At 45.7% G+C, this 144,179-nt stretch overlaps 2 protein-coding genes across 3 annotated transcripts; both read right to left on the minus strand.

Moving 5' to 3' along the window:
* Window positions 1-1,523: 1,523 nt before the first annotated feature.
* On the minus strand, window positions 1,524-64,463 carry LOC128902607 (neuronal acetylcholine receptor subunit alpha-7-like). Its single transcript, XM_054185895.1, has 10 exons — window positions 64,364-64,463; window positions 47,689-47,828; window positions 30,924-30,968; window positions 29,062-29,171; window positions 26,644-26,723; window positions 23,970-24,137; window positions 21,773-21,967; window positions 20,395-20,481; window positions 7,167-7,276; window positions 1,524-2,045 (listed from the first exon to the last, which is right to left on the minus strand). Exons 1-10 carry the CDS (start codon window positions 64,440-64,442, stop codon window positions 1,524-1,526), a joined length of 1,536 nt encoding a protein of 511 aa, XP_054041870.1. The 5' UTR covers window positions 64,443-64,463.
* Window positions 64,464-82,517: 18,054 nt separating this feature from the next.
* SLC49A3 (solute carrier family 49 member 3) lies at window positions 82,518-112,357 on the minus strand. 2 transcript variants are annotated; one of them, XM_054186521.1, is made up of 10 exons: window positions 112,186-112,357; window positions 103,781-103,939; window positions 102,648-102,867; window positions 96,440-96,516; window positions 96,181-96,318; window positions 95,495-95,611; window positions 93,718-93,870; window positions 91,705-91,862; window positions 90,539-90,651; window positions 82,518-83,983 (listed from the first exon to the last, which is right to left on the minus strand). In XM_054186521.1, the coding sequence occupies exons 1-10, from the start codon at window positions 112,312-112,314 to the stop codon at window positions 83,889-83,891; spliced, it is 1,359 nt and encodes a 452-aa protein (XP_054042496.1). In that variant the 5' UTR covers window positions 112,315-112,357; the 3' UTR covers window positions 82,518-83,888. The 2 variants fall into 2 exon arrangements, with proteins under 2 accessions (XP_054042496.1, XP_054042495.1); XM_054186520.1 differs by lacking the exon at window positions 82,518-83,983 and adding an exon at window positions 83,991-89,111 and having other exon boundaries at window positions 112,186-112,356.
* Window positions 112,358-144,179: the final 31,822 nt, after the last annotated feature.

The raw sequence follows: 144,179 nt of genomic DNA on the forward strand, positions 1-144,179 counted from the left end.
CTGAATAAATCAAGGCAGATAATGATCTTATGCTGAATACCTCCATACCAGAATCTACCATGCCTTCTGGGAAAGAGCACAAAGACCTTTACTGTCACAGTCCCGTGTTATGAGCAGGGGGCGGGAAGATCACTCTTTATGTAACATTTGCTTAAGTGCCTGGATTTTGTAAAGGATATTATGGGCTAGTGTCTTGTCACCGTGTACACTTTGTAATCGATATGGGAATTTTTCCCTCTTTCAGAATTGTATAATACCTTGACAGATAGTTTGTGACACTAACTAGTGACGCCATGAAGAGCTGTGAATCCCTATATACAGATGATGCATCAATCTTTCCAATTTCTGAGGAAAATCTTAAATGCTTTTGCACTCTGTGCTGCAGTGCTCCATATACACAGCTACAATTTTCTGTGCCATTTTACACTAAGTCATTCTAAAAATTTGGTGGTAACAATGTTATTACCTTCCAAAAGGCTAAGCGAGAACCGGATATCAAAAGGATCTGCCTTACTTTTTCATCCAAAAAATTAAGAAGCAAGCAGTTTTGATCCAGAGAAGGGATTTGTAAACTGCATACTACTAACACAATTTGAGTTTTAGGACATTTCTGTAAGAGGCAACCCAGCTCTGGCAATCTAACAGTATAAGGTTATCAATCTATAAATTGATTTTTTTATTCGCATGGGCTTTTTTAAAACAGCAAAGTTACGGAAATTAATTTTAGACTGTTGTTTACTGATAGTTTCCATCCTCCTCCTGATCCTAAGATGTGTGCATCCAGTTAAAAAACTCTTACACAACAACTGTGTTTCATGGGAGGAAACATGCTTTGGGTTCGGATGCTAAGTTGCTGTGACTGTGTGCTCTAACATTAGCTTTTATCTTTTTATCCTGTCACTGGAGATTACATTCAAAAATGGAGATTTTCAAGCAAAAATATTAGTTGTCCTTTACTGAGAAAACATTCCAGCCACTGCACTAGTAAGAGCTAACACGTTGATAGTTTATTTCCTTAAATACAATATACAGTATCATAAAACTGTGGAGATATATATGTCTGTTAACTCTGAGAAGTGAATGTCACAGCCACACCAAACAAAAATGATAAAACACAAGTATACTGAAAACAACAAAGTGTTTTCTTATAGTGTAAAGCTTATAGTGACCAATAATCATTTAAACTATTAATAAGATCTAAAACTTCACAAATTCATAGTAACACATTGACCAGTGTGATAAGTTGTAATAAATATAATGTAGATTTGAATTTCTGTCTATCATTTGTCACACATAATGACATAATTACATGTGGCACTAGTCTATGAAATAAATAATGGATAATATGTTTACTATTCAGTAACTACAATCACTAACATCAGGAATAATTACCTCCTGAAATTATTTTCATCCCCTTCTGTGTGTTTTAGCACGTATAAGTACACTTCTCTATTTGAGTTAATTACCTACCAAAATTACTGGCAATATTCACTTTGAAATTATGTTGCTCATCTTTAAAATCCTTATGCAAAATCCTTTGAAACAGCCTCTATAAAATTTGGAGCAGACATGAGTATTGTAAATGTGCAAATGATTGCAAAAAGGGTAAATGCAACCAGGCATAACCTATCTATGACAGCGGCTGCAAACTTCCACTCGCTGCAGATCTCTTCACCCTCATCTTGTTTCCTGAAGCGCATTGCTATGAACTGAACTTCCTCCAGGATCTTCACAATCACTGGAATGGTATCCGTTAAAGCTTTCTTTTGAACAAGCTCGATATCTTCTGGTAAGGGGCAACTAATCTTTCCGCTCTTGCTACCCAGATCTTTCTTTTGTGGGTAGCATGGATTATCCATTGTGTGGTAGCTACTGATTGTGTTGCCGTTGCTGGACTGGTGCCCAGGTAGGACGTTTATCTCCATGCTGTTTACGCTCACAAGTTTCTTGGGGTAGCTATATTTGCAAGAGAGGGGTTTTATAATTTCTCCCGGTTTCTTCATTCGTAAAAACCAAGCAAACCAATTCAGCAGGATGACACGGACCTGAAAGAGAGTGATGATAAGAATAGAAATAAAGGGAACTTTTCTGCATTCTAAAAGTTTTTTGAAATATTTCATGACTATTATACTTAGTCTGTATGGTGCTTTGGAAAGGCCGACTGCTTTCTGTGTTCTCCAGCTACCTCCTTTCAAATGTTCTCTTTTTGATGTCTGACTTTTTTCCACAAATGACCTTTTTTTTTGGCTGTATCTTGAACATAGCAGTGTTTAATGCCCACTTAGCTTATAAAGGGAAAGAGATGTAAACTCTTACTTTACAAAATGATTCTTGAAGTCCTATCTTTAGCAAACAATCCCAGATCTCTGTAATTGAGCACGGGGCACAAAATTGGCTGCATGGTTTTCATCTATTTATCAGACAGTACGGAAAGAGTTACACTTAATTGTTTGGGGGTGCGTGTGTCAGTGCTCCATTTCTGTTGAAGAAAAACTATATAACAGAGTAACAGCGGTTTTTAGCATGTTGCCCACCCCAGTCTCTATTGTTTACATATAAATAAATGGCTTTGGTTGGTTTGGGTTTTTTTTTGTTTTGTTTTGTTTTTGTCTGTTTGTTTGTGTGTTTATTATTTGAATGACATTCTAATACTCCTTTATGTGTTCAGCCACATAAAAAAGGAGGCCTTTTTTCAAAAGAATAATAGTTAATGAATTAAACTGGGCGGTTCAAAATGTGAATGCTACTATTAACTGCTGTTATTTCCCTCTGCTCTGGTGTACAACTGCTCTGGTGCATCACTAGAGCTCTCTAACCCACACATGGCAGATTGTGCCCCATATGTTTCTTGTCAGGGTCATCAAACGACCTAACTCCAGAGAGCGCATAAAGCACTGTTTCCCAAAGAATTGATCCTCATAGGGTCTGGCTGAAATCTGAGCCTGCTATGATTCCTATTGTTAACACTGTTTGCTGTGAAAGGCAGTAAAAAGGCTGTGAAACCAGTAATATCTTGTGTGAAGGGCAGCAAACTAAATCAGTGAAATCTCAAAATTATAAAGTCCGACAGCTATTATGTATACAAAATGGGCATTTGCAATGTGCTTGTGAGAGTCCCTCCAGCCTCTTTAATGACTTTGTCATTCTGGTTGCAAGTCAAATAATCTGATGTCCTGGACAGAACAGACGTGACCTCTAGTTTCACTTCTGAGCCTTGGCCCAAGACTCCCTGTGTTATCCTACTCCAGTCACTTTGGCCATGTTTGACTCCAGACCACAGTTTGCCCCCAAGGCTGTTTTAGATGCAGGATGAGTTGTCTCCTGTGTTTGCACAGTACAGATGCAGCGATGGGCAAATTACAGCTAGAACTTTAAGCTGCTGCTGTAATGACAAGCATAATTTCAGAAAGGAGATGGCATTAATTACCACACATATGAATAATACTTAAAGCCAAAAACAATAACCAGCAGAAGATGGTTACACAATTTTTAAATTTTGCAGCATGAGGTCTTCTGGAACACAACCTTGTGCCATTTTCTGTGAGTCTTTCTGCCTCTCTCCCACAAATGAATCTTTTATTCTTCATCCTGTAACACTGTTTTCTCGTGATTCATATTATTTGGCTCTCATTGGTATCTTTAAATATTTCATTATTTCCTCCATGGTCACCACAGACAAATAGAAAACTATACAATTACAACTAACACAATTAATTGAATTAATACAATTAATTGAATTTAGTTAATGAAATTGTCCTCTGACTGCTTATGGACACAATATGGTACATCATGGAACAAAATAATGGTCTTAATTGCTAGCAATATTTCAACAGTGTCTGTGGCAAAGGGGAGAGAGAAATTAATTCTCTATTACTGTGAAATTCCCAAATATCAAGTCAGACAAACTTTCCTAATAGAAAATGTTAGTATGTCTGCCTTAGCTCTGGAAGCTCTGTCACTTTCATGACAAAGTGTTTAGTCCTTAAGGAAATTACATTTATAAGTACAGCCAAACCCATTTCCCATGGAAAAAATAAATACGCAGAAAGCAGCAACACAGCTTTTAATTTGCTTGAACTTCCTAATGCCCTGTTTCCTTGAAAACACAGACAGTCAGGCATCAATCTGTTCTTTCATGCCAATTAATTCAGGAGGCAGCTGCAGCACAGGGGTTGCTGAAAAACAGCCCGGGCATGATGGCATGAATATATGTTCTCACTTGTATCATCATATCTGGGTTTCTCTGAAGGAAAGACAGCTGCCCCCAGAAGTCAGCAGCCTAACCCTGCTCTGACTCTCTCCACCAAGGTCCTGCCCTAACCATAATACAGGTGCGCTGCTAGCTCCCGTCACAGCCACCCGCCTGGCCTAGGCCAGAGGGAGCTGTCTCCAATTAAAGCTCTCCAGATAAGAGCAAAACTGCGCATGTCCAGGTTTAATGCATAAGAAAAGCCTGAAACCTAACAAACTTGATTTAGGCACAGCAAAGAGCCGTGCTGCTCTTGCCTTTTCCCACAAAACACTTTCTTCTATGATTCTATGATTCTCTCTGTGATTGCTTGCTCTGCATCTCTTGCCTATGCAACATTCTCAGTTGTCATCAGAAGCAGATTGATAGAGCTGTAATCCATGCCTGTTATCCACCACCAAACTGCTCCTCAGCTGAGTCTTTTTTAGCGCTCTTTTCTACGCCAGCACAGCAGACATTACCAAAAGTCTCAAGTAGCCAGCAGCTCTTCCTACTCAACTGAGTAGCCAACAAATGCCCTGACTAAACATCTCAGATTCAAACGCCTCCCTCGGAAAAAGTTGGCTTTAGTAAGTCGTCAAAGATTAATAGAAAGCAATAGAGTAAGGGAAGAAGTGAGCACGTACAGAGAGGCTAAATATCAGCATGCACATCAACCTCCCTCTTCTTGTTCAAAGGCCAAGCACAGAGGCATTGAGAGACAGGCAGGGAGAAGAAGCTGCTCAACTCTAAATAGTTTATAAAACGGATGTTTAGGCAACGAGGTCAGTTAAATCTCCTAGGTCTGGAGCTGCTCCCACACAAGCCCGATGGCTTCCCCTGCAACTGATTCAAGCAGCTAATCCATCTAAGTGGGAGGTGAGAACACTCCTGTAACAATAGCCAATTAATCCGGGTTAGAGCTTTGCAATAAACTGACACCTGGCTCTGACAGGATGAGGAGGGTGGAGGGAGTAAGTGGATGGTAAGGGCACCTGCTGGGACTGGAACTGCAAAGAACAAATTTTGGGTAAGCAATTTCCTTCTTTCTGCAGATGACTATCTTAGATTCCTGGGTTTAATTGAGCAAAAATCTTTCAGGGTGACTCTGTGAGAAACATCATATGTAGGTGGACAGGGGGAAAAAAAAAGGAGACTTTACCACGAATCCTAATGGTCGAGCCTTGCCCATGCATTGCGGAGGACGAATGCCCACTTTTGTGGGGTCAGCCTCCTCCCTACACACTTGGCATTCACCCTTTTTCCCTTGAGATCTCTCAGTCCCGCCAGCTTGCCTGGTCTACAGCTTTCACAGTGTATCATCTGTGCTTCCCATAATGGTTTCCACAGTCTTTGCTTCCTGATGGCATTTTTTTAATGACTCCCAGTTCAGCTGTCAGGCCAGGGAACAAGGACCCTCAAGAGTGAGAATTTATTGCATGCTGTTTTTCCAGCCCAGACAGCAAGAGCTGACTTGCAGGGCCTGTGAGCCAACTTAACATGAGCAATTGTGTTCAGTCTCCTTGAAAAGCAGATGAAACAATAAAATTGCCCATGGGGGCTGTTATGCTGCTGTGTATACTGTCCGCGGAGACATCTGAAGCATGTTTACCCTGATTTTTGCCCTTAGGTCCTGCTTGCCTGCATGTTCATCGAGAATTTACATGGTCTGCTATCTTGAAAGTTCTATGATTTAAAATGATATATCACTTTCAGAAAGTTAGCGTGATTAATTGCTACTGGACTTTCTTTCTTTCTTTCTTTCTTTCTTTCTTTCTTTCTTTCTTTCTTTCTTTCTTATTTGCCTCAATGCTGCAGTTTATTTTTAGAGAGGCAAAATTAGAAAGCTGTTCTGTAGTTGGGCTGAAATTGGTAACTGTGTGAACATTCAGCATCACGTCAGGGTAATTGTCTACCATGACAAATGTAGTGAATGAGAAAACAAAGGATTCTGCGAAACCAGGATGCATAGATAGCTGACTGTGACTATTTGTATCTGCTTCTGTTTTCATTCCTTTTCTTTTTGTAAATACAAAGCCTACCTTGCTTATTCTAAAATCTATTCTTATGAAATGGAGAGAGAAAAACCCCATCATTTTCTTTTAACTTGAAAGTCTAAAGTGAACACATTGGTCCTTGAAGCCAGCTGACATTACTTCTTAACCTCACCAGGCTAACGCAATATGCTGCTTTACAGAAAAGAAGGTCCACATGCCCTGAGAATTCATCAGATGTCAGCAGACAAAATCTTTTTTTCCACACAGATGAGCGGATGTGGCTTCAGCAGAAGGCAAATTTCGGAGCCATGGAAGTCCAGGGTCTCCTCAATACAGTCAGACTCAACACCTTTGCCTGTTTGTTTCTGCTGGGGGTGCAGTAGCAGTGGTGTGAGAATCATAGCTAGGGGGCTCCTGATCTTCCAGCAGCTCAGGGAGGCAGCTGGTAACTGGAACAGTTACAAGCAAGTTACAAGACAGCAGTAAATTGGCCTCCCCGCTTGTCTTTGTGTTGGGAAGCTGGAGCTATGTCATGAACTGCAGTGAGAACTTCTGTAAGGGAACAAAGCGTAGAAACTGCCCAGCAGCGACCAGTGTGTGTCTGTTTAGTGTTTTGAAGTGTCACATGTTACCAGCACTGGTGTCTGCTGGGTAAGAAATCAAAGTTGTTTCCATAGAATTAGTACTTGCAAAGCAGGTGCTGAGCAAGATCACTCTGCCATGACTCAAGCACTCCATTGTAAGTTCAAATTGAAAACCCAATAACTGACACTGGTTTTAATGGAAAACTAAATTTAGTATGTTTGTTTTCCCTCCAATAGCAATCATAAGTGTCAAACATAATATCTGTATGCTTTTCAGACTTTTCAGCTTCGCTGTAGCTTCTAGATTAATTTTTCCTTTCCGTAAACTGTTGAATATTTACCAGCAAAACTGCTTACCCATTTGGGCATCTTTCCTGCTTGTGGGTCATGATGGTGAAACTGCAGAACCAGCACTGTTACCACCACAGACAGACCAACGATGACCATGATGCTAGCAAAATATTGAGCTGCAGGTAAAAGGAGGACTTGGTTAGGAGGGGGAAAAAAACAAACAAATGCAAATAATATTCCTTGGCCACGCCTCAAGATCTACATTTGAGAAGTGCTGCTTCACACCCAAACATCCTTTTCTCTCTTCTTCCACACCGGAGCATTTCAGGCCTTTGAGATTTTCAATGTGTCTGCTCAGCTGCCTCTCTCCTGTGAAAGGCATAAGCTGCTTGTTTTTTATTTCTAGAGTGGAGTGTAGGGCTCGCTGCTGACAACCTGCTCCCTGCCTGTTGTCAGGACAGCGAGAAGCTGAGCGGACCAGACCCACTGAACACCAGCATCCCCAGTCCTAGGCTGCCCCATGGTACCAGCGGAGGTGCTGGAGGGAAATGCCATCCTCACAGTGTCACTGGACACCCTCCCCTCCCTCCAAAAAAGTGTCACCAGACCCCCTCCCTCGCCCCACCGCTGCTCACAAGGGGTTAGACATACTTTTCAGAACTTTCCTCAGCCCTAAAGACCACTTATTTTGGTAGCTATAAAAGCATGCTACAGCTTTGCTGAGTGCTAATTTTAGGCCTGCCATTCAGGAAAGAAAAAAAGATATTGAAAGTCAGAACTGAGACTTGAAACCGTTATCTCCCAAGTGTCAGTACAGCTTCCTTATGCCAGGAGTGAGTCTGATGCACTGGACTGTAAAGTGGAATTACCCACAGGGCTAATGACATTTGAAGGCTGCTGTGGCAAAATACCAGGAAGAATTACCATTGGCTGATGTGATGGTGTGATGTGGGAGAGCACGTGACACTGCCCCGGACTGCAGCAGCCTCCCATCCCCAGCTCTCCTGCCTGCAGCTTGCTGGAAAAGCCAAAAATTCGATGATACGAGATCCAAGGCAAGTTCTGTTGCAGCTCTGTTTCTTAACACCAATTCCCACTGCCTCAGCAGCAAAAAGCTCGTTCATAATAATGAAGTCCTCAGGCCTTCCTGAAAATAATGCTGCAAGTGCTTCGAGAGCCGGGTGTAACTTCCTGTGTCAAAATGAATTACTCGGCTGTATTGCAAGAACAGTCCCACGGGTGACGTGAATTCATAGGACTCTGTTGCACTTTCTCATGGGAGAACAGAGCCAACAGCCAGGCAGAAGCAGAGCAAACCAGGAACTTGGGTTTCAGGGAAGCTGGATGATCTGGTTCACATACGCCCCATGGAACAGAAACACAGCAGTGTTGATATCGTTGGTTTAAGCACTGCCATAAATCTCTAAATAACCCATAATTTCTATGCATTTTGATGGCACTAGACTTCGAAGGCCTGAAGTCCATTTAAAATGACTTTGGATAGGATTTTCACAGGTCCTTGGAAAGTTAGTCAGGTGGTTGAACTTGGAAACAACTTGGTATTATCTGACTCAACATTCCACCCGATGATTAGCAGAGGAATTCACACTCTCAGTTTTTTGTGCTTTAAACTCAGGAACAGTGCTCAGGAAACTACTATGGTGACCTGCTAGTAAACAGGGAAAACAGTTTTCTCAGGATCAGACTGGGAACTGTAGGGGACCTGTGGATGCATAAAGGAAGATTTTTTATGTTCTAGCCTGGTGATAGGCAAAGAAGGTGGCTGGGTGCACATCACCTGCATTTTGGGGGTGGAGGGGGAGCTTCAAGGTACAGTGTAGTTTTCAGTTGGTAAATAATGACTGAGGAAACGGGGCATGGTACTTCAGCCCTACTATCAGTGTCAGGCAATCAAATGTCACAAGATATCTGTGAAATGAGAACTGGAAGGTAGACTTACGCACCCAAAAAAAAAAAAGAAAAAAAAAGAAAGCCCCAAAGTTCAGGAGCAGCCCAGACCTACTCTAGAGCTGGATTTTTGTCAGCCCTCAAGAAGCAGCAGTGAAAGGGGAGGAAGGAAGTAGCAATGGCTGGCCCACCCATCACTTTAGCCTTTCACAGCTCTATAGTTGGAGATATGATGAAAGCTGTTGCTTCCTTTCTTATGGCAAGTCAAGGTCAACCTAATAGCCATTGTCCACAAAGGAATTGCTAGATCTTCTGCCCGACCATGGATCTCTTTGATTGAAAACTTGAATCTGTGCTTACAAATCAGACCCTTCACTGGGGCAATGTCACAGATAGGGGTAGACAACAGCTGGCTGGGCCTGGGTTCAGTGACAATTCACCTGTCGTCAAGGTCGGCAAGGAAAGGCCCCAGAACTGAATGGGTATGTGCATGGGTCAAAATGGTGCTGACTCAGCGTTTTCTGAGCTTTCCTTCAAGGGTTCAATCCTACGTACTCTTTTTCCAGGCAGCAGACCTCCTGAAGCAGTCAGGAGAATTGGTGCGGAAGACTCCTGTGATGTCTCTCATATACCTCACTAAAAGCATGGCTTAATCTTCGTCCAGTCTGCTGGCTTGGCATCTCTGTTCCTGGCAGTCTTCAGTCCTCACACCAGCCAGATCAAATCCAAAAAGCCAGATTTTTTTGATCTGTATGTTAGGGTCCAGCCTAAAACCTACATCTGATATCACATATATAAAAAGGATAGCAATGACTTGCAATTCATAATTTGAAGGACTTCCAGCACTATTTTTGGACCTTCTGTGCCTTTATCTGTTGTTAGAGAACAACCTTAGGATTATTTTCAGGTTTTGGAATATCTGTGGCTTGAGTGGAACTGGATTAACTTTAAGGACTGACTAGAAGCAGGGTAAATAGAGTAGAACAGTAAAAGAAGCAAAATGGTTCCAGATGGATGCTTTGCACAGTCAGGTTTATCACTGAACACTGACTGAGAAAACAGTATATTATCCAGATTTGTTAACATAGTTAATCATAGATAGAGCAGAGCTTCTCCATTGTAACCGGTTACGGTCTTGCTGTTTCCATGAAATAGTGAGGGAAGGAGGACCGCATTGTACTTAGATATTCACAGCGATCAAGTCGGATATGTCCCACTGGTGCTCCTGTTTGTATGCCTTAATTGCAGGAAACATCAGGTTTTGGATGTGGGATGATGGACTGGTTTAGAGCTGCTCTAAGTCAAGTCATTTCAGTCATTCAGTGCCAAGCGCTTCCTGCTTCTGGTAAACTCTCAGAAAGTGGGAGAAATGTCCTGGAGAATGCACAGAATGAGATACTCACTGCTCCTCCTTCTGGAAATGGTCCAGGTTAATTAACTGAAGCCTGTGGAGGATGCAGAAAATCTCAGACAGCAACAGAGGGGCTTGTAACCACCCTTCTTCTTTTCTCCTGTGGCAGGAGCCAGGGTTGGTGCCGGGCAGATGCTGCTGCAGAGGGCTCTGCTGTTGCAGAGGCTGAGCAGGGTCCTGGCACCATCAAGGGACCAGGCAGGACCATGAGAGGGGTGAAAAGAACTCCACAAAATCAAAATGAGACAAAGTGAAGTGGCAGCAGCTGAGAAAATACAGGTGGACCACAAAAATTTAACAGAAGACTAATCTCATTTTCTCTCGCTAGTCTAAACCACTCATCCTTATAACTTAAAACAATCTGTAACTTCTTGAGGTGGCAAAGCACCGCGTTACTATGACTCGTTGTTGTAATTTACAGCCTCGTTTGCTGTGTGACTAACTGCAAGAAATCACCACAAACATCTGCCGCAAATGTAGTTATCCACAGAATAAAACATTCGCTCTTACTGAAATAACATAGCATGATAAAGAACAGCAAAGAGGGGACACAACAGAAAAGATGTCACAATACTGTAACCTTAAGCAGCAAATAAGTGTAATGGTTTTTAAAGAAGCAAGGACAGGAGCTCAGCAAAAGAAGGGAGAGAGAAATGCACTTTGGTTATATGGAGGTGAAGATAATTTTTATTGTGCACTATTTGATACGTCCAGCCAAGGTGTCAAGCGTCACATGGATGTTAATCTTAGGAAGTGAAAGTTCCTTATATTCATGAGCACTGTGTTCCCCTTTCAAACACTCTCCGCACACACAAGCTTTCCGGTGTTCCCACTTTCTGCTATGAAATGCCTTTTAGAGCAAAAATACAGACTCTTGATCCAAACCCAATGGCATTATTTTGGAGAGAGCTAGAAGGAAATATTGATTTTCAGCACTCTGGAGTTATCTGGACATGGGGAAAAAAAACCAACCAGACCTAAAAAAAACCCACAAAAACCCCCAAAACCAAACAAACCAGAAATAATTAAGTACTTCTCCGTGACAAGGAGATGGCTTGAATTTCCATCTGCAAAAACTGTTTATGGAAGAAACAAATCATCTGGCTGGCTTGAGAGTTCTGAACATTTCATTTCAAGATTTGGCTTCTGGGCAGTAGCATGCCTGTTTGACAAAGTACTTTGAAAGTGCTACTTGTGCTACTTCCTCAGAGCGCTGAGCCAGCTCAGAGCTTATGGCAGCTTTGGTCTTAAGCTGAAGGTGTCCTTCTGCTGGTGCTGCTCGCTCTTTCTCTATGTGATTGTATTTTCTGTGCCACCCGGGGCCTGAACTCAATGACTGCAGAGGTTTGGGGCAAATACAACAGTAAAGAGCTGTGCAGTGTTTTCAAAGTAAGCGTTTTAGGGTCTGTCTCTGCATGCTGTCACCCTGTTCTCACAGTGGTGTGACTGCAGCACAGCAAACCAGAGGTGAATACAAGGTGGGTGGAGGAGGGATCTACCAGCCTGTGTCTCACTGCAGAGTGGAACAAGAGGTGAACCCGCTGATTACTGGGGCTGGAAGATTAATGGTGACTTCTTAAAAACAAAGCATCTGTTGCTGGAAGCAGCAGGGAACGCGGAGGGAGGGGAAAAAGTGGGGACAGCTACAAACATTTTAGTGCCATGGGGCCCCGAATGTTTCCCCCTCTGGAGGTGATACTGCAGGCAGGGAGAAAGAAGAGTCAGGAAGATGTGCTGGTCATGTTCATAACTGTGTTGCTCTCAATTTTCCACAGCAAAGGCTTTTCAACCGTGTCTGACTTTAACATGCGCTGTGGATTGATCTGTCTTTCTGAAAAACTGGCTGGTTTTGATAGTAAATAAACACTACATTTGGAGTTGATTTTTTTTCAGGTCTATGAGTCCAAACTAGCAGCTTATACTGAGACATGGATTTTTGAAGACAGTGCTACAGCAGTGCAAGATGAATGAGACTCTGGTCACTGCTTTATCGGGTACTGCTAGATGTGGGTAAGCGAGACCACCAACTCTGTACTTTTAAGGAGACTCTAGTTAAAGGATAGTCATGAAGAGGAAGAATCACAGTTAGGAATCTCTCTTAGCTTAGGGGAACTTGTTCCATTAGTGACTTCTTAGTGCATGAGTCCCTAACTCTAATTAAAAGTTTAGTTTCAAACAGAAAACACAGTTTAATGAAATAGGTCACGGATACGGGGACTGTAAAAAGGAGGCACAGTGCTCTTTAAAAAAAAAAAAAAAGAATTCAGGTGTACGTCTATTGCCTAAGGAAGAAACTCATCTTTTCTTCAGATATAGTCATAAAACCCATTAAAAAAACCGGATCTGATTATCCATAACTATTTACAAAGATAACATTTTCTTTATAGAAATAATAAAAAATAAAAGTAATCTTCCAATTTAGATTGAAATGTCTCAAATGTAGTTCTCAGACGAATTACCTAAGCCTTTAGTTTTAAAGCGCAGCACCAGAGCTTCTACAAAAGGTCTACTCGAAATAATAGTATTTGTTTAATTTCAATTTGGTCATTGAACTAGGAAATCAACACAGTGGGATATGGTTATCCCTTCTTAAGTAATGCACTACACTAGGTGTAAGGGTGTTACGTAGGAGGGGCAGGACGATGCATGAAATCCCCATGAAATTACTGGCATTTATAGTGCAAGACAAACCTGTGCATAATTGTATAGATTTTTAAAAACAGAAACAACAATTGTTGTCATATACCTGAGCTGTATCACACAGGCTTTATGCTTTTACCCAGTGATTAGTGCACTCAGACCAGTAATTTCAGGTGTGTAACACATCTGGAGTTCTCTCCATTTCTGTAATATCAAGTAATGATCTCCAGCTGTCTGCTTACATAGAACCTTGGTAAAAGTAGTTTTAAAGAAAGCAATTGTAAGTCAAATTATGAGCGCACACTTCCCGTGAGGCATGATTAAGCTATACTAGGAAAGGTAAGTTTAGGACACATCTGCTGCTGTACAGTCATGGTCTGAAAGTCTTTTAGGAGTTATGCTCTAGAGATTTTAATTTCCAGGAGGGAACTTCAGGACCCTGTAGTGAAAACTGTATGTAGTTCGTATGGTTGTCTTGGTTTGGATCCTGGACAGACTGTTGTGTTTGTAGATGTCGTGGGACTTGAATGTTTTTTGACCTAGATGGCTCAGCTAGTTTGTTTTGTTATGGATGGTTAATGTTTTAAACAGAAACAAAAGTATTTTTGCTCTGGTTCCTAGACATCCTTTCCTTCTCCTTTGATGGTAACACACTGACTGGGGAAGTGGACACTTCATGAGGAAGACCCACCCTGTAGGAAGACCTGGAGAGGCTGGAAGAGTGGGCTAACAAGAACCTTGTTAGAATAAACATAAGGTTTTCAGAGCTCAAGATCATGTAAAATCACACAATCCAACTTTGAGCACTGGATGGACACGGGTTGATTGGGTGCAGAAGGCAAATGGATGAGCAGTTTTTCCCTACCTAGTTGGAGTGGAGCAAGGGGTTAAGAGCACAGCTTTAAACTAGCAACACTGTATGAGATTACAACCCAAACTACATGGACAAATGCTGGACAAGGGTGGAAGAAAATGGTGCCGGGTGGACAGAACAAAAAAGAAATCAGGAATGGTGAAACAAGGTGAAGCACAGGAGCAACTGCAACTCTGATTGTGGTCATGAAACAATAACGTTGCTGGGACAACTAAGATGTGGGGGGATATCTCCCACTATTGGAATGCACTGATGTATAGGTACGAGTTCTTCAGGGGGAACAGACAGCTAAGACTACATGGGTTGCCCTCTATGTGAAGGAGCCACTTGGATGTGAGAGGCTCCTCTATGGGATGGATGAGACCTGCTGGAGAGCTTGTGGGTCAGATTCAGTAAAGAGGTCAACAAGAGTGATGCTGTAGTAGGAGTGCATTATAGACCATCCAAAAAAAGTGGATATGGGAATGGGGCCTTAAAGCAACTTGGAAGTCTCTGTATCACATATCCAGGTTGTCACAGGGGAATTGGACCTCCCTGAAATCTGCTGAAAAGGCAACACAGTGTAATTCAAGTAGCCAAGAATCACGGAATCACGGAATCTTCAGAGTTGGAAGGGACCTCTAGAGATCATCTAGTCCAACTCCCCTGCTAGAGCAGGATTGCCTAAACCACATCCCTCAGGGCTGCATCCAGGCGGGTCTTGAAAATCTCCAGAGAAGGGGACTCCACAACCTCCCTGGGCAGCCTGTTCCAGTGCTCTGTCACCCTCACTGTAAAGAAGTTTTTCCGTGTATTTGAACGGAACTTCCTATGTTCTAGCTTGTGCCCATTGCCCCTTGTCCTGTCACTGGGAACCATTGAAAAGAGCCTGGCTCCGTCCTCCTTAAACCCACCCTTTAGATACTTGTAAACATTAATCAGGTCCCCCCTCAACCTTCTCTTCTCCAGGCTAAAGAGTCCCAGCTCTTTCAGCCTTTCCTCATAAGGGAGGTGCTCCAGTCCCATAATCATCTTGGTTGCCCTACGCTGGACTCGCTCCAGTAGTTCCCTGTCCCTCTTGAACTGGGGAGCCCAAAACTGGACACAATACTCCAGTTGTGGCCTCACCAGTGCAGAGTAGAGGGGGAGAATGACCTCCCTTGACCTACTGGCCACAGTCTTCCCTATGCAGCCCAGGATGCCATTGGCCTTCTTGGCAACAAGGGCACACTGCTGGCTCATGGATAATTTGCTGTCTACCAGGACCCCCAGGTCCTTCTCCTCAGAGCTGCTTCCCAGCATGTCCACCCCTAACCTATACTGGTGTTTGGCATTCTTCCTTCCCAGGTGCAGGACCCTACACTTGCTTTTGTTGAACCTCATTAGGTTCTTCTCTGCCCAGCTCTCCAGCCTGTCCAGGTCACGCTGGATGGCAGCACGGCCCTCTGGAGTGTCGGCCACCCCTCCCAGCTTGGTATCATCAGCAAACTTGCTGAGGATACACTCTGTCCCCTCATCTAGGTCATTAATGAATATATTGAACAAAATTGGTCCAAGTATTGACCCCTGAGGGACACCACTGGTTACAGGCCTCCAACTGGACTCTGTGCCGCTGATCACAACCCTCTGTGTTCTGTCACTCAGCCAGCTCTCGATCCACCTCACTGTCACCTCGTCTAGCTCATACTTCCTCAGCTTCCTAATGAGGATGTTATGGGAGACAGTGTCAAAAGCCTTGCTGAGGTCAAGGTAGATGACATCTACGGCTCTCCCCTCATCCAGCCAACCCGTTATAACATCGTAGAAAGCTATCAGATTGGTCAGGCATGATTTGCCCTTGGTAAATCCATGTTGACCGCTTCCAATAACTTCCTGTTCCTCTATGTGTTTGGAGACGACATCCAGAATGAGTCGCTCCATTACCTTCCCAGGGACAGAGGTGAGGCTAACCGGTCTGTAGTTCCCTGGGTCCTCCTTCTTGCCTTTTTTGAAGATTGGAGTGATGTCAGCCTTCCTCCAGTCCTCAGGCACCTCTCCTGTTCCCCATGACCTTGCAAAGACGATGGAGAGTGGTCTAGCGATAACATCTGCCAGCTCTCTCAGCACTCGCGGGTGCATCCTGTCAGGGCCCATGGATTTATGAATGTCCAGCTTGGCCAAGTGGTCTCTGACCCGGTCCTTCTCAACTAAGGGAAAATCTTCCTCTCTCCAGACCTTCCCCCTTGCCTCCAGAGTATGGGATGCATGAGGGACGGCTTTATCAGTGAAGACCAAAGAAAAGAAGGCATTCAGTAACTCTGCCTTCTCTGTGTCTTCCACCACTAGGGCACCCGTCTCTTTCATCAGTGGACCTATATTTTCCCTAGTTTTCCTTTTTCTGTTGATATACTGGAAAAATCTCTTCTTGTTGTCTTTAACTGCAGTGGCCAAGCTGAGTTCTGATTGAGCTTTGGCCCTTCTAATCTTCCCCCTGCATAGCTTTGTTATATCTTGATAATCCTCATAAGTTGCTAAGCCCCTTTTCCAGAGAATGTAAGCCTTCCTTTTTTTCCTGAGGTCCAGCCAAAGCTCTCTATTTAGCCAGGCTGGCCTTCTTCCCCGTCGGCTCGTCTTTTGGGACATGGGGATGGCCTTCTCCTGTGCTTCTAAGAGCACCTGCTTGAAGTATGACCAGCTTTCCTGGGCACCTTTGCTCTTCAAAACTGCCTCCCAAGGGACACTCTCAACCATGCTCCTAAACAGGCTAAAGTCTGCCCTTCGGAAATCCAAGGTGGCAGTTCTGCTGGCTCCCCGCCTCCCTTCACCAAGAATTGAAAACTCTATCATTTCATGGTCACTCTGCCCAAGACGACCTCCAACCTTTACATCCCCCACAAGACCTTCTCTCTTAACAAACAGTAGGTCCAGTAGGGCACTTCCCCTAGTAGGTTCCTTCACCAGCTGTGTTAGGAAGTTGTCTTCCACACACTCCAGGAACCTCCGAGACTGTTCCCTCTCTGCTGTGTAGTATTCCCAGTGGACATCCGGGAAGTTGAAATCCCCCACAAGAACAAGGGCAGATGATCGCGAGACCTCTGCCAGCCGCTTATAGAATACTTCATCGGTTTCTACATCCTGATTAGGGGGTCTATAACAAACTCCCATCACGATATCTGCCTTGTTGGCCTTCCCCTTGATTTTTATCCATAGACACTCAACACTGTCATTCGCACTGTTGAGTTCTAGACATTCAAAACCGCCCCTAACATAGAGAGCCACCCCACCACCTCTCTTCCCTTGCCTATCTCTTCTGAAAAGCTGGTAGCCATCAATTACAGATTTCTGAAGGATGTCAGTGATAACTTCTTGAGATGGCTCAGCTCTTCACCAGCAAGGAAGAACTGGTTGGGAACATGATAATCAATATCAGCCTGGTCTGTTTGTATTATTCCATAATAATTTATGAAATAGTGGAGTTCAAGACTATGAAGGAAGAAAGGAATGAAAACAGCAAAGTATACAACTTGGATTTCAGGGAACTAGTAACTGAGATACCACTGTAGGAAGCTCTGAAAGATAAAGCAACACAAGAAAACTGTGATGGCTTAAAGTACAGCAGCCCCCAAGTACAAGAAAAAGCCCTTCCGTTACTCAGAGAAATAAGTAAACCCATAAGGAGATACGCATTGCTAAGTTGCGAACTTATGCTGGACATCCAGTGCAGAAGTGGGGGTGGGGGGAGTGTGGCAAGCAAGGACAGGCTACAAAAGAAAAGTTCAGAAGAATTACCCGGGCATTAGGATGGGTTTTAGGAATGTTAATGCCCAGGAGCTGAGACTGCCAAGGGAGTCAAGGGGAACAGGAAGAGTTTCTCCCACTACACAAACTAAAAAGCTGAACAAGGAAAACATGGGTTTGCTGCAGAATGGGACGGATGATTTAGTGATAGTGGACAGAGAAAATGCCTAGACAGTGTGCAGTTTGCCTCAGTTTTTGCCATGAAGGTCTCATAGGATTCTTTGCTTAGAGACATAGTTCAAGGACAAGGAAAACAACCATGAGTGCGTGAGAATGGAGTCAGGGACTGATGGTGAGATCTGAACCTGTACATGGGACCAGATATGTGTCACCAGGAGTCCTAAGGGTATTGTTCCAAGGCCACAGGGATGGGATAAGATCCCTGACAACTGGAGAAAGACAGATGTTGCACCTATCATTGGTCCCCTAGTAAATCAAGAAGCAAGTCCTTGAGGAACTTTTCTGTACGCTTGAGGGAGAAGGCGGGGACTGAGAATGGCCAGCTGGCAGTTAACAAGGATAAATCATGTCTGACCAACATGATTGTCTTCTATAATAAAATGACAATATTTGCAGACACAGGGAGCGCAGCAGATGGCATTTACATCATCTTTAGCAAGGCTTTGACATAGTCTTCCACTACCTTGTGATCCTATGAAACAAGAGCTTCCATTGCATGAGGATGGTTGAGTTTCAGAGCACGCATCCTGAGCAGACCCCGCTGTATCAATGTTCATGGTAGTATCAGATACAGTAGCCACAGTTTTGGTTTAGACATCAGTCATGTCGATATCTGAAGTCAGTCTCCAGGGTGTTAAAAACTAACCATGTGCAAGAATTATTCTTTTACAGTGTTTCACAAAATAAAATTTGTCTAATGAACAGATGAAAGAAACAGACTGTGTTTGACCTACATGACCACTTTGAGAGGTGCATTTCTAATACATTTGATATGCCCTAATTATTTGGGCATTAGGAAAAAAATTGGCAACAATACAAGCTCTCAACAAAGCATACTCATGAGAAGAGATTCCCTTATGGTCTCCTTGCCTTTGTGATCCAAAAAGAGTGAAAAGAGGTAGGAGATCCTAATAGTGGAGCCAATATTCACCTAGAGAAGAGGCATTTGATGCAACAGCGTTCCCCAACACCACTGCCCCTCACCCTTCTCTGTTATGTGATGTTCACATAGCTATGCTGTTATTACAGCATCAAAAATTTCTAATAATACATAACCATTCACAGCGTTTCTTTGTACAAAGTCTTACTTTCTATAATAAGGGACCGTACCAGTAGAAAGTGGTCTGTGTAAAGTGGAGTGGGCTCAGGTAAGTGGATCATTTTGCTAATTACAAACACCTTTTTTTACGTATTGCACAAAGAAAAATTATGTCAAGACTGGTCCAAGATGCCTTGTCTCTTAAGATAAACACACAAAGTTTATCTTAAAATTGTAGCTGCCTCTGTAGAGTCCTAGTTATATGTTCAGAGAGAGGTTTTGTTAGTTTTCTGGAAGCTCCTGTGTGACTCAGAGTCAAGAATCCTGATGACTTTCTGTAAGAAGTTCAAGTTATTTGGAAGCTTTCTAAAACTCTTGCCTATGGAAGCTGTTGCCCTTACTGTTTCATAGTCACCCTCCTTCCCCAGAGTTAGATCTGAGGTTTTGATTGCTCAAGTAAGACAATGAGGTTGTCTGAATAAATGTTCTTTTGCCTATTCACAATATAACTTTTGTGAGGCTCTAATTATACAGTGGTGAAGTGCACCTTCTATTGGCAGCTAGATATATTGTTGAATGTTTTGTTTATTTCTACTGTTTGCAATGTGTACTTTAGCCATGAATTGTACGCAAATATAGACCTTAGCTCAGGAGATGAGAATTAAACAGGTTGTGAGTTTTCCTGTGGTTTTCATACTTCTTTATTTTGAAGCCAGAACAGGTTTGTTTTCTCTGCTCTGTTATGAAGTCAGTGAATAATCTTTTCTCCAGTTCATAGTTGGGAAACTGAGGCCCCGTAAGATCAAGGTAAAGGGATGATCCTATGAAAAGAGAGGGTGCAATAATGACTGTTTTGCCCACGTTCCCAAGAGGATAATTTCTCCCATGGCTTTCAGAATATGTTAAAAAAGTTCCAATGATACAATTGAATTTGCCTGTAGTATCTGAAGTTGCTCTTGGGGTAGACAGAATAGAAGAGGAGGAGAAGTGGGCAGGCAGTGAAGCAAGGGAGGACAGGTGATGCAGAAGAATAAAGATGAATTTTCTCCGGCCAGTAGCACTGAGATCTTCAAAAGTTCTCTGTGCAAACACCTTAATCCAATCAATGCTATTGAAAATACTTTATGGACAAATTCAATGAATCCAGAGCCAAGGCTGAGTATCCAGTATCCTACCTGTGCTTGTGCATTGGTGGTGTTGCCTTTGTGCTTTGCTTACCCAAACCTCGACATTTTGGTTTGTTTTTTTTTTTATTTTGTATTCCCTCAATCCTTGCCGTTACCAGGTTATCTGATATTCCAGGGCCTTTTTCTACGCATTATGTAGGCTCTTTTCATACATGCAAACACGTAAAGCACAGAGATTTACTCCTCACATTGCTGAAATGCAAAACTATTGCAACAAAAAGAGTCAGTCCTGAAATAGTCTTTGAACAACTCTTGAAAAGCGTCATGCATTGTGCACAGAGCAGAGAAAATCAACTTACCTATAAGTGGTACAGAGTCGGAAGTTGCAGGCATGATCTCAGCCACAAGCAGCATGAATACAGTCAGAGAAAGCAGGACAGTGATACCTGCAGGGAGTGAATACGGAGGGGAAGGATAGGAACATTAACTCTGCAGCTGCTCCTCTCGTGTCTTTGCTGTTAAATATAACCTTGTCCTGATCTATGGCTAAGCCAAACCCATGACTTCATCTCTGTCAGTGCAGAAGAGAACATCCACAAAGTGAAAGCATTTCTGGATGCACCTTTATCTGATGTCTTTTCACTTATCTCTATTAGACCCAAACCCTTGCTCCTCTTAAAGTAAGGGAGAAACCTTTCCTGCTGGATGCAGTGAAGCCTGAACAACTGGTATATTACATAGCGCAAAAACACAGCACAGATGGTTATTAAGGGCTAGGACATACTTGCATGGACATGACTCTAGTTTTTGGCTATTGCATATTACATAACACCCTCCAAAGAGCTGCAGCCTGTTTTAAAATGAGGTCTTTGTTTTTTGTATCTGGAAAGACTGTTGCTAAACCTAACTGCCTTGGTATTCAGAAATTACAATGTCAATGCATGAGCCTTATCTCCTTTTTTTTTGCTGCAGTATTGTACTTCAGCTCTAATAACTCTAATAACTAATAACTTGTCTCTGGCCTATCTTTCGTTGACAGCAATTGTATCCCCTGTAGCCTGTGTTTTACTTCTCATAAGACAGGCTGCTCAGGTCCCTGATTGTTCTACTAATAGAGAGGGCACTTCATATGATTTAAAGGCCTTTGTCCTGATTGGAATTGTGCACAACTAAACCTTAAGTTCTCGCCTGCGCCAATCTTGTATATTTCCAGCTCTCCCCTGTCTTCTCTTGGAAGCATCCTTCCTGTCTTTATCAACACACAAAATAGTAAATCTCATTTAGCCCTTCGTTGGCTGGCACTGCTTCGCGTTCATGACGTACTCATGGGTTGCTGCTTTGGGAGCTGAACATGGAAGATGAAAATCCAATGCCCGACTGCTGCTGCTCTTAACCCCTCACTTTATTTGCCTTAGTATGTCCTATCCAAAAAATGGAGTTAATCCAGCTGTGAAAAGCATTGGCACATACTAAAGAACAGAAAAACAGGGATGGCAGTGTACTACCACTGCTGCCTGTGCCAGAACAAGTTCTGTCTCATCCCAGGGTAAAATCCAGATGATTTCAAAGTGTTTAGCACATGATGTGTGAATTGCGTACAGAAAGATGTTACCCTGGTTTCTGCAACCAAACAAGTTCGTCTATTACACCTGCAGGGAAACCTTTATTCACCAGGAAGTATTTAATTTCTGTTTTATAGGAAGTGCTTATGAGAGAAATGAATTCTTTAGCACCTACCTAAAGAGATCTTTTCCCCTGAATCAGCTGGCAAAAGGAAAACAAGCAATGCCAAGCCAGATATGAGAACGCAGGGAATGAGTAGGTTCAAGCCATAGTAGAGGGTGCGTCGGCGCATGGTGATGGTGTATGTAACGTCTGGGTATGGTTCTTTACAGCATTCATAGTACCTCTCATTCCTCTTCCCTGGGACACCTGTAGACAGAGAAATTAGAGCAGTGAGGAGAGGTGCAGGACCCCTGGGAATCACCTTGCAATGGGCCAGGACCTGATTGTTTATGAGCCAATGTGTGGCGCCTCTGTCACGCATGGTGTGTTGAAAAGTGCTTCGAAGTCCTGTGGCAATTGGTAAGAGAGAAAAGACACTCCCTAATCAGTTGCCAGGCAAAATTCATTTTTTAACACTTGTGGCCAATGATGTACACACGGATGAAGAGATTAGAGGCGACAAAGGGCAATACGTCTCAGTTCAATGTCCTTTGAAAGCTGAAATACATCACTACAAGCTAAATGATCCAATGTAACTCAGTGTATCAGTGTCTTCAGCAATGTCTAAGGCGACAGTGTAAGATGTCTGCTGTTTCTAGTCCACCTTGTGTGTCTTCTGGTGTTTATTTTCATGCCTTCTTAGTCATTAGAACCCGATTTAGCCAAGAAAGCTCATCTGAGTCAGATCAAAATAGTTTTCAGTGTCCTAACCTTAGCAAGGAAAGATTTGCAAGCAGTGGCCACTAAAACATGTATTCTCCCTTATTGGATCCAGGGAAGGGTGAAAAACAGCTGATTTCATGTTCACTATCCCATGCAGCACATTTTCTCTGTGGCAAGTGCCACTGGTTCTTATTTTTCTGTAATTCTTTTATACGTATTTGCTTTGTTTTGCCAGGATAAGCAAACAGGATGTGGTTTACTTCTCAAAACATGTGTCAAGTTAAGCTTAAAGTCTGTCATTACAGAAGGTTAAGAGACATAGTTTTCCGATGTAGCTGTACTTCAGGGTTGTACTTCAGTGACCCAGCAGCAGTAGCTTGAGATGCTGTGTGCTGGGGTCTGCAGCAGCACAGGAAACGTCAGGTGACATGGAAGAACTCAGTACCTTGTATTTCTTATGACACCATTGCTCACCTCATTTTTTTTCTGTGCACATGACAGAAGACGTGACAATGTGTATGTTTTGCAAGGAGCATGGCAAAGTCTCCATAAAGGATATGGCCATGGCTTGCCTTAGGTGTTAATGATTGTCCTGTGTGAGCTAGATAAGGGCCCGTTTTCTCCACCCTTGCCCAGGGTTTAAGGCAAATAAACCAGGCTGGCCAGTCCCTTAATCAGATATGCAAGCTTTTTAAACAGAAATAACCACTACAAAGGAAGACTGGACAGTCAGGAGTGCTCTGAGATGGACAGACTTCAGAAGGACTTCCCTGGGGTGTCCTTCACCTTCTCATTAAACTGAATACCAATGTTTCTTATTGTATTATTTCTCAGATGCCCTGAATGTAAAAGTGTTGCATGCAGTTTGTCAGTGACGGTTATTTCCTGGTATGTATTTGCAGACTAGAAGATGAAATGTCCCTCTGCAAGCTCTCTTCAGGGTGGTCTAAGCTCTATCAATTTCTATGGCTTGCTTCTGAATGAATGAGTTCAAAATAACTCACTAGGAACTCTTAAAAATACAGGTATCTTCCAAAGCACCAAGGGGAAGAGACATACTGAACTGCAGTTATTTGCAGACGTTATGAACTGGTCAACACTTTGATGGTTTTCTGGGTAAGAGAGCTTCATCTCTTTGAAAGCTCATTCCAGTTTTTCTGAAATAGTGGTTTTTACAGCAATCAGTTTTTGGCTGATGTGTTAGATTATATGTGACAGGAGTCTTCTGTGCACCTACATGAGATGCACCCATGTTTAGTACTGACAAACTGCTCAATAGATTTCATGTATGTACTCAGTTGCAGGCAATTGCTTCAGAACACAGTGCTTTCAGACACAGTTCCACGAATGCAGCTGAACAGTTATCTCTGATCTGTGGGGTTTTTGTTTTGTTTGTTTGGGTTTTGGGGTGGTTTTTTTTACTGCCTCTTACATAAAAACTTTTAATATCTGTATTTCGTGTCGAGGTGGGATTGACTTTTTCTATATATTTTGGGTTTGCCTTTGAAAATCAGACAACTGAAAATTTTTCTGCCAGCCTCTTTACCCACTAAATCCCATTCTCCATTTGAGATGTAGTTGGAAATATCAGCCTCAAGCATCTGCAGGTCAATCAGCCAGCCACTATGAGTCCAGGAGCCGAACTTCAAATCACACTTCTGCACATCAAAGGGGAACCAGCGGACATCAATGTAACATGTGCTCTTCAAAATGCCTGTGGATAGAAATCAGTTACAATCAAGCATTTGCTGGGTGCCATTCATCTCTGTCCTTCTCTGTCTGATTATGAGCAATTTTCTTCTCCAAAAGTCTGTGTGATGTTCTCATGGGTTAACCAAACAACTAGTGCAGGCAGAAGATTCTGCCATGGATGGAATAAGCTCCCTTCCAGGGCACCAGTGAAGATCCCTCGCTCTTTCGCTGCATCCTTGAGGTAGATTGGCCACGCAGCAGCAGCCCAGCCTGTCTCCTGCTGCTGGCTAGCCCCAGCAGATCATAGGCAGTGCTGCAGGGCCTGACAAGAGCATAGATGTCCACACAGTGGCGGAAAGTACTGTGACAAGCTCTTTGAAAGGAGTTCCTTGTCAGGCCCTGCATTAGACTCACGGTCCCTTGAAATTACATTGTTATGCTAAATCTTGCTCTGTGCTGGCTTTTACCTTGTGTGCATTAACCTGGGACTGGAATTTTGCTCTGGGTGTGTCTTGTCTGCTGTCATTATTTCATGTGATATTTTAAGCAGTTTAGGAGAGTATATTGTTGCAAACTAATTATTTCCCTTTTTTTGTTATTCAGCTGAGAGAAGAATTAAAAAGAGTTTGGATGTCCAGACTTTCTTCCTGGGGCCAAAGCTGTGGCTGTGGGACTTCCCCAGCCATCCGACAGCATGGAGGGCCTTCAGAGAGTGGGGAAGATGATGTGTGCACCCTCCATCACTGGCAGCCGGTGGCAAAGCAGAGATCATCCCTCAGAACCCTCACCACTACGGGCCCGCAGCTTTGCAGACTTTGCCTTATCTCACCAGCTCACTGCGTGCTGGCAGTTCAGAGGCACTGTATGAAGGAAAGACAGACAGCTTCAGCTTCATTTGGAAATCATCTCCAATGCTGCACTTACCCTGCCTGTTTGCAGCAGTTGTTTCTGTGTGCTCCCCGAAACACCAGGTAAGGTGAATCCCAGCTCTGAGTCACCTAACTGAGCAGAGTTTTGTATTTTGTGGTAAGTTCTTGACCTATGCCTTTTGAAGATAAAATCCCCAAAACAGAGATCTTTGAATACTGTCTTTGACTGCTGCTGCAAAGGCTGAGGGGACTATGCCATAACTATGTGTGCAAGACGATGTCCTTGCACAAACAGTGCTACTCCGAGATGGCTCAGTTCACTTCGTTCATCCATTTACGTTCTGTGAGGTCTGACTCCCACCATCATGGCCATTTTTGGATGGACTACGTCGAGGATTTTCTCTGAGTTTCTCCTGAATCTTGCCTCAGCTCCTTTCCTTAACAGCAAACAGCCGTCCCCTTTTTGTCCTTTCTGTCTCCTCCTACACCTATCTTTTTTCTCTAATAGAGAGCAGCGGTGAGTACAGCCTGCTCTCAGAGTCATGGGAAATAAAATTTTCATGAAGCTTTGGAAACACCATCTTTTCCACTCTTCCAAGTTTTCCAGTGTCTTAATTAATCTAGCTGCTGCTGTGAGCCCTTGTTGCCAGTCAGTAGGCCAATTATCGACTTCTCCCTCCTAAAATTTTGCAAGGGAGTTTGGCAGCACTTAGATCTCTGTTACAGAGGATTTCCTTTTCTTTACACAACAGATTTACTTTATTACTTTTTCTCTCTTTACTTTTTCCTGGGGTAACTAATTCTTCACCATGGACTTCTTAGCTTACCAGGAGATCTGCTAGATGATGCCAGATTTGCCCATATAGTCACCCTCTGCATCAGCTCCCTGCCTGGAAGGAAGGAGAAGGCTCTTCTCTGGTACATGTCAATTTTATTCCTGTATCTTGCTGCTGCCCACGGGTCTGTCCCCGCGAAACAACAGGGATTCTTTAAGAAGTCTTAGGGGTGGATATCAACAGAGGACACAGACATCAGGGAAGACCCGCTCGTTCCCTGCTGCGCTGTGGTCACGCTCGGTGTCAGTCTGCCAGCAGCTATGACACAAAAAGTTTATCTATTTCTTGTCCACCACAGTGAGCTACTGTGGGGATAGCCTGTGTATTTGCTGGTAGGTCCTGGCTGCTGGGCAGTAACGATGCAAAGCAGGCTGAGACTCGGATCTGGCTGGCTGAGACCAGTCTCAGTTTGCCTTTTCACCCGGAGCTTCACCCTCAGCCTGGCAGGGATGATTTCACTGCAGAGGGAGTGCTGCTCTTGGGGTCTCCTGTGGTCACACGCCTCTCCGCTCTCAAGAAAGAGCTAATTAGATTGGACATGCAATGTGATGTGAGGGTGCACATCACCTTGCTTTAGATGACACCTCATTTGGGCCTCTGAATGCTCTAAGCAAACAGCTCAGGAGAGTGATTTATTGATTTGTAAAGCGGGAATACATCACTAATAATGGAGCTAAATTATTTCAGTAGGTCTGTCCCCTAATTGCACAGCTTACAAAATTTCCACAGACCGCTTCTAAACACCTTTCCTGAAGGAAAACAGCTTGTGCTTATCAAAAGCTACATATTTACTTAAAACAAAGAAATGGTCTCTGTGCCGTACCTGGAGGAATATATTGGCAGGATCCAGAGTAATTCACCAGCACATTTGTGTGAAATGTCGCATCAAATCTTTCATCCGCACTATAACACAGTAGAAAGAAAACAAAGAAAATACAAGCTGATGTTCGAGTTAAGGTGTAGTAACTGTCAACATAAAAATAATATTTTGGCTGAATTTAATGAACAGAATATCTGCATTAAGGTCCTGCCCTTGGGTGAAGGGTCCACCCTTGATCAGAGTCTCAGCTTCTCATAGACGCTGTTGGTCTGCACTCAGGCAATATCCTCAAAGGAGCGAGAGGCAGAGCTGTTCAACGTCTCAGAGCAAAGGCAGGAGTGAAAGGAGCAAAAGTGTCACGCTAGCTGTACCCAAAGACTGGGCAGTAAGGATGGCGAGGTTTTTCGGAGGCTGCTGTCAGAATCAGGCAGCTCACAGTGTAAATCGAGCTACCTGTTACCCAGGTATCTGTTGTAAGAGTGATGGTGGGCTGGGCGACAGTTCTGTAGTCTCTTAGGTTGCAAGGGGCCAAGGATTTGCTTCAAGCAGTGAAGGAAGGCACTGGGGAGTTGTTTTAAGTTTGGGGGTTGTAGGAGGAGATTCATTGACACTCTAAGAGCAGAAAGCAAGAAAACAGTATTTCTTTAGGATTCCAGAAATTCTGAGAAAAATAAGGGAGTAATGACCTGGGCAAGGACAAGAATTGAGCAGGCCTGGGGGCTTGCTCCAGAAGGTCTCTGGGGAACAGATTAACTGTGGAGGGTTGCCCTGCATGTCAGCCTACAGCCTTGCCTGTCATGGCTACATGCAGGACCATGTTGCATGACTACACCATCATAAACACCGTGTCTCCATAACCAGATGTGGGAAATTCAGACCCTCTGTTCCTCCTGTGACCTGCTTTTTATTCATCTCTGATTCCTCAGTCATAATTATTGCCCCCAGCACAAAACAGGGAGGATAAAATTGAAAAGGCTAAGTGCAGAATGAGTGATAACTATTAAGGCAAAAAGGTTTTTATAAATGCAAGGAAACAAAGAAAATACTAAGGACCAGACAGATTCATTACTTCCTGTGGAAGGAAAGGAAAGAACAGGGTGTAGACATCTGCACCCTCTCTGCTTCACTCTTCACAAGCTGTGGCTCACCACAATTAATTCTCACACAGTGACAGGACACCAGGGCAGAATAGGGGAGGAACAGGTTAAAGAAATGTAGATAAGACAGATTCCAGTTGGCAGGGCTGAAGAAATTTACTCCTGAGAACTGAAAGGACTGGCCGAAATACCCTCTGAAGCATTAAGAATTATCTGTGAGAGCTCGTGGATAACAGGGAAGGGCTTGGTGAATTAGACAAGATCAAAGAGAATTCTGATTTATTTTTTTTTAAAGGTGAAATTATAGACACATCAGACTAACTACAAAGAAAATGGACTGAAAACAGATGGCACAGATTTGTCAAGGGCCAACTGCACCAAATCAATCTAATTTTCTCTGACTGAGTAAGAGGAGGCCTATGATACATCTGAACCTCAGAAAGCGTTTGCCACATCATGTTGTTATAAACAAACTACAGTAACATAGACCAGGCCATATGCCTACTTTTTAGAGACTGGAAAGGAATAGACACTTTGAGGAGTAAAAGCTGAAGTAAAGAGCTCTAAAACAATCCAGGTCACTCCAAGCCTTCTTCAGGTATCTCGTAGTGAAGGCATAGAGAGGAAAATGGGTCTTAGTCAACAGGGGAAAGCAACAGAAAGAAATTCAACCTGAATGATGAGAAAGTATCACCGTTAAAACTCCGAGAAAGACAGATCAGTGAAAATCTAGTCAGACAGCAATGCTGAAGTACAACATCTGAGGTTTGTGATATATCAAAAACTAAGATAGTCAGAGAAAAACCAAAATCCCCTCATCCTGGAAAACATCTGTCTAGAGAGACCCACTCCATTTAACAGTTCAGAGGTGCTCGCTAGAGAGCTGGATTCAGCTGTGGAGGAGGAAAAACAGATTAAAGTGTTCAGAGCGGAAGACGAACGATGGAGAGAATTATAAAATATGAGTGATGAGGAAAGTGAGAAGAAAATCTGGGTTTTTACCCCAGGCAGGAACACTATGGCAGAGGCATGATAATAATTTTCCAGGAGAGCCATGGTAATTATAAGGACAATATGGACCGTTTTATCTGCATTCACCAGTAAAACGTAAAGACAACATCTGCAGAACTACAGCAAGGTAGACTTAGATCAGCTATTAGAAACATCTGTTAGCTGGCACTTATTTGCTTTTTTTGACTGTTTCAAAATTAAGACGCAAATCCCCAGATGGCAAAAGCCCCAGAATATCATTGAAGTGTGGCTGATTTCCAGCATTTAATGCCCTAGTTCTAGGCTCCCACTGGCTGACGTGTATCTTGCTTACCTGTTATACAGAAGAATGTCTGGTACCCAAATCTGGTCGGCTGGAAATCGCAAGTTCTGCACCCCTGGGTATTCATACTGATCCCAAGACAAGTAAACGTCAACCCAGGACTGTTGGCAAATACATACATCAGATTATATGAGCTGGTAAATTCTTCTAATTTGTCTGGAATATTATGGGAAGAAAATGGATTTTGCTAGTAGCGATAGCATTAGTATGATAATATTATAATGGTCAGCTTTAATTCTTAAGAAAGGGCGGCATATATACAGAGGAATACACAGTGTGATGACGGAATGCTGTGAGACATATTTTAATTTAATGTCTAAACTCTGCACCTTGTAGCCTGAAGCCAGGCATCCCAAACCTTTTCTGGTGGGCTGGCAGAAACACCGGCAGTAGGCACCTCCATAAGGCACGGTGGTTCTGAGCTGAGGTGGTTTGAATGACTTGAGTATCACCAGTGGTACGTGGATCACGGTCTGAGTCCCTTTTTGGTGAAAACAATTTAATCTGTTACAACTGTTGGGTGGTTATTTTAATATCTACCTTGCTATGAGAGGTAGGCAAATGACCTTTACATCCCAAGGGGTTATTTCTGGTCCCCTTTCCTCCACCCTAACACAAACAGTTAATTCAAGGAAGGTACAGGCACAGATTTTGCGCTGAACCTTGTGACTTACAGCAAAGCTCTGTGGGAGAGCAGCAAGGGAAACAGTTATCGATGCTGTTACTGAAAAACACATCTGTAAGGGATAAGACACCCACCCCAAGCTCTCTCCTAACAGTCCTCTAGTTCTATAGGTTGGTCTGGGTTAGTTTTTGCAATAGTAAACAGCTAATTTCTGCTGCAAATCCCAGCAGATAGCTAAGAAAGGAACAGCCTGTTCACTTGAAACCATTAACATGACACAGGGTTTGGCTGCTAAAGTCAAAGCAGATTTAGTTCAATCATGCAAGTCTCCCAGAGGCTTTTCCCTCCAGAACTGCATCTTGACTGAGCACAAGCCATTAAGGGGCTCAGTTTACCCGTCATAAAGGAAGACCATATCTCTTGCCATACGTGGCCAGCAGCAGACCTGATGGGAAACTCCCTCCGCCAAAGCCCTCAGCGGAGATAAGTTTTACTTATCCTGCATGACTAGCGCAGGTCACTCCTCAGCTGGAGCAGGTTGCAGAAAAGAGAGGATGAATGTTTATGGACGAGGTTTGCAAAGTGAGAGGAAAGGCAATATTCCCACTGACGTGCCTGGGCACCGCAGGTAGCAATGCAGTGTGGGGCTGCTTGTGGTCCCTGGCCAACCCACAACCCAGGCCGAGCAGTCCCCGCGTGGGCTGGTGTGGCTGCATCACTTCTGTGTCCAGGGGCATGTGCTGGGGATCTTAGTGCCCTGCCTGACACAGCGTCACCCCTGGCTCCCCTATTCAGACAGAGGTGGGGATTTTTCCAGAAGCCACAAGTGTAAGGTGCCTGGTCTTACTGGTTGTCTAGTTCCTTCACAACAAGTCCCCATCACTTTCCCTGGGGAGGACTCAGCCCCTTGAAGAATCTCTCCGTCAGCTATGGTGGGACCCTAACTTTGGGCTCTTTGTTTCTAGAGCCCTACATCCACTGGCATAACAATGCAGTAGTTTTCACCCTCCAAATGTCAACAGGTCTGCCAAAGGATTAATGTAGTCTCCTGCATTTTATCTTCAGTGCTAAAAGGAGCAATAGAGAAATTTCAAAGGACTCAAAATGCCTGCTCATTTCACATTATAGACAAGTTAAAAGACAGCGATCATGTTTTTCAGCTAAGAAATCACATTCAGTAACTTGCTATTAGAAAGTTTTTTTTCCTTTATTAACCCAGATTACTCACCATCTGCAGCCAAGCATTTGTGATCAACACTTGATTCTTCTCATCCTTTGAACAAAAGGGGAAAGGAAAAGGAACAGAAGAGAAAAAGGGATGAAACTCATAGTATAGTTTGACGACAGGTGGAAGAGTTTCTGTTTCTTTTAGAATACCCAGACTCAGGAGAAATAAACACATACTTTTTGGAGTACCTTGTGAGCTCAGTACAAAACCACTGACCTGCATTGTACAGCCCAGACAATAATGGATCTTTCCTGTCTTTTAAACCTACGGACCTCCTGTATTTATCATAACTAATCAATGACAGAAGTGAAAATAACAGAAAATTGCTCTTATTTTTCTGGGGACAATCTGACTGCTTACCAAAAGCACAAGTTTTTCCTTCTAGCTAGTTGGCCAAAACAATACAATTTCCAGTACATACTACAGCATTCTGTAGTTGGAGAGAGACTTATGTTGTATTTGCTGCCACTGCAAAACAATGGTGAAACCACGTTGAAATGCTCTTCCTTTGGAGTGCCAGCATTGTGTAGCTCAGCTCAGACTGAAAGGGAAGGAAGGGCTGGCCTTGGACAAAAGCTAGCACATGGCCAAAGGACACAAATGCTACCTGAGAGGAAGCTCACTCTGCACAGAACAGGAGTCTGTAGGTTCAGACACCCGCGTGCAGAAGCCATAGGAAGAGCTCTGACTCACAACTGAAACAAAGAAGCCCTCACTTAGCTGGTCTCCAAGCGCTTTGGGGAGCCAAAGAGTGCCCAGCTCGTTGCAGTTAGCCTGCAGGTGCAGGACCCTGTGGTGCTACTGCCACAGGGGGATGGACAAGCAGGGCTGCAGAGTCATGTAGTGCAGATACCCAGATACCCTGGCCTGGTACAGCTCCAAATACCACCGCAGGGCATGCCCTGCATTTCCCAAGAGCTGAGGCTGGGGTATTCAGTGGGGCTGGGTCACTGGTATGCCTAGCTTCTCTACAGCACAGGGAGGTATTTCTTCTCCCTCAGAGCATAACCTGTGTTCAACCCTTACCTACCTAAAGAGCACTCCAGCTTTGACTGAGGTGCGTCCTGAAGCTTTGTTTTGATGCTGTAGCTGGAGACAGTACTGACCAATGCAGCCACAAACGTGGTGGCAAATATGTGCCTTTCTTTGTACAAAGCACAACTCATCTCCAGAGGGCGTCTCCGAAAGGACAACTCTCTCTACCTGGTTCAACAATAGCTGAAACAACAGCGAGAAAGTCCACAGAAAAATAATAAAAGAAAAATTACACACAGGACTAAGCTTGTTGAGACACCATTTTAGATACTGAAGGATTCAAAGTGATAAACGCCAACACCTAAAGGTATAAAATCCTAAAATGAAAAAAAAAAACCAAAAAACAGAGCTGGTCATTGATAGGGTCATCAGAGCTACCTATGTCAAGTGACCTAGGAAATTAAAGTAAGCCAGCAACACAGAGGCTGTGTCCCAGGAACCCTCAGAGACCAGCCCTTCCCCATCTGCCTGATGCCTTCCTGGCCACCAGTGAGTCCTCAGGTGTCTCTTAGGGATGGTGAGCATGATACTCACCTGAGTTCTCCATTAAATCCTAGTGATACTTTGTGTTGCTAGACAATCAATAATTCTTTTACGCTTGTTAGCTGCACATGTTGTCCTTGCAGAGTCACTCAGTGTAGTGCTAAAGAAGCCTAAGCACCTTGACTGAAACAGCCAGGTTACAGGGCTGCAACACTTAGGCAATTCCTTCTTGTGCAAAATGAAGGACTTTCCCGATCTGCATTGTACCCTATAGGCAGGCAGAGGAGGGGACCTGCCTCTTTTTGTTGGCTACCTGAGAGCCACATGGGGATGCATTAAAGTTCAATGTAGATCTGGGAGGCATGTGGGTTTCCCGCATATGCAGATACGTCCTGTCAGAAGCCTTCGATGTGTGGTTCTGGATTTATAAGGAAACTCTCTTTTACCTGACATAGTAAGCTTACAATTGACAGACTGCAAAGGACAACATTTAGGGCTGATTTCTGTATTTCACAAAACAGCCTGTTGCTCTTACCCGCTCTCCTGTCACACCTCTGTCAGCTCCTTGTTCAAAGCCAGATGCTAATGACCTTTGTAGTTAGCTTTGAATCGTCAGCTTTGAATGGTCAGCTTTGAATCATTAGCTATGTATTTCAGGTAGCATTAAAAGTACTATCTTGGGTACGCTTTGCTGCCTTTTCACAGGGCTATTGTTCTCACTAGGTTTGTCTTGCTTCTAAGATTTGTTTTGCAGTCAAAGGAAAGCTTGTGTATTGGAGTTCTCACAGTTTTATCTATAGCATAACCGTGGTGTGAATGGTCTTCCTTGTCTTGCCTTTTGACAGAAGCAGTCAGCAAAAGTACAAAGTCTAACCAAGCCTTTGGGCTGCTATGTCTCACCTTAGTGTGCAAGGGGTAATGTCATTTCAGGATGCTTTCATGACCATTCAGTCTATTCTCTTCCTTGCCTTCAGGCTGCTGAGCTTTCAAAAGGTGTTTAACGTTATGGACAGCAAAACACAGAAAATGTTATTTTTGTATTCAGCACTGACCAGCAGATGCAGCCTGATGGGTCCTTCTTATCACAGGAAGGAAGAGAAAGTTTTCCTAACATGGAACTGAGTTCACCAGAAGTGCCTGATTTGCAGGAGCAGCAAAGCTCACTTTATACTGGGCAGGCGTCTGTACAGGTGTATCTCTCTTGCTAAGTCCCATCTAAAGAAGGACCTGGAGGACCCTGACGTGGGGAAGAGTGTCTGCTGGGTCTGCCCAGGAGGTGAGGGCTGTGGGAGTCTACAGTCTGAATCCATCGCCTGTTAGAGAAAGAGGCTTTTAAGTGCAGAGGTGTTTATGACGCTTTCCATCCTTGCAGGTGTGGTGATTCACTGAGCCATGTGGCTTTGTATCCTACAAGGAAATAGTTTGCCCTTTGGAGTGGGCTTGTTGCCTTGCCTTTCCAGATCTACAAGGGAATCACAGCTCCTGCTGTCTTCATCATGACTTGTAAACTGTGTGCATGTTTGAGATACCCGGGCACAGGACGGACCGTATTTGTTTGTTACAAAGATACTTACAGACAACGATGAGAGTGTGTGCCTTACTCTGTACCAAGAGGTCACCAGTACTGCTTTGCCCAAGTAGTAGCTAATGAGCTTGGGAAGTGCTGGAGGCAGTTCCCTAACTGTGCATCATTGGTTTGTGCAGAGGGATTTAAGCTTAGTCGTGAGGATGCCTTTCTTCCTGTGAGAAAACTTGAATAATCCGTCACACTGCTTTTCCTGTAAAAGGTTTCTGTCTTACTTGACACTGTTGGTCTTGGGGATGACATCCCCCCTGCGTCTGACGGCCTCTGAGCTCCCGGCTCTCACTGCAGCAGACCAACCCTCCTAAGATCCCAGGTAAGGCTGGAGATGAGTAGCCCTGAGATGCTTTTCCAGCACTCCCCTGGCAATTGCCCCGGACTGCAAACGATCAGCTCAGACACATCAGTTTGCTTCTGGTATTCAAAAATGATGGAAAAGCTAATGCTCTAGCCACTAGCTAGTGTAAGAGTTGTCCTCTAAATCTTTCCTGTCTTTATCTGGGTCACTTTCTCCCCTTTCTATCTCCAGCCTGACCCCAGTTAATCCTCTGCCCTGGATATCTGCTTATTCTTACAGTCACCTTTGACCCCTGGACAGTGACAGCATTAGTTTGGTTTGTTCTAGTGCACATGATGGGATATGTGAATGTTTTAGCTTCATTTTCTTTTCCCTGATCTCAATCCAAAGCTTACAATTTATGTAAGTCTGCCTGCCTTTTGCATCACTGACTGTCAGTAGATTCCCCCTTGCCAGGCCAACATCTAGGTAAAATGTAACTGCCTTCAGCCACATAATTGCCTGGGTCATGGCACATGGGAAAAAAAAAACAAAGCCCTTCAAATGACAATGTCGTCTCTGTAGGAAGGCACTTGCTAACAGATGAGTGACAGTTATCATTAATTCTCTTGTTCTCTCACAGAGCCACAGAACTAGGAGTTGAATAAGCCATTGTTTTATTGCAAGACACTGGTCAGAAAAATCCCAAACTGAACAGGTCTCAGAGGTTATCAAAAGCTGTATGTGGCTACCTTGGTTAATGTCTGTCTTTTTTTTTTTTTTTGTACACCATTTATGTGCCTGAATACAAGGATGAATATGGTCAAGAAACATGGAGACTTTGAAACTTGTGTTAGCAGAGGCATTGGTCACCACAGGGGATTTTGATCAAGAGTTTCAAAAGGAATTGGTAAGACTTCCAAATGCTTCTGCACTCAGTCTACGAGTGCAGCAGGCAGTCCTTTCCATTGCTGAAACACCCATCTGCCCACAAACTTCAGCTGATTAAGTAAAACTCAGCTTAAATGCATTGTATGGCTGAAGTCCCACAAAACCAGACAGCTTGAGGAAAACCCGGGTTGCCTTCACAACGTTCTGTAAGCATCGCTGCACAGTGTTTATATTTCAGTGGTCTCATTAAAATGTTGGAATAAAGATTGCAATGGTAACATTAACTTTGAAGAGATACCTGATGTTTATGTACTTAATGCTTTTAACAAAGCACCCTCAGGACTAAGATAGGAATCAGCAGTGATGGCACAAAGTCAAGGTGAAATGTTGAGGATACAAAAATACACTGGAATAACAGAGAATGAGCAAACATCCATTGACACCTGCTGAGCTTTTCTTTGCCCGCCAGGATGGGGATGCAGTCAGGTTGTCAATCCAAGGAGGATATAGTTAAGCAGTCATAGCTGAACACCCATGCCTTCCTGCTTTTCTTATTTTGTTGCTTGGGCCTTTTCTTCTATGAATGGACAGACTAAATGTCTCATAAATGTTTTTCACCTAAGGTTGAGCCACATTCCCACCTGTTGCCACTGACTTCTCCTTGAGGTCATGCCTTTCCTGGTCCCCCTGCTGTCTTGGAGAGGCACGTGTCCTTTTACTGTGGGCAAGCAACTCAATCTGCACTGGTTAGCAGCATGAGGCTGTCTGGTCGCACTGCCTCTAACCATCTTCACTGTTCTCCTCCCCAGAAGAGTACTCTGGGGGGAGTATCGCTGCACCCCATTCTGCTGCTATGTTTTCAGGCTCAGCCTTCATGGCCAACAAAGTCTGTGAAAGGTGTTCCTTGTGAAGGCCTTGGTGCCCCGTACATCAGGGACCACCCAGTGGCTTTGGGATGGATGTTAAACCAAACACCTGGATGCAAAACCGGCCTCAGGAAGTACTGAACCTGTGCATTCCCCACAGGTGAGAGAAGGAGGAAGGAACAAGGGAAAAAATGCCAGTTTCTGCTGCCAGCCAGAGTGCTAGAGGAATCAACCATCCCAATCATTCACACAACTGGTCACTGAGAGTCTGACAAGCCTACAGAATTGTGCCTTACCTGCCTTTTTGCCCACATTTTCCATTTTGCACTGCCGCTATGGTTAAAAAAGGCAGACTTGTTCTTGACCTGCACATGTGACATGACCTTCAACTAGAGCCTGAGGCTGTGGGTACCTGCTTTAGGAAACTAATTTTATTTTTCTAAGATGCAGCTTCTCAGTAGTGCCTGAAGATTAGGACTGTTGTGAAGTGTGTCACATTTATAGACTTGTTTTGGGATTGTTTAACCTCAAGTCCTTCAACAAAGGTCTGAAAATTCCAGGGACTCCCTGTCCCCACACTGCTATGGGCTTCTCGGGAGAGTGAAGCCACCAGCTTTGTCCTGCTGTTTCACAGATGCTTCTCATGGGAATCCCAGGAGCTGGGTCAGAGGCCTCACATGGCTTTCCAGCACAGCGCTGCTCTCTGACTGCTTGGATGAACTGATGTACATGCTTGGTTCCTGGGGGAAAGGATGTTATGTCACCATCCAAAAGCAGTCAGTCCTCCATTAAAATCCCAAGTCATCCACACATAAGACGTAGGTGGTTTCTATATTCTCCACGGTGGATACCTCATCCTGAAATAGCCCTCGTGTTTTGTGCACAGTCGGCAGGTGTTTCAATAAACAGGACTAGACACAAATTGTTATTCAAAGCTATTTATTATTCATCGCCTTTTTCAGTAGTTGAAATCACAGGGAACGCAGTGGGAGGAGTACTTATCAGACATTCAGATTCAGGCTATCTGCAAGGCTGCCTTTGCTTTTTCTTTTTCTATTTGCATGCTGATGTGACAGCAGAGCAAAGTAAGGGGACACAGGCCTGTTCCAAAACTCAAGTGAGCTCTTAAAGCCTGTAATGGTGGATCAAAAATGGGGGGAACGTATTTTACTGAAGAGATGATGTCACTATCTCTCACCAGTTACACTCACAGAACACTATTAAAACACTAACCTTCCAAACATTCATAAACTAAGAATGATTATGTTCGATGTCAACCTAAAAGCTTTGGTTTAACTACTTAATTGCAACTGGTGGCTTTAGAAACGTGACCACTTACAGTGCGCCTGCCCCATGCTAGCTTACACGGCCCCCTGGCAACAGTAAGGCATGGCCAGGAGAAGCCTCTGATTTCTGGGGACCCTGCTGCTTTTCCTGGAAGGTCATGTGGAATATGTTTTCCATTTCAAGCAGCTGAGTGCTTCTCCAAAGGATGACTTTCCCTGCTACTGGTGCTAGGTTCTTGAGTGATTAACAGGAAAATCCCACTTGTAATAAATTTTGCTCCTGTGCACATAGAGGAGCTGAGGTAAAAGTACTGAAGTCTCTTAAAAATCCTTGATGGTTAAAATTAGTTATCTAAGATTAAGGAGTATCCATGGGATCAAGATCTAAATTTCCACATCTTCAAACAGAATAGTACAGCCTTTTCACCAGGCAGGCAAAAAATGGGTTAGTTATTGTGAAATGCCCAAGCTGGATGACAACCACCCAAAACACCAGAAGGAAATCAGTGCCTAACTTCGTTGTGCTAGGAAACTCACGTGTCATGTGAATAATTGCATTAGTGAGACTGACATTTTTGATAATGTCTGGCATTTAGAAAGCAACTAGAAAAAATTTCATGGCTCATTTAGCCCTGGCTTTCCCACTTTTCAAGCTCCTTCCATATTAATGAAGAGGACAATTCATTAAATTTTTCTTATCAGAGTTCAAAATTGGTCACACTAAGTGAGCTTTATGACCTGAAGAGAGAGTTTGGAATTTGACTTTAATGAATCTATTGGTCTGCCTGGAATTTTAATGGCTACTCTTCATGATCATTAATTACTGATTTTCAGCTTTCATAATGATATCCATTCTTTTTTCCTTCTCAGTTACACCATTTTGCAGGAGTCTCGCTGCTCTGGTTTCACTGAATTTGCTCTTGCAGGATGAGACTGAAATTTCTGGTGGAGAAAAAACTCTGTGGAAAGATACATGCTTTGGTAGACTAGGTCTATACAAGTAGAAACACAGTAAACAGCTTGCAAAGGCTATGCAGGAAGCTCACATCTAACACAAAAGTGTTACTGGGAGAGGAAAGACTTAATCTAGGAGGGTTGAAAGAGTCAGTTTCTCTCTCTAGCACTCATCAGTGCTTTGTAATTTGATAAAATTCAGAATACTTGCTTCATAATCCTTTCGTTATTACTTCTCTCTCTTTCATATACTCTGTGTTTCAGTCTTGAGTGGTCAAGCTTACATTATTAAAGTTATCTATCTGTAAAAGATTTGTACAGGATGTACTATCAGGATTATGGTTTAATCTAGGTAATACTAACACTATATCGGGAATAATATGTGAACAGGTGCTCATGTGTAGTGGCTTATTTATATTTGTTTCCTTGAATCATTTGTCTGTTGATCTGGGTTTGCTACAGAACACCCAGCACAGAGATTTAGACATGTGACGGTGCTGGGATAAAGGGTGGGAGGGGATGACCTAGCTGCTGTAAAATCAGTTTAGGACGGTAGAGTTGAATTAAAGCTAGAAATTTAATCCTTGAACTGTCTGGCCCTTCAATTCACCTGCAGAAGCACCCTTAGAAAGCCTCTGCTCTAGGGGATGGGATGGTTAGGAGGCTGAAGGCCCGGCTTGACCCTGGGGCAGCACCCAGTGCCAGCGTGGCTGGCTGACACCCTCTTCTGCGCCGCTGGCAGGACCACTGCCAGCACTGTCCACCTCGCAGCCCTACGGCATCTCTTGCCTCCAGCCACAGCTCGCAAGCGGGGAAACAGTGCCTGCGCTACGTTAACGCTTGCCAGAGTGAATAAACACTTTCTCATCTCCAGATGAGAAAGCAGAGTTGTTTTCGCAAGTTGGTGGCATTTAACAAGGCCCTTCTCTATCTTACAGCTTATTAAATAAAAGCATTCAAAAGCACGAAAAACAACTGTTAAGGTATGCAGATCTGACAGAGCTTATGTGAAGAACCTGACAATATGAGGGCTGTGTCAGGCCAAAGGTGCCATAGGGCTGGTCATTGCCTTCCTCCTGCCTCCTTATGGCACAGAGTCTACTGACAGGCAGCCTCTAGTTTTGGCAATTCTCACTCAAATTGAGAATTCTCCAGCAAAAATCTCATTGCACACCAGCTCTTAGGTACTGAGTTTGAGCGTCCTGCTAATTGAGGAGCAGATCACCCAGGAACTGAGCAGGCTGATGAGGGCATCTCTGATCTGAAGAGCTGCCTGCATGTAAAAGTTGTTCTCTCACCAACCACTTCCACAAAAATCCCCAAATAAACCCATAATCAAAAAAATTCAACCCCTTCAGGGCCGCAGTCCCTGATTTAGGGAAAAACCAATGCAAGCTAAAGCTTGACCCCAAAAGTTTGATAAACTCCTGCTAGAGAAGATAAAAACTGCTGTGCTGCCAAGCTAGTATTCTGCTTATAGTGGTAATGTCTGCATCTGAGAGCTCTGGGAAAGTACGTGTAGATCTTTTCCCTTGGTTTCCCTGCACAGCAAGGTACAGACCATGCTTACAGGAGAAAACATGAATGTTTGTTATTTGTTGCCCCACTAAACTATTCTGTTACCTTCTCTTGCTGTTTTCCAAACATGTCAAGATCTTTGACACACTGCATCAAAAAAATCTGCAGTTCAAGTGAGATCCTTTGCAAGCATGTGATCAGGTTTGGGATGGTCCTGCTGTCCCTAAGACATACAAACATTTTACACAGAAATCAAAATAATAGATATTAAATTTTCCAGAAATACCATTTTTGGGAGAGTTGCAGACAAAAATACAGTAAATGGTGTAAATTTTGGCTTCTAGAACTGCAAAATGTGTCCGGTTAAGCCAGGTGTCAAGACGAGGGGGCTAGACTCTTTTCAGTGGTGTCCAGCAACAGGACAAAGATCAACAGGCACAAACTTGAACTCCTTCTCAACCTGAGGAAAAACTTCTTTACTTTGAGGGTGACAGCACTGGAACAGGCTGCCCAGAGAGGTGGTGGAGTCTCTTTCTCTGGAGACATTCAAAACCCTCCTGAACGCATTCCAGTGCAACCTGCTCTAGGTGACCCTGCTCTGGCAGGGGGGTTGGATTAGGTGATCTCTACAGATCCCTACCAACACCTACCATTCCGTGATTCTGTGTGATTCTGTGAAAATCACTCACAGGTGGTTGGGGTTTGGGTTTGGGGTTTTTTTGAGGATTTTTGTGTCTTCCCACTGGGCACTTGCAATCCCTTTTTCTAGTTGTTAAACCCTCTGAAAAAGAAGGAATTTTGCACCAGAGCACCTGAACAACCATGTGGTGTTACGTAGTTGAACAATTTGTCAGCTGCTGGGGTGGTTTCTGTGTCAGTGGCAGCTGGCAGGGTGAACATGGAGGAGAAAAGTACTATGGGACTTTGCCATATACAGGGGTGCAAACAGCCAGACCCGTGGGGTGTCTCTGCAGAAGACAACATTGTTGGGGGCAGCGTAGCGGCTGGGCACCCCTTCTTGCAATGAGGATAATCAGTGTGCTTAGCAGTGTACAGCCTCTGAAAGGATATAACACAGTAGTTACTGGAAACCTCAGGGGTGTGTTTACTTCTGGAAGGGGATTTTGAGGCACTTATTATCTTTGCAACATTGTGCAGCCACCTTGTAGCACTCTTCTTAAAATGAGGCTCTTTATTCAGAGGCTTTTTTAAAAAATGCGTGATACATTTTTTGTCTAGCCACAGTTTCCTTCTTCATACTCCTGCTAGTTGACTGCTTGGTTTGTTTCCTCTTTGTACATTTAAACTTGCAGTTTGAGGAAACATGTGGCCTAGAAAGCAAATAAAACAAGTTTTTCCTGTGGCCCATCAAGTGCAGTGAGGCTGTTGTTGCAGTGGTACTGATGCACTGACAGAAAGATAATGGTAAATAGTATCACTAGCAGAAAGAAAGCTGGAAAATAAAGACAGCGTTCTTTTTTTAAATACTTCATCAATGCTTCCACATAAAGGATATAGTCGCCTTCAGATAAGGTCCCTGCAAATGCCACCAGGTGCAATGAAAACTGTCATTCATGTTGACAAATTGTTTCTATCTAGCAGGCTCCTATCACATTGAGCCAAGGGAAAAAATACTTGCATTTAGTCTGCTGTGAAAAATGTCATGCCTCATTTCTTAGTTGCTTTAGTCTGACCAACTGGCTGGGCTCTTAGACAAAATAAGAAGTGAATTCTTGTTCCAGATACCCCTGGATGTGGTCTACACTTGCTTGGGCTGGCTGGGCTTAGCAGGGCCTGACAGTGTTCTCTGGGAGAGATCACCAGCCAAATGCCCTGCTGATCTACCAGGAGTGACCGGCTTCTGCCAGGGAAGGATGGCAGGCAGCGTCCATGAAAAAGTGACCCTAAGAAACACGTGAGACAGCTCAGAATGAAGCTATCCTTACACATAGAGAACACAGCAAACTGAACTAAGCCCTGCTGCTAAACAGGGGTTATAACTGTCCCCTTTTCTGCTCATTTGTTTCCTGGATGCAAGAGGTCTGTCTTGGCCGTAGTTGTGAATTAATATAATTTTGGAAAAAGTCCTAACCCTAATGACAAGCAGTCATAGAATCATAGAATTGTCTAGGTTGGAAGGGACCTTTCAGATCATCTAGTCCAACCATCAACCTAACACCGACAAAACCCATCACTAAACCATATCACTAAGCACTACGTCTACCCATCTCTTAAATACCTCCAAGGATGGCAATTCCGCCACTTCCGTGGGAAGCCTGTTCCAATGCTTGATATTTCTCTCAGTATAATTTTTTTTTTCCTAATATCTAATCTAAACCTCCCCTGGTGCAACTTGAGGCCATTTCCTCTTGTCCTATCACCTGTTAATTGGGAGAAAGGACCAACCACCACCTCGCTACCACAACTGTGACATCACAGAACGTTTTCTTCATGGATTTGAGTATGATGGCTGGCTTTGAGCACTAAAAACCACACAGATCCTGTGCAGGGAAATACATGCTTGGAGGAGCAGAAAGCCTAATCCACATTTGTCATGCTTTGAAATTTTCTTTGAATGGATGTGAGAAGAGGAAGTGAGATTTTAAGCAAAGTACTTGTCACTACTACTTGTCAAACCACAGGGACCTCAGAGCTGTCTTTCCTGTCTAAGTAGCAAAGTGAATCTAGATTGTCATAAATGCTGTTCTTAGCAGGCTGGCTGCAGAAGGTGAATTTAAATGTCATTACATTATAATACAGTTTGTGTAGGAAACAGACTTACGGAGGCATGTCATGAAACCTGTTTCAGGTAGAAGTGCATTAGATGTGATGCCAGGTCTTGGCAAGGGTAGAGAGTGAGTTTCTGTGAGTATCAGTGGTAGACCCCTTCTTCCTTCCATGTGACAATAAAACAGGAGACTTGCTTTTATCTTCTTTACATTGTTTTGTCCCGAAGGGAAACCAGTCCAGGGTCCACCATGTAACATTCGTTGCAGTGACTACTTGAAAGCATGCCAGTGAGTCTAGCAGTATTGATATGTGACTTGACACACCACACTCCCCTGAGTGTGGAGTCCTTGTTCACTGCACAGGGAGCAAGGTGCAAGAATTCCCCTCAGGCTGTGACCTTGCCTAGCACCCTGCTCTGTTATGGTAACGGACACACAAGTCCTCAGAAAGAGCAGCTTTGCACTTTGTTAGTGCATACACTATTGCCAAGGCTGTGATGCTGTCTATCACCTTCCATGATTGAGAAGCAACTGCACACCAGTTGTTTTGTCTTGTGCCAAGCGACTGGGTGACAGTAGAAGGCGACTCTCTTCTAAGAGTTACAGAGGCACCCATTTGCCGACCTGACACTCTCCAGAGAGGTGTGCTGCTTATTGGAAAGTTGTGTCAGAGATGTCACCAATAGACCACCAAGCCTTGTACAGGCCACAGACTGTTATTAGCTGCTGTTGTTTCACGTGCAAACTAGTGATACCACCAGAAGCAGCCTGAGGAGTATCAAGAAGGATTACAGAACCCTAGGAGCAGTGGTAAAGGACTGTGGAGCACAGGTGGTTGTTTCATCATCCCTCCCAGTCAAAGGGAAGGGGTTTAAAAGGGTCAAATCTCGTGAATCAACAAATGGTTACAGGACTTGGTGCCACAGGCAAGAGTTCAGCTACTTAGACCACTTTGAGAAACAAGGTCTACTGTGGGCTGATGGAATCCATCTCTCAGAGAACGAGAAGAACATCCTACTCCTACCAATATGATACCAGTGCTAGCAATCGATGCCCAGAGCCTGGAGAAAGTTCACAAGTCAGCAAGAGAGCATCTGCAGTGCAGCACAAAGGAATTCTAGTCACTCCAGCCAGTAAGTCAGCGTCAGCAGGGACCCAACTTAAATGTCTCCATGCCAATGCACGTAGCATGAGGAACAAGAGGAGTCAGAGATGTGCGCCTGTTTGCAGGGTTATGATCTCATTGCCATCATGGAAACATGGTGGAATGGCCCCTACAACAGGAGTGTTGGAATGGAAAGATACAGGCTCTTTAGGAAAGACAGGCAGGGAAAACAAGGAGGGGGTGTCACCCTCTATGCCAATGACCAGCTGGAGTGCATGGAGCTCTTCCTGGGGGCGGATGAGGAGCAGACTGACAGCTTCTGTGTCAGGATCAAAGGGAGGGCAGGGACAGGTGATGTGAAAGTGGGGATCTGTAACAGGCTACCTGACCAGGAAGACCGAGTAGATGAGGTCCTCCATAGACAGATAGAAGCAGCGTCATGTTCACAGGCCCTGGTCCTCATGGGGGACTTCAACCATCCCGATATCTGTTGGAGGGACAACACAGCAGGGCACAAGCAATCCAGGAGGTTTCTGGAATGAATTAATGATAACTTCCTTCTCCAAGTGATAGAGGACCCAACAAGGAGAGGTGCTATGCTTGACCTTGTTCTCACAAACAAGGAGGGGAATGTGAAGCTCAAGGGTAGCCTTGGCTGCAGTAACCATGAAATGGTAGAGTTCAAGATCCTTAGGGCAGTGAGGAGGCGCATGGAAAGCTCCCTACCCTGGACTTCAGGAGAGCAGACTTTGGAGTCTTCAGGGATCTGCTTGGCAGAGTACCATGGGATAAAGCCTCAGAGGGAAGAGGGCTCAAGAAAGCAGGTTAATATTCAAGGACAACATCCTCCAAGTTCAGGAATGAAGCATCCCCAAAAAAATTTTTTCAGTCAGGTAAAAACACCAGGAGGCCTGCATAGAGGAACAAACTCAAACAGAAAATGGTAGCCTACAGACAGTGAAAGCAAGGACAGGTAGCCTGGGATGAATTTGTCTGAGCAGCGAGGGATCAGGTTAGGAAACCTAAAGCCCAGATAGAACTAAATCTCACTAGGGACGTCAAAGGCAATAAGAAAAGTTTCTATAGGTATGTCAGTGATAAACAGAAGGCTAGGGAAAACATGGTCCCCCACCAGAAGGAAACAGGGGGCCTGATTACAGGGGATATGGAGAAGGCTGAGGTACTCAGTGACTTTTTTGCCTCAGTCTTCACCGGCAAGGGCTCTAACCACACCATCCAAGTTGCAGAAGGCAAAGGCAGGGACTGGGAGAATGAGGTACTGCCCTCTGGAGGAGAAGGTCAGGTTTGAGACCATCTAAGGAACCTGAAGGTGCACAAATCCTGATGAGATGCATAACCCCCATTTTTCAAGAGGGGAAAAACGGAAGACCCAGGGAACTGCAGGCCAGTCTCACCTCTGTGCCTAGCAAGATCAGGAAGAAGATCCGCCTGGGAACTATACTAAGGCACATGGAAAATAAGGAGGTTGTCAGTGACACCCAACGTGGCTTCACTGAAGGCAAATTGTGTCTGACAAATTTGGTCACCTTCTACAATAGGGTTACAGCATTGGTGGATAAGTGAGGAGCAACTGATATCATCTACCTGGACTTGTGCAAAGCATTTCACACTGTCCCGTATGACATCCTTGCCTCTAAACTGGAGAGATATGGATTTGACAGATGGACCACTCAGTTGATAAGGAATTGGCTGGATGGCTGCACTCACAAAGTTGCGGTCAATGGCTCCATGTCCAAGTGGTGCCCAGTGATGAGTGGCGTTCCTCAGGGATCGGTACAACATCTTTGTCAGCAACATGGACCAGTGGGATTAAATGCACCCTCAGCAAGTTTGCTGATGACACCGAGCTGTGTGGTGTGGTTGACACGCTGTAGGGAAGGGATGATATCCAGAGGGTCCCAGACAGGCTTGAGAGATGCAAAACTCATCAAGTTCAATAAGGCCAAGTACAAGGTCCTGCACGTGAGTCAAGGCAATCCCAAGCACAAATACAGAATGGGTGGAGAATGGGTTGAGAGCAGCCCTGAGGAGAAGGACTTGGGGGTGCTGGTGGATGAGAAGCTCAACAGGAGCCAGCAATGTGCACTCACAGCCCAGAAGGCCAACCATATCTTGGACTACATCAAAAGAAGCATGGCCAGCAGGTCGAAGGAGGTGGTTCTGCCCCTCTACTCTGTTCTTGTGAGACCTCACCTGGAGTATTGTGTCCAGCTCTGGGGCCCCCAACATAAGAAGGACATGGACCTGTTGGATAGAGTCCAGAGGAGGGCCATGAAGACGATCAGAGGGCTGGAGCATCTCTCCTGTGAAAACAGGCTGAGTTGGGGTTTTTCATCCTGGAGAAGAGAAGGCTCCGAGAAGACCTTACAGCAGCTTTACAGTACTTAAAGGAGGCCTATAGGAGGGATGGGGAGGGACTTTTTACAAGGGCACGTAGTGATAGAATGAGGGGTAATGGCTTCAAACTGAAAGAGGGTAGAATTAGATTAGGTATGAAGAAGAAATTTTTTCCTGTGAGGGTGGTGAGACACTGGAACAGGTTGCCCAGGGAAGCTGTGGATGCCCCATCCCTGGAAGTGTGTAAGTCCCAGTTTGATGTGGCTTTGAGTAGTGGAAGGGTCCCTGCCCATGGCAGGGAGGTTGGAACTAGGTGATCTTTAGGTTCCTTTCAACGCAAACCATTCTATGATTCTATAATTCCTATTGTGGACAATCAAAAGGGAAGACTATAATTAAATGTGTTGTAACAGACACTGACATAATATAAAACACTTAAAGAAATGTTGATTTCCTGAAATGGTTGGTTTCACACATGAATGTGAAATCCAACTGAAAAAAGTTTTTATGTAACTTGTCATGACTAACTGACTTTGAAAATGTACTATCATAGCCCTAAGGCTAAAATGTCCCCTTTACAACCCACAACCTTCAAATTACTGCAAGAAAATACTGTTTCAAAAAGAAGGGCTGGAGCAGGCTGCTGCCTGCCTCCAGATGCACCACAGCTGTCTGGACTTGACACTTGTACAGCATGATGCTGGGGGGCTAGACTTTCAGGGTCCTGCTTACCCTTCAAGGGAGAGCACCCGGTGCACTATGCATTTTCAGAAAGATTGTGAGAGCTTTAAAAAGTTTAAATATTTGAGGCTTCTGTCAAATTGGTTTGCAACTGCACAAAGGTTTGCAGCTTTTTCTCTCTCTCTCTCTCTAGTCCTTATTCTCTCCATGATAGTGGTATGGTATTGAAAACCAGCCCATAATACTGACTATGGAAAGGGTAGGATGAGGAAAGGAGCACTAACATGTTCAGCTGTCTGCTGTGTTAACAGGATGAAGATGCTCAAAATTGTTCTTCTGGCTTGTTTTTTCCATGTAGATGAAAGGAGTTCCCTCTATATATCATGGTTTATCACACAGAATCCTCTTCATAATGAAAAAAAAAGGGATTTGGATCAGTATGTTAAAATTTTCCATGAGTCAAATCTCCAACTCTGAAAAAGCATGTTGCAGTCAAGACAATTAGAGGGCCGTGCTTCCAGCTTTTGATTTTATATATTTCTAACTTCAACTCAGGGCAGGGCCCTTCAACTGCACTGTATGGTAAAGACATGATGGGAGATGAGGCCAATACAGTTATAATGTCTAATGAAAAAGTGTAAATTCAGTGATGGTCACTTTGAAAGCTGCACATGGTCTTCAGTTATTGCATCCTGCAAAGCTCTGAGCAGAACCTACCGTTAATAATTTGTAGTAACACATGGCTTCTATAAATTAGAACTACATAATTAATCTCCTTGCAGCTCATGTTGTATCAGAGATGGATGTGCTTTTAGGAGGTTATTAGCACCTCCAAAGTGTCAAAGCATGTACTCCAGCATTTAGGGAGGATGCTTTGCCAAAGACAGTCTGCTTTCATCTCTGATAGCCTGATTAAGAGGAAAAGTATGGTCCCTATACAACAGATCAGATTTGTTATGCTGAATGGGTGCTGTAAAGAACAGAACAGCAAGTAACTTACCACGTCAATTATCTGCAGCAAAGAAAGCTGGAGCTCGACTACAAGGGGTTCGGAGTCATTCACTACTGGTCGCTCAAGACGATTGTAGTTTCTGAGCAGTTCTCTGTACAAGCGCCTCTGGCTTTCCCCCTGCTGAGAGACTAGAAGAAAAGAAAGAAGGCATCTGTCATTTGGGCTGGTCACACTGTGCCCATTGTTTGTCCGTTTTGTTGAAAACCCCCTCTTAACTAGCTTTGTAATTTGAAAGCTGTTCCCAAAATAATCTCCAAAATTCTGCATGTGGGTGTGACAGACAGCGCATATCTGCATATGTGATTGATGAGCTCTTAAAATAATAATAAAAAAATACTAACACTCTAACTCATTACTAACATTCAGAAACTACTGAACAGCCTTTGGGGCTCTGAGTAAATATCCCCCTCCCTTGGTGCCCCTCCTGCTGGTGGTCAGTGGAGATTTAGTTGCAAAACCACCAGGCAGCTTCCTGTAAGGCAGTCAGAGTGCTTTTATTTGGTTGTTCTTATTTCCTGGAGACTGGCTGCTGTAAGCCAGCACTGGTATTACTTGGACATTGTGCGTGTTTACCCAGCATAATTATCAGCTATTATTATTTCTTGGAGATGATGTATCATCTTTTCTATGCTCAGGCAACAGTAACAAGCCTTCTTCATACCCTGTTCAGTTTTGTGCGGCAGTCTTTCCAGGTTTTGGGTTATTTTCCTTGACTTTTTTCCTTCTGATGGCAGCACACTTTGTTAACATCTAATGAGGTAGTGGTATGAAAGCTAGAGTACTTGACAGGTACGTAAAATGATATTGAATTTTTGGTATTATATGCTTAACTCAGCTTCCACTAGGAATACCCTCAACACAGAAGCTGTCATGCAAACACATGACCATGTTAAAGATGATTATCAGAATTTCAGTCTATGCTTAAATTGCAAGATTCCCTTGTTCCCCAGCTTTGGACAGGGTTTGTAGAGCATCCATCTAATCTGTGTGACCATGTTTCCTTGCCTTAACAACCATGGATGAGGCAGGATGGTAATGATGGCTTGGGTGTCTTCCCACGGGAAGGTAAACATTTTGATGGAACACACCTCCCAGCTGCTTGAGTTGCTTGGGTCCCCCCAAACAGTGTTGGTGACCTCGCCAGTGTCAACCTGAGCTCTACCTAAGAACTGCATCTAACAGAAGGTCATGGGATGCAGGTTCCCTGAGGCCAAACCAGTCCTGTCAGCATGAGTGCGTATTCCCTGAACTGTAGAAATCCAGTCCCTGACAGATAGTCTGCACTCTAAATTATTATTACTTTGGACTGAAGTATTTTTTATCCACTGTAGCTCTTTCTTTGTTTCTGTGCATGAGTTTTTTTAACTCTTGGGCAGAGCTCTGGACATGAAGATCAGGACTCCTCTCACAGTGGTTATGATGAATATCTTTTTGACAATGCAAAAAAAACCCATAAGAAAGAGTTCTGCCTTCCCCAGACTCTTACTATGCTCAGCAAACCTCGTAATCCTGGAACGAGCTGCTCTCTAACACAGCAGCCATGCCTTTTAAAGGAAATAATAAATTTAGTTTATAAACAGTTTATAAGTCTGTTTAATTAGTGTTGTCTTCAGTTTTCCTAATACTAAAGGGAACTTTCTAACTTCCCAGTATGGCAGTGCTTGGTGAACAAGGAGGAAAAGTACATTTGTTTATTTTCGTAAGTTACACCAACACTTAGGCTTCATGTGCCCTCTCTACTCTTGCATAATACATTACATGATCATGAGGATCCAGAGGAGCAGATACTGTAGGCACTGCTCCAATAGCCCTGGCTGACATGTCAGTATTGGATGCTGTGTTTTGCCCATCAACAAAGACAAGTTCTGGCCACAGTGTCTCTCCTTTACCTGCTTAAGTAAGCTTCCCTGCGAGGTAGTGATTTAGGTTCTCTGTTATAGCCTTAGTACTTGCTTTCCAGTGCCTCAGCAGACCCTGACTCTCTTGTAAGATCCTTCTGTGGAAAAGAAACCACTGCAAAACACTATACATTGTTCTATGGACAGAGGCTCTGTGTTTTGAGCAAATTTGCTGTCCTTTCATTCACCTCCCCGTGCCCCCCATCATGCTCCTGTGCTTTAGGGAAGAAATGACTGCCTGCACTATTGCTCTCATCTTGAGTACTTATGTAATATTTGCCTTTAACCTTCCTTTTAAACTGTCTGCCTCAGCTTTTACAAAGGAAAAGTGCCCTTCACCATTCTCTGGAAGTTGGCTGGGCTGCTATGGTGCCCTGGTACCATTGCTGTCGTGGTGCATTAAAACAGCTCCCCCCCTCCTTGGCCCAAGGGAGGTCTGACTTGGCGAGATCTGAGCATTAGCCTTTGCTGTGTGCTTCAGGAAGTTGTATTTGTAGTATATGCCCCAACCATGCTGAAGCCAGGCCCCTTTCCCTGTTAAACTTAATAAGCTGAACTACCTCAATACTGCAATTTTGCACCTGGTTTTCCATCCTTTGTTCAACTATCCCCTCTGTAATGTGATCCTATTACTTTGTGACCTCTTGTATCTGAAATTTTTAACATAGCCTTAGCTGATCTATTCTCAGCCTGGTGAGCTGACATTAGTGACAACCTATTTGTGTGGGGCATGGTTTCGTTTACAAAATTACATAGATTCAGAAGCAGTGGAGCCTTTGGGGTGTCCTGGCAAATAGCCATGGCAGCTGTTGGTACAACGAAGACCTGGGTAGTCTAATCACACTGACATCTCTCTGCTACAACTACTTTGGAGAAGAAACTGAGGTGGGTGACAAGGCAGACTTGTATTTTCATAGACTTTTCCTTTAAAATGTAATCTTCAAATATTTAATGTTTCATACTCCAGAGAGATTTCTGCTTTTTTCCCCTCTAATGCTTTGCTAATGCATTGTGACACTACATCTCTCTGTGCTAAATGGAGTGTTTGCTAGTGATGGGGAAGCCTGCATCTCTCAGGAGCAAGGGTACACTAAGCTTTACCACTGCCTACCCCTCAGTCACAGAAATCTAACCAAAATCAGTGGCACTATTTTGTCCTTTAAACTAGGCTGGAAGATGGGTGTCAATATTTAAGGTTGCCAGGTCAGTCTCCCAAAAGCAATGCCAGACTTACTTACTTTGTTACAGGAAAGTACAAGTAACTGGCAAAGGGCATGATGCTTTCTAGATAAAGGATCTTTGACGAACAGCGAGACTTTTATGTCCCACTGCCTCATACAATGTCTCCTTAATTTCTGAATTATATTTGAAGGAGTAGGAAAACATATAATCTCATTAAAATTTGAGGGAAGAGAAGTGTATGATGTTTAGCTCAAGTTCAGCAATACTTTTGACATCACCGAGAACATCCTCATAGACATTTGTCTATACCTAACAGGCTAGATAAGTGAACAGTGAGGTGGATTAAAGAGTGATTGAACTGTCAGGCTCAGAGATTTGTAGTCAGCAGCACAAAATCCAGCTGAAGGCCAGCCAGTGGTGGAGTACTCCAGGTGTGGATACTGGATCCAATGCTTTTAACACCCTTAATGAATGATGGGACAGAGTGCACCCTCAGCAAGTTTTCAGATGGTACAAGTCTGGGAGCAGTGAGACAAAAGCACATGGTTTTGCTGCCATTCAGAAGGATCACAAAAAATGAAGAAATGGCTGAACAGGAACTGCATGAAGTTCAATGAAAGGAAGTGCAAAGTCTTGAACCTGAGGAGGAGTAACCCCAGGCACCAGGATAGGCTGGGGGTCCATTGGCTGGAGAGCAGGTTGGCAGAAAAGCACTGGGGGGCCTTATAGATACCAAGCTGACCACAAGCCAGCAGCCCAGCCTTGCAGCAAAAGCCACCAACATCCTGAGCTGCATCAGGCGGAGCCTCACCACTAAGTCAAGACAGGTGATCCTTCCTCTCTACTCAGCACTGGTGAGACATACCTGGACTGCTGGGTTCCATTCTGGCCTCCTCAGTACAAAGGAGACATGGAATTACCAGACCAAGGACTAGATTGTCGCTCAAGATTTACACTCTGAATAATCTGAAATGGTTCCCTAAACTGATCCTGAAGTTTGGAGGCCACAGGCCAATGAGTACCCTGGTGGTTTTGTGAAGAGCTCCATGGACTCTTCATGACATTCGTGGACTGCATTCAACTCTTAAATACCTCTCTGAATCTCCTCCCATACTTCTGTACGTGCAAAGAAGTCTGCAAGAACTCCACTGATTGATCAACACAACCTATAAACTGCTATAAACCTATAAACCAAGAGATACCAATCTCTTGGGAATACATGCTGTAGTTGAATTTCATCTTTCTTTCTAGGATGGAATTGCTGAGAATTGCACAGCAAGGTAACCTGCTTAGGAGCTATTTCTCTATTGCAGAATGCTACCACCTTCTCTAACAGGAGATACAAGAAAATATGCGTTCCTCTAAATGCATTACTGTGCAACCAGGGAACTCCCCAGGTAGGGTGGTGCTGTCTGGTATCCTCTGTGCTGGATCAGGAAGTCCTATGATGTGAAGGGAGAACCTGTAGCAAGAAAACAGAAGACGGAAGCTTCCCTATGAGCTTATTTCTGAAATGTATCTAAAAAGCTGCCCTTTGCCTCCTTTGTTCCACTACAACATGCTTGCCTTGAATTATTTCAACAGGAAATAAAGCAAGCCATCTTGCGTTAGCTTGCAGTCTGAGGTTCTGAGTCTTTCCTTCCACACACATAGTCTGCACGTGAGATATCATCCTCTTTATTAAATGTAGACATGTTGCAATGTCCCAAACAGGTTAGGACTGAAACATGGGACAAATGTATACTAAAAACAATTTGCAGAGAACTCCTCAGAGCAAGCCTAGAAACAAGTTAATAACTGCATCCATATATTTAGACAAAGTGTGGATTCATAGCTAGAGGGAGAGAGACACCTCTGATGAGGCTTGCACAGATGGTGTCTCATGCTGACTGTGAGCCTTCATGGTATCTATAAAGGGGTTTAAATTCTCTGAGACACTGCAATTAAATTAGATCAAGCTGCTACTGGCTGATGTCATCTCCAGCTCAGCAGCTCTGCCTACCCAAGCTCAAGCTCAGTCCGAATTCCTCATGTCCTATTGCCAGTGATACAAGAAGAGCTGCCTCAATTGGCCTGCATGTTTATGGTGACATAAGAGATGCCGATCTTGGCGTAACTCAGATATCTGCTCTGGCTGGAAAGCTAAGTATAAAACAAATACCCCAATTCTCTGGATAGGAAAAAAAAAGGAAAGAGAAAAATAAATAAATAACTATGAAAAAGAAAAAGAAAAAGAAAAAGAAAAAGATAATGCTGTATACAATTTCACGGGTTGCAACGGTTTGTTCCTTTACAATTTTACTTGACCTGTTGAGGAGACATAGCGCTCTAGGCATACAGCTGCAGGCTGACAACAAACCTTTTCCACCTTCTCTGTCCGGGTGGGATCCTCTGGGCATGGATTGCCTCTTCCATGCTTGAGTGTCATCCCATCATCCCCACAGTGACACCATAATACCCCTTGTTTCTTCTGTAGGTTTTGGTTCAGATGTGGGGAAGTGTTGGGGCTGGAAGCTGTTCAACGTTGTCTGGTAGGAACGGCTGTCAAAATTGTGGCTAGCTCTGGCCAGACTACCAGACTATCCATATGCCATCCCCAGGAAAGCCAGACGCTCCCTCCTTTCCTAAGAGCTGTGCTGTCATGTCTGGTCTTGACTGGTCAATCCTCCTGCTCTGCCTTTTGCTCCCAGAGCTACAAGGCTTTAGTGGCATAAAGAATTGGAATGGCAACAGCACTTACAAAAATGTGGCACGTTCTAATGCCTTGGTAGCTATAAAAAAGCCACTCACCTTATTTTGTATATTATGCAGATTTCTAAGAATGTATAGCATGTCACTGCCATATGCCACTTAATCCCCAGAGACGCAGATGTGTCCCATCTGCTTTTGTTCTTATGTACAGCATTGTTGCTTTTATCTGTGGCTGTAAATGCGTTATTTCTTTCAATGTCCTTTGACTTAAAATGCATGCCATAACACCTTCAGGGAAGAGTACTTGCATAATACACAATGGAATCACGTCAGCTGCCTCAACCCTGTGTGAGTCCCTGTGTGTGTGTTTGCATGTTGTGTATTTGAATACCTCTCTCATTTAAAACCTCTTTTTAATCTACTTCCCTTCTGGGTAATCTTTGACTCTAATCTTTGGCTCTCACTATGCAAATTGTTTCTGCATCTTACACACAAAACTCATTAGAATGCGAGAAATGCCATGTTTTCCTAGGCAAAAAGGACCTAATCTTCCTGATACTGGTCATTTCTCTTTTTTTCATAGCAGATAAAGAGCTCCCAGCAGAGATGGGTATTAAAGGGTATGCTAGGAAACATTTCATCTCAAAGACTTTACGCATATGACAACATGCTAAGAAGAGAATATAGGCCATTACATAACGAAAGGATAGGATTATATTTTTGTTCCTGCTGGCTTGGTGTAGATGTTTCAAAGCCTGAGATATGTGTGTAAGGTGGAGACACACATTAAGATATTAACAGTGGGATACCTCTCAAATGTATGATAGTTATCATCTAAACTGCCTCATTGCTCCGGGTCAGAAACATAACTGGCTATAGGCACAAAGGGAAAAATACTGGATTTTTAGAGTAATGCTAGATTGCATTAGCTCCATGCAATATAACTCTAATTACTACAATTCTAGATGTGAAGGGAGCACAAGAGGAGGGATTGGAGCAGTGGTGAAGAGGGGGACTCCCCTTACTAGATGTTACAGAGAGTTGTGGCTGTCTGAAGGTGGCTCTTGCCAGCCATCCTGGGATTTGTGGGGAGGAGCAGTAATGGAAGCCAATGGAAAGAAACAAAATCATATGACAAAAGTGAGATACCAGTGATATGGTCATCACTGTACTGGAGTGAGCCTCTGGACTCCCTACTCCCACAGGCTTGCAGAGCAGCTTGTCACATCCTTTCACCTCTACATGTTTCACCACCAAAACCAGTAAACCAAGGGAAAGCCCTTCTTTGGAAGGCACTATGAACTTCATTAATCAAGTATTGTCAATGAAATAGCCGTGGCAATCTGCACAGCATTCACAGACATCTCTGAAAAACATCACAGGGAATCTGCACCTCTCCATCAGCACCAACCCAGGCACATGCGGAGAGCTGAGCTCTGGGAAAGCCACAGCTGAACAGACAGGTGTGATAATGATTTCAGTGGAAACAGGCATGTCTGCTTAAGGCTGAGAAGACGATAGGCAGGAAGAGTTTTATTTCCTTAAACCCAATGCAGATAATAGCAGTGATAGAGACTGCAATGAAACCTTTACTGTGCAACGCAGTTCTTCAGACTCTACTTCCCACCCTGAAAATATTAAAAACTGATTAGAAAGAAGCCCACACCAGGGTCAGCAGGACCCCGGAAGAGGAGGTTAACCTCTTCTTATGTTAACCAGGTTAAGCAGAAGGTTAACCAGGAAGAGAAAGATAAGTCATTTGTCCCCAAGACATGAAGAGAGCAAAGGTAAAAAACAAACTTAGTTCTCCCAAGCGTTATTCCTCAGTCACAGACATGGCTTTACTAGGCAAAGAAAGCTTGTTCCTTTTTTCATACTTCAGAGGTGAAGGTGGAATCTTGCCTCAAAACCATTGCCTCAGTGTGTTGTTACCGAAGCAGCAGTGATATTGTTTAAATTCTCTGGTGAATGTAGAGGCTAGGTTGGAGTAGAAATGTTGCAGACAGTAATATTGTGGAAACAAACCACCCAGTGTTGCCAAAGATATTGCAGTGATTCTTTCTTCTTCTTCTGCAGTGCTGGTCAGTGGCAATGTTTATGATCCCTGAGATGGCTAGTTTCTTTAATAATGAACTTTTGCCTTGCCAGATGTACTTGCATAGCAATGGTAGGCAGCAAAGTAACCGAGGATGCAATAGGTACAGCTCATAATGGCTCCTCCTACCTTCCCACATCACTCAAACCTCAGCTGTTGCCTACAAGCAAAGTGAGAGCTGCACTGGCTGCAAGGTACAGGCAAAGCACAAATGTCCAAAGTGAACATGGATCTGGGAATGCAAGGAAAGTGGCAAGCTTGTCTTTCCAGTATTAGAAACTCAAGCACTGGGTGATGTGACACATGTTATTTGAGCCCTGTTAAAGGGATGTGGGCTATCCAGACAGAAATTTTGACTGTGTCTTGAATGGCTGCTTATTTGTCCTTTTCAGTGCTTAGTACCTGAACTGGGAAAAATGAAGATAAGTTTTCACAAGTCTGAAATATTTTCCCACTTGGGAAGAAAAACTTACATAAAACAGCTATGGATCAGACCCAGCCCTGTTTTAAGCAGCTCTACTGAGCTTTTGCTAGGCCAGACTAGACTTGCTGCCTGTCTGTGTGAAAGATTCTGTGCTGCTAGCTGGCTGGTGATAGTTCGCAGGTTTTGGCAGCAGAATTGGCTGCTATGAAGGGATTAGAGGTTTTGGCAGCAGAATTGGCTGCTATCAAGGGATTTTTTTCTAAGGGAAAGAAGTTTGAGGCTTTGGTGGTCCAGGCCTTCAAAGACAACGGGAGCTGTAAATAGAGGCATGAAAATTCTCAGCAGGGAATCAGAATTTATTTCACAATGAAGACAAAAGCTGTTTCTAATACTGTCTTGATGAGGTAAACGACTGGCTGTGAGCAAATTAAATTTGCGACCAATCAAAGAAAGTCTGTGGAGATCTGACCTGAAACACCCGAATTTGTAAGTGCTTTGTTTTGACTGATTCAACCCAAATTTGCTTATGTGCACAAAAAATGGATAAGCATGGTCTGTATCCTGAAGTCTACAGCTGTTTTTTTCTGAACTCTGAACGTCACAAGGTAACAGCAATAGTGAGCATTGGTTATCCTTGATCTGTTTGTTTTCAGAATGCCAGTTGTCGTCTTTCCCAGGCCTTGAGTCCTGGTTTTGTTGGGATCAGTGGGGATATGAAATATGTGGCTCTCCTTGCTGCACCCTGCCAGCCAAACTCGCATTGGCTGAGTCACTGGTCCTGACTAAGGGCAGAAATGAAGCACAGTGAAAATGAAGCACTTCCAGACAATGATGATCTGTGGAGCATCATTTTGTCTTAACTTGAGACTGTCAATTTAAAGCTTTACTAACTTCAATCTAATGCTTCTGAATTATGGCAGTGCAAACAAAATAAAATTAAAACAAGATTGGTGCGCCACATGTCCAGGTGGAGTCTGACTGTCTTCTTGCCATACAGTAGCACTGCCTGCAGATGCGGGACGCTTGGTCTCTGAGAGAGACCAAAACTAGTCTGAAAAGCAGAAAGTGACCCCGTGCTGTCTGGTCTGCCCTCTCCTGCTCCCCAGCATACAGACATCCTGAGTGTGATAGAGCATTTTGACCCAAAGGGGAAATGATTGGCCCACTAGGGAAGAGGACTCCTATGAAGAAAGATGTCTCCTTTCCCTACCCACAGACCTGTTTCCATTCAATCTATCCTTTTTCTATCATCCTGCCCTCTCTTTGTCATTGTCAGTTAACATGTAATTAGTTCTGATGATGGCAGAAGTGCTGATGTGCTTCAGCTGAGATACCAATCCAACAAATTTGAATTATAAAGTAAGGGGAAACGCGGGACGCTAATATCTTTGGAGACTACACTAGAAGGCTTAGACCCTGAACAAAACACTGCTGCAGAGATTATGCTGCAAGGACAGCTGTTTGGCCATATTAGAAAGCCAAGTTTTTTGCATAGAGCTCTCGAAGCTGTGCAATCGGCTTATATGAACTGTGTGTGAAGCCTGAACAAGAATGGGTCTAATTCAAAGTTGTTGCTCATTTGCCACTTGAAACAGTGACAACTACAAACCATCAAACAACTATTTATTTTATTTTTTATCTCCTCTTTCTATTGTTATAGCTGCTCAAGCTAGATCACAGAATCACAGAATCACAGAAACTTCAGAGTTGGAAGGGACCTCTAGAGATCATCTAGTCCAACTCCCCTGCTAGAGCAGGATTGCCTAGAGCACATCCCTCAGGGCTGCATCCAGGCGGGTCTTGAAAATCTCCAGAGAAGGGGACTCCACAACCTCCCTGCGCAGCCTGTTCCAGTGCTCTGTCACCCTCACTGTAAAGAATTTTTTCCGTGTATTTGAATGGAATTTCCTATGTTCTAACTTGTGCCCGTTGCCCTTTGTCCTGTCACTGGGAAACAATGAATATCAAATATCAGCTTGCTGATGGCTTTTCTAAAATGACACAACATTCAAGGGATTGTACTCGGTCACGACCTGCTCTGCCACTTTGCAGACTCAAGATGAGGAAGTTCTTCAAAAACAGCACAAGATGGCTAAGAATTACGGAATGCATTTTCTGCATCATTATATGACCTCCTACTTTTGTTTCTTTTCCCCCAAATCTACTGACTTAGGGGTGATGAAAACACTAAGCAGCAGCCTCCTCTACAGCCAGCCTATATTCAACACCAGTTAGACCCACTGCATGACACATAGTTAGCTCTGTGCTAATAAACCCTCCCCAGGGCAGCACAAGGCATACACTGACCCGTTGGCGTGAGTAGAGTGGAGGCCACAGAGATAACGGGCTGCTGGAGCACAGCATGTCTGATGAGAGGTGGAGAGACATGTCTTTGGTGAGCTTGGGGATGAGAGAGCAAGGGGGAGCTCTTTTGGCTGCCTTCAGCTGCCATGAGGAAGGACTCCGATGAAGGATCCAGGGTGGTGCACAGGGACAGCACTAATCAGATAGAAGTTGCATCACAGGGCATTGTCAGAGTGTCAGGGGAGCCTTTATTTTTTTTTCTGAAGGGTACTCACCATAGGGGAGACCACCATCCTTGGGGATCTTCCCAGCTTGACTGCCCACGAAGCAACCCAATAGAGCTGTAGAGCTGTCCTTGGTCTGAGAAGAGGGGTTGGATTAGAAACCTCTGGAGGTCCCTTCCAGCCAAGTTAATCTATCAGTCTATGAATCTGTACAGATCACATCCTCTCTCACCTCAGCTGCCACAGACATACGTTTTTCAATTTATAATTTAATTTTCTCTCTTGGCAAAGTAGAGATCTAAGTGACCAGAGATTCTTTACCATGTAGCTACTGCTGAGCTCCAGGGAACACAGCGTACACTCTTGTCAGCCCAGTCTGCAAACTGGCTTTAGGCTACTTGAGTCCTCAGTGTGAAATGAGATCTCCTCAAGTCTACCCCTTCCCTGTAGGTCCTTCTTCTGTCCAAATTTATGTTGCATTAAGTACAGAAATGAGTACTGTGACTTTCTTTGCTGTGTTCTGGAAGGCAGTAAGTACTGAAGTTATCAGTTTCAGGAAGGTCATAAGGATTGCAGACATCCGTTTCAGCACTCTGGTAACCTCAGCTTCTCCAACTGAGCAAAGCCAATTGATAGCAAGGCAGGACATAGTCACCTGCACCTGACATGCATAAGTACTCATACTGACTACAAGTTCTCTTTCCATTGAAATTTACTGACTTAATTGCAAACCCCAACTGGGAAGACTCTTATTTCCAAACACATCATCTAGTTTTAGTCTCAGCCTTGTTATCAGCTGCTTTGTTCAATGCAGAAAATACTTGATAAGCAAAACTTTTTCTTCAAGCCATATTTGCTCAGGAGTGTGTCCCAAAAAAAGCAATAAACTCCTGTCTACCTTTCTCATTCCCATGAATGCTACTGTTTGCTAGTGCTAGCCCTACCTATCTGAGGCAGATTTGCTCTGTTCCTTAATTAGCTTATGAAGGATAACTAGGCAGTAGGCATTCTCGAATAACCATGTCAGGAATGATGCAAAGGGTTTTGATCTACTTTAATCACAACATAGAGCCGGAGAGACTTTGTATCTCCCTCCTTGCTTGTGACATACAAATGAAATTCTGCTCTAACCATTTGTTCAGGACATACAGTGAAATTGAATGGTATTTGGGTACATGCATTCCCTTGAAAATCACAGCCATCATGTTCAGATGGCAATATTACCTGTTTTGTGACTGATGTAACCCATTCTTAGACTCTGGAGTTACTTTGTCATGCAGGTATGAGAAGGGATGCTTCTGTTCACTGTTCCCACTGTTCCCACAGAGACATAAAATACCTCTTTCGCTGTTTGTAAAAGTTTACAGTTGCTGAAAAAAATCATCCAATATGTTACCGCCATCACTAACTCATGTTGTCCTCTACGTATCTTAGGAGAACAAAGCAGAGGGAGAAAAAAGATCTGGAGCCATCTGTAGGACATGAATCCTGTGCCTGGAATGGGAATTTCTGCTCTGATACCATCAGAAGGCCCCCTATACTGGAGAAAGGCTGAAAGCTCACAAGGCACCATCTGGCATCATCCCAAAAACCTGATGGATGCTACTTTCTTCAGCACTGTGTCTGCTTCTGGATGTCTCCCTACATGTAGAGCGCTACCCCAACGGCTGCATATTACAATAGGTGCTAGGGATGTCAGGGCCCAGGTGCCTGTTTTGGACCTTCCCACTTTTTCTAGTGAGATCTGAGGGGAGTTAACACAGGAAGATTTATCTCAGATCACTATCGGCAAACGCGCATGGAAATACCTCCAGCTTTCCTGTAGTCTGGCAACTTCTTACAAGCTTGGTCCAGCTCCACAGTGGCAGCTGTGCCTATGATAATGCAGAGCAGCCTTAGAGCTGTGCCAGTGAAAGCACACAGAAGATTAGTGACGCACATGAAGTTCATTGAACTGAAAAGTCAGTCTCAAGAGGCAAGCATGTTACAGTAGCACACAGTAACTCACAGGAAATAATCGCAGAGATTTGCCTAGGACTCTGCCTGCCTGTCTTAAATGTGTTGACACGTGTTTCTGCACTACTGTTCTTGATCACAGAGCAGAGAGACAGGTATAAACAGACATGTGCTATGACAAGTACATTCAATCCCATTTGACTCCATGCGTATGTGATGCTTTAGCATGTGCTCAGCACCCAGAGTCACCAGACTCTGGTGTCCATGCTTCCAGATGTTATAGTAATGGTAAGGATCTGGCAGTAATTTTACATCTCTGCAAGATGCACGTGCAGCATCTTTTTAGGCAATATGGAAGAAAAGACCCAGAAGCAAAGGTCTTCCTCATATCTTTTCTATTTTAAACTTGCATCAGCTGTATTTTTATCTTTGTGTATCACTCAGTGGGGTGATACAATGCAGAGCATCAACATAGAGAATGTGGGGAACTGAGGTGAATGCGACTTTCAGGCCTCAAATTAAAAGTATGAAAGATTCTAAATGATCTGACTTTATCAGCTGGTTCTAGTCTAGTAACATTTATGAGATCTAAAGGTGGAGCTCCTTCACCAGCCACTTAAATTACCAGTTACATTACATTGTACCCTCTTAAGGCGCAGGACTTCTCAATCTATTCAACACTACCTCTTTGGAGTAAATCAGTTTGATTAACACAGCTCACTGTCCTACTCAGCTGACGCATGAAGTTTAGACTCCATATATACATATTTAAGTGCCAACCTTGGTTCTTACTGCTATACAGATCTCTAAACGCATGTCACCTCAGTCTAACTACCTCACTTGAGAGAAATTGTAGCTTGGCAGCAGAATCTGGCCTTTTGAGACTGTTTGCCCATGCTACTGCTGCTGCAGAAACAGCACCTGCTTGCATGGAAGTGAACCAATAACAGTATCTTTGTGAGGATTTTCTCCTAGAGATCACCAGTTGTGTTCCGATGTGATCACTAAAGCTCATTTGAATCAGCAAAGCTGTGAGAAAGCATGAAATGAGTGTAGCACAGGAATTCAATTCTGTGTTGTAAGTGAGCCAAAGAAAACCTGCTTTGTATCACCAGGTGCAAAGGCTGAGTTACTACTTTATAATTTACATCTTTTAGCTGGTTAGCATCCCCTGCCATAGGATTTGTCCCATACTGCTGAGCACTTAACATTCCCACTAGACCACAGAGGAGCATCTCCGTCCTCAGTTTACTTTTGTCTTTGTTGGGCTTTTCAAAGCCCTGTGGCCAGAGTACGACTGTGGTGTCAGGCTGCACTAAGAAAAGAAACTAAGAGGTCTGACTCTGCTCCGTGTGGTATGTGTGGCACTTTAGTCACCTCACTTCAAAAAAAAAAAAACAACAAAAAAACACTTAAAAGCACAGTAATTAGAATGCATAGGTTGACTAGCCAAATGTGTGTTTAACTTCCCTGGATGTTCAAACCCAGCAGGTGCCCGTGCACTGAGATGAAGGTAACGCTCCTCAGAGGGGCTAGATGCCCATGTGGCTGCTCAGGAGGAGAACTCCCTTGTAGGGTCATCTGCACCCTGGCTCTCAGACTCTGCCATGCTCAGAGAAAGGAGCAGGAGTGGGTCTGATCCCTCCCTTTCTACCCTGGAGCAGGGTTCTCGAGTCCCTCCACTTGAGGTTGTTACGTAGCTGCTGGGACTCACAGGGTCCTTCCATCCTCTGGGTGCTCCTTCAAGGATTACGCCTGGCCTGGAAGGGATGTCTGGCTCTGAGAGATTTCATCTGGAATTCAGGAAGGCTGAGAACCAGTTTCCAGATTGTCCTTGGGGCCCATGTCCCAGGAAAGCATCACTAGCTCCAGGCTCTTCAGGAAGGGGGGACGCAATGACCTAACATGAATGATATGTCTACCAGGGCTCATTGCAATAGTGCAAGAAAAGTCAAGTGGAAGCAAAAATTTGTGGAAAGGAGTGGAAAAAATTACCAAATTCTTCATGTTTTGTTTTGGTTTTTACCTAGTCCTTGTCACAACTTTCCTCTCAAACAGCCCTGCAGGAGTTTTTCAGTAGTTGAGAAATTTTATGAATTCTGTTGAAACAACTCAACACTATGTGAGAGTGATGTTAGCTATGACGGACTTGCTGTGACTTCCATGTGGGTGCACTGAGGAATCCTGGGGGAGTTCATTTGGAGCTTACTGTTAAAAGACTCTACTACTAGTAATATGCTAAGATCATCTCGACTTTTTTTCCCTTCTGCGCCAACTGCACAATTCGCGGGGCTTTTCTTATTATTTTTTTCCTCCCCATTTTCTTTAAAAAGAAAAAAAAAACTATCCACAAAGCAGAGGTGAAATACAGATCACCTTAATCAGAGGTTAATCTTATTCTGCTTTAGCAGTTATCTGTAAAAGCGTATACTTGTAAACTGCTGGTAAAAGCACCTAATAAAAAATCCTCTGAATTATTTATAAAAGCAGTTTGTGTCTTCATGTGCTGCTTAGAGAAGCTAAGCATCCCCGTTGATAAATCAGTGATTACTCAGTATTTAAAAGGCAGTATTTACGTGAAACACAACTGCTCAAAATGGGACTGCACACAAAGTGAGTTATATCACAACCAGCTGCCATCACTTGCCTGTTAGTTCAGTGAAGTAGCACAGAAATGTCTTACAAAGAAAGCAAGATTCTTAATTTAGCAAGGTGGGGAAACCCAATACCCAGCTACAATACCATTGCTACATTAGGCAGCTGAAATGTGGAGCTGTAATAATGAAATACCTGGATATTTTGCAGATTCTGATAAACTAATGAGGAATTACCTGTGTGGCATGAATATATGCACAGAGTGCAACACTGCATATATGTAAGTTTCCCATGCCCCTGCACTTCTGAAATATACAGACCACTTTCTCTGCTTTAAAAAAACAATCCTCCTTTCTCTCCCTATGTATAAATCATGAGTAACATGACACGGTCCCTCACACCTGGAATACCCAGTTTTAGAATTTATAGTTGTTGCAGGCATGTATGTTTCAGCTGTTAGGAAGCAATAAAAGCACATCTTGTGTAGAATCCTGAACATCTGCCAGGACTGTGGCTATTTCAACATCCTTTCTCATTTAAAAATGCTTTATTGTTAGCCTTGCAATCCTCCATGTTTTGGAAGAATCACTCAGTTCCTACTTTTGTTTGTAACATGCTAAAACTTCACAAGTTAACTTGGTCACAGGTGACACTCTAGACTACAGGAACCCATTATTATTTTTTATAAATGTTTCCAACTTACACCCATCATGGCCTGGAAGGATTCTTTTTAAACATACTAAAAGTTAGAAGAGAAAAACAAACCAGAAATAGTAAATTTATGCATTTATGCAGCTACAAATATATATATATATGATGCATAGAAAGTAAATAGTTGAGAATTTTCTTCTGGTCATTTTTCTTTGTTGAACAACAACATTTCACCCTCACACCGACAGGGTTCTCACAGCCATCCTGTCCAGCCTGGAGTTATAATTTCCCATTCCCAAAAAAACATGGATAGGTTAGTTTTTACAGGAAAGCAAGAACATACTCCTTTTTTAAACACAATCATATCAATTAATTTCTAAAAGTGAAAATGACTCGTTTAAAAAAAAAAAATCCCACACCTTTTCCTTTCTTAAAAGAAGTTGTACAGAACTGGAAAATCCATAAACTTATTCAAACTGATTACAAAACTCATTGGGACCAGCAGTGGACTCTAACAAAGTTTAAATTACAAGCAGATAGAAGTCCTTCTGAAAATACAATTGGGGTAGGACGTGACTAATGTTTAGAAAAAATAAAAGAAAAACAAACAAACAAAAAACTGGACAACGACAGACAAGCTTACCTTTAAAGAAAGACAGGAACAAGTATGCCCAGAGACATAGTCCAGAATAAACAAATCCCAAGTACCTTTCTGTGAGCATTGTCAAAATAAGCTGGCTATCTGGCTTCCTGAGCAGAGGGTGAAAGAGGATGGAGTCTTGGAGACAGCCTGCGATGACTGATGGATTTGGCAATTACAGTAATAAGGCATCAAACCAGCTTCCCACCAGGAGAGAGAAGTTCATTTGCTCATGTGCTTCTCGAGCCCCCAGGAGCCAAATCGGCTCAGTGCTGGGTCAGTAAATCCAAACACAAAGGGGCTGGTTACTTTGCTTGGGACTCAGATTCCCAGGCACTCTGAGCCTTTTCTCGGTCAGGAGCAAATGCTAGCAATCCCCGCACACAGCTGTGTGTGTATGGCAAGGAGGGGGAGCATGCTGCCCGGGAGATGCTCACCACATCCCCACAGATTGTACCTAACTCGAGACCGCACGTCTGCAGCACTTCCAGTGCTTGCACTCGGGTGCCTCTAGAGCTGTTTCGCAGCAAAATGAGTTTGTGTCCCTCTGCTCTCTCTCAGCAGCCTGTGTAACTTGCAGCAAGCACCTGTGGCACGGTCCCTCTGCCATACACCTGCCCTTTCTCCTGGCAGAGGTGGCAGGAGAGATTCAATAGTGCAGAAGCCGGAGAAGATGAAACTAGCCAGCCTCCTGTCCTTTTTGACGCACTTGTTCCTGTAATCACTTCTACCACAGGCAGGGAACTGCCCTGAGTGCCCTCTTCCCCAGCTGTTCACTGCTGCTGGCTATGCACTGTGGAATTTTGCACAGACACTGGCTTCTCTACCTCCCCACTCCATTTTACTCACCAGCCAGGCGAAGGCAAGACAAGGCAAAGGCTTGAATACTTTTCATTACATTCATCCTTTGGATCTTTTTTTACGCTTTTGCCTGTTCTGCACACTCACCCACTTCTCTTTCACTGAAAACAGGTGCAGGACTTGGCACTTCCCCCTATTGAGTTTCTTGGACCTCCTGCCTTGGTTGATGCAGAGAGATGCACCAAGTTGTGACTCCGTGCAGAAGGGATTTGGGTGCTGCAGTAGTGAGGCTGCACTGGGCAGTGCAGGCTGGTAGGAGAGAAGAGCCCCAGGACATGGGGGCAGAGGGTGCAGGGAGGAGGAGGAGAGGCCTGGGGTGATAAGTGATGGGGCACAGGCTGGCCCTGGAGGGCTGTCAGCTGGAAACATCTGCCCTGGGACCAGTTGCAGAGATACAGAGCTGGAGCTCGTCAGCACTTGCCTTTGGGGAGAACCCTGAAATAGTACCTCGTATATGTAGAAGAACCTGTCAGCGTCAAAATCCCATCCCTCCTGGCCAGGGGCTGCATTGCCACATCCCCTCTATCACCACGCTGACCTCAGCGGTTGTAGGGCCCAGCAGACATGGGAGGAAATGGTGGCCATGGCACCAGGAAAAGGGGGGAAAAGCAGCACAGGTGGAGATAGCAACACCCCTGGCATTGTTACTAATACTGAGACTTTTTCTGCAGCTTTCACACTTCCATTTTCTTTTATTAAATGCTAAATAGATTTGGGGAAGGGGTGGTGGTGGCGGGCAGGACCACAGGGGGCTACTGTGTTGCCCCAGCAGCAGCCTGGCCCTGGTTTAGCCAGTCCCTGAGGCACGCTGCCAGCGTCACTGATGATGGGGTGCCTTCATGGGAGGCTGGGAAGGGTCCTTGGAGCTGCTGTCCCCCCCTTCGGGGCTTGCTGGGGCACTCCAGGTGAGAGTTTGCTGCCCCAGCTGCACGTGGAGGGACCTTGGCACAGCCTCCTCTGTGTCCTCCTGGGCTACTTCTTGCTCCCCACAGGTGGGAATGGGGGAAGATGAGGGGGCTGCCAGGACCCCCACAGAGGACTGGGCTGTGGGTAGGAGATGTCCTCGGGAGGCAGCGGGGTGGGGTGCAGTTGCAGGGCTGTCCACCTGCCCCCCGGCAGCATGGCTGGCCCCCAGGCCCATACGATGTTTGGTCTCTCTGGTGCATTAGTGCACAATGGCGTCAATCTGCTGGTGGACAAAGCTCCTCATGTGCCTGCCCAGGGAGGCCTGCAGCTGCTGCATCAGAAGGCCAAAGTATCGCAGGCTGGATGTGATGAGGGTCTGCACTGCTGCTGCTTCCTGGGCATCCTCTAAGAGCTGCCCCAGTTCCTGATGCAGCCAGGGCACCAGGGGCTGGAAGACGGCAGGGTAGACACAGAAGAGGGATGCCCAGATGTAGGCATGGAAGCCACCCACTGGAGCCCAGGGCAGCAACCCCGCAGCTGCGGGCTGGGATGCTGCAGGGTGATGGAGGCTGTGGGCGGCTGGGTGTCCACTCTGTCATGTGGATGACAACTGGCAGTGCCACAGGTGGTGAGATGACATGCTCCTCAAAGTCATCATCTGCCCATACCGACTGCAAGATGGATCTCACCCTCCTTTCGCAGAGAGGGCACTTGGGCTTGCTCTCAGCCCACCACAGGATGCAGGTGTAACAGAATTGGTGGTGGCATGGCACCATGTAACTGGCCTCCTCCCAGCTGTCCAGGCATACTGGACAGCAGTTCTCCAGCTCTGTGGCCATGCTCTCCATGTTAGAAATTAGGTTAGAAAAGGAAGAGAGGCCACAATTGTTGGCTGGCCCTGGGGTGGAAGAAATGTCCGTGTCCCTCAAGAGGGAAACCCTGCCAGCTCTCCAGGGTGAGGTTTCCCTGCACAACTCACCTCTGCTGCTGTGAGTGCACCTCCTGGGTGCCCTGAACCAGGCAGGACCAGGGAAAATCCTCGGATGGCTCTGGGGTCAAGCTCTGAGAGCCATACTCAACAACTCCCTGGCAGCACCAACAACAGCATTGCACGAGACTCCAAACCTCACGTACTCAGTCAGGTGGAGGTGTAGGGGCAACCTCATTACTCTCTACAGCTCACTGAGGAGGGGAAGCGGAGAGGGAGGTTGCTGATTTCTTCTCCCTGGGATCCAGCGACAAGATGCATGGGAATGGTTCAAAACTGCATCAGGTGAGGTTCAGACTTAACATTAGGAAACACTTCACCGAGAAGGTGGACAAATACTGGAACAGGCTTCCTAGAGATGTGGTCAATGCCCCATGCCTGTCAGTGTTTAAGAGGCATTTGGACAATGCTGTTAATAACGTGCTTTAACTTTTGGTCAGCCCTGAAGTGGTCACGCAGTTGGACTAGAACATTGTTGGTCTCTTCCTACTGAACTATTCTATTCTATACTATACTATACTATACTATACTATACTATACTATACTATGCTGCTCTGCTCACTGGTGTGACCTCCTATGGGGGGTCAAAGGCAGCATTTGGCTTGTTCTCAGGGCTTTCTCCTATCTTTCTCCCCTAGACAGGGCAGGCAGGGGTGATCCCCTCTACTTAGCACCCATCAGGCCTCATCTAGGCTCTATGTCCTCTTCGGGGTCTCACACAGGACAGACATCAATAAACCAGAGGTGGTCAGGGGAAGCCACTGAGATGGTGGGGCTGGAGCACTTGTCCTTTGAGGAGGGGGAAGTGCTTCAGCATGGAGCAGAAGAGGCTTTGGGGCGCCTAACAACATGTCCTGATGCTTGTGGGGAAGAGACCAAGGGGATGGGGACAGAGTCTTCCCAGCAGTGCCTGGACAAAGGGTGAGAGACAGTGGCATCAGCTGAAACTAGAGAGGTTCAGGGTGGAGATAAGGGGCAGGGAGAATGACTCTGAGGATCATTAAGCAGTGGAGTTGCCCAAAAAGGCAGTTGGATCCCCCAAGACCGTGGAAGTCCCCAAGACCTGAGTGGGCATAACCCAGACCACGACTGTCACAACCCTGTGAAGCGGTGCCCTGTGGAGTCCAGGAAGAGAAAGCACTGCAGTAGGAAATGTAGGAAAGGTTTCCAAATGTGCAACAACTTAGAGATACTTCAATTCAGAAAACCGTTTTCATTTGGTTCAACAGCTTTCAAGAGAATCCTTCAAATTTGGGAGGGAGAGGGCAGGGGGGTGTAGTTGACTATTTGATTGTTCTATTGTGCTTTCTAAACAAATTTCTGCACTCAAAAAATATGTTTGGCAGACTACCTAGATTTGACAGATGAAAAGTTGTAGAATTCACAAAAGCGATTCAGGTTGAATTCTTCTGTCATTTGGTAGCTGATTGGGGTTATCTTGATCTTTGCCACAAAACTGAGAAGGAAACTGAGACAGCTAGGGGGTACTACACTGAAAAAAAACACCCAGGTGGAAATAAAGGGGGAGAAAAACCCTTCAAAAAGAAGTCTTCAGTTTGTCTCAGACTGCTGTAGCAGATTGCATGAGAGCAAATACGATTTTTCCCTGAGCCTGACAAGTGTGGAAAGGCCCCATGAGACCCCTTGAAGGTGGCTGCACTCATGCATCGTGTGGTCTCCAGAAAGAGCCTGTGTCTTGCATATGAGTTCTCTTCCCAGGACAGACCGCTGACCGCAGCCCCAGAGCGGTGGGGTCTGGCCTGCTCTCAGTGCTTTCTGCCTGCCTGCCCATTGAACCTCATCCCACTCTGCTTCTCCCCAGGTTCCTGATGCATGCCTGAGGCATGCAGGATCACCCGTGGGCCTAGCATTGGGACCCAGGTCTTGATTTGGAGCCCGGCAGCAGCTCTTGGTGCCAAACCCAGCAGCCATCTTCTGTCTCTTGACAGGGGCTGTTCCTTGCTCTCTAGAGCAGGCTGAGCTAGTAGCGAGGACACAGTAAAAGTCTCTTCTGGCAGGCAGAGCGTTCCACTGCCCTAGGCTGTGCTCTCCAACACTCACTTGACATTCAAGGCTGAGCAGGATGCAGGGATGGTAATTTAGGACCAGTTCCGTAAAGGGATTATAGAACAGGCAGTCAGCACTGAAGAATTGTAGGTATAGGTGTACTGTAAGTTGTATTTGGTCTGAGCACAGCTTTGTACAGCAATAAACACTCAGTGGCACTGACACGAGCTTAGAAACTGGCTGTGCCGAGACTCTCCGCAGCTAGACTTCAGGAGCAGCTGTCAGTGCCGACCCTGTGCAGGGCATTGCCAACTCTTGGTGAAGGCGCAACAAGAGAGATGTGTTTCCAGGGAATCACATGCTTCCTTACTACTAAACTTTCCTAGAAAAGGAAGACCTTGGCACAAAGACATGGGCAATGCGTATTTCTCAAAATAAATGCAATGTATTAAGTTTTATCTAGTTTTATCCAGTAGGTCAATTACAATATCACCAGTTTTGTAAACCACACAGAAAGTTGCCATAAAACACAAACAAAAGTTGAAGGAAATACCCATTGACTTTATGATCACTGTTGATCCTCTCAGGTTACTTTGTAAAACAAATCCAAAAGGTCGCCTCACTAAAACTGGGAAGCATTAATTGCTTCCTGCGGGCTCAGCCCCAGGCTTTTTTACTTATTGTACGTTTGGGTTCTACTTCCTTTGCATATTTTTGATGTGAAAACTGTGAGGATTATTGTTGATTCTAAACCACCTTATGATCAGAAACTTCAGAAACTTGCTTCCCTTTCTCCACTGAGTCTTCTTCAGAGACACCTGTTATTTCCCTTGCCCTTGGGCTTTTACTTGACAAGACACTGTAATGTGGACCACTTCTTAGTTCTAAGCAGTTACAACTGTCTGGATAATCTGTAAGTTGCAAGGTGAAAGACAAATAAATAGGCCAAATGAAGGGCAGACAGAGCAGCTGAAAGGCTGTTGGTTTTCCATATGAAAATTTTCAAAAGTCAGAAATAGGAAATTGAACTTTGACTGATTCCTACAGTTTAATTGCCTCCTCTGAAGCTGAGTCACTTGCTTTTACAGCCCCTGTTTAGTTTTTAGTCACTGCTTCTATATATATGCAAGCAGCAGCCAAACTCAAAATGCTGATGAAGTGCAAGAGTCAGGACAGCAGAGGACATACGCTCTGCCTGCAGGCAAGTGTACCAGATGGGCAGCCTTGCTTGTTCATAAGACTATTTAAAACAAAGTTACAACACGTAGCAGGCTCTCCAGTTCATAGAATGACAGAATCACAGAATGGTTTGGGTTGGAAGGGACCTTTAAAGAGGTTCAGGGATGTGGGGCATCCACAAATTCTCTGGGCAACCTGTTCCAGTGTCTCTCCACCCACATCATAAAAAATTTATTCTTTATATCTAATCTGAACCTATCCTCTTTTAGCTTAAAACCATTGCCCCTTACATTTCAGGACTGACAGTTCTCTGAAATGTTTCCACCTTTCTTCTTAGGTGAGATTAGCACTACTGCCTGAGCTACTACAGCCTGAACCTAGTTGCGTTGGAAGGGACCTTCAAAGATCATCTAGTCCTACCTTATTCCTGTAGGCAGGGCCATTTTTTGCTAGATCAGATTGCTCAAAGCCCCATACAACCTGGCCCTGAAGACTTCCAGTGATGGGGTATCCACAACTGCTCTGGATAATCTCTTCCAGTGTCTCTCCAGTCTCACTGTAAAAAATTTCTTCCGTATATCTAATCTAAATATACCATTTTAAGTTTAAAACCATTGGCCCTTGTCCTGTCAATACAGGTGCTGGTAACAAGTCTCTCTCCATCTTTCTTATAAGCCCGCTTTTATACGTTGACAGGCCACAATAAGGTCTTGCCAGAGCCTTTTCTTTTCCAGACTGAACAACCCCTCTCTCAGCCTGTCTTCATAGGTTCTCCAGACCTCTGATCATCTTCGTGGCCCTCTGGACTCGCTCCAACAGGTCCATGTCCTTCTAGTGGTGGAGGCCCCAGAGCTGTATGCAATACTCCAGATGGGGTCTCATGAAAGCAGAGCAGATGGGGAGATTCTCCGCCCTTGATCTGCTGGCCATGCTTCTTTTCAGGCAGCCCTGGTTACAATTGGCTTTCTGGGCTGCAAGCACACATTTGCTACTCCAAGGGAGACAACCTGCTCCATGCATCCAGCCAAGACTCATTAAGTATATTGGACTTTTACTACAGCTTTGGACAAGGCCAAATCTCTTTATTCCCGACATCATCATTGACCTTTAAGTTACTGAATGCTGTGGATGATGTAAATCTGAAGCACATTTGCTTCCATGGAGGCTGAGGAATGGGCAGGCATCCATGGCTTATTTCAACACTTAAATTATTTTGCCAGAGCAATGAGTTGTCAAAAAGCTATGCTGCCAGCTACTCCCAGTTAACTAATGTCACACGTTTTGATCTGGGCTTCCTCATATGTTCCTTTTTCAGGAACTCAATATTCATGGACAGAAGACCAAGAATTTAATGAGCAGCCTGGGGCAATGCACCTTTCGGAGACAACCACTGTGAAATGTGAAGGCTTATTTGTGCATGAAGATGTCAGACCTGGTCCTTGAGTGTTTACAGCTTGGGAATGCTAGAAACAGGCCCGTATCTGGCCACAAACACAAATCTTCAAGGGCTTCCTTTACCAAGTGTAGCACTATGTAGTGACAGGGTAAGGTGTCCCATAAGACAAGTACAAACATGCTTACAGGCCAGGGCACGTGTTCTCCCTGGAGTAACCACAGCCTCTAACACTGCACCATGAAATGATGCGAATTGAACTGCTCCCTCCCCAGAGCTGCTCCCTAATTCTGATTCCTCCACTGTCACAGGGGAACTGTGTTCAACTCATGTGGCTTAAAACCCGCCAGAAGCAAAGTGATTTACTGGTTTCTCAATTACATGCAATTATTCGTCAACTGTCTCCTAGTCTTCTAAGAGGTCTTGGGCTGCAATAGGAGAGGGCAGCTGGGGAGGCCCTATCTTAATTTGGGCCCCAGAGCTCTCCCAGAGGGGATCAGTGCTCAAGGCAGAGAAGAAAAGGAAAAGGCAGCTGCAATTGCTCCCAGTGGCAGAAAGAGAACAGCCTTGTCACCATCCTGACCCAGGGTTAGGTACCGCCAAGCCACAGTGAGAGAGAAAAACACAGCCCTGGAGCATTATTTTCCTTCCAGGTTTAGGGCCACAACACATGATGATTTCACTCTGTGCTCCAGGCGCATATGCCTCTGATCCTAAAGATGAGAGTCTTGAGATACTGCCTGCTGGTGAGAGACGGGAAAGGTCCTCCATGTATTAGAGGAGCTGCAAATACAGGCTCCTGGGCTTGGGGCGGGCACACAGTTGATGAGTTGCCCAGGGAGGTGGACAGCAGAGACAGGCAGCTCAGCAAGCGCAGGGAATGTGCAAAAGGCTGTTGGAGACAGACAGAGCCAGCCTTGAGCCTCTGCCCACATAGGGTACATTTCTTCCTGTCCCCTGCTCTACAGAAATTGGGCTTTTCCCTGTAGGCAGGGCTGGAGCATGTGGGCGCTACAGAGCCCTATTGAGGTCTCTGGGAGCAGAAGGGCTAGGAGCTGGATGGTGGCCCTCGAGCAAATCCCCAGCACCAGCACGCTGAGCTGCAGATGCCCCCTCAACTGACATGGGAGACAGCCCAACAAAGCCCCAACAGCTTTGCCTTTCGCTCTGTAAGGCCAGTGCTCCTCTGGTTTTGGTGAGACACACAGGGGATTGCTAGCCCCTGAGAGCCTGGGACTCTGCAGGAGCTTTCATTTCACACCTGTCGGGAGGGCTCACCAGGAGGCAGCAATACTCACAGAAGCCCTGAGAGCACCGGCCAACCTCGGGCCTGGGACCCTGCTGCTGAGCCCAGGCTGGGGCACGGAGGGCCTTTGATAGCTGAGGCAGAGCCCTGATGCATGCCTGGAAGCAAGACAGACTTCTTGTGCACCACAGACAGGCATTTGGTGGTTGCAAGCATGAGGGGTTTTATTTGAAATTAATATTCCCCTCCTGTTTGCCACCCACTGCCCAATAGGTATTTGCTATGCTGTGTCTACACTGTGTCCTTCGTACCCCCTGCACTCTGCTGTTGCAAGGTTTTCCTCCTGTTGTTGTGGACAACAGTCTCTACACTTCACCTGGAAGAGTTTGTGGTCCTTCATTGCCCCAACTGCACACAGCCTTAGCTGTATGAAGGGTCCCCCTTGCTTTTAATATCTTTCCTTATCTTGTGAACAGGAGCCATTGCTAAACCTCTGTTCCCATGCTTTGAGCTTTTCATCCCATATGTCTTTGCACTGTGCTTCCAGCACAGGGTTGTCCACTGCTCACAACAAGGCTGGAAACCACTTTTCCTCTCTCAGAGCCGGGAAGCCCTATTTTGAAACTGACTCATGGCAGACCAGACTGCAGGGATGGATGGTCCTGCAAGGATCGCAAATTCACCTACATTATGGGTTCCTGCAGGCAGGAGACCTGGTGCTGCATTTTCCCACTTTAAGCCTGAAAATGTAGTCAGACAAGATCCTGGGGCTTTGCAGTCCAGCTGCTTTCTGCGCTCCTCAGCCCTTAATCACATTTCAAAATTAGGCTACAAGTGAACCCTTGGAAATGCCTGGGTTGCTTTGTCCCAGAGCCATTTAACCAGGTGGCAGAAACAACCAGGTGGCAGAAACAAGCATGTCTTACTACCAAATATATACCCTGGAGCCTAGAAAATCCTACTGAAAAATCATCCTTTCTTACTTTGGTCATGGAAGGCAGTGGTGGACAGGTACCTATGGATGCTTTTTGTATCACACTGTCCTGGTTTCAGCTGAGAAAGAGTTAATTTTCTTTCTAGTGATTGCTGTGAAAGGAGTGTCAATAATGCATACTGTTTTAGTTGTTGCTAGGTGATGTTTATACTTCTCAAGGACTCTTTTCAGCTTACCATATAAGAGAGAACAACGGAACGGCCAATGGAAAATTCTGTACTATAGACATCACGCTCAGTATATAAATGGAGGTTGGCCAGGGGGGCAGAATTGGTGATCACTGCTCGGGAAGGTACCAATTCACCAGGTGGTGAGAGTGACTTGTGTCTTTATTATTGTTATTTTCCTTTCCTGTTATTGTTCTATTAAACCGTCTTTATCTGAACTCACGAGGTTTCTTCCCTTTCCCTTACCTCTTCTTTTCTTCCTTTTCTCCCCGCTCTTCTGGGGGAAGGGGGAGTACTGTGCGAGTGGCTATGTGGCCCTAGCTGCCAGCTGGGGTTAAACCATGACACACAGGCTTGGGGAGAGGGAAGCTTGGCGGCAGTCCTGGTGCCACAGAGTCAGGCTGTGAGCAGTGATGGCCAGCTTCAGCACAGGGATCCTGGCAGGCCAGGCAGGTGAGGACAGAGGATAAACCACGAACAAGTTTTCTCCTTTGAAAATCATGAGAAGACTCCAGCACTACAAGGCAGAGCACATAACTTATTGCGTTCCTGAGCTGGAGGCTGTCTCTTTGTTGGACTCATTGCTCACATGGGCTCAGTCATCGGTGCAGGGGCCTGGAGGCACAGTGCCCTGCTCACAGGCTGCTGACAATAAAGGAAATAGTGAGAGCAAGTTCATCCTGCAAGTCTGTGTTGCTCCTCCTCTCTCCTGTTCATCTGAACTGTGCTGCCACTGCAAAAGGCTTTCCAAGGGATGACAAAACCAGGCTCTTCTGGCTGAGATCTTACAGGAAGGATGTTTATCTGCCCCTCAGCTCTGGCTAGGTTCATTGCTTGGCCTCCCTCTCCTACAGAAGCAGATGAAATGAATATAGACTGCAAGGGTTTCCAGCAAAGAGCTGTGAGGCAAACATTTTCTTTTGCTGCTGTTTTATTCTGTGAAAAACTGTGATATACCACTACAGACTGAGGCATGTAGAGAAGGTCCATATCAAAGCTCTGCCTACAGTTTCGGACAGTGCTCTGACCTCATGAAGTTACGTGACTTGTTCCTCCTCTTCTTGGGGTTGCTTCACCTGCTGGTTACAGCAGAGCATCTCAGCAAACTTGGCGCTGGGCATTCCTTCTCTACAGACAGGCGTGCCTGCAGGTGGGTCAGCTCTGCTTCTTCCATGACCTCTCCCAAAGCTTGTTGCTGAGTCTCCCCAGTCAGCCCTTCCAGCATTGGCTTGACTTCCAAGCCAAACTGCAGCACCTGAGGCTGGGAGTCAATCCAGGTAAAGGATGGTCAGCCACAGTCACAGTTATCAGCTAAGTAAGGAGAAAGGAGGATGAAGAAAGCACTTGTACTGAAGGCAGCACTACAAATTACAGCTGCTGGCTTTCAGAGGCACAAGACCCTCTGCTTTGATTCCCTGGAAAAGACATGGGAATGTCTTGAACCTTCAGGAGAGCCTTTGATTTTCATAAAGCTGTTTTTCCCCAGGAGTTGTTTGGGTGTGTTAGGAGTGGTTTTGGGAAGTCTGGCAAAGGTGCTGGTGTGGATGTGCTCTGCAGCGCCTTGGTCATCTGTAATGTTGCCAGGGTTTTCCCATGCGCGTCAAGCTGCGTAGTCTGCTCACTGGGTTCAGCTCCTCTCCGAGGAAGGTGGATGGCAGGGATGTGCTGAGATCCCTCTGTCACAGCAGAGCACACATGTGCAGGCTGAGTGGCCTTGGAGGCGAGGCTGGGGTTGCTGGAGGAGGACAGGAAGGCCCTGCAGGATGCAAACGCCTGACTGGTGGAGCAGGGAGCCGGCTGGTCTGATCCCAATGCTGCTGGGTGCTGGGACAGGGGAGGTTGGGGAAGTGTGCGATGGGGACCCCCAGTGCTTGTGCAAAGGGAGGCAGATGGTGGTGGGAGGGTCTGTGTGAACTGGGGATCTCATGGCTCCCTATTCCTGCAGGCAGCTGAGGCCCCAGTGGATGGCCAAGGAGGCAGTGGAGCTTCTGCCTGAGCACTGCATGCTCCAATGGCACATGGAGCAGAGCTGCACAATAAAAGTGTGGAGCAAGGATTTCTGGCAGTGTCAGACAGGTGTGCAGCAGCCCCTTGTCCCCAGGGGCTGAGACTCTGACACTTACCCCACACAGGAGGAAGAGAAGCAAGAGGTGCAGGGCACCACACCAGAGCTCAGCTGGGAGGTTGATGTCCCCTCCTCAGCCCATGTGCAATAGCCAGGGCAGTGACTGGAGCTCACCCTTGTCTCCAGCTCCTCTTCCCAGACGCCAGTGGTACCAGTGGCCCAGTGGTACCAGAGGGGGGGCTTCCTGGCCCAGTGGTACCAGAGGGGGACCAGGAGCTCTGGAGGCTCAAGAAGCTGCTGCCACAGCTAAAGTTGGAGCTAAGGACTACCCTTGTGCTCAGGGGTCCTTCTCCTGTCCCTCAGTGCCTGCAGAGCTCCCCTCCTGGGAGAGGGGACCCAAGCGTGAGGGCAATGCCCAAAGGAATGTGTGAGGGGAAATGCCAGGACCTCCTCCCAGGCAGAGGTCTCACAGGAATGCTATCCCCTTCTCTCCCACTTCCCCCAGGCCCTGCTTGGTGCTCCAGTTGTCTCCCTCTCCTGCAGAAGCACTAGCAGGCAGTGAAGGAGGTGAAACCCACTAGGCTGAAAGAGCTGTACAAGGTACAGGGGTGAAGCAGATGCATCCTGGCAGTGCCAACGATGGGGTGTCAGTGCTGGTGCTGTGGACCCCAGCATCTTCAGCCAGCAGTGTGGCTGGAGAAGGCATCAGTGCCAAGGTCCATCACTTCCCTGTGCCTTGTGAGTCACCACCAGGTGTCCCAGAGACCTAGAGCAGGAGGTAGGTAGTGTGCACAGTGCCAGGCTTAGAGAGGGTCGGCTGTCCCCAGGCCCCAGCCTAGCCACCCTGGAGGAGCAGCTGTGGGGGCAAGAGGAGCAGAAATGGACTATGGGGAGCATGCGGAGGTGCACACTGGCACAGAGGCTTTGGAGGAAGGCTGCAGTGGTCACGTGGACTTGGACCCTTCTCTCTCCCAGATTCTCCACCATGAACTAGCCCACCTGCAAGAGGAGGTGGAGGAGCTGGAAAAATGCCCAGTGAGTGGGGACTGGGGACCCCTTGCTCAACACAGGTAGCCAGGGCAGCTGTGCTGCATGGGCCCAGGGAGTGCATGTGGCAGTGGGAAGCTCCCTTGGTGGTGGCAGTGGGAAGCTCCCTTGGTGATGGCAGTACTCATCCAACCAAGCCCTGTGGACTGCGGCAAGCAGCAGAGGGAGGAGAAAGCTGAGGTCCTGGGGTCTGTGCCACTGGGGATACTGGAAGTGTAGCTGGTGAGGGTGTCCCCAGTGAGCTCCTGCCACAGCTGGCAGGAGCTCACTGGGGACAGGGGTCTGTGCAGTGCCTGGCCAAGATGGGGGCTGTGCTCCTGTGCAGTGCAGAGGCAGGAGCCCTGTCCTGAAGCTCACCTTGGCTGTCTCAGCCACGTGGCAAGGCCCAAAAGGCATCCCTGCTCTCTGTTGACCCGTGCGAGAAGGACACACTAACATGCAGCATCACCTTCTGCCACAGCCGTGCTGGCCCCAAGCTCCACATCTCCCTCCTGGCCTTGCCTGCCAAGGGCAGCAGGGCAGACAGCTTCCCCTGATGCCTGTGTGGCGTGGTAAGGAGGGAAGCAAGTCCTTTCCCTCGTTTGGAGGGAAAACGGGTGGTGAACCCCACGACGATGGCCCTGGAGTGTGCGCTCCAGAGGGTCTCCAGGACTGGGCATCTCCTCTCCTTAACTGTCCTGTTCCCCACCTCTACGCTGCTTTCCTCATCTCAGTGGCCATCTCCCCTCCTTCCTGCTCTCCATCCCTCTTCTTCTCTGTCCCACTCCCCTGATTTTGTCACTCTGCCCCTCTGTTCTGGTTGCATCCCGATTTTTTCCCTCTCTCTCCCTCTGCCAGGCCCTCTGACATTGTTTCTTTGTCCTTTTGTTCAGCTCCTCATCCCTGTTCTTCTGTCCCCACCTGTCTTTCTCTACTCGTATCTCCCTTTTGCCCTCCCGACCGCCTCCTCCATTCCTTATCCCTATTTCATTCTCTCTATTCCATTTTGCGTCTCACCATCCCTTTTCCTCTCCTGGTCCCGCCCCTCCGCTCTCCGTCCCGGTGTCCTCACTCCTCCCCTATTTCCCACTCCTCCTGATCCCTCTCTCCCCTGCTCCGCCCCTCTCGTTCTAGCCTGCTCCCCGTCGGGCAGTCCTTCCCCGGCGCAGCATTTCCCCCTCCCTCCGTGCCTCCCCGCAGCCCGCCCACCCCGGCCTACCCCCTCCCGCGGGTTGAGACGGCCGCCCGCCCCGCCCCTTCCGCCCCTTGACGGCTGCAGCCGCCTAACGCATGCGCACGCGCTGCTCACAGCCACCCCTCCCCCACGCACACTTATGCGCATGCGCACTACTCCCCTCCCCCCCCCGTCCGCGGCGCAGTGGGCAGAGCCGTGCGCATGCCCGCACCTGGCCTCAGAGCCGCGGGCAGACCCGCGCGCATGCGCACTGCCCCCCCCGGGGCAACGGCGATATTGCGGGTTGCCTCACGCGCATGCGCACCTCCCCCTTTGCGGTCAGCAATACTGCGCTCCCATCCGCGCGCATGCGCACTGCCCCGTTCCCGCGCGCTCAGCCCCACGCGTGCACGCTGCCTCTCCGCCCCCGCGCGGCTGCTGACTGGCAGGCGGCGCAGCGCAGCGCAGCATTTGCGGGTCGCTGTCACGGGGGAGCAGCACCACGGCCGCCCCTCTGCGGTGCGCCAGCCTCCCAGGAACAGACACGGCCATCCCGGAACGCCCGGGTCGCAGAGGCCGCGCGGCCGGCGGAAGTGCGCATGCGTGACGGTGGTGTTTGCGCAGTCTCGGGAGCTGCGGCCTTCGACTCCCGCGCGTCCCCACGGCTGGTGGCGGAGCGGACGGGACGGGCAGCCGGGCGCTGAGGCAGCCGGCCGGTGGGGCGAGCGCCGGCCTTCGGGTGGCCGCTGGCGTCGGTGTGTCTTCTGCCTGCGGGGACCGTCGCCGCCAGCAGCCGGGGGCGCGGCAGAGCCGCCCCCAGAACATGTCCCATCAGCACTGAGCCAGCCCTTCGGTACGCTCACCCTCCATTTGAAAAGATTCCTAAAGCAAGATTCCCAGCGGCCCTTGAATGCACCCAAACGAGCCCGATTGCCCCCAGAAAATACCCAAACCAGCCCCAGGCCCCCAAACACCCAAAGTGCTGCTTGAGGCCCCCAAAGACTCAGTTTTAGGGTCCTGAATCTCTGCCTGACTAACCCCAAAGACCCCAAGGTTGCTCCAGGGCACCAAGACATTCGCAGCATTGCTTCAGCCCCCGCCTAAACCCACCTCAACAGCTTTTGGCTCTCCCTCATTGCCCCACATCCTGCCCCCAAACAGCCCCATCCCTATGCCAACAGCCCACAACACCCTAAACCCTACTCTAGGGTGCCCCCATTTACCCCTACATCCTACCTGATTATTCCCAGCATTCCACAATCCTGTTGTAGTAACTCCCAAAATCTATTTTCAAAGTCCCCAAATACCATGGAACACTGCTCAGAAAATGTAATGCACGTGTCATGAATACCTGCAAACCCTACCCAAGCACCCCCCAAAGTCCCCCAAACCTTCCTCACAGCCCCCAAAAATCATGAACCCTGTTTCTGAGCACCTGAAAGTCCTCCTCCAAAGATCTCCAGACCCTAATTTCCCTCAAAGACCCCACAAACCTTTCTTCTAGACCACAAAACTTCTGTAGGTCCTTCCCAGGAGCCAGCAAAAAACCCCAGACTTTCCGTAGGGTCCCCAGACCCTGCCTCCAGGTCCCCAAAGACTTGACCCAAACACCCTGAAACCTTGCTCTTTGGCCAGCAAAACATCTCAAATCAAATACAAGTGCCCCCAAAGACCCATCTAAAGTGGCCGAAGTGGCCCCAAACACCCTGAACTCTGCTTCCAAGCTTCTCATACCTCTCCCAGGCCATGCCAAAGGGTCCAAACACTGTCCAGAAGCTCCCACCAAACTCCAAATATCCCCGTATTCCTACTGGTTCCCTGTACCCAGCCCAATTTTCCTCAAAGAATTCAAAATTTTCCCCAGGTCCCCAGGCAAACCTTGCCCTACTTCAAGACACTCAGAAATCTCCCCAAAACCCTACCCCAGGTCCCCAAATGCTGCCACAAAATCTCCTAGCAATGCTGAAAGGCACACACCCTCCACAGTGACCCTAAAGACTCCAAACCTGCCTCATGCTCCAAAACCCCCAAAGTGTGCCCCAGGTACCCCAAAATACCTTCCGCTAACTTCCACCCCCCAAACCCATGACCAGGGTACTGAAGACCCTCAAACCCTGACCAGTAGTCCCTGAAGATCTCCAAATCTGCACTAGGGCCCCCAAACACCCCAAAGCCTGCTTTAGGTCCTCCAGAAGTGTATTCCAGCCCCCAAATCCTGCATCAGGTTCCCCCAAAGCCTGCCAAAATGTCCCAAGGACTCTAAAATCTACCCTAGAGACTGCCCTCAGCCCCTTTGTCTGCCCTGGACGTCTCACCTGTGCCTCCCCCTGAAGTGACCACTGCCACTTGCTGCAGCATAGTCTGAGGTGAGCCCTGGAGAGAGGCAGAGCAAAGACTGCTGTAGGGCCTGACCAGCATGAGCTCTTCAGAGCCTCCACTGGCTATTTGGGCAGGGCATGGCTTCATGAACAGCCCTGAGGGGGACACGCGGCATCATTGGTCCCTTGCCAGGCTTTACATCCTGGAAGGGCAATGTATTTTAGAGCTGTGAATTCCTGCCAAACCCCAAAAGCCTTCTTCTCATTTTGAATTAGCTAATTCTCTTAGTAGCCTGAAACAGATGGGAATTGCAGAGAGCAGCCTGGCAAAGCTCTGTGTGTACACGGAGGCAGGTTGCAAGCAGTGGTTGAAAGCTGTGGTTTCTTGCAGAGCTATGGAAACTTACCATGACAAGAGCTTAGTTCAGCCTCCTGCACTAGAGAGGCCAGTGGAGAGTTCCTGGGGGGGAGGCAAAGGGGCAGCAGGGGATATTCAGTCTTTCATTTAGAAGCACAGCAAAGAGCAGCAGGATCTGAAGGAGTGGATTTGTGCCACATGTAACTGCTTAAACTTGAAGTCCCTATATCTTATTGATGCTTTCAGCATTTTAATGTGGTCTTTCTGCTAAAAGAGCACATGCAAACGGCACCTTCCCTAGATTTCAAGGGGAATGGTCCAAGAGGACTGTTTTCAAGACTAAGGTGTGCTGCTTTTCCACAAAACAGGGTCACAATGACCATAAAGTTTTAGTCACCTGGCAGGGTCTGTGGAACTTTTCCATAAATTTGATACATGATCACACCTCTGTACAGGGGCAGAGCGCACTGGGCCATAGCAGGGATCCCTGTTCCTCCTCCTCTGCTCCCCTCACCTCCCCACAGTAGTACAACATGGACCATGGTTTTGGCCAGGTTTTCTTATTTTAGGTTTGGAGTTTTTAAAAATTTCTTTAAAAATGAAGGCTTCAGCAGTGGTTACAGCTTCTCAGATATTGCAGTTCAGATAGCGGTACTCACCTCCAGCCACTGGAGGTAGCTGTTCTCCTGCTTTCTGTCTGGTGACAGCAATGCCCTTGGCTTTATAAAAGCCTTTGGGAAGCTCCCTCCGGCACTCAGGAAGTACAACTACCACGAGATCTTGGAATTACTGTGGAGTGATGGAACGGTAGATTAGGCAAGGATGCTTATGCTATAACTGTTTGATTTTTGGATGTGTAACTTGCTCGATTTTATTTGAGTCTTCCTCCTGCAAGGAAGGTGCCTCATGACACTCATTTTGGGTGAGGCTGGAGGATGAGCTCCCTCAGCCGCAGAGCACCCCCCTTCCCTGCCACGTCGGAGGATCAATGGGACTGTGCAGGGGGTGCACAGTCTGTGTTCTTGGTGTAAATGTAAGGCACCATGTCGGAACAGGTAAGAAGTGCTGCCTGCCCACACTGTGGGCAAGAAAGGGCCATGGGGATGAAGAGTGCTGGTCAGGGCAGGGAGCGGAAGGAGAAGCAATGGGCACACAAGGGCTACCCACCCAAACAGAGAGGCTGCTGCTTTGGCCACAGGAGCTGCCTGCACCCTGACAGCATAAGGGAGCCCAGGAAAGCCTGGGGAATGTCAGCAGAGGAACAGCTTTTGATTGCCTCCCCTGACTCCTTTACAGGCTTGCTGGTGGGACTGGTCAGGGAGACAAAGTCATTGAAGACCTTCAGCACACTGGCCTGTAAGCTCCTGTGCCCCTGCGAGGCCACGACCTCAGGGAGGAAGGTCTGTTTGGGGAGCAGAGCCCCCTTGCCCCCTGCCCCAGTGAAGACTCTGCCCTGCTGTGGGTGGACTGGCCACCCCTCCCTGGGGGACACTGTGAGGTCGAAGCCTGCCTCTCTCATGGCGTCCAGTTGACTTAAGCAGCACCAGCCTGAGTGACTTTGGCTTGTGAGTGCTGACACCAAGCACTGTCTGTTGGCAACCTTTCCTCTGCACTTTCACATGTACCCCTTGCATACCACATGCTCCCAGAAACAGCAGCCTCTGAGCAGGACCTCCTCTTTTCCCCTCACAAAGGGAAGAGGCATGGAGACCTACAAAGGAAGGCTTGGAGGCAACCAACCAACCCAAACCAGGATTGATACCTGACTATGTGTGTATTTATCTATCAGTTGGGGAACTGAAGATCTTTTCCTTAACAATGCAGTTCTTGATAATGATTCATTCTTTTATGGTATTCATCATCCTCTCTTCATTTCTGACCCTGTGGGTCTGTAGCTCTGTGCTCAATAAGCTGTGAGAACCATGAAGCCAATGCCATCTCTTTATGCATGGCTGGGTACGGTCCTGAGTGGCTTTTAGTCACAGAGGGGAAGGTGATGAGGCTCAAAAGCTCTTTGAGGAGAAAGGACTTCAATGAGCTTGTCTTACCTCTTCTGGTTTTCCTCTGTCCCGCCTGATGTTTTTATGTTATTGCCTCTCTCCCAAAATGGGGTGGAGGGGTCCTCTGTTTCTGACACTGTTTATCTTGTTTTGGTTTTACTACTGTGTATTCAGGATGTTTCTTATTTGCAGTTCATTGTGCTTATCTTCTGGTAACATTGAGCTACATGAAAACCTTCCTTCTGCACCAGCGCCCAGCTTCGCTCCTTTGCTGATTACATGGTTCACATACTCAGCCACAAAATGTGTCTGGCTATGTCATCACAGTGTTACAAAGTTCTTGGACAGTCTTCGAGTTATAGCAGTTGAGTATGCTTAGACCCGCATTTAAGAAAAGGTAATATTCATTTTATCTTGATTAGCACATTTATAATTCATGGGTAACTCAAACCTTTGCTTTAGTTACACAACTCCCTAACTGTGTTACAGATCCCTGCGTGGTGAGATGCCACAGAAGGTGTGAGACATGAGGACTCTGGCAGGATGCAACTGGACCTTGACCCACCTAAAGATGCCCTAGAAAGTTCCATACCTGATGGTGGGGCAGGTGCAACCAGACACCTTCCATAGGACTTGTCAGCTGCTGGAACTGCTTGGCATCATTTGCAAGCTGCAAACAGAGACGATAGAAATCTGGGACCCATGGTGCTTGAGTTACTAGAGGGTACTTGGGGTATAGACTCACAGCGAGTCAACCACACGCTTGTTTTCTGCAATTGAGTCCCATGCAGGGAAGTGGAATCACAGACGCGCTTCTGACAGGGCATCTTCAGTCCAGCCTCCTTCTTAAAGCAAGGTCATGCCCAGCAATAATAGATCTGGACACCCTTCCTTTGCCGGTGCCAAAGCAATTGTTCCTGGCTGTGACTGAAACAGCCTGGCTACAGGAAGAAAAGAAGAAAAAAAGAAAGATAAAAGAGGGGTACAGTGGGGAGTATTAGTGGTAGTGGTGGCAGTAGTAGTAGTAGTAAGGTTAAAGTGAAGCTTTGGTGATTGGAAGTGGTTCTGCCTAGATTTCTCATTACAACAAAGCATGCCAAAGAGAGCAAGGGGCCTTTTAGCTCACAAGAGCAGCATTTAAGCAGGGAGAGGCTGGGGTTTTTTATTGTTTTGTTTGTTTTTTGTTTTTTTTTGGGGGGGGTGGGGTGGGTGGAGCAGAAACTAGAGCGGGTCTCTTTTTAAAACTAAAAGAAAAGGCAGAACAGACAGGATGAAGCAGAGCCAAGTTGCTCCAGTTTCTTCCTACGGCCATGCTGTGTTATCCCCTCTTTCTCCAGGGGGATGCACTCAATGAAATCACTCTCTTCTATTAAAGGAACAAGATGTAGCAAACTAAATAATGCCAGTAATATCCATCACATGTTAATAAAGTCCAGAGTTCCTGAAGTTGGAACACAGAGGATGTACGTGAGGGAAACGTATCCAGGCAGAGAGTACTATAATAGATGTTTCAGCTAGTTAATATTTTTCTTATCATCCTTCTGGGATCCCTTTCCACAATACCTCCCAATGTATCTAGTTTTGTTCCCATTTTGTAGCACGTGGTTCCGGGATATATTTTCTTTCACCCCATACCACCATCTGACTTGACACAAAATTACTGAGGAAGCTGCCTGCAAAGCCGGCACACACGAACACATGGCAGCTGCGAGTAGGGCCACTCGTTTTAAATATGTGATAAAAATTCCCCGGGGGCGGGGGGGGGTTAAACACTAGTTGCTTTTTTTATTTGCGATTGCAGAGTATCAAGCAGATATAGCTAGCTGCTGCTTTATGCTCCTCTGAATTGCTCCTGCCTCACAGAACTCCAGAAAGCTAAATTACAGTTTGCTCTCACTGGTAGGCCATGAGTCCTTGTGACAAACTTCGTCCAAAGAGAGGTGTAGATGAAGATGAGAAGTGGACAACAGGTCTTGAGGCTCTGGAGGTTGGAAGAAAATAAATCTCTACTTCAGAGAGGCATGAGGCACAAGAACGTTTTCTGTAACCCCAAAGTATAATTGCTTTTGATTTTCAACCTGTGTCTGTCCTGCTTACTGGGTCTCTTTGCTCAGGGCTAAAGGTATTTGAACACAGTGGCTCCAAGAAGGGGCAGTAACACTTGACTGAATGGCTACTCCAGCCATTGTCATAATTTGTTTTTTTATCATGTGTTGTTTCTACTGCCAGCTCCAATCACTGCAATATTTTTATATCTACACAGTTTATACACAGGTTTGGGTTTGTTTTTTTTCCTACAGAATTTTCTTTCTTTTGAAGAAACAAAAGGTATCTTATATCTTAAATTTTCCCTGGATTTTTTCTTTTTTTTTTTAACATTTTGGTGACAAGTCTGCCTTTACGTACTTAAAAAGGCAGCATCAATGTTAGTTTTGTTTGCTTTTGGGGAGGGGGTTACAGTGCAGACAACCTCCACCCTAACTCCAACCTGTAGAGGTAGGCCTTCCTGTCCTGGTGTGCAAGTGCTTGTGGAGGCAATGCAGACTTTGCTGATATGTGCAGCGTGACAGTACTGAACACTGACAAGTCATCCCATGGCACCACAAAGGATCTCACCCGAGCCTCTCTACAGGTCTCTAATGAGGCAGCTGCAGTCCCAGGAGCATCCTTGGGGCTGCTTTTCTCCAGTAAAGTTTCTGCCCCTTTTGCCTTCCTTGGCATTTACAACCAAGACTAGCCAGTACAGGATGGGGAGAGAAGGAACTGCCTCATAGCTCACCCCCAGGCTCATGTGAACTTGACCTTCCTCTGCCAGCCCCATGCAGTCCACAGGGGAGGCTGCAGAAAGAGGGCAGAGAGAGGTGGCTGTTCTGAGGGGCTGCGGGAAGCCTGTAGGGGTATCTCACCGTGCAGAGTTGCTCCAGAGACAAGTGGTGATAGTGTCCTGCAGAAAGCCTGTGGACTGAGCTGCTCCAGGGGCCTCAAGGCTGGCTGCTGTGCAAGAGGAAGAATCTTTCTTGCAACAGAAGTGTTGTCTTGGCCCGACTGAGTGCAGGATGGCAAGAATATGTATCCCTGCCTGTGCCAGAGGGCTTCTCTAGAATCCACAGCTGTAATGGGAGCAGTTGGTTGACCTTTATGTCCATGTCCTTTGGCTTTACAAAAGCAGAAGGCCTGTAGTGAGACCAGACCCCAACCAGGGCCATTCCAGCTTTTCAGGAGGCTTTCTGCAGTACCAGTTTTCCAGTGACCCCTACAAACCTATCGTAGAGGTCTCTGCTGGGGTTACTGGATTCACAGAAGGCTTGTTAAGGCAGCCAGACAACTCCTTTGGCCAGGAAAGGACATGGATCCACCCCTCAGCGTACCAGGCCCATAGCTTAACATCAAAATCCCTCTGTCCTGCTAAGATTTCAGCTTCATGCTTTCCATAGGCTTTCCAGAGAAAGGTACATCTAACTGTGAGCTGTGACAGACAGAAGAGTTATGCAGCCTTGAGGGGGAGAGTGTACAGCAGTAAGCTGACTTCAGCTATGGTACTAATTACAGACTAGTACAGAAATTTGAGCCTCTTTTCTTCTAAAGACATAGTGTGAAGTTAGCTGAGCCAGCAGAAACAGCTGATGGTGCAAGGTAGGTATCTGTGTGAGCTACCTGGCCTCACTGTTAGCGGTGCCGTAACACCCCTATGACATGCTGCCAGCGTATGATAAACCATATGCTCCACTACACATTAGGAATTCAGAATTAGCCTCACACACCTATATGTCTGATGCATTAGTAGAGAGAAAACTCTCCCTTTTCAAATTTCTTATATGCTTGGATAAAGATAAGAGCGGTCTTAGCTGGGACAAGGCAGACTCTCTGACCAGGGCAATGGCAGATTTTGGAGATATTTCCTAGCAGTATTTCCTCACTCTTTAACCTAAAGCTGTTTAACCTACAGTTAATTTCACACTGTCATTTTAAGGATTTGATATACCACTTCACATCATCATTTTGAGCACAACTTAATGCACATCTGGCAAATACCTTTGGTATACCTTTGGTATAACAAAGACCTTTCGTTTGTGCTACATAGCAGACCTGATGCACCCTTGCATACTATAAATATAAAATATCACTATAACTTCTTTAAAATTTAATATAGTAAACCACCCTTTATTAAAAAAAAATAAGCATTTGTAAATATATAAAATTATAAACTACCAAGTGCTTCTTGCTTTCCAGTACAGTAGGACTCAGGAGTGGCAGGTTAATTTGGTGTTAATCTGTTTGGTGTATTAGTTCCAGGGCTGCAGAACTGACCAGTTAGTTTTGCAAAAGACAGCTAATCTCCTTCCTCTGCCAGATCCAAACTGAGCTTGTTTCACCTCAGTTTCAGACTTATTTCCTGCTACTTTTGACAAACATCAGTGCTTACTGGTGAGAGCAGGGCTGGAGCTGTAGGAACAAGCAGGTTTCCTAGAAGTATGCAGCTAGGTGTTTCACACAGGGTAAGATTTCCAGTTGCTAATGGGGAAGAGAATTCAGGCACCAAGAGAGCTCCTCTGTACGGTGTTTTTTAGGGGAAGTGTATCCTCTGCTTTGGGATCATCATCTAGCTGTACTGGCCAAAACCAGTCACAGGTCCAATTTGCATCACGTCCCCTTAAACAGCAAGTACTCAGATCCCCTTGCAAGATGCATGATAGGAAGTATCACTGAATCCCATCTATCTCATTTTTTACCACTGAAATGTTATAAGGTAAAATGTTCCCAGGTTGTACATTTAGACCTGAACACCAAAGCAGGACACTGGACTGCTGTGGAAGTACTGCAAAATGAAAAATCCAGTTGTACCCGTTGCAGTTGTTAAGGTAACTGAGCTCCAAATGGGATCTTCTGATGGGATCTTCTACCCATCTCTTCTAACACTGAAGAACAGCTATCAGTTGCAGAGAGAACTGGAAGGTGCTTGTTGATGTTGTTTTTTACTTCTTCCCCAGAAAAGCCCCTATCATCTGCAGAAACTTATGACAGGTCCTTGCATTCCCTAAGTGGTCACCTTTGCCAGTTCTCCTGCCAGCTTCTGTGTCGTTCCCTAAAAAGTGAGCTGCCCTCTCAGTGTTCCCCTATAGGAGAGCGTGACTTGGCTTGGGGAGGGTACACTACCCTAATCTTAAACAAGCAGCTTCATTTTCTTGGGGAAAACTTAAACCACTACAATTGCAGGAAAGGTGGAGAAACAACAGAAGACCAAGTAAACCAAGCTTATCCTGAATGTCTCACCATCTGACAGAGATGCTGTCAGATGAGTGAGGAATCCTGCCGTATTTAACTTCTGCTGCTTACAGATATTTTCTTTTACAGGTGCCACTGCAGGCAGAGCTTTTCTTTTCCTATTTGAAGAAGAGGACAAAGTGGCTCATTGTAACAGACTTATATTACAGATCACATACCTACACTTCCCCGCTGCAATGCAAGGAACAGTTGTTATGCTGTACAAGAACCACAGTCCTTAAACCACAGTTTTCCACTAGGTTTGTGATCGGCGTGGCTTCCACGCCTCTGAAAGCTTCACCCCTGATCCAAGTACATGAGAATGAAAAAATGGCTGAAATATAATGCTCCTCTCCTCCACAACATGTCTTTAGCTTGAATCAAGTCGGCTAAAAATCCCCATTATATGCATAGTTGTCCAGTCCCAATGTGACCCTTCTGTCAGCACAATCTTTCTTACAGCCCAGGCTCACAAATAAATACAAGATTGAGGGAAGTGCAGTAAAGGTGCCCCAGACGCTGAAGTGACTCTGGTCCTTTCTTGTTGTGCAACAGGACATGGATATCACAATGTGCCAGCTGAGCATTTGCAGTCATGGTCCCTAAACACAGGCCTGAGTCCTTCTCTTACTGGGCCCTTGGCATGCCCCAAAAGACCTGGTTATGCTTCAGGAACATCTGTATCTTCTGCCTTGTCCAAATCACCATTGTTTGCCTCAGCATGGAGCCGCTTGTAGTCAGTATGGAAGAAGATGACGTACAAACAAGCCATAGCACTGCAGAGGCCAGCCAGCACCAGTACCGGAGCTGCAAGGAAGATATACTTTTAGATGGTGAATTCACAACTCCCCACTAGTACAGAAGTCTAGAGGTCAGCTCCTCAGCAACTGCACAGCCTGTGTGATCTCCTCCCAAAGGCTACCCCTGAGGACAGCGTGCAGCTCACAGTGCGGCAATGCCAGCATGGTAACAGCCAAACCTTGTCTCCCATAATACTGGCATAGAAACAGGATCTGGGTGAAATGTGGAAGGTTTCCAGGACTCTTGTCCTGTATGACCAGACAGATTAGAGGTCTTACACCAGTGCACACAGTGTGTTTGTGTCTGTGTGTGTTTCTGTGTATGTGTACACGTTTGCGTGTTGTGGAGTGGTGAAGAAAGTTACAAGAAAGACTGAGTCAAAACACTTGAGCTTCATAAGCGAACAGGTCCACACAGGTAGTGCTTCTTGTTATATCTTCCAAGAGCAAAATGTAGGAAAGGCTCACTAAAGATAAACTTTAATCAAAGAAAAATTTGTGTTGAAAGAACCTTTTCTGAATGAAAAAATAAAAGTAAATCTAAAAGGCTACATGCAAAAAGGCCTGGAAGTAGTCACATTCTCATTCCAGCAGTGTCTCAAATAAACACCTCCATGCCTTTCTCCGCAGATGTCCCTGCATGTATCAGACCACAGGTCTGATCTGATAAGGTGGAGAGTTGCGGGCTTTCAGACATGAAGCAGTCAAATTGCTTTTTGGGGACAGTTATTGTGAAGCCTTGTTCCCTACAAGCTAGTAGAGCTTGTTCTGAGGAGTTTCTGCTCAGCCAAGCAGGATATATTTAAAAGGTGTTTGCCAGCCTTTGTGTTACAGTAACTCCCCAGGACTTGGTGTCAGTATTACATAAATATGAACCAGATGAGAGACCAAGACCAGGGTCTAGCCTGCACTGAAAACACATTTGTGCTCTTGTTCATCTCGTTTGCTGTCTTTTCTCCTGAACAGCTACGAAAGGAAGAGAAGAGTGGAATAAGGCAGAACAAAGCTGCACTGGCATGTTACAAACCCAGGCAGCTCTATGTGCAGGAGCAAGAGAAGTAGCTTTCAGTCAATGGACTTGTAGTCTTGGCCTTCCCACTGCAAAGCAGCACAGGCTGTGCTACGTGTACAATGTCTTCCCCACTGCCTTCTAGCTCGGTGAAGCTCAGGTCTCTGCAGAGTGGCCTTAAGAGAAATGTTAACCCAGGGTCACCGGTAGCATTCACGGCACCTTAGAGGTCTCCCCATTTCAATCTTGCACCTGGTTTAGCAGGAGCAGCAAGGAGTGCACCATCAGCTTGGGAAAGGTGTCTAAGAGATATGCTACAATAGCAATCAATCTTGCAGCCTCCCTCACAGTGAGACCTGGAGGAGAGTGGGGGGTACGTGGAGTGCAACCAAGAGTCCAGCATAATTTCCCAAGGACATACTTACTTGTCCAGTCCAGGGCTCCACTCTGATCAAGGGCACAGGTAGAGGATGGATCCTCAGAAACACGCACAGTGAGGGCTTGTAGCAGAATCATTAAAATCACACCTTCAATCTGGCTGTGGGGAGAAGCCAACATCCAGTCATGGCACCTGCCTGATTCATCAGTGCTGCAGGCAAGCCCAGCTTCCCCGGCAGGAAGAAAGTGAGGCCCCTTTCTGGAGCAGGGTCCTTCTAGCAGAGAGAGCTACTTCCAGCTTCCTCTGTACCAGGTGCTTGTAAACTGGCACTGGCTCACAGGGTGTGCAGGTCAGCCTTTTTTCAGCAACCCCCAGATTCGGTGCCAGTAGGGCAGGACGACTATATACTCCCTCTGGAGACAGGCAGGTTTGAACTACAGCTGTCAAGGAGCTGAGGCTTAGTCACTGGGCAGAAACTTGGAAGTACCTCCTACTGCAGTGTTGAGGATGGGAAAAACTCAGGCTATGACTTCGGCCTCCTCCTCACTCATAGCTAGCTAACAAAGCAACAAAGTCCACAACCAGTGGGAGACGACAGCCTTCAAAGGTGACGTCTAATGCCTCTCTTTGTCTGATGTTTCTTGCTGCTGCAGCTCCAACTGACACATACACATGGCACCAGACCACATATATCACTGCTTAGAGCTTCAACAAGTCATTCCTGGTACAGTCCAGTGCCAGCCCTTGGCATGTAAATTGATCACTGCCCCATCTGTTGTGACCAGCCCTGTGGTCACTGCCCTGTGAGTGATGGGCCCCATCTCCCTCAGCACAGCACTGAGACCTGACAAGTCCCCGTACTGCTGTGGGAATGGGTGCCCCTCTCAGGCATACAGCCCCCATCTGCTTCAAAGGTAGGTGATGCTGAGCATGGTTAAATCCCGCTTTCTGACAAGCAAGGGAGACCTTCATCTTCCTTCTTGCTTTTCTTGCACCAATTCCACATGCTCCTCCTTACTTTAAAACCTTTAGCTCTTCAGCTCTACGGCTCAGCCAGCCTGCTCCCGCCTTGTCATGGTCATGTGCACATACACCAGAGAGAAGTTCTGGAGGATGGATAGCACTGATGTCCAGCCTCTTCTCTGCACCTCTGTGTGTGTGTGTGTTTGAGCCCAAGCTCAGCTGTGAATTGGATGTAACCTGCCTGCTTACCTTGCAACAAAAATCAGGCCTGTAGATGTGCCCTCTCCCACAGGGTAGGAGCACTCCACAGCCAGCTCCATGGCAATGGGGTAGATCGCAAAACCGAAGAAACCAAAGAATGAGCTGGTGATGGCCAGCAGAACGGTCTGATGTCTGAACCGAGATGTCTGCAGGCAGAAAAGCAACAACAAAATTTCAGCGTCAGCACTGCTGCACAGGGAATCTCTGAACCCATTACCTGCAAGAAGTCCCAAGGGCTCACTGTTCTCACCAATACCTTCCCTCTTTTACCTCCAACCCTCTAGAGTCAACAAATGGCTACACAAAAGAAATTTATCTATTTAATTTAAGCAAGGAGAGAGAGTATCAGCAGAATTACCTGAAAAGCATTGGTGTGATCGTATTACTGTGACTTGACTTCCTGGTCAGTAACTTAGCAGGACTGCGCTCAGCATATCTCCAGCACAAAGTGAAACGCACACCTTCCTCCCAATGCAAGCTAACATTTCAGAAGTGGTGTTTGCATTGGGTTACATATGAGAATTCCCTGTGTTGCTGCAGCTCATCGATAAGGAAAACTATTCCTTATTTTGTCGGTCTCATGTTTGTAACATTGCAGTTTTACTACAAAAAACCCCACAAACAAAACAAACAAAAAACTACCTGAAACATTCACAAACCCTGGAGATTAGTTTAGTGCCTAGAACAGCCTTGTCCTTAACTCTGGAGGAAAGACCATGGGCTTGTCCAGCTAACACTAGCAAAGTCAAGGGCACAAATCCTGCAGCCACAGTGCTGGTACCTCCTTCCTTAACCATGTAATAAACTCCACAGAGGAACACAGGGTGTCTGCCTTGGCATGGCTGCAGCAGGCCTGGCCCAGCTAAACTGGTAAAATCTGGAAAAAAAGGAAAACGCTGTGTGTCTGAAATCTGAGTTGAAAGCATCAAGCCATCAAGCAGATTTAAATGGGTGTTTTTGGTTTTACTACTCTGAACTAGTAGTTCATCTGTATGGGATAAAGGGGATGGAGGGAGGGGGAGGAAGAAAAGGTTGGCTTGTTGCTCCTGACACAGCCTCTTGCCTACTCATTGCTTTACTTGGGCCCAGGCACGCTGACTTGTATTCAGACCATCCTGCCAACAAATGGCAGAGTACTAAAGGGTGAAATGCAAAGTCTGCTTTAGGCACCCTGTCCTACTCCTTCAGGCACCTTGCTTTAGGCATTGCATCTGTCTGTCTCTTCAAAGTGGAGATAATGTCACTGGGATCTTGGCCCAGGGGGAGGTGTGGTCATGCCGTATTGAAAGTCTGGATTTTTCAACACACAGGAGAAATGCACAACACAAGCCTGTTGGGAAAGCAGAGACCTGCACCAGCCTAGGTCCCCTGCTGTGCTAGGAGTCCTGTGCCCCATGCCTAGGTTCCTGATGGGTGATGGCTCCCATTGGCAATGACGATGCTTCAGTGCAGTCCTTGCACTCCAGCTTCATGGGTGTAAAGTCTCCACATTCTGCATTCCTCTCCTGGCTGGATTCAAGCCTCCCCCTTTTTCTGCATCTCCCTTGTCTTGTCCTCCTTGAGGAACTACTGGAGAACTAGGCACGTAACTAGGTCTTTTTTGCTAATCCTACACTCCTGGCATCCACCACCTGTTAAAGGCAGGTGGTGGGAAAACTATGGCATTCTTATTCATTTTTATAAGATGGATATTTGGCAATTCCATTTCTTTTTGGAGAAAATGGTCTCAGGGCCAGTAAACATGGTGATCCAATGTAAGGAAGTAAAATTATGCCAATTTATTTATATAAATAAATCAGTCTGTCTCAGGCTCCACAGTGACTGTGAAATCCTCGGTAAAGGGTATTTCTTTAAAACATTTCTAGCCCAGAGACATAATCCCAAAACATAACACGTGGCTTAAAAATAAATACTATGACATCAAATGACCTTGGTTTGAGTTGATGATTTATCGTATGGCAACAGAACAAAGCCCATAGTGCAATGCAAGGGAGAACTCACCACTGCAAACACAATGCTGGCAAGGGCACAAAGACAGAAACAAATCTTGGTGGACTCTATGAACTTCCTTGTCCGGTCGACATACAGGCCTAGCAGGAAAGCACCCAACAAACCACACACCGTGAACAGTGCACCATTCAGGCCAGCAAATTCCTGGAGGGCAGAAGAACAAGTAACTGAGCAACTACAGCAGTTAGGAAAGAGGTTTTAATGTCACCAACTCATCTGCCTGCTGCTAGTGGGTCACTCACTGAGGTAGGAGAAGCTTCCCTGCCCATTGCAGTAGCTGAAACCTGCACAGGGCTCTGAGTAGCAAATAATGGGGCCCAGCTGCTGTTAAAAGTGTGTGGAGACAGCAGGGTCACAGCACTCCCAAAGTCTCAATGGATGGCAAGTCTCTGCACACCTGACAAGGGAAGCTGGGAGCACAGCAGCAGCAATTCCCCGGTGTTAAATGCTCCAGCCTGGGCATGAGACTGTTCATGGCTCCTACAGGGGCAATCAGGTGCTTTGTCCACACTGGTGGTAACAGGTCCAACTGCCTTGGGATCTGCTCCTGTTTATAATCATGCTCCTCGCCCTTTTCTTACCAGGGACCAGGGACCTGCACTGGCAGAATGCCTTCCATAAGGCTGGCAGCCCCAAAGCATGCTAGATGAGACACAGTAGCTACCTGGCTGTAGCAAGGACGTCTAATTAGAGAGGCAATGATCAGTAGTTAGGATAGGGTACATGCTCTGTTGTGGGCAGTGACTACCTTTGCGTGTCCCACTCCTTCAACTCTATAAGAATTCAAATGCAAACATCAATATTGAAAGCAGTGAAGTTTTAACAAACATGGCTAAACTTTTCTGGGAGCCTCAGGGGCAGACTGGAAGGAAAGGGTATCTGGAATAGCTTCTGTGGGCTAACAGGACAGGGCAAGCCAGTCACACACAGACAAAAGCATCATGATGCACAGAAAGCAAGGCTCCAAAGTTTAAAAGGTTTCCGGTTAAAAGCCAATGGAGTCTGCAAACATGATGTGGCTATGCAGCATTGAATCAGGTATCACACATGGGAGTTGAGAGGGAGTGGACAGAGACCAGAGGTGTAGGCGTGCATACACGACAGCTGAAGAGGCGTTTTAAGAGGACCTCCACGGGGATACAAGCAGCAGGACTGAAGTGCTGCCTGCCTGAGGGTAAACGCGGGAACTGGGGCAGCCCCTTGCTATTGCAGGGAGGAACCAGCCGTGCTGCTGTGCTCAACTGTAAAAGCAGCACCTGGCCAGTGTCGGAAGGATGGGGAAATAGCTGTCACAGTGACTTCCTCTGCTGCCCTGGCTTCATGTAAGACTGTGCAAAGAGAAAAAGGCACTTGCATGAGCCTGCCTTCAGCTTCACTCTAGGGCTTGCCTGGGCCCCATCCTACTCTGGGGAAGGTGTTAGACATCATAGACATAGTGCATAGACATCAGTGCTCTGGAGTGGCTCAGAAAAAACGCAATACTCTTTTTTTCTAAGAAGTGTTTGAGTAGTAAGGGTTTTTCATTTGCAAGTGGGAGCCTGGCCACGGGCAGTAATGAAAATGCAGATCATCTATTCTACTGAGAGATTGACTGTGCTCTGGGTAAATGTACCACTTAATCTATATTAGATAATGTGAGCAAATAAGATACAAGACAGTGCAGCATATTCAACTGTCTTCATTTTGCTCTGAGTCTCTTATCAGGGAAAGTCATTTTGATTGTATCAGAGATGATGTGGACAATGGGGAGGAAAGGAAGGAGACTCACATTTGAATACCCCTTTTCACAAAGGATCTGTTCTAGCAGAGCTGAAAAGCAGGTGAACATGCCAATTCCTCCTCCAAAGCACACTGCCAGGATGATGTACGGCTTGTTTCTCAGGAGCTAGAGAAAGAAATTAATTATCATTTAAACAAGTGGAGTGGGGGAAAAGGCCTGCCTGTGACAGTAGGCTTGAGGGTCAGTAGCTCTGACCCCTCAGTTGGAAATATTGACAGGGCAACCCTGTGATCATTAGAGGGGTCTGGCTCTCTCTCCTGTCAGTTCAGCCAGAGGACAAGTTAAAATGGGGACCATGTAGGGAGGAAGGATCTCTTCAGTGCCCAAATTCCTTCACTTTGCCTTGTGCTGTCCTACCTGTTACCACACCTGCTCAGAAGGCTCAGGTTGCGTGGTCCTCTTGGATTAGCCCAGACGTGCCTGTCTGATCTAGCTGAATGGCAACCAGCCCACAGCTGAACAGTCAGATACCGTTGCTTGCAGCTTTGCTATAAGCAGCTTCCACTCCCTGAGGAAGGAAGGGGTCCTGGTCTCCTTCAGGGGGCTTTCCGTGCCGGGTTTGGTGTAGTGGAGTTCATAGCCTGCTTTGTCAGCAGATTCCCCAGCATATCCCTGTCTGTCAGGGCTGCACCCCTCACTCCAGCACTGGTGTCTCTTTATGCTATCGCACTTACCATCTTGAGCCCTATGAGGAATGGCTTGGAGGTGGAGTTAGTGGCACTGGCCGAAGGAGGCGTTGGAGGAACCTTCTCATGAATCCCCAGAGTTGCTAGAGCACAGGCTGTTACTGCTGGGACGGCATAAACACCCAGCTACACAACACAAAGTAAAGACACATTACTAGTCTTTTCAGCTCCACTGCCTCCAAATAAATAAATTAGCTGGATAACTAATAAACAGTCCAGCTGTCTGATTAAAACAGTTTTTATTTACCATCAGTGGGATGTGCTTTCCTTCAGGAACTAGTGCAGGTGACAGCACGTTTGCTATAAGAATACCCAAAGGATTGGCTGGAAGGAAATAAAACAGAGAGACACTTTTTTCATGCAAGCAGTGAGAATCATTTGTCCACCTCTACTGCCAGTCAGCACCAGAGCTGCAGCGTGCAGCCCAGCAATGAGTAAGGACAGAACAAGGCACATATAGGGAGAAACCAGGAGGGCAATATTTGGAGAAGTTGGCTGTGCGGTCTTACTCTTGCCACATCTGTTCCTTCACCCCCATTAAGTCCATTCTATAAACCCATCTCCCTACAACTCTTAACTCCTGTAAACTGGTTTTCATCTATGAATTACAGTGTTCTCACCCTCACAAGGCTGCCTCAGTAAATGCTAAACTGAAGGGACAAAATGAATCCATGTCATCTGTCCCGATGTTATATAGCAGCAGTAACAAATTGAGGTGCTTCCCTTTCTATAGTCCCCCTATGCCACTAGGCATGTACACATATGGATAAAATCCCTCTGAGCCTTCTTGAGGGTGAACAGTCCCAGCTCTTTCAGCGTCAGCTGGCATGACAAATGCTCCATTCCCGTAATTGTCTTAGTGGCTCTTAAGTGGACTTACACTAATATGTCCATGTCCTTTTTGTACTGAGGAGCCTAGAACTGGACACAGCTCTTTCAGATGTAGACAGGGGACTTCCCTCAAGCTGCTGGCAATGCTCTTCCCAGTGGTGACCTGGATGCCATTGGACTTCTTTGCCAAAAGGGCATGAAAAGCAGGAAAGCCCTACAACGGCTCTCTAAAGTGACACTAGGTCATTCCCGACACCTTTCCAACCAATACATTTCTTCAGTAAAGCCCAAGCTGGCATACAAGTTGATCTCTGCTACCAACTATCACATGGTAGAAGAGAATCTCAGACACTGGTCTGTACTGGAGTAAGGGGTTGCATTGTTATGGGGCTGGAGCTGAGTAGCATGTGAAGCAGCACTCCTGGGACCTAACTTGGGAATCTCCAAAATTGCAGGAGACAATATTTTAACTTTAAGGCTATGTTCTGCAAACAATCAAACAAGTAAAGTTGATTTTCTCCTAGTGTGCAGGGATGGGGTTAGGAAAGCCAAAGCCAACCTGGAACTGAGTTTGGTGAGAGATGTGAAGCGCAAAAAGAATGGCTTCTACAAGTACATTAGCAGCAAAGGGAAGGTTAGGGAAAACGTGGGCCTGCTGCTGGATGGGGTAGGAGACTTGGTGACAAAGGATATGGAAAAGGCCAAGGTATTTGATCCCTTTTTCGCCTCACTCTTTACTGGTAAGACCAGGCTTCAGCCCTGAGACCAGAGGTAAAGTCTAGAGCAAGGAAGATTTACCTTCAGTGGAGGAGGACTTGGTTAGGGAACATTAAGTAGGTCAGACACACAAAAGTGCACGGGACTGATGAGATGCACAAATAAGTGCTGAGGGAGCCGGCTGTTTTCATTGCAAGGCCATTCTTGGCTATCCTTAAAAGGCCATGGCAATTCCAAGAGGCTCCTGAGGACTGAAAGAGACCAAATGTCACTCCCATCTTGAAGAACGGCATGAGAATCCAGGGAACTCCAGCGCTTTCAGTCTCACTTTGATCCCTGGGAAGGTCATGGAACAACTAATCCTGGACATCATTTCCAGGCACATGAAGGACAACAAGGTGAGCAGGAGCAGTCAGCAAAGGAGAAATGCTCACCCAACCTAACAGCTTTGTACAGTGAGATGACTGTCTGTGTGGATGAGGGGAGAGCAGTGGATGTTTTTTATCTCAACTTTACTAAGGCTGTTGACACTGTCTCCCATAACATCCTCACAGACAAGCTGACAAAGTACTGGCTAGATAAGCGTACAGTGAGATGAACTGGAAGTCACCTTAACAGCTGGTCCCAGAGGATTATCGTCACTGTCATGAAGTCCAACTGGAGGCCAGTCACTGGTGATGCACCACAGGGGTTGATACTGGGGCCAATACAGTTTAGCCTTAACAAAAAGCCTGGAAGACAGGGCAGAGAGCACCCACAGCCAGTTTGTGATACAGGGAGGAGTGGCTGATAGAGAAGATGGCTATGTTGCCATTCAGAGGAACCTCAACAGGCTGGAGAAATGGGCAAAGGGGAACCTTGTGAAGTTCAACAAAAGGAAATGTGAAGTCCTGCATCTAGGGAGGAATAACCCCATCCACCAGTACACACTGAGGCTGACCAACTGGAAAGCAGCCCTGCAGAAAAAGACCTGATGTGGGAGGTAGGAGTCCTGGTGGATACCAAGCTGATCATGAGCCAGCAACACAACCTCATGATAAAGAAGGCCACCAACATCCTGGGCTGCATTAGGCAGAGCGTTGTCAGCAGGAGGTGATACTTACCCTCTACTTAGCACTAGTGAGGCCACATCTGGAGTATTGTGCCCAGTTCTGGGCTCGCCAATATGAAGGAGACATGGACTTACTGGGCCAGCAAAGGGCCAAACATTTGATTAAGTGACTGGAGCTTCTGTCATGTGAGAAGAAACTGAGAGACCTGGGATTGATCAGCCTGGAGAAGCTGCTGGGAAGCAGTTTTGTAGAGAAGGACATGGGGTCCTGGTGAACTGCAACTTGGCTGTGAGCCAGCAATGCACCCTTGCAGAGAGGTGTCCAACAGCATCCTGGGCTGCATTGGGAAAAGCATTGCCAGCAGGTGGAAGGTGGTATCCTTACTGTCTAATCAGCCCTGGTGAGAAACATCCAGAGAGCCAAGTCTGGTGCTGGGCTCCTCAACACCAGAAAGATATGCAGTTAATGGAGCAAGTCCAGTCAAGGGTCAAAGATTTGGTTAAGGGACCAGAGCATCTTTCATACTTAAAGAGGCTGGAAGAGCTGGGAATGTTCAGCCCGGAGAAAATAACCTTGATCAGGGATAGTAAAGAAGAGGGAACCAGACTATTCTCAGGGTGCCCAGTGGCAGGATAAGAGGCAATGGGCACAACCTGTAGCACAGGAAACTGAGTATTTACTGTGACAGTGGTTGAATACTGAAGCAAGTTGCTCAGATAAGTTGCAACATCTCCATCCTTTGAGAGAGTCAAAACCTGACTAGACACCACCCTGGGCAACCTGCTCTAGCTAACCTTGCTTGAGACAAGTATTGAACGAGACAGTCCCAAGAGAAGCCTTCCAACCTTGTCTGTTCTATGATTCTGCTGAGGCATCATTAATAGTGCTATAGCACACCACAACTGTAGCATTTCTGCTCTGTACTTGGGGAAGTAGTAGTTTATGATCCTAGTGAAATGTTACATATACATGGACACAAATAAACAAAGGTTTCCAAGGAGATAGATTAACGCCTCTCCGTTGGGGCATAATGCATCTGTGCATTGTAGGGTACTGCCTGAAAACTACTGTCAGGTGTTTCCATGAACTATCAGCATGCTGAAGCAGTTCCAGAAGATATGGGTGAGGGGTGGAAATGTGAGCATTGGGCTCAGTCTGAAAAAGAGTAAGTGAGATTATCTGAGTAATTACAGGGTTCCAGCTGCCTTCTCTTCCTGTGAAGAGAAATTATATGAGCCTAGACTAAGAATGGAAAGGAGATCACTGGAGTTAATCAGCTGTACATTATGGTACAGGGGTCCTGGTGGATTAGCTTGCAGTACTCTGCAGTGCTGCTGTGTGTTTTGTGGACAGTGATGCTGATGCCCTAAAGCTCTGCAGGGTGCAGAAAATGACATGCTGACAGATCACAGTAAATGAAGAAACCCATGGATGAAGCAGAGGCCACATCAGTGGACTCAGACAGGTCTGTTCAACACAGGAGAACTCATGGTCTTCACAGGGGATCAGTGCTTGGCCCTGCACTGCTTCTCTGTGAGTAAGTCTCTAAAAGCGATGGGGAGGACTGAGATATGATAAATACTCAAGAGCACAGATGAGTCATAGTGATTTCAGCTGTTTATCAGGATCCTGGGTGTAGGGTTTGCTTTTGTCTGCACACAAGCACAGGGAAGCCTATGCAGAGGCACTAACAGAGCTGTGGGGATACTGACAGGAGGCTGTAGGGCTAGTTTCTGTGTGCAGCACTGATACCGACAGTACTGCAATGCTCATAAATCTGGTACTGATAAACTGGAGCAAGCTGAGAGAAAAAACTCATGTGAGCAACAGGCGGACATGGAGACATGTGGGAAGAGGCCAAGGGAAATGTGCTTGTAAAGTGACCAGGTTGGAGCTGTTCAGTCTTTCTACACAAAGGAGAGAAGAGGTGACTCTGTCCATAACTACCTGACAAACAGGTGCAACAAGACTGAATAGCTGGGGGATAAGGATCATTCAGACAAGAAGGAACATGTAGACATTTGCCAGTGCAGTAATTAACGACTGGAGTAAATGACTGGGGCTGTGGCTCCTTCTAAGCAATATTTAAACTTTCTTGAAATGAAAACCTGATTTTGCACAGCAGACAGTAATGACTGTAACCAGACAGTATTAATGGAAGCTCTCTACACAGCAATATGCAGGTGTTGTAGCAGATAATAATCACAGCCCATTCAGTCCTCACACTGATTTCTCAACATGCCACAGATGGAACAGCTTCAGCTCTTGGGTTTCCACTGTTCCTTGCTCTTCAGTTTTATTCTTTCCTATAGTTAGGTCCATTCGGTCCTGTAAGGACTGAGAATGCTATGTGAAAGAAATACTCTTTGGCAGCTCTGACTGCTCTCACTTAAAAAAAGCAAGTTGTCTGCAGGCTGGGGTCCTTCAGGGCAGTGATGGACCAAGTGCCCAGTGGTCCCTGGTAGTAACTGTATTGCACCACACTGACAACAGAGCTCCTTCTCCAGCAGGGAAGGTGAGGGTCTATCTGAGCCCTGGGAAACCAGGTGAGCCCTGCACACCTCTAGGGAAGGCAGTGCAAAAATAATTTATTTGTTCTGACACCATAAATCCATTCTTGCTAAACAACAGTGCCTGTGCTCTGGGTTTGCAGCAGCATTGGGAAAGCCGTACAGGGGTGCTCCTATACTGCCCTTTTCCCCATGCCCACCCCTTCCCCACAACTCCAGTGGGGAGGAAAGGTGCCTGTTGGCTGCTTTGAGGGAAGAGCAGGTAGGGCTCCCCCATATATATTAGTTCTTTACGATGAGGGTGGTGAGACACTGGCACAGGTTGCCCAGAGAGGGGGTGGTGGCCCCATACCTGGAGACATTCAAGGCCAGACTTGATGAGGCTCTGAGCAATCTGATCTAGTTAAAGATGTCCCTGCTTTCTGCAGGGGGGTGGGGTCTCTTCCAACTCAACACATTCTATGATTCTATATAGGTACTGTGAGCTTTCCCGGATGGAGCCAGTAAGCCAGCCCAGTTTCTGCAGTACCTCTCAAGTCCTTAGAGAAAGGAGGAAGATATTTCTTCTGGCTGATGGGGAAATGTTACATGGAGGGAGGAAACAGCTCTGTTAAGTGCAGTATCCTGTGTCTAGCAGAGCCCAAAGCAGCCAAGAGAGGAATGAGATTAGAGCAAGTGTATCTCGTGTCTCCTCTCCAGTTTCACAGCTTCCAGGCACTGTGAAAGGCAGATGTGGTTTCAGTGTGGTAGTCCTGCTGCATTTAGCATCCCAACATGTTTGTGTGGCCAAATGAGTATATTTTATCTGTGTATGCATACACACCAATTGGGAATACACGCTCAGCCTTGCTACTGGACAAACTGGTAGACAAAATTGCTGCAGCAGCCTCACCTCCAGCCACTACAGAATTTGTCAACTGTGACCACAGGCATCACATGCAATTTGGACACCTTTCTAACAAGCTGAAGAATTAAGGCCAGTACAGACTTTAGATTTAGTAACACTGAGGGCTGTCCCCAGCCTTTATGATATTTAGACAAAGACGATCACCTTGTCATGGCAGAGAGGAGGAAGGCTGGGAGGCTGTGTGGCTTACTTTGAACTTTGCACCTGGATGTGGCTAAGGCCCTCTTCTTACTCCCCAGCAAGGAAATGCCTGCCTGTCTTGCAGGGCCTCGAAGGCACTGGTTTATTGCACTTGGCTATGAGACTCTTGGGCAGAGATGTATTTGCAGGGCCAAATGGCTGTGTGTAGAGGGCTTTCTCTGCCTGCTGCCTCTGAAAGACAAACAAATGCTAGCAAGTCCTGGGAGCCAGCAATATTACTTTGCAGCTGTCACTTACACATTGATGCGATCATATTTGCTGTTGCTCTCTGGTGGTCTGGGAACCATAGTGCTGCCAGTTTTGTTGGTGAAAAGATGATAAGGGGCTGTGCCAGCGCACAGAGGCATTGCCCAATAAACAGGTACCAGTAACTCTGGGAACCCAAGCTCAGGAACTTGAGGACGCTGAATATCCGGATGATGCTACCCGTCATGTTCAGCCATGCACTCAGGATCACCTGCAGCAAGCAGAAACAGGCAGGGGTTGTGTGATGAAGGCTGAATGGCAGAACTTAATGCAACAGACTAGCATGAGCAGGGTCTCGGATGCATTACAGGAGACACTGAGTGTCAGTAATCACTGCATGGAAAGTTGCCTGCAGACCACCGCCACCCCTTTGGGCAACTGCAAGATGCTCCTGATCCAACATTGCTCCTTAGGGAGCAAGGTGGCTGTCCTGGCCCTACACGAGAACTACACCACAATGTAGCTTATGCAAGGCAACAGACATGGTCATGGAATTGATTAGAAATCCAAAGTTCACTAATCACACTCTGTTTGCAAGTTTGCACCATCACCCGTATATTGCTGTGACAATCCAAAGATGATGGCAATAATCATCCAGTATATGGATCCTGCAAACGCTCTTCTCTACCACTAGCATGCTAGAGTTTCAGTGCCACATTCCACAACACTCTTGCTTCTGGGAAGACAGTGTAGAGATCCCAAGCTGGCTTAGCATAGACCAACCTGTGAGCTCACAGGGGTCCCTTGCTTGCACCATGCCCTGCGGCTCCTTAAACAGCAAACAAAATAGCTGTGCTAACACTTTTCCTTATCAAATCTACCCAATTACAGTAAGGTCTTCACAGACTCAGCTCACAGCATCCGTCCCTGTCAGTTGGCTAAGACGACAAAAACTGAAGCAGGAAAAGGCAAGTATGAATGCAACATTACCCTAACTTTTCCCACTGTTGCCCACCTCACAAGTGATGTGACTGCTATTGCCAAACTAGGACAGAGCTTTCAACATGCTCATTCTTTGCAGCATTTGGCAAGACTACAATTCACAGTACGCATGTTAATACTTTGTGCAGCTACTGCTACCTCTAGGTGAAATGCCCACAAGGAAACAGAACAGTTCAACTCACAGCACATCTGAGCCCCACGCTGTCGAGAACCCATGTTGCGACCAGCCCAAATGGGATCGAGATGAGGAGGTACACTATTGAGAGCCAGTTGACCATCTCCAGGGAAATGTGGAAGTACGCAGCTGTCTTATCAGCCACAGGAGCAAATGTCAGCCACAGCTGCAGAGTAGAAAGCAAAGATGGGTAAGCACGAACATGGGAACAGAAATTCAGCATCCCCTCAAACTGTCTCACTGAGCAGTGAAGGGGCTAGCTATCTTAGTCTCTCCTCGAAATTAGACTGGATGTTAAGGCTGGTAATAAAAATTCAAACCCCTAGTGTCTGCAGTTACTCACGCTAGGACTATTTTACCACTGCTATTATCATTATCTCGGCACAGAGCACCCCACCCATTTCACTACCTCATCCCCAATCCCCTTGTCCTGCTGGCAGAAGCAGAGGTCGGTACCTTTTTCTGTCCCCAGGTTGAACATGTTGGCCCCTGATGCACTTACTTACCTGATGTAAACCACAAACAATCCTTCTAAACAAGAGACTGCCATCTCCTCTCTGCAAATAAGAGCCCTTAAACTCAGCCTGCTATTTATGGTTGCATTGGTAACCCCTGGATGTGGCCTTGAAAGAACAACTTTGCTATGTCAGCCAAGAGAGACATTATTCCAAGCTGTCCTAGACAAACACTCAACAGTTTGGAAAGGGCCCAGAAATTTGCATTAGTGAGTATATCAGAACACATAACAGAGAAACACAAGAGTTACTTTAATAACTATACATCTCTTCCTTCCAGTGCCATATCTTTAAATATTCTGCTAAACCTTGTTTTAGGCATTGGTTTCATAAGGTTGCCATTGGCTTCTTGTTTCTTCTGGGAATGACAAAGCCTGCTTTGATCCTCAAACCAGGTCCTGGGATCATGCCCACAAGAAAGAAATGAGGGTACTACCCCAAATTTAAGGATGTTTCTGTGGATTCTTTATGAAGATGCCCTCTCTGGTGCTTTTCAAAAAGACTAGCCTAACCTGACAACAGATTTCAGTAATGTGGCTGTAGGCTACCACACTGTTAGAAGATGACCTTGCAGCTGTTGAATACACAAGATGATAAAGTTTGCAGAAACGTGAACAAAAACTTCAGCTACAGCTTCAGCTATAACTTGTGACTAAAGAACTCCAGCCACCGTCTCTTTCCAGGTAACCCCTCTCTGTCACAGCATCGGCTGTGGCGTTAATGTGTAACTGAAAAAGGGCTTGGGCAGCCTCAGAGGAAGGTGTGTCCCTACGCTCTGCTGCGTGTTACTTGCAGTGTTCCTATTTACTTCTGACACGCTAGGGACCATAAAATCTACCACATTAAATGAAAGCAGAAGGAGAGATGGGCTTTTCTTCTTTCTAAATGTCACTGTGTGAGTACAGCCACATGCAAATCATTGTTTAGCTAAGCTTTTCTGCTAGCAGGGATTCAATGAGTAAATGGCAGTAACAGAGATGTTTTGAATGTATTATCAGTGTCCTAGCAAGGACTCCTAGCATCAGCCCTTTCCTCTTCTCTGAAAAGAGCTGACATGCCACATCTACCGCGTTGGACACAAAGCTCACATGGCCAAAAATAGGAAGTGGGTTTCTATACGGGTCTGGAGAGAAAAACTATGTTTCTGCCTCCATTCAGGCAGGGGTTGTTTGCCATGTGTTGCCCTAACAGAGAAATTAAGACCCGGGCAATGGAGCTCAAGGTGTAGCTGTGGTCAAAGTGGACGTCAAATCTCCCTGCAACAAAGAAATGGCATGGTGTGGTTTTGCTAACACAGGGAAATTGCCATGGTAAGCAACTGAGTATGCCACCTTCTGTTTTTGGTTTTCCCACCTATGACGACTTCATCCACAGCAGTTAGCAAGCTCTTGTGCTGGGCACTAGAGCCCTTATGTTGCTTCTGAAACTCTGCACTGCCAAGGCTGATACTTAAGCAGTGACTGCCCTCATGCACATCCCTTCAGGCAGATCAGGGTGAGCACGATGCAGTTCTTTCCTGGTGAGATCTAAGCCCTGTAACCTCTAAAGATGCATAATGAAGACTGAGAGATGAAGACTCTTTCTTTCACTCCCCAAGGACCACTGCCTTAACTCAGCTTTGGCACACCAAAAACAGTACCAAAGCTGCCCACTGTAGATCATGGTGACAGATGCAGGAGGAGAGAATGCATGGGGCTATAGGATGCCAGCCCAAAAAGCTGGTTGTTCCTGGGACAGATGAAGGGAGGAGAAACAGACAGACACCTCTGTTCTTAACAGGGTTGCCTACACACTTGTTCAGTCCCTGCATAAGCCTCACTTTGTGGACATATGCCCTTGTGGTCTGGTCAAACTGCACCCAGATCCACTGCCTGTGTAGCCACACTGACCTAGAGCCTCAGTATGAGATGCAAAAGGCATCAAGGGGAGTCCGTGTTAAGCACTGCACTGCTACATCCATGTCCACGTGTGCTGCTCTGAAGGCAGCTCAATGGATGTCACAACAGCAGAACTGAGAGGGTCCAGCCCCTTGTCAATGTCTCTTCCTGACCTGCAACGGTGACAAGCAATTTCCATTCACCCACTATAGATTATGTCCATTCTGAGCCCTGTCAGGGCTGCAATTAACCAAAACATTTTAGCAAACTTTGCCAAAATTCCCAGTTTGCCACCCCACAGATCAGGAATGCCTTGTCTCTGAGGCTTCAAATGCACCCATCTCAGAGTCCCACATCCTTACTGCTCAACAACTACCTTGTGCAGTCCCCACAGCAGAACACAGCTAGGCTGCTTAACAACTTGGAGCGGATAATGTTGGATGTCAGGAGTCCACTCTCTGGGCCATGGCATAGTTAGGTCAAGCCATTTACACAGAAGCCCACGTGGAGCCACTCAAGCATAGGGACTCCTGCATTCGAATGCCAACCAACAACAATGGGTTTGAGCCCAACCTCCTAATACTTGGCAAAACTCACTTCCCAGCATTTCCTCACAAATTTTGCATTATTTGTTCTCAAATGACAGCTCCTGTTGCAGTATAATCTAATATTGCTGGCCATGATCACTCATGTTCTAGACCATGGTATTTGATCCTTCAGCATTTGGGATGGACTCTTCACTCCCTTCAGATATGCATCTAGCAGGATGTTGGAATAGCCACTGTAATAACATACACCATTTCTTTTGCAAATGCAGGAATCATAGTTCCCACGCTCTTCTCTTCTCCTGAGCTCAAGCCTCAGAAGCACGTTCATCTCACTGTGATTTCTGAGTTTAGAGACAGCAAAAGCTCCAGTGCATGTTAGTCTGGGCAGGAAGTCATACCTCAGCACACACTCTGGACTATAAAACTTGTGCTCTACACAATGGGCACAGCAACTGACGAAGAGTTGATCTTCTGGTCCCCTGAAGATCAGCGAGCCTGTTCCGGCTTGCACTGGAGTACTGCTGTGGCTCCCACTGCTTTCAGCACACAGCTGGCTGACTGGGTTGCCATACCCCATCACTAAAAGAAAAGGACAGAAATGTTTTCCACCCAGAGCCTACTTATTTCCTCAATTACAGAAGAGCGCCCTCCCCACCTTCTTTAACAATGGAGCATGTGAGACCACCAGGGAAGGCCAAATCATCTGACTGGTACTGACGTTGGAGGGGTACTGGCTCCACTTTCAGTTCTCCCTCCCTTGCTTTAACTTTCTTTTAGCTGACATTTGTTTTCTCTTCTCCTGCACCTCCCAGAGACTGCCTGCTCCCTTCCCCATTAACTGCAGCCTGCTTGGGCACTCCTGTAACCAAGGTCAGGTTACAGCTTTTCTCATCCTGCCCCCCTTTCTCAGCTTCTATGTTGCTCTTTCTGATACCCTGGTAAACCATTAACTGATTTTCAGACATGGATCCAGCCCTCTTCCTCACAGAGTCAGCTTAAACCCTCTAGTTTTCCTCCTGCTCTCATTCCCCTTCTGCTCCCACCTTCTCGAGGTTCAGTTCTTCTGCCCTGTTGCCTTTACTGTTTTCACTCCCGCACAGACCCTCCAGGACCTTTTCACCTGCAGAACCCAGTTTCCCTCCACCTATTCCAAGGGACCCAACATTCGCCTCCCTCCCACTTCTGCAGGAGGTTACTGGTGGGCTGTCAGCCACCAATTCTCTGTCTGCAATGGTAGCAAGGTGATGGATGAAGGCAGGACTCCATATAGACTCTACACTTTGATAAGCAATAGGTGCGAGCTGCAGAAGGCAGGACAAATAAACACAGCCCCAGGATTTTCAGAGGTCAAAGAGCAGTAATGATATGTTTTTGCATCACATGTATAACCAGGCGCAGCCCTGACAGGAGCAGTACCAAAAATGTTGTTTTTCATGAAAGGCAAGCTGTTAAACAATGTCTACCATCCTCACCAACAAATCAAGATTCTAAAAGTGAAAAGCAAAATCATTTGCAGAATGGCAAGCACATGCAATCACGCAGGGTGGAAATTAAGCCATTTTGCCATGTGGTATTTTGCATGGTGGTATCAGCTAGCAAACACTTCCATATGGAGCATTCTTCACTGTCTGGCACACTGTATAGCTGTGCACAGTGTAGCAATGCCCCTGTAATACCATTTATGTACAGCTTAAAAAGGAGGAGCCAAGGGGGATGACTTACACGAAATAGGACCTTCTGCTTTGGAATAGGCACAGGCACAACTCACTAATCCCCTGCAGCAGCTCTCCCGGTCCCAGCATGCTCTCTCCCATGCACCCGGACTCTGCTTTGAAGGTGATGTAGGATGTAGGATGTCTTTCTGAGATGTGCAGGCTGCCTCCTGCTCTCCTGGGGCCAGGCTATGAAGCCCTTACACCAGACTCCTCATCTTCAAGATCAAAAGGGCCACACAGTCTGGAAGCAAACAGCCCCTGGTATCAACTGAAGGCACCCATGCAGACACAGCAGCGTAGGAAATAAGGACAGAGGCATGATCTTCAGGAAGGTTGGATCCCTGCCTAGATGTCACTTTTAGCCTCTATAGCTCTCAGTAAGACTAGCAGGACACAGCAGCCAGGCAGCAGCGGCTGTGTGTGCATGCGTATCTACAGGGACATCGCTGGAGCAGACAGGCGTGGGTGAGGAGCGTGCGCACCCTGCCCTGGAGCATGCCAGTCTCCACTTGTGCAGCTCTCCTTTCTCTCCCAAGTACGTTAAGCGGTGGTGGAAGTCCTCCAGGCCGGTGAGTCAGGAACCACTCGGCCAAGTGGGAGCCTGCTCCAACCCTCCGAGTCCCTCCTCCTCCCCAGCTTGCAGGGAGGAAACACTCTCAGTTTCACTCTTGTGTGCTCTTCTCTGTCCCCAGCGCTAAAGCGAGAAAAAGTTCCTCCTGTGAAAAAGAAAGTTCCCACCTGTCCAGCTTCACAGCAATGAGGAAGGAGCTCTTTGCCTCAGCAGTTTGCTACCAGAACAGCTGCCAGCACACCGTGAATACTCTTAAACATTAAGTCTTCAGAATAAAAAGCCCACACACTCAAAACCACAGCATCAGCTTGAGAAAACAAGTCTGGGGAGCAACCGCAGGCATAGTTATGTCACCCCTCACCAGCAGTGTTGCAAGAGACAGCTGGGTATCAATCATCTGAGCTTAGCTGTGGTCAGAACAGCCTCTCTGCCCAGGACTTCAGGCAGCAAGTGAATTATACTACTCACTGTTTGCTACTAGCAAGTGAAAGCCTACTTAGGGCCTTAAGATAATGTAAGGGTTTCTTACAGTACATTGTCAGGTAGGAATTTCCAGAATAGATATATCTGTCAAATGGGAACAAATCTCTGGTAAGACAGTAGACACTTTGTACAGCAGGGAGAGAGAGAGGCTTCTAAACTCAGGTCAGTAATAGAGATTCAAGTAAGGTCCTATTCATGGTTGGTGTAAAAGCCTCCCTTATTTACCCCGCCGTGCTCTGGTTAGAGAAGGGATTTCTCATGCTGATGAGGAGCAGGAGGAAGTAGGGAAGAGTGCCCCTTTTGTCACCACATGGTCTGGCCTGGTTTTGCTCAATAACAATGCTAAAACAGACTGAAATAAGAAATACCCCTTTCTCAGCCTGACCTTGCTGCATGACCGAGTGTGCCTTCCTGCAGTCAAGTTGTTTCTACCTTGTGTTCCTGACACTGACATTCTCTCCCGCTCAGGATTGTCTCCTGCCTGAGACCACGCTGAAGACCACTAATAGAAAAGTGCACGTGTGCATGGGTAAGAGTGGGGGAATACAAGGCATCATCCTGGAAGACACCAAGGATCCAGCACGAGGTGATCAGTTCTTTCCAAGTCAGACAACTCAAAAGTCATGTGTCCTCCCCATACGCATTTTGCAGATAACCTGACATAGGAATACACAGAACAAAGTGCTGCACGCAACATCTGCACAGGAACTGAGGACACATCTTAACTTGCAAGGCAATTTTCACATCACAGAACTGGTAATTAATCTTTCCATCTGGAACTTTTAAACAGCAACCAACCACTTTGATTTCATGGCCTGTCGACTACTCCCTCCATTTTAATGTGATTTTTATCAGGAACCATTTAGGAGAAACTTTACCATCAGGAAATGTTTGGCTACAACTTTATATGTCAGCATACTTGCCATTCCAGACCTTTGCAGTGGCTTCGAAACAATATTTTCACCCTAGGATATTTATTAAGCACCCAGTTTTGAAGTGGTGAAGTTCTGGCTTAAGTTCATACTGTGGGAAAATAATACTGTGGACAGTCAGGAAGTTGGCAAGAAACCAAACAGACAACAGTACAGTTTTTCAGGGCTACCAAGTTTTCAGCAACATGACTCAGGACATAGTTATACTGGCAGATGCATTGAAAGGACCCTTTTAAGTAAGCCTCCCGTTTAAGGTTTCAGCAAAGTCAAAGTCTGACAAGACATCCTGGAAAGGTTTTTTACAGCTTCCTTCACCCATGCTGTCACCTTCCACTTCTAGCAGGGTGGGGTTTTTTCTTCATACATAATATTGTTGTGCTGTGCCAATTTAACTGCAAGCACATACCAGGGCTTCACATTGCTTTTCTGCAGGACACTTTTTTACACTCTTAAAGTATACGCTGATTTTTCCTTGAGAAGGCACATTCATTCTCACTGTGCTTTCTCATTTCTCTACTCCAGCACTCTTGCATCATGGAATACCTGCTCTTCCTTCGCAGCATTTAAATGTTTGCAGGTTGCAGTGCCTGACCTTGGCTGCCAGACAGCCTGCATTCGCAGCATGATAATCCTCAAGCACATGAATAATTCTACATCAGTCTGATAATTATCAACAACATTCTCAGTGACTTGGTGAGCAAAGATTTGGGCTTCCATCTCACATACTGGGACTTGGTAAGGGGAAACTTTATGTGTTTATCTCAATAATGACTAACCTAGTTTTAATCAGTTCAAGAGGTGAGGTGTGATCTGGCATCCCTTTTTTTTCCAGGTATTTCAGAATAAAGTACCTGTAGGCAATAAGTACACAGACCAGTATGTTTAGTGCAAAATCACCCCTATACTGTCCTGTATGTGCGACAGAACCCAAAAGAAAACGTACTTGCTCCTTTTTCTGGGCAGATAAATCTGCTGTTCTAGGCCAGCAACAAGGCAGAGCAAACTCCAGCTCCTCTACCCAAGGAGTTTCAACATCGTTCTCCTATTTTTAGGTTTGAAACATGTGACCTTAAACAGACGCTGAATACCTTGTTTCTTCCCCCCGCCCGGCCTGCGAAGTGAATTCGGCAGCAATTTCAGCCGTGCCCCAGAATACGTTTTGCTCCATCCCAGCCCGGCTCGACGCGGCGGCGCGTCCTCCTGCGCTCTCCCAAACCACGCACCCCCTCCCGCCCCACCGGGCCCTTCCCCCGCCACCACCCCCTGCGCCCCGGACCCCGCCGGTCAGGGAGGGAGGCGCGGAGGCCGAAGTCGGAACAGGAGAAACAAAGCTCAAAAGGAAAAGCCGCTGGTTCGGCCGCCGAGGCACGGCGGGGATGCGGCTTCTCCGCGCACAACCGAGCGCCGGTGCTCCAAGGATGAGGGGGTGGATCTGAGACAGGGCACTGGGGCAGAGCCCTGAAGATTGCCTGGCTGCTTCTAGGAAGAGATAGGAGGTGTTTTTGGCTCCGGCAAGCCCTGTCACCCCATCCTCCCCCGGCGGCGGCAGCAGCCAGAGTTGCTCCGCAGCGCTCCGGCGCGGGTAGCCAGGAGAGCGGGGCGTTTGCCCTGCCTGCTCCGCGCCACCTCCTGCGCTCGGCACCGCTCGGGCACCGCGGGGCCGCCGGCTTCCCCCCGCGACGCGGGGCCGCCTTCACCCCTCCGGGGGCGCGTCCCCGCGGGCCCTGCGCGGTGCCGGGCCGAGCCGGTGCCGCCGCCGCGCCGCACTCACCATGGCGTTGGAACAGTTCAGCAGGCACACGGCGGCCAGCAGGAACCACCGCCGCCGGTAGGTCTTGAACTGGGCCAGCCGCCCCAGGCCACGCTCCCCCAGCAGGCTCGCCGCCTCAGCACCCTCCATCGCGGCACGGCACGGCACGGCACGGCGCTGCCGCCGCCCGGCCCCGCCCCGCCGCCCTCGCTGGCCTCCCCGGGGCGGCCCCGGCCGAGCCACCGCCCGCCGCCCGGCGCAGCAGGGCCCGGCCCGGCCCGGCCCGCAGCGTGGGGCAGCGACCTGTGCAGCCTCGCCCAGCCCAGACACAGCCGTGCCCCGCGGGTGCCGGGCGCGGCCCGCAGCTGTCCGCCGTGCCAGGGGTTTGCTCCGTCGCGCTCGGCAGAAGGGAAGAGGCCGGAGCTCCCAAACGGGACGACTGAGGCGCTTGGACAGTGGGCTGCTAGGGCCCTCGGGGGAGAAAACTCCTGTCTGTCCCCCTGTGTCGTTAAAACTACAACAACAACAACAGCAACAACATCCCTAGTGCCCGCTAACAGCTCCGCGTTATCCTAAAAGTCACCGTTAAGTCTTGCTTTGGGTCAGCGCCAGAGCGGCAGCTTCTGTGGTCGGCGATGCTGGTGTAGGAAGGAGAAGCCTTGTGGGAGCAGCCTTGTCCGAGGGTGATCGCTTACTGGAGTAGAAAAAGGACGAGAGGAGAATAAAGGGAAGATGCTGAGACCCACAGGGGTCTATCGGTCGGTCACGTGATGTGCAGTTTGGTTATGGTTTCATATGACCGATGATGCTGCAGGCAGCAGTATCTTCTCCCCCCAATGCGCAGACACCCACCCTAGCTGTCATCTCCTCAAAAACTCACCAAGGAAAAAAGCCAAGATTGCTAAGCAAAAGCCTCCTCCACTCCTAAGCGAGACCTATGACTTCAAGTTGGTTGGACATCAATAGTACCTGGATGTCTTTCTCCCAGCGCTGACATTTGATCACTCTCCCACACACACCAGACCCCCACTGCTCAGCCTCAGGAGCACCCAACAGACCAATGGATTACAGAAATGGCTCCAAGGCACTGTCATCCACCACATCACCTCTTGCTCAGCCCTTTGAAACCCTTGTGCCGCTCCTCACTACAACTCGCCGAGAGCATAACACCCTCTCAGTCAGAGACTGGGGTCGTTTACTGTGAGAAAAGCTTTATTTCAAATGCTTTGGATATATTTGGAAGACTGGATAAGAAGGGTTATCCTGCATGCAAGTATTGTCTCATGAGCAATTTTAGCTGAGATTTTCCATGCACATGGTGGGTGGCAGTGGGGGCTGGAGAGAGAGAGCGAGCGAGGAAGGAGGGAGAAGAAACCATTTCAGCCCCAAGTCACGCCTGCTGTTGCAGGGTAGAGAGAAGCATGGGTTATTTATGTTAGTGAGCAAGCTTTACTGACTGATAGGTTGTGCCTTCCAGCCTCCCTCAGCTGGAATTGAGGGTTGGCATTTAGTAATGGCAAATAGGACTATTAAGGTAATATTAATGTTTGACCTGTTCCTATGTCTACAAATGCCTGACCAGGTTTGCCTGGCTTATTAGCTGCTGACAAAAGAGCGCTGCTATTTGTAGGCTGTAGGCTGAGGCACAGCAGCTTCTGCACTGCTCTGAAGAGACGTGCTGTGACCTCGGTTGTGTGCATGAGTTAACTGTCTTCCTGACCCATCAGTGCTGACACCTGGGGAGAAACCTGTACATCAACATGCTGGAAAGAGTCCCAGGTGTATGGGACAGCAGAAGGACCCAGCAGTCAGTGCTCACCAGGAGAAGCATCACTCCCTCCTCTCCCCAGCCTCTCCTGTTGGTAGGAAAGCCCTCTATGAAAATGACCTTCTCTGTGGCTCTGTCCACACGATCTTTCCACTGTGTCCATTCCTTTTCAGCTCAAAAATCTATGTTATCATCAAAAGAAGCCTGAATAATACTGGCAGAAACCAGGATCCCATATGAAATAGCTTTACTTCTTCTGCTCTCTGCTGTCCAATTTTTTTAGTAAAATACATTAAAAGCTCAAATTGCACATACTTGTAGGACAGACCAGAATCAAGTCTTCTCTGTTTATCCCGTTTCTGCATTATTTTTGATGTCAAGATAACATGGTGTGCTATTTTCTACTTGAAATAGGGTCCTGGAGTGAGTTGTAGCTGGACAGTGAAGGAGACGGTGTCACCTTGGGTGCAGACATCAGAAAGTCTGATGTCAAGCAAGGCCACAGAAAGGGAAAAAATACAACTGCAGGAGAGAACTGCTTTGCTGTTTGGACCAGAATTATCAAAGGAATCTGTGTAAGTCACTTACATCTGGGAGGAAATTATTATTTTTTTTCCCCTCATGCTTCTCCTAGATGTATTGCCTTGCTGTATGTACCCTGTGAGGACTAGTCTGGGGCTACAGGGAGCTAAGCTTATTCAGAGCTGCTCTGCACAGCTTCACTCCTCTGCTCTACACTATGTCTCCCATGAACAGGGCCACCACTTGTTACTACTGTCAGCACGCCAAGGACAGCAGTAGGGTTAGTGTTGCAGGAGAACGGCCCCATCTGCCCAGCATCTCCTCATTCTTTCCTGGTGCTCTGCCTCTGCCAGATACATCTCCAACAGTCCCTTTCTTCCCAATGTCACCCTCTCTTCCCCCAGCACATCATAATACCCTCTTTTGATCCTGGCTTTCTTTTTCCCAGGAACTGGCAGCTTAAGCCAGATGTCACAAGTGCTTCTCAGTTAAGCAGTTTTGTGTTTTGTAGGTACTTGTACTGAGGTACATGTGGTCTCTGATGTGTGAGCACATGTGATATACACTGAACAGACCCAGCTACACAACGTGTACATGGAACATTCCCTGCTAAAAAAAAAAAAAAAAAAAACCAACCAAAAAAAACCAAGACAAAACAAAACAAAACAAACACGACCCATAAACAACAAAAAAAACATGTTTGTTTTGTGTCAGGGAGGGAAACGCTGAGGCAGTAGGGATGTGAAAGAATGTTTTCAGCAATAGGGTAGCTGAAGTCTTTACCATGGCTGTAAAATGGGTGTGGAACAACTTAGTGTTGGGAGAGGATTATGCATCCAAAACAGCTTTCCAGTATTCAGCACTGCACGTAGGAATTACAGGATCATTCAGGTTGGAAGAGACCTCAGGAGGTTGCTAGTCCCACCTCCTGTTCAAAGCAGGATCAAAAATGAAGTCAGACCAGTTTTCTTAGGGCTTAAATGGTCTCTGAAAACCTCCAATGATGGAAACTGCACAACCTCTCTGGGCAACCCATTCTACTGCTGGACCCGGTCCTAGGTTAGATGCCACAGTACAGCCTTCAGATAGAGTGCAACCCATTAACCACAACCCTCTGACCCAATCCAACTGGTACTTAACCCATTCAGTTGGCTACCCATCCAGACCATGATGTCCTAACTTGGATACAAGAACACTGTGGGAGACAGTGTTGAAAATGTTGCTAAACTCATGGTTAATGACATCCACTGCTCTACCCCCATCCACAAATCGCATTCTTTTATCAAAAAAAGGCAATCAGGCAGGTTAACCAGGTGTGATTTCTCCTTGGTGAACCCATGCTGATTATTTCCAGTTGCCTGCATCTCCATGTGTCCAAAAATGTCGTCCAAGAGAACTGGGTTCCTGTTTTTTCCAGGGATTGGAGTGAGACTGGGCAACCTACAGTTGCCTCGGCTGTACTTTGAGTGCTTTGTGAATATAGGTACAACATTTCTGCAGTTGACAGGAGTATCCATGGCCTCTCAAAGATGATTGAAAGTGGCCTTGCTGTGGCAACAGCTAGTTTGCTCAGCATCCCTGGACACAGCCCTTCTGGTTCCATGGACTTGTAGGAGTCAAGTTTCTCCAGTAATCCCTGACTCATCCACTAGTGGTCATCCTTCCTCTCTGTGAATCCCAGGCCTTGAGGCTTGTGAGACCTTGCTGGTGAAGATTACGGTAGAGAAGGCATTGAGTTCTTCAGGTTTGTCTGTGTCCACTCTCACTGAATCACCCAGCCTACTCAGTAACTTCTGCCATTTTCCTTTTTCAGCCTTTCACCACCAATTTAACAGTTGAAGCCCTTCTTGTTGCTCTTAACATGCAAGTTGAAGCTTTGGCTTTCCTAACACCATCCCCACATGCCCAGGCGATGTTTCTATATTCCTCCTCTGTAGCCCATCCCTGCTTCCACCTCCTGGATGCATTCTTTTGCATTGGAGTTCTGACACAATTTCCTACTTACCCAAATTGATCTGCTGATATGTATCCTTTTTTCCTCAATACTGATCCCAGTATTGCCTGTTCTTGCACTTGGTTGGAGCTTCAGAGAGCTCGTCACTACCGGAGGCAGTGGTAGAGTGAAAGGCTGCTTCTTCCCCTGCGGTGCCTTGAGACAGATGACAAGATGTCCTAAGCTGCAGAATGAAGAAGCCAGATATCTTAAGGGTGCACCTTTGGGTTGACTAGCATTGCAAGTGGCAACCTTTCATCACAGTTAGGGCATTAGTAATAGTCCCCCTGCTGCATGGATTATCTGCTTGCTGCTGACACTGCAGGTTTTCTGTGCTGGGGTGCTAATAGGTTCTTCTCTCTCTTCAGCCACAGATTTTCATGAAACTGTAGGAACTTTGCTGGTTTTGAGAAGGCTGTCCCTCTGTCAAGTTCTGTGAAAACTCACTAACATTTAAAAAAAAAGAAAAAAGGAAGAGAAAGGGAAGGAAATAGGCAGATATACTACTTTTGTTTATTCCTTGCTAACTAAGGAGCCCAGGTTAAAATGGTACCTGAAAGCGTAATTAAAGACCATGCAGGCTTATTAGGTGCAGACTGTGTGTATGGGGGCGCAGGTGGAATTAAGATTGCTCAAACAATTTTTACGCTGGAATTTCCTAATGTTTTAATGTTTAAATTAGCAAGCCTTGATTAATTTTAATTCCACAAAAATATAGTGAAAAGTGCTGTTGTTACACAAATGGTTCTACCATCCACTGCTGTTATGTCTCTCAACCTGCTATTAGAAGCATGAAGAGACTTCCCCAGGGAATCCTGGATTTTGGTTAATCTGGACTTTTTAATGCTAATTAAAGTCTATATTTGTATGATTTGTACCAGAGAATGGTCCGAAGACTCATTCTGCACACCTGGAGGCCAGCATCCTGTTTGCTTCCACACCTCCCACACTGCACACTGAAAGGCAAATTGGAAGAAACCAGAATACTCTTCATTTCCAGACTATCACAATGCAAGTCTAAGACCCTTCTTGGAAGAGCACATCGTACATTTAAAATAAAACAACAGAAAAAAGAAAAAAAAAGGGAGCAATTGTTAAGTGCACAGAGCAAACCAGTGCAAAGGATCTCCCAGAATGCATGAGACTATTGCATATGCAAGTTTGGCATTACTGTCAGGAATGGAGGGGAAACAGGAATGCAGAAGTCACCGCACTGGCATGTGTGCAGACTGCTGAACCACGCACTTTCCTCCATACATAAACATTAATTGCTGGCTTGACCAAACAGAGGAAAGCAGGCCAGTCAGATCAGAAAAATATCTTAGGAGACAGCAAAATATATGTCCAACACGCTGGGTAGCAAACCAGTTGTCCGGGGGCTGAATCTCTTCACAGCAAGGTAGGTCCTGGGAATGGTTCCTCTTATTCCCGTCTCTGTGAGTTGTGAGAAAGACTAGTCCATTACGCAGTCTTACCTCTGACTATTTTTCTGCAGAATACAGTTTTAAAGACTTGTCTACACATTTGGCTCGCTCCTCCTTGTGTGGATGTTCCTTTTCCCAAGGCAAAGAACAGATTTGTCATCGTAGCTGTAATCATTCCTGCAAATGGGTGGACCCAACCCAGGACTTTTATGGCTGAAATAAATGATGTGTGCCTTATAAAGTTCTGCTTGTGGACTCTACAAACACGAAGTAAAAATCACTCCTGATTGCCGTGTCTGTGCTGCCAATCTTCTTTTCTGAAGCCTAAGATCACTCAATGAAAGACTTAAAACATTACCTGATATTTTAAAGTGTTTTCTGATTTTGGTAGTTAGCTGTCCTTTTTCCATTTATGTCTATACCAAACTTACCCACTCACATAAGTCAAGCAAGTGGAATTATCATTATGTCTACATAAAAATCAATTGTTTGTGCAATGACAACTCTATTAGTGCCTTGTAGGATGGTGCAGTGTTGTCTTTGTTCTTATTTTTTTAAATGTTTCTTCTCCAGCACAAGCACGGTTCTCTCAGTCAGCAGCGTCTCCCACGCGTGGTGTGGGTGGCCCTTGGTCCCCTGAGTGTGGACCTGCCCTGAGGAAAGCTGGTTGCCCGCCGCACCGCTCTGCCCGCCGCAGCCACCCTTGGGGTTCCTGGCGGAGCTCCCCAGCCAGCCCCCGACAGAGGCAGCCATGGGCAGCACAATGACGTTTACCTTGGTTTTACAGCAGCATCTGGGTGCGGCGTTTGCGCCGTGTCCCCCGTGCCCAGCCGCAGCAGCCGACAGAGAGGTTTTAGCTGGCAAGAAGGGATGAGGCTGGTGTGACACAGGCAGCAACAGGCACAGATGCAGCACGCTTCTCCCCTGACACACAGTCGGCTTTGCTCAGTACCACGGGTCTCTCTTGTTAGGTCATTCTAACCACAAGGCTTTCCTAGCTCCCTCCTTTTTTTTTTTTTTTTCCTTTATTCTTTCATGAGCTTTTTAAAACACTTTCCTCTTAAACATTAGCAATCAGGGCTCTAGCATTGCCATATTTTCACAGTTCCTGCTCATTCTTACTTGCTGTGCTGGTGTGCAGACGCATCTCACTAGTACAGCATTGAGATATCTTTGCTTGATCCCTTGTACAATGGCGGTGTGCTGTTCCAAAGTCATCAGAGATGTTCTCAACACACAAGCAGCTGCGGCTGTATTGCAGGCACAGTGCTAATGAGACAAGCAAAGCCAGTCTTCTTCTCAAAAATATTGCAGATCTATCCTTTGTTCGCTGCACAAAGGTGTTACATGGAAGCTAAGGAATGGAGTAAGGATACTCATATTATAAACAAGATTGGATGCTTGATGGTCCCAGAAAGCAACTGCCATAAGCCCAGGCACACTGCAGGCAAGGTGAAGTTGAGAAGACACAGTCAGTGCTCTGTGAAGTGAGCTGTCCTGGTACAGCACACAAGGGACTTCGTTAAATCTGCTCTAGAGGTATGCTGTGCAAGGGCCATATGATTATAACTATTACATATCACAACACATCATTGTCCATATTCCCAGAAAGCAGTGATGCCTGTGGAGAGTGGCTCCCCGTTCTGCCTTTCTCTCCTTCTCTCTCCCCTTCCTCTTTCCTTTCCCCTCTTTCTGCAAGGCAAAAAAAAGGTTGGATGATTTACCCACACCTCTCCTGCACATTTGGTCATCTTAGTTCAATTTCTGTTGCTTGGAAGACTTATTTTGTGGCAATTGCAATTCTGTTCAGTGCAATTCACCATGTAAGTGGATGCATACGCTGTTTCATACTCTTTCAGATGGACAGTCACCAGGAAGGGAAATCCCTTCCCAAACATCAGTTAAAACACCAAAGAAAATGTTGCCTTTTGCGATTGCTAGTAAGTACGGAGAACTTCTCAAACCCGTTTTTTTTATTTGCCTTTCAGTAGTCATATTCACTAATGTATTCAGTCTGCTTTATACCACTTTGCCAATGTAGTGAGCAGTTACAATGTACAGGCTGGGTGAGGAGTATATGGGCTGACAGAGGATTCTAGACAAGTCCGTGCAAAGGACTGTAAGCATGTTTCTCTCTCTTCCATTTTTCCTCTATCCCTGCACGCTAGAAATCCCCATCATGGGACTTCTTAATCCCTCTGCAGGAGAACGAACAGGACATGGTATGTTCACACACCCACACCCCGCAACATATGGAGGCACGCATGTTTACTTTACTCCTGGCCTTCTGCTGTCAGTGTGTGTAATTGCAAAAGATCAATTCAGTATTTTTATTACACAGCGGCTGCAGGAAGTGGCATGTGAAAACTTCAGAGAAGTCCAGAAGTAATTATCCTGTTTAAAGAGTAGTCTCGGTCCACCTCTTGTGTCTGAAACGGCTTTGACCAGAAATGATCAGTAAACATAAAAGGAACTAACTGGGCCTGGATTAGCCCAGAAGGATAAGAAATGGCGCGGTGACTATAATTTCATGCATATATTCAACACTACCGAAAATGGGAGCTAGCAAGTATTTGGGAAAGAATCACAGTTTCCCAAGTGCTGCACTAGAAGACCCTGCCCTTTGCCAAGGGGAAAATATATCAGTAACTCTTGAGTGGCCATTTACTGATAACTCTATCAGCCAGAGCGCACCACTGGGACCAGTGTTGCACAGAGAGGAGTCAAACAGGACACTTAGGACACAAATCTACTACTTAAGGTCAGAATGAAATTGAACTCAGTGTATACTATATCCCTACAGAATTATAAAAAAATCCTTACGGAGGAAATACAGGAGGGTTTGGGGGGAAAAGCTGCACTTCATTTTGCAAACTTTGCACACCTCCGTTGTGTTAAGATTTCCTATTTTGGTTTTAGTATTTTCTTAATATAATATAAGGTTATTCAGAAGAAATAATAATTCGAAGTTCTCCTCTTGTTGTTCCTTGCCCCTCCCCAACTTATTTCATAATGTGGGGTTTTTTATACTACAACTTCCTCCTTTCCCCTCCACTCCTTTTATTCCCCATCAGGCACATGTATTTTTCAGTGCTGACTGCAAGGCACAAGAGCTACAGTACTGTTTAGCTGGAAACTGCATGCTTTGTCTTTCTGAGTATGTCATGTCATGTGTTTTGGGTTTGTTTTTTATTGTATGAGGTTTTACTGTGAATTACAATCTGCTTTTTTCTTTTCATTGCTAAAGCACTGGTCTCTCCAGCACTTTTAATAGTCTTGCATGAGAGGCTGTCCTGAGCCTTTTTAGGAAAGAAAACTTTGCTTTGGAAAAGGGGGTTATGCATTCATGCTGTCTGAATGTATCCATTTTCTTAGTCCCTCTACGATAAGTTTCAGATCTGCTGGATCTGGTCCATGTCATGCTGGATGGAAGGGTGGAAATCCCAATGGCTTTGATGTCTTATAAATTTTTTAAAATTTGCTGTCTAGGAAGATGCACCACTGGTACTATGTGTAAGGGAAGGCACAGGTATTCTCTCCTCCGGGTAGCCCCCCAGAAGCTGAGGAGCAAGGGTAAGCTGGGCAGTTGGCCCTGATTCCTGTTCCAAGCCATCCACGGCACACACTGCCTCTTGACCCCCTGTCCACTCCACCAAAAAGAGCTCAGGGTCATGGGAGGCACTCTAGGTGTTAGAGGGAGACCAAAAGAAGATATTAGTATGGCAGAGTGGACACTGGACAGCAACACATGTTAAATACAGCTTCTGTAGGAAGAACAATTTGTTTGGATTTTTACTACACTAGACTAGAAAGTAAAAACCAGCTGGTTTAAAAACATGCCTATTTTCTTGGTGCTTTTTTCAGTCTTAATGATTCTTGGCTTACAGGACTACAGAGTTGCCAAGAAAATGTGTGGGATAGAGTTTAAGTCTTACTTTAAATCTATTGGAATAGGATCGTATTTCATGAAGTACTTTTTTTGCATTCTCACGCTGAACTTCACAGTTGCTTCCTACCTTAATCAAATACCCAGTTCTTGTTTCAATGCATAATTAACAGATCTGAAGGTAGAATTATTTTATAGAGATCCCAATTATTATCATTTTAAATTCCCTTTATGGCCCTGCAGAATCACTGAAGTTTCTCTTGATGCTCTAGAGCTAAACTCACAACAGGAATTAATCACCCAGAGGCCGATTTGGTTTCTATTCCATGCTGTCACACATGCTAGTATAGCTGAAAATCCAATTACACCATTTAAATGTTCTTAATAGCACAAGTTTTTAAAATCAGAATTGTTGCAGCTAATTTTGAATACTTTTAGGGAGTAATTAGCATCTGTAAAAATTATGGGGTTTTTACATCCTGGAACTTCAGACTAGGAAGCTGTAATAATCACTTGACTTAGAAAACCTGACAGACTGCATAGACTGCAAAACTTCTAAGTGATAGACATGAACGCATTTTTTATTCCAGCAGAAATCTCATTCAGATTTAACTGTCATTATGGCCTTTACACGTGATCAGGAGACACAGCGTTACACAGAAACAGCCTAAGGACTTGTTCATACAAGAGCATGGGATAAACTTCACAGCACAGAGGCCAGTAAAGATAATAATGTAGAACTGATTGCTTGTAAAACAAATGTGAACTGTGAAAGCAAAGCCAATGCAGTCAGCCATTCAGACTGATTTTGCAATATATTACGCTGACTCATTACTGATGCAAAGAAAAAAATACATGAAAATAATTTACTAAAATTTTACTACATTAATGCTCTAAAATCCAGCTGTGCATTTCCACATGGAGCACACCATTAACTGCATTTTTAGATGGGCTCTCTTGCTGACTGAAAAGTTTGCAGTAAGATCCTGTACTTTTAATGTAAATGGGGAAGGGTATAATCTCATTTCATAAAGTGAGGCTGCTTGCTTTTCACCTACGCACTCAGAAAATGAATAATGTTGTTGGGAAAAAAGTGTGCCCTTAGCCTTCTCACGTCAGAAGCGCTGTGAATTACAGCAGAAGGTCCTGTTGCTTCCTGCGACACCAGACTCCCACAGTGGAAGATGCAGCTTCCTACTTGCAATAAATGAAGCTGCTGTCCTCTGCTTTGTCTCCAAGTACAGTCAGTATGAGTATGAGTATGGGTATGAGTATGAGTATGAGTATGAGCTCCACAGTAAAACTGTTTAGTCTCCCTAGTTACTGAACAGGCAACAGGGCACAAGGAATTTTGTTCGCTGAAATCTAGAAAGAGGCCCAACAGAAAAAACTGAGCGGAGAAGGCTACACCTTAAAATTCATTTTCTCCTCCATGACTTGCTTTATTTCTTGCCCCCCAACTAGGGCAGAGATGTTGTCTGCAATGGGCCATAAATGACTGCTTTCTATGAGAGGCTTAGAGACTCCCTGGGACTTGCACTTCACCGCAGCATGCAACAAGCTTTCACAGAATCACAGAATGATAGGGGTTGGAAGGGACCTCTGGAGATCTTCTAGTCCAACCCACCTGCCAGAGCAGGTTGCATAGGAACACATCCAGGTGGGTTTTGAATGTCTCCAGAGATGGAGACTCCACCACCTCTCTGGGCAGCCTGTTCCAGTGCTCTGCCACCCTCAAAGTAAAGAAGTTCCTCATGTTTAGGTGGAACTTCCTATGTTCAAGTTTGTGCCCGTTACCTCTTGTCCTGTCACTAGGCACCACTGAAAAGAGCCTGGCCCCATCCTCCTGACACCCACCCTTTAAGTATTTATAAGTGTTGATAAGATCCCCCCTCAGCTGTCTTTTTTCCAGACTGAAGAGACCCAAATCCCTCAGCCTTTCTTCATAAGAGAGGTGTTCCAATCCCCTAATCATCTTGGTAGCTCTCTGCTGCACCCTCTCCAGCAGTTCCCTGTCCTTCTTGAACCGGGGAGCCCAGAACTGGACACGGTACTCCAGGTGTGGCCTCACCAGGGCAGAGTAGAGGGGGAGGATGACCTCCCTCCACCTGCTGGCCATACTCTTCTTGAGGCACCCCAGGATGCCATTGGCCTTCTTGGCCACAAGGGCACATTGCTGACTCATGGTCATCCTGTTGTCCACCAGGACTCCCAGGTCTCTTTCCACAGAGCTGCTCTCCAGCAGGTCAGCCCCCAACCTGTACTGGTGCAGGGGGTTATTCCTCCCCAGGAGCAGCACCCTACACTTGCCCTTGTTGAATTTCATAAGGTTCCTCTCTGCCCAACTCTCCAGCCTGTCCAGGTCTCTCTGGATGGCGGCACAGCCTACCAGTGTGTCAGCCACCCCTCCCAGCTTTGTGTCATCAGCAAACTTGCTGAAGGTGCACTCTATCCCCTCATCCAGGTCATTGATGAATATATTGAACAGGACTGGACCCAGTACTGACCCCTGGGGAACACCACTCATCACTGACCTCCAACTAGACTCTGTGCCCCTAATCACCCTCTGAGCTCTGTCTTTCAACCAGTTTTCAATCCACTCCACTGTCCATTCATCTAACCAACACTTCCTGAGCTTCCCTATGAGGATGCTGTGGGAGACCGTGTTGAAAGCCTTGCTGAAGTCAAGGTAGACAACATCCACTTGTCAAGGTAGACAACATTCCTTGCAGTCAGCCTCTGTACGCTCATCACTTCTGACACTGGCACAATTTATTTAGATCCCAGGGCTGGGGTTAAGACCCTAGGTTCTGATATCTGGTTTTTAATACATATAAGCCAGGTTTTCTCCCCCAAGCCCTGCTATATCTATAGCAATCTGCATATTTTAGTGTAAAAGGAAAGACTGTTCAATAATAAGGCTTCCCTCTGTATTGGAATAAACATTTCAAATATCTTTGAGAAGGCAAAAAGCCATCTTTCTGCAACTTAGCTATACAACCTTTCTCCCATATTTTAATTTTCCTAAGGGGAGATATCTTGCATAAGACTTGTTGATATAATTCTTAAAACCAAAGGCATTCATATATTCACACTTAGCTAATTTTCTTGTTTGGCCTCTGACTATTTATAGCAGAGTTGGCAGCAGCAGGTAGACCTATTATGTTAATTCTATAGTAAAAAGTCCAATTAACTTTTCTACCTTTATTTAGGTTCAAGATCTAGGCTCATGTAGATAAAAGACTTAATAGTAAAACAGTCACTGAAGTTCTCAGGGAGCTTTTCAAGCTCCATGTATTTAGGTCCTATATTAATAGTTCATGCTTTTTTCTTTAATCTGGTTCTAATTTGGCAGACCAGCACCATTTCAAGTGACAGCATATTAACTAATTAGGGAAATAAAAGACTAGGTAGAATAATATCACTGAACAGCAAGTGTGCTAGATAATGTTCAATGTTTAAACTAGAGTAACTATTTTGAAGTTAATAGTGAACAAACCATGAATGGCGATACATATTATGATGAAGCCCATTGGTAGAGGAAAGTAGAAAAAACATAACAGCATGGACTGCCCTTTGCTGAGAATGTGAATGTGGCACAAACAACAAGCTCCGCTCAAACCAAAACTTTTCACGCTGTGATGTTGGCTATGCTTTGCCTGTCTTCTGGATGCTTCCTCCTCCTGTGGATTGTTCTGGATCCCAGAGTCAAGTGCACTAATGGCTCGCCTTGGAAATATGGTTGAACAGCTGTGGAATAAGAGTCAGTCTTATACTGGCAGTCAATTCCCCTTTGACCTGTAGCTCCAAGGCACATCAGAAATATCTCAATCTTACTAATCTCACTAATAACACAGGGAAATATACACCATGCACACTGGAGGGCAACTGCTAAGCTAAAACTGATTTGCATGAAATTTTAGAATTCTTTCCATTGCGCCAGTGTGAAAAGGAACATTATTTTAGCATGTTTGCCATATGTTGCCCATGTTAAATGTCTGGGAAAAAATGTTTGGTGGAATCTGCCCAATTACCAAGATGAAAACATCTGATACAGGTGTGTTGGTTTTAAATAAGCCATAGAGGGTTCTGATGGGAAGTTGCCTCCCTCTTTGCTGGAGTGTTTTCCATCTATCCGTGCAGACATTGGTAACTAAGTTTTCTAGCCTACTGCAGGGTTACTGCTTCAGAAACGGGGAGAAAAGCTTCCCAAATCTGCTGCTGCATCCCCTCTGCAGAGCATACAGTAAGGTTTGACTTGTATTTAAAATGAGGAGCAAAAGCACATTTCAAAATAATTAATCCTTTTGTACAGCAAAGTACCTGTCTCCACCAAATCCTCCAAAAAAAAGACTGCTAACAAGATAATCTACAGGCCTGCCAGACCAATGAGAAGAGCCATAAGTGGAAAAATGCCTATTATAAAACTCTGCTCTGTCCTGAGCAAATTGGGAAAAGAGCAACTTTCAGACAATAGTACATCTGGTATGACAACATGGTTCATGAAATCCTTTTTCAGACAATATAACAATAGCAAAACACGAATAGGCTTTTGGTCCAGTGGTCAGCCCTGCCTTTGCCTGACCTAAACATTCGCTAATCAAGAAAAGCTAAACGCTACTCTGTCCCATCTTCCCCAATGCTACCCAGATGGTAAATCACTCATTTAAGAGAAATAAAATGTGAATTTCATCATTGCCTCCTGGTCTCCAAGCTTTTAGGACTCCCTCATTTGATTTCCACATTCTTTCCAGAAGACTGGAATTTTCCTTCTGCATTTTTGAGAGAGCTTTTTAGTGAAAATCTGACATTCGTATGTCATTCTCATGTATGTATCTCATGGCACAGTCATTCAGTGCCATGAGAACTAGATCCCATTGCACAGAGACCTGGATGACAATAGGGTATGGAAACTCCAATCCCTGGTCGCAGCAGTCTCTGTATTGTTCAATAGATTTTCCCTTGTGGGTCTTTTTGCCCAGACTCATGCTTAGCATAAAACTTGACAATGTATTGTTGTCCTACCCACATCTCTAAATCGCTGTTCAAGAATTTTGTCTCTTGCTTCTATTTAACCTGAGTCAGCCACTGAATTATGTTTGTTCAAATTATACCCAGCAAGAATGGCTTGTTAGGCTTATATTTTTTTAACCATCATTTTGAACAGAGTTTGCATAGAGGGCAGAACGACAACAAGATCTTTTTGTTGCAAGAACATTAAAGATCATAATAAATTACATCAATCATGTTCAGGTCATTTCTGCATACAATCTGCAAAATTGCTCTTTAAAATAACTTCAGAGCAAGAATGTATTTGTTCATGTTAACAATGTCCTACAAGGTATGGAAAATGAACAGAGACATGTCAGCTCCTTGTACGTCAAACTGCATGTTCTGCCTCTGATGTGCAGCCTGTTTTTCCTGCTGGTATTTTGCTGTGGTTGGGTATGGGAGGATGTTTGGAGTGTGGAAATGTTATTACAAAGGCAAGTCAGGGCTCCTAAAGCCCGTGGTGTTTGGGACGGTTTCTTGTGTTTATCACACTGGCTGCATTTGTGACTCCTATCAATGGTCCCGCCATGACAGTGAACCTCTGGGACTTGCATCGTGCTGCTTGTGAGCCTGTGGACTTTTATTTTCCCTGCCTCACCAACATGTCCCATGAACCCACCAGAGCTATTTCTTTGAGGTCAGCTGAAAGCTTAATCTGTATGAAGGTCTTCCTCCTATATACAGTGATAGCAAGCAAAATCCTCAAGAACTGCTTCTTCAGCACCAAGCATAGTTTCTCTTCTTCCAGATCAATGTAAAGCTACCCTCATTGTGAGCACAGGCCTTCAGAGAAGCAGCCTGTGTCACCTGAAAGACACTCCTATCCCATCTCAGGTGGGAGCCTCTGTTTTCTGGGCTTCTAAGCTTTGGGGTCTCCTTGATCCCTCAGGTGAGGCCAGGGAATGCAAGGGGTTTCAGCTTCGGTGGTGCAGTTCTGCTCTGCAGCACCATGCTTCTGCTGAGGTGAGCGCCTCAGCATTTCCACACCCTCTTCAGCTTTCTTCTCAGTGCAAGCTCCTATCAAGTGACTTCAGCCCAACAGGAAATGCTTTGTCTTCTCTTCAGCCTGCCATTGCAGCTGGTAGACGTCTTGTCGGGCCCTGGTGTACAGCAGGGGCAGGAGTAAGGAGCTGAGACCTCCTGAGCTGGGGTTTGACTGGGGCCCTGCCCTGCATGGGAAGGAGGGCTGTCTCGGGGTGGCTGCTGACAGCATCTCCTTATTGCCATGGTGGGGATCACAGAATCAGAGAGTCACAGACTGGCTGAGGTTGGCAGGGACCTCTGGAGGTCATCTGGTCCAAGCCCCCCGCTCTGGCAGGGCCACCGAGAGCCAGTTGCCCAGGTGAGATGTGAGAGTGGGCCAGAATTAATTGCTGCGAGTGTTTATATTAAGCAGAGGCTGCAAATGCTCTGCAATTAAAGGCAGGTAGTGGCTCCCAGGCCAGTGTTAAAACACCTTGCAGACAGTAACTACGTGTGGTTACTCGCTTCCCCATCACGTGGGAACTGACACTGTAGGTTTGCGAACAATAAGCTATTGCCACTCACAGGAATGGACTCGTCTTGTTTTCTCCTCTTCTAGGGTTGTTTGCAAATACCCTGCCTAAAATGATTACAGTAGAGCTGAGTTTAAACCATGGGGGTTTACTCTCTTAAAGTGGCTGATTTTAGTTTTCCAAATTTAGTTCTTACTGAAGCTACTTAGAATGCAGTTGTAACTGATCATTTTTGAAGTCAAGCTCCAAAACTAATATCTTATTTAAAGAATCTAAAATAATTTCTAGACATTTTTCTGTCTAAAATTTAATCTGTGTTTTGGAGAGAAAAGCTTTAGTTTTAGATATATTCTTTAGTCCTGAAAATAATTTGTTTGAATGGAAATTGATAGCTTTTACATCACTGTGCAGACACAAGTCTCTGGGTATTTTCTGAAAGGCACTTAAAAAATTTGAACTAAAAGACTTTCAGTGACTTTTAAGAATTAGTATGGTGTACGCAGATGTCCCAAGGTGGCAGTGTTAGGCAGCCTTTCAGTTTTTTCTGTTGGACAACAAAACCCTCTGGCCTGGGCCCACAGGCAGTGAACACCACTCATTTTGCTATGCAAGACTCTGGATCACTATTTCACACATCAGTATTTGCCACTAATGAAAAACAAAATGAATAAGTGCAATTATTTAGTAGGTCTTGTGGCATAAAACAGATGACAAGATTAAATACATAACTTCTTTTCCTCTTATGAGGCCAAAGAAAATCAGACTGAACTTCAGGTACAAGACAGTAGAAGGGAAGACATCTACTCCAGCATCCCTTAAGGACAGTTAAATGGCGTTCCCCTGCAGGGCTGACACAGCGTTAAGGAACTGTTCTATATACCTTATTCTCTGTCATTCACGCTCTCCTGTCCCCTCCTGGAAAAATCAGCATCTTGTGCACACCAGCTTCTGACTCAAGAATTCCCCTTTCAAACCTGAGGGAGGACTAAGACCACTGCTTTGGATAGCCCCAATATACTCAGCTACTCAAACTTGCTTCTGTGTCACCTCATCCCGATCCTAGGGACCTTTACCCTTGCATCAGCACCACTGAGCCTGACTGCAGCTGGCGACATGTCTCCAGTTTGTGTTCCTCAGAGCAGGGCAGCCATTGACTCCATGGAAAAAGTTCAGCAGATGCCACAGAGATGAGGAGGGTGCTGGAGCACAGCATATCTGGAAAGAGGTGGAGAGAAAGTCCGTTGTTCAATCTGGAGACAAGAAGGGAAAGGACGAATCTTTTGGATATCTTCAACTTCCTTGGGGTGGAGAAACAGAAAGGAACAAGCCATACTCTTTTCAGAGTTGCAGAGGGACAGCACCAAAAACACTTGCCAGAGACGAACGGAGCCCTTTCTTCCCCAGAAGAATGCTTGACCCAGGAAGAGAGACTCAGAGAAGCCATGGGATCTCCACTTCTGTGGATCTTCCCAGCTCTGCTGGACAAGGCCTGCAGCAGCCTGATTCAGCTGGCACTCCTTTAAGATACGTGGGTGGCAATAGGGCAAGTGGTGGACCACAGACCACCAGAGGTCCCTGGTGAATCAAATTATTCTACAATACTATCTCACAGTTTCCTGAACATTGTTTCAAATCTTCTCATTTTGCTGAAATATCCTCTGCAACATGTTAGCATTCCAGAGCTAAGAGTAGTACTTGGTGTGCTGGCTGCATCCTCACCTTGAAGGACAAATATAGGCAAAGGAGATAATTTGGTGTGAGGCTTCTTCACCCTGAAGCTGTAGTATTGGTGACAGCTGGCGTGGCCTCAGGTCACTAAATGTATTTCTACTGCCTGCCCTTCATCAAACTATGATCCCCAAATTTATCCTGATTTCAGAAGGTAATGGTGGTTTAAAAAAGAGACTTTTAATTTGTCATGTTACAGCCATGAAAACAAGGTGGGATTCATCCAGGTATAAAGCTTTAAGAAAGCCCTATAGGAGGAAAGGGAGCCTGGGGCCTCTATAAGTAAACTTAGATGATGCCTTGGCTACTGGAAAGGAGTAAGAAAAGTTGAAGGTAGAAAATATAGTAGCAGCACCAGGTACAAGCACGTAGACAGGGCTAATGGTCTACTCAAGGGAGAAAAGTAGATCAAGAAGATGTTTCTGAAGGTGTTACTTGAGAAAAAACGGCTTAGCAAGGAAAGCTGAAATCTAACATGGGTATATGTTTCAGTTTGTCAAAAAAGGGGAATATTATCAGTTTGGCTTGCTCAGAACGTGAATGTCCTTCAGAGAAAATCAGCACAGAGCTAAGAGATGTGTTTCCATTTACAGATAGCTCTTCTAAGAAATACTGCGTGGTTTACATCTACATATAGACTTCGGAATTATTTTCTATTTCCTGTGTCTGAGCCTTGCGTCCCATGATTTGCCTTGGCTTCCTTAGTGTGCATGCTGAAAAAAATGAGCTGTGATGTTTTTCTAATGAGAAGCTGAAAATACAGCCTTTGTATTCCTCTAGTATGCAGCTTCACAAATGTGTCCATTGTTTCTGCTTTTCTGCCTGTTGCACTAGAAATACTGAAAAAAACCCAGTGTTGTAGTTGCAGAGCTGTACTTAGGAATCCAAGAGACCTCATACCTCAGCTGCAAATTTCTACATGGCTGGGACAGTCTTTCTATCTGTATTTTTGTTTTGTTACCCATTTGAAATATCTTCTTGCTCCATTTGGAGTGTACTTAGCTTCCTTGAAGATCTGGCTTCTTCAGGAGCCACAACTGTACCGTTAACATCTCTTATCACTATAGCCTAAATATGATGCTGTACTGGTCACCATAGAAATACCCTGTCACTGTGAGTTTTTCATGCATTTCTCATCGTGCACAAACATTTCTCAATTTTCTTTTTTAAATCTGAACTGCAGTAAGCTAACCCACAAATGTCTTGGCATGATCACACTATTAATCACTGTCATTGCTTTGTAGGAGCCCGGCATCTTGATTTATCCCATGTTTGCAGTTTGCTCCTTGATACCGAGGCTAACTTGTGAGGACAGAAGAGAGTAAGATGGGACAGCCCCTTCCCTGCCCTCTTACTCTTGCCCACTCTGGGCTGCAAAAGCTTGTGGAAGTCTTATGCCACTGAAATGATTATACAGCCTGCAGATCCTCCCCCATGTGCTTGCAAATGCTGCACAGATGGAGCTGTGCTGTCAGTGGGGATTACATACTGGGGGAGAGTGGCGACGAACAAGAACCCCGTCAGTGTTTACACCCACTCACTGGAGGCTCATGGCGTGAATGGGAGGAAGAGAACATGGGGAAGAGCTGTGACATCCCACCTCTGGGCTGGGTCCTGTCCCAGACAGGGAAGCACAGTTTGAGAGGTTGTCTTCTGGCCACAGGCAGAGGAGTACCTCTGGAAACCCACAGTGGAAATGGACTTTTAGCACCTCTAGGAAGGCAATGAGTAGGGCTGAAAATAATATTTTTAATGAGGGAAAGACAGTCAGGAAAAGAAGTCAAACCATGTGTGTTTTCTGCTGACACAGACTGTGACTTAGGACCCAAAAGGATCAGATCAGGTCAAAAGGAAGTAACTTCTGTCTTTCCCTACTGTTCCCTGCAGAGCTGTTTCTTCGTAGCTCCTATTTTCAGGGCACAGTAACTCCTGCATGCTGCACCACTCGAAGGCTACACATGCTACCAAATCAGGATGTGCCACAAATCTTTGTGAGAGAATGCGTCCTCCTCAAAGAAGAATCACGCACTGTTTTGCATTCCAGAGAGTTTCAGGGTTTTCAGCATCTGTCTGGTGTTAGATATGGGACTAATGAGGAGGAACTACTTTTAAGACCGCTTACTTAAATGTAGGTCTCTTAGCTCTTGCAGAATTTTTTTTTTTGCTTTTTTTAACTATAGTTGAGCATTACATGTATTTCAGATAATATGGTAATTGAGCAGGCATTATTGGCCAAACAGGCTACTTTAACAAAGTGCTGGATGGCTGCTCAGTATGCAAATGCTATAACACACTGAAGTCTGGAAAGAGGAAAGCACCCATACGGGAACTGGATATTGTAGTTTGCAACAAATCTTTGCATTACCCAGTGTTATATGAGCCAAGTTGAATCTTTAAATAAATGGGTATAGATTAACCATTAGAGATTTACCTTCAGTGATGGATTAAATTCTAACCCGCAGCACTCAACAGAATTCTCTTTGCCAGAGATTTGGGCTCCACAGTGGGACCTGTTCCCACCCTCGCCTGCACCCCACCAAAGTGAAAGGTCCTGCTGTAGGAATCTGCTGGGGGGCCCCATCTCTAAATGAAGAGGCCAGAACAGCTGTAGTCCTGTGCTTGGATGGTCCCAATAATGTCATACTCCATCCAACAGCCCATTGAGCAGACTGTGCACTTCAGGAGACTGGAGGTAAATGTGAAGATTTGACTCTTTACATATAATGGAAATTTCATTTAAATGTCTTAAGCATAGATTTAAGTCCAAAACTTTGTATTCACAAACCTGTTTAGGTTGACATTGCTGGCTGAACTTAATTTCACTGAGTGCTGGCTAAAGGAGCCATATAATTGGTGTTAGCCTTGTTAACTGCTCACCTTTCCCAAAGCCCTTTACTGTCAGCCTGTTTTCCCCCCAGGCTGAGAGAGAGGACTAATTCTCCAAAAAGATTTAAATGGTGCTAATATGCTAGCATTTGAGGAACAAAGAAGGCAGAAAAATGTTAGGGGAAAATCCAGGGTTTCAAAGCAAGCTAGTACAACAGTTGGTATTTCAGCACCGCTTGCAGTTTTATTCAAGTGGCTTTAGCAATCTTTGTTCTCAGAGAGACACGGCACTCTTTCATTCAAGCCAAGAACTTTAGGGATCCAAAAATGGGTTTTAAGAATGGAAGTAGGTTGCTAACTTAATTTTGCTTCTCATAAAAATAATAAATTTTAAAGACCAAAATATTTCAAAAGGGACTAAAGGTATCTATTTAAGAAACCAAAACTGGATGCCTGACTTTCAGAGTGAGTATGCAATACTTCCTGTATTGCACCTCTTTAAAACACCCCAAATAATTAGTCACTGGTGAATATCATTACCTTCAGGGTTCACAGAAGGGATGAATATGTTCCTGTCCATGACTGGGGACGTCAGCAGACTAAGATTCATTAATCAGCACTGCCTTTTCCTCAAGGACAATGACAGCACTTCTAAATTTCATCTGTAGTTTTCATAATGTGTGGGTGATTTGGCTGACTCATTGTTAATCAGTGGATGACTGCTATGTATGCCACAAAGCCATGATTCAGTTTTGCTCCTTTATGGCAATGCTTGATTGAAACAAATTGCACGTCTTACATTAAGCTTTAGTCTTCTCATTTTGATCCTTGTTTGCCTAAGAAACATGGCTTATGTAAACAGTCCCTCTCTCTTCTCTGCCTTCCCAAAATTGTTGTTTTCCTTTGCCAATCTCCAAAAATTCATCAATAAAGTAGTGACCTCAGTCTCTATTTCTCAGAAGGTTTGTGATAGCAGGTCAAGAGACACCATGCTACTGTAGCCCTCTCAAGACTAAGAGTTGCAATCCTTACTAACACTGGGTGGAAGAAGGGGTACGGGAGTCAGGGCTTCACTTTTCCTGTTACACCAAATGAGTATACATGCCAGCGGGAGGCAGATTCTCCTCCTGCATGTCTTCATGACCACTACAGAAGAGTTTTTAGACATGGAATTACAGATGTCCAGAGGAATTACTTTTTTCCACTCAGACAGTTGATTTATTTCTATTTTTGGTTTTGATGTCAATAGTTCTTCTAGATCCCAGTGTGCAGTTACAGAACAGGACAGATATTGCAGACATGAAAGGGACTAAGAGGAGGTGGTTAGTAGACTTTATCCAAGTCTTAGGATTCTCCAGTGTAAACTACTATTAAAAGGTTATCTTAGTCATAAGCCTGAAAGTATTGCAGGGCTTTGTACAGAGAGCTGGACAAAGGCTACCTGAATGCCCCAACTTGTCAATTCCTTAACTAAATCTGTTTAAAAGAAATCTGGAAAGGCTCAACCTAGAAATCCCTGGGCTTTACAGTTGTGGCTCTTAGAAGGTGGCCCACATGCTGAAATGTCCTTTCAAAATTGGATGTAAATTCACAGCTTTAACTGTACCTTAGTGCAGTGCACCTTGCTTGGAAAGTGAAAGAGAAAGCAATGCACTAGCATCAATTTGGAAATACAATCCAAATCCAACAAGACAGGTGGCTTTAGGTCATGGCACATAACCTTGTGCCACTGCTGTGTAACCTCCTGGGCTCAGTCACAGGTCACACACCAAACAGAAGGACGACTACAAATTTCATTTTGCCTATCAATACTTTCAAGCTGCATGCAAGAAAGGAGTGTGTTTGCGGTATGGATACCGGAAAGTGATATATGGGGAATTGTCTTTTATGTATAGGTACTCCCTTTTCTGTAAAACTTAATTAAAAAACAAACTCAAACCTCATATGCTGTCTCCTCCGCTTTCTCTCTTCCTCCCTTTCCTCCCCTCCTACAGGCTTTAACAACAGTTTGTATTAACTCTTTGCCCTCTTCTCTGCAATATTATTCTCTCCCTTAGTATTAATTTGTGCTTAATTTTACCTGCCTAGCTTACCTAGTAGATCTCAGGGTGCACATCTCTCAGCCTCCCTTTGCTCCTCTTGCACAGCCTGTTGCCCTGCTCATGGCCATTGCTCCTCACTTCCTGCAGCCATGGGTCCATTAATTTGCCACTTCTCCACATTTCTGTCTCTCGGCCTTCTTGCAGTCCTTATTGTTTGTTCCTTCCCTCCTTCCTCTTTAGTCTTCTGTGGTTTTGCCCACTTCTTTCCTTCTGTCTTGTTCCCCATCAGTGGGAGTCTCCCATGCACTCTGACCTCTCTCCAGGTTTCCTCCCTTCTTTCTAGTTAGCAAGTGCTCCTTATCTCCCCACAGAGAAACCCAGACCCAACCTGTAGAGTTTTTCACTTGTATTGGGTTTATGTGACAAGGTTTCAGTAGCAGAAGGGCTGCAGGCATGGGCCTTTGTGAGGAGAGGCCAGGGCTGCTCTGTGCCAGACCCAGCAAAGGGCACAGCTGAGCCCCTCAGCCGAGATGGTGGCATGTCGGGGCAGAAGAACTTAAGAAAGAGCAAAAGTGCCACAGAGGCAAAGAACAAAAGGAAAAAAAGAAAAGTGAGAAGCAGTCCTGTAGACAACAATGTCAGTGAAGGAGGTGGAGGAGGTGCTCCAGAAACTGGAGCCCATGGAGAAGGCCATAGTGGAGCAGGTTGTCTCCTGGCAGCCCAGGGAGGACTACGGTGGGGCAGATATCCACCCTGCAGCCCATGGAGGACCCCACATTGCAGCAGGCAGAGATGCCTGAAGGAAGCTGCTACAGCCTCCTCTGTTCATGCCAGAGGAGGGTCCTGGAAGGAGCTGTGCCTTGTGGAGAGGACCCCATGCAGGAGCAGGTTTTCTGGCAGAAGCTGCACCCCATGGGGGACCCACACTGGAGCAGTCTGTTCCTGAAGGCCTGTACCCTGTGGAGAGGACCCACGTTGGAGCAGTTTGTGAAAGACTTTATTCCATGGGAGTAACCGTGTGCTGGAGCAGGGGAACAGTGTGCGGAGGAAGAAATGGCAGAGAGGAACCTCCATTCCCCTGCGTATCTGGGGTAAGAAGAGGTAGAGGAGTTGGGAGTGAAGGAGTGAAGTTGAGCCTGAGTAGAAGGGGTAGGGTGAGGGGAAAATGTTTTAGTCTTGTCTATGTTTCTCACCATCCTACTCTATTTCTAATTGGCAATAAATTCATATAATTTTCACCAAGTTGAGTCTGTTTTCCCTGCGGCAGTAACTAGCAAGGAAATTCTCTGCCCTTATCTTGACCCATGAGCTTTTCCATTTCTTTTCTCACTGTGTCCTGTTGGTGTGAGGGACCAAGAGAGCAGCTGGATGGGAGCCTGGCAGCCAGCTGAGGTCAAACCGTCACATTGAGCATCTTCCTTTCCCCAGTTCCTTTAACTGGACTGTCAGCCCTGTGCACTCCTGTTTTTTCCTTCACCACAGCTGTCCTCCACACTTTCCTCAGCACTCTTCTCTCCTTTGTACCCAGCATTTTCTGGTACTTCACTGCTTGACTGCTGATTTGCCTGTTGGCTGTGGGACCCTGTCACTGTCCCATTCTGACATGGCACTGCAACTCTAACCACATGGGTACGTCCACGCTGAGCCTCACTCCCACTGTTAATTCTCAGCCTAGCACACCCAGGAACCAGCTGCCTTCTAAAATCTGGTTCAAACTTCACCTTGGAGCCCGCTCTCCCTTCTTTGACATAACAAACTTCCCCTACACTATCCCCATTCACTATAATTCCATGCTTACAGCTATTGCTTAGGTTCTTCCTGCTCCCCCAGGTAGTGGCTGCCTTCTTGTGCCCTTAGGCACTAACAGCCAAGCACAGAGGAAAAGGCATCACAGCAGCTTCCCCTAGACACTACAGAACATGATGTCTATGGGCAATCCTGCTTGATTCTGACTGTTTCGTAGCAAGCTGACACCACTCTGTGAAGACCATTTTATTCTCGTCTTGACTGGGCTGGATTACCTTAGGGAAATGTATGAAAGTGTTAACCGCCTTCTGCCTTTCCAATACCACATATACATTCAGGAATTCTTTAGCATCAGTGAAGCAAAAGACCTAGCTTTACCTCAGCCTCCTGGGCAACGAATACATCCACATTAGAAATTAGAATTAGCACATCCACATTAGAAATACGGGCAGTAATTCTCCTAGGTAAAGAGAAATTTGGTTTGCTCATCCCTGAAAATGAGCTTGGTGCTTTGAACTCCTGTCTATCAAGTACTACAAATACGTTAGCTTGGCTAGTCCTTTCAAGCCAATGCAGGACATAAGTATGACAAAGCATCAAGACTGATATATGCTGAAGTGAAATAGTGCATAAACTAACTTGCCCTGCTGGGAGGAGGGAGGACTCCTCATAGCATCTTTCCAGGTACAATGATGCTGACACCAGAAAAAGTGGCAACTGAGACTCTTGGAGGAAGGAGGGAAGGCTGATACAATGGAGGAGAATTGGGAAATTGTGTCTTGTTTGGAAAAGACATCACTTGAGATCTCTCTGAGCCCATAGGCGATTAAAGGTTTGTGCTACAATCCTCTGGCCAAGAATATTTCAAAAGCATTTTATGTTGAAGCAGATAACTTATCTAGCATCAGACCTGCGACCTAACATGTCCACTGACAATTGTGCTCCCATTCAAAAGGACCAGCAAGTGTCAACTCTGCACAACTGCTTTTGAGGCTGAAGCTGAAACATCCTTGAGGAACTGTTGGATACACTGTGTGTTGTTGCAGCGGCAAGCAGGACCTACCAAAGCTCTGGCTGCAACCAAAGTCTTAAATAAACCTAAATTTCCCTTGGTTTCCAGTCATTGTACATGTCCTGATGAAAACAGGGTGGTCTGCAAACCTCCTTCAAAGGAGGTTTTAAGCATGAGGAAAATAGGGAAGAGCTAGGAAGAAAGGAGAAATGTTTGAAATAAGCTTCTTGAGGAAGAGTAAATGTGGGATTGGTTTTAAGGTGTGCGTTAGTTAACAAGGGGCTTTGCCTGATTTACAACATTTTCTATTTGATTTCAGGGAGTAGACTGTAGGAAACTTGTCCATGACTTGGTTGTGGGACCTTATTTTCCCAGTGGTTCAGACAGAAAATGTACAACTGCTTAATGATTCTTGTTGCCTTGAGTAATGTATCTCTCTGCAGGGCTGACATGAGCAAGCAGACAGCATAGATGGTTCTGCCTAGGACAAGATTCTGCAAGGGGTGGCAAATATGGAGATGTCTGGGTATACGCAGATGAAACAGTGGCAAACCCTGCCTTCCAGCTGTCGATGCTGCTTCTGCACGAGAGGTGATTTCCCCCTTACCAAGGATGGCCGATTGACATGCCTCTTTCACTTCTGGTCTCCACTTACTAACTGTACTGACCTAAACTAAGAAGCTGTTCAGAAAGTGGGCAATGTGTACTGTTGGCATAGGTTGTGAATAGGTACCAAGGTTTAGTACCAATAAAGCCCTTTGTTAGGAGAACAACAATTTTTTAAAAACTTTTGTGTGGTTATGCATAACATTGAGCCAGCCTTGTCTACTAGACACAGACAGAACTGGGTTTTTTTTGTTACGTATTTTAACGTCTGAAGTAATACTGCTAAATAAAGAGTTGGGCAGATATACAAAGGAGGTAAAATGGTAACAGCTTGAAAATCAGACTACTGTAACTAAACTGTATTTAATACTTTCAAAGCAACTTTTATTCTCTTTTTATCCTTCACTTTTGTTTAGTTTTCTTGGTCGATTAGGTGGTAGATGGGACAGTCAGTATATAGTATACCCTTGTGGTAGTCAGATGTTTTCTCTTTTCCTCTCATTCTTCATAGAGTGAAGCATTTTCTGACTTACAAAAAAAAATGGGATCCACTTTCTTCTTTGTGAAATGTTAAGCTGGTGTGATTTTTACCTCTTGCGTGAGCTCAGAAAAAAAATTAATTTCTGATGCTCTGGCCAACCATTCTTCCTCTTAGAAGGTGCGATTATTCATTGCAATGTTTTAAAGGCATTACTGGAATCCTGACTCCTGCTTACCTCCCCACCAACCCTGAAAAATTCCAAGGATGGTCTGACTCTGTGGCCCAAATTTAAGTACTTTCAAAATGTTGCCTAGGACAAAAGTGGCATGCTAGAGAGTGATGCTTGATTTGACTGGTAAGAGTTCAAGGTGGTAGCAACTATTTGTCCATATCACCGCTAGACGTAAGAATCCAGAATCCCTCTTTCGTCCTCTTTCTGTAGTTCACAGGTTCCCAAATTATGTTATATGTCTTAGTAGTGGTATGTAAGCCATTTCAGAGTAGTATTCTGCACCAACAGAATGCAGCCTTCTCCCTCATGCTGGCTTAGTAGTACCTCAGAAACGTTTGGAAACCTTTGATCAGACCAGTGTGGTCTCTTCAGACAGGCTGAATTAAAGATCAATCACTCTTCCTCCTGCTTATCTAGTTGAGAGGTGGAGGCACAGAATCAAGAATCATAGAACGGTTAGAGTTGGAAGGGACCTTAAAGATCATCTAGGACACCTCCCACTAGACCAGGCTGCTCAAAGCCCCATTCAACCTGGCCTTGAACACTTCCAGGGATGGGGCATCCACAGCTTCTCTGGGAAACCTGTTCCAGTGTCTCACCACTCTCACAGTAAAGAATTTCTTCCTAATAACTGATCTAAATCTACCCTCTTTCAGTTTAAAACCGTTACCCCTCGTCCTATTGCTATACTCCCTGAGAGAGTCCCTCTCCACCTTTTCTGTCAGCTCCCTTTAAGTACTGGAAGGCTGCTCTAAGGTCTCCCCGGAGCCTTCTCTTCTCCAGGATGAAAAATCCCAGCTCTCTCAGCCCGTCTTCACAGGAGAGGTGCTCCAGCCCTCTGATCATCTTCGTGGCCCTCCTCTGGACTTGCTCCAACAGTTCCATGTCCTTCTTATGTTGGGGCCCCAGAGCTGGATGCAGTACTTCAGTGGGGTCTCACCAGAGTAGAGTAGAGGGCCAGAATCACCTCCCTTGGCCTTCCGGGCATGCTTCTTTTGATGCAGTCCACGCCACTTGGTGTCATTGGCAAACTCACTGAGGGTGCACTCAATCCCACCATCCACATCAGTAGAAGTAATGGAGCCAGAACGACAGAAGAAATCTGTGGAAACGCTGAGTTTTTTGAATAGGGTGTGTCTGACACTATTATAGTAAGCAGCAGAAATGGTTTGTGCTGATTGAGCCAATTTAACAAAAGAAAATTGGCTGGTTTGGTTTTAAAGTTGTGTTTTAAAAGACACTATTAAGAAACCTGAAACAAGTCGGTCGTTAGAAATGGAGAACCACTTAGCAGATCAAAAATGTAGTGAGAAGATATAACTGGAATTATATAATCAGTGGAACTCAGAAAGAGGGAAATAAAAAAATGTAGAAATAGAGGAGCACTGTACACATTAATCCCTCTACAGTGCAGCGATTCACTCTAGAGTAAGGGAAATTCCAGTGAGACTCGATCACAGTAAATGCGAAGCTAAAATTAGATGCTTGCAAAAGCAAATCAGGATGCAAGAATCAAACATAGCTGCTGTATATGCAGGAAGAGATGGAAAACTTGGTTGGGACCTGTGAGAGATTTCTCTGTAGGCTAACAGGTTAGAATTGATCACTGAAATTACCTCAATCTCAGAAGTGAGGGCTATTGTCACCCTACAAAATATAGTTCCATATGATCGCTAAACCACTCCTGTCTTGGAAATCTACATAGAAACAACTTGTGGTTATACTAAGTTCACTTAAGGTGAAGTCCTGATGAAAGCCCTTTTGAAACAGGACAGTTTCCTTGGAGGTTGTGCTGGAAGCTAGATTACCAGAAGTAATCTACCCACCCCCAGGTAAAATCAACTGGAATAATAGACACATTTGTTTTCAGCCTGGCAGATGCTTGTTTAATCTCCTAGGGTAGAAATTACACATCATCCCTGCATCTGCACAATTGGATGCTGGAAAAATATAACCCCAAATGCCTCAAAACTTTCATCTATCTTTGATGTGTCCTCCACAAATGCATTTAAACTAAACACATGCTACACCAGTCTTTCCTCTTAGCTCATATTTTCTACGCCTGTTTATCCTCATGCACTTTTTCTCATTTCTTTCTTCAAGTATGATACTTGACCAGTAGTACCAACAATATGGAAAAACTGTATCACTGATTTACAGGTCATACCCTTTTTACACACTGTGAAGTTAGGTTTACTTTTATTTTTTCTCAGCATAACATGGTATCTCCACCCCCAAGATAAAATGCTTATCTGTTGCTGTAGTCCTTTGAGTGTCCCTTTCCTGGGCCCCACAAGACCCTAACATTGAATCCACTGCATCAGTTCCATTTTCAGGACAATGGGCTCTTCTCACTGACTGAGGTACTTGACTGGTACTCGCTTCCTTCACTGCATGCAGCCAAGACACTCATTTGCTTTACAGACAGTTTCAGAGGCTCCTCAGGGGTCCTGAGGGGAGGCCCTGCCCAAAAAACAGACAGGTAGGATCAACACTCCCATATTAGTCACTTGTATGGACCTGTTCTCCCTCCCTCTCTCCCTTCCTTTCTTCTTGTCTGACATAATTGCAGGAACTTTGTTGACCAAAAAAGGATACATATTCAATCACTCAGGAGATTCTCAGATGACATTACCGCTGATGTTCTGCCTGCTCCTTCATTTGTAACTATTCATTCCAGCTCAAGAGCGCTGGTCTGAGCTGTCCTCATGGTATTCCATTCTGTGAAGCAAGTGTTTTAAAGGGGAGAACTAGATACCTGAATATGCCTCTAATCTCATACCCTTCTTAGACAATGCAACTCTTTTAAGAACAAACACCTGAAATCTGTCGGGATCCATAGAAATGTTAGTGGTCACTGAACAAGAAGTGACTGGTAACTGTACCTCACTGTATAAATATACAGTGTACATGGCACAATTTGTGTAGAGGAATATTTCTCTATCTCAATATGTATAGGATGGGAAAAAAGCCAAATCTTAAATATAAGGTGATATGCTTGAGTTGGAAGACAAATGAACCTCCTTCTTTCCTTGAATAATCTCTATCAAATAAAATCTGTCTGCTGAAAAAAAACCTGTCTGATTTTACCCCAGAAAAAAAATGGCAAAAAATCAGTAAAGCTCTACCATAGGTTGGTTTTGGTCAGCAGTGGATGGCCAATATCCAACTTACAATGTCTACTTCTCCCTGTTTGGAGGATCCAGAGCCAGTACTGATCATATACAGAAAACTACCTGGGGTAGCAGGTGGACCATGAATTACAGACTGTCCTATAACCAGTATTGTGACTTGCAAAACATGTGAGGGTTGAAGGTATGCATGAGACAACACAGCAGCAGACAGATGTGAGCAGGGTGGATACATACAGCTGCAACCACTTGGTTAACATGGTTTCTAAGCCTGTCACGTTTATGCACTGGTCTCACAGCAGCCTGTTGGTAAAAGAAGCCAGGAACCTGAAGAGATGTGAGCCAAGCACACCTTGTGCAAAATGTGCCTTGGCCCATCACAATGAATAGGTTGCATTCTGCCAAGTTTCATTGTAGTGTCATTGCATCTTGCACCTCAGTTTCACACCAAAGCTGCAACTCAGATACAGAGAAAAAAATCCCCAAGGGAAAGGACATCATATATTGCATTCTAATAACCTGGAGCCTGTCTGCTTAAAAAACCTTTGTCGCTGCAATTTAGTAGCGGCACATGCTGGTAATTCAAGAACTATTTTTTTGAGCCTTTTTCCCAAATGTCCATCACTTCCTCCTGTAGTTTGCTCCTCTTCCCAGTATTTAGTTCTGGTTTTCCATTGCTGCTTTTTGATTTTGTACAGGTGGTCTGTGAGTGTATCTGAAACTGTATTGCTGGAATTTAAGTGGTGACGTTAGTGGTTTCTGCACGTGTAAGCAACCAAAAATCTCACCAGTGTTCTGTATATATTCAGTCTGGTATGTTAGCAGCCAAATGGTAACTGATGGTCATAAAGAAATGCATCAGTTAGGAAGGTGACTTCCTCCTCAGCTTTCATGCAGTAACTACAGCCGATAGTGAAAGGGACAACACACTGACTTGCAGAATGCAGTAGGTTGCTGACATCTTTCCTCTTACTGGATCAAGCTCCAAGTTCTGAGAATGGAACATCACAGATGCAGAACTCCTGGGAACTGAGCATGTGTTTTTGTTTTGCTTCTCCCTGTCGTCCCCTGCCCCCGGTGTAAATCTCATCATTTAACAATAAGGATCCGGCTGAGGCTTTTTAAAGAAATCTAAGAACTCTTGAAGAAATCTAAGCTGTGTTTATGTAAGTAGTTAGTGGTAACAATCAGATATTTATTTCCCAAGTCACTAAATCCCTCTCTGTTTCCACTTTTCTATCTAATGCTCATCTTTGAAGCGGTAAGAGGTCTTCTGGTGAGGAAGAATACATAACCAGAAGTTTCTAATTGCTATTTAACACTTTCTGGCATGCTCTGCCAACAGCCTTAATCTCTCACTTACCAGTGGGAATATTTGTAAGCCTACACTTACATTAAGTGGCTAGTATTTTCTCAAGTAGTGCGTTTCATCTTTTCCAAATGATTGCTGAATCAGTTTGTCTTGTACAGTTGAGTGGATTTGGCTAGAGGGCTTAGTGAACCTGATTTATTTAAGTTTGACACTAGAGAGAAAATGAGGGATTTTTTTTGCCGTGGGAAATGGAGGAATTAGAAAGCCAAGTAATAGTGAGGATTGAAGAGCTCAGATGGGTTGAAATAATGGAGGATATAGTTAAATACCTGTCTCTTGGGTTTAAATCTCTCTGGGTTTTATGGTACCCTTCAATCATAAAAAAATGCTGCAGCTCAGAACATGGATAAAACTGTTCAGCTAGAGGCTGAGGCAGCGTGCTTTGTCAATTCTATATCAGGGACAAGAGGAAGAAAGATATTAACTCCCCAAAACCCAAAGATTAAAGATCATTGAAATAAATAGACTGCTTTACAAACGAAGGAGGTTGCACAGCAGTCACGGAGTTAAAAATTGTTATAGATTATGCTTAAATTAATTAATACTTCAGAATGTTTCTGAATTTGTGGGACAGTGAACTTCCAAATTGCCTCTGATTTACAGCTCCCTAGCGCAAGATTTGTATGAGACTATACTCCCTTGTTTACCATAGTGTTCCTGGGAGACTGTGGGTCCCAAGTCAGATTTGTGTCAACAAA

This window comes from Rissa tridactyla, chromosome Z, assembly GCF_028500815.1.
Source record: "Rissa tridactyla isolate bRisTri1 chromosome Z, bRisTri1.patW.cur.20221130, whole genome shotgun sequence".
NCBI lineage: Eukaryota > Metazoa > Chordata > Aves > Charadriiformes > Laridae > Rissa > Rissa tridactyla.

Excerpts from the sequence above, each read along its gene's own strand:
- LOC128902607 (XM_054185895.1), bottom strand. The coding sequence starts at position 64,442 with ATGCTCACAGAAAGGTACTTGGGATTTGTTTATTCTGGACTATGTCTC. Across the intron at positions 30,969-47,688 it reads TGCTGCAGATAATTGACGTG|GATGAGAAGAATCAAGTGTT; the intron begins GTAAGTTACTTG and ends TTTTGTTCAAAG. Across the intron at positions 7,277-20,394 it reads CGACTCTGTACCACTTATAG|CTCAATATTTTGCTAGCATC; the intron begins GTAAGTTGATTT and ends TTTTACCTGCAG.
- SLC49A3 (XM_054186520.1), bottom strand. The coding sequence starts at position 112,314 with ATGGAGGGTGCTGAGGCGGCGAGCCTGCTGGGGGAGCGTGGCCTGGGG. Across the intron at positions 103,940-112,185 it reads TGAACTGTTCCAACGCCATG|CTGTGGCTGACATTTGCTCC; the intron begins GTGAGTGCGGCG and ends TCTACTCTGCAG. Across the intron at positions 93,871-95,494 it reads GTGAAAAGGGGTATTCAAAT|GAATTTGCTGGCCTGAATGG; the intron begins GTGAGTCTCCTT and ends TCTGCCCTCCAG.